The following is a 121,896-nucleotide window of genomic DNA, read 5'->3' as shown; positions in this document are numbered from 1 at the left end:
GTGAAAGAGCAGAGACATTGCAGATGAGTTTTTGTTTACATGTGTACATGCGTATATGCCCTTGAACAAAATGTGGCTCTCTGGATGGGGCCCAGTGGAAAGGAAGCATCAAAAAACTTTTTCTCAGGTTCCTTGTATAGTAGAAAAAAAAATGTTAAACTCCTTGATTCGGCCCATCCAAACAAAATTCCATTATCAACGTGAAATTTCTCTTCAAAATCAGCAACACATGAAATATGAGTGAACCTAGGAAAGGAAAGTTACTTCATGTTTCTCTCATGGGTTTTCCTGATAATAATTGCCTGTGTTTTTCCATTTACCCTTAGCTTCGTCAGACACCCTTCACTGCTTCCATAGATCATCCTACCAGAGGTCACAGATCACCCAGAACCTACAGAAACAGGAAATCAAACTTCCTGAGTCCACTACAAAACACAGAAACCTGTTTCCTCTACACATCTCAAATTGGCAAAGCTCTGTCTTAGCAGATTCAGTGTGGAAGCAGCCATCGAAAAGGCTAGAAGGACTTTATCCCCCTCCCAATTTCACATGAGCTTTCTAGCTTCAAACTACTGAAATGAAAGGAGCAAGGCTATTCATCCTGCTTTCTAGTTTATGGAGTGGGGGGATTGGGCATAACAACACTACACATACTTGGACTACACCCGAGGATGAGAACTCCCGGAACTCCCAGACCTCTGCTCCGGTTCCTCTAAGCAAAATACAAAGTCTTCAGGTGCTGCCAACCACCCAGATCACATCAGTGGAGATGGCCACAGCTCCCGAGGTAAGCACTTCCGAAGAGAGTCTTCTGAAATCAACACTGCTTCCCTCAGAGACAAGTGCATCTCCCGAGCGTGTGAAAAACCAAACTCTCACACCCACACGGAAGACAGAAGCGGTACTGAAGTTACAAACCCTTGCCCTCACAACCAAATCAAGCATCAGGTTCAGTCCTAAAGCAGAGTCAGTGGTCCTTTCCAACTCCACCCTGAAATTTCTTCAGAGCTTTGCCAGAAAGTCGAATGAACAAGCCATTTCTCTAAACTCGGATAGAGGCGCGGGAAATCGATCCCCACGGGAAACGTACCTCAGCAGAGGGGACAGCCCTGGAAGCCAAAGAACCAGCTACCAAAAATCAAGCTTTGAAACAACTAGAGGAAAGTAAGAAACATTCTTTTTTTTTTCTTTCTAACTATAAGGTTTATAAGATTGCAAGCTAACAGTTGTCTCACTTCCAGAAAAGGATTTCATGTCCAAGATGAAACCAGATCATATTTCAGTTAGGTGAGGTAATTAAGTGTTACCTTATCTAAAAGGGAAAAGATGAACAAACAAAACGCAGCAATTTATTTTAATTGAAGTGGTTGAAGTTACTAATAGAGGTGCTTTAACTGGGGATAGTCGGTAACAAACAATGTAACCTCACAGTGACTGTTAGTTAATTCAGATCAAGGGTATGTTGGTTGTGCTCAGAACTACACGCACACCATGAAAGAAAAAATGTCATTACTGTTAAGGTGTGAACAGATTTAAAAACTGAAACAGCCTGTGCTGTGGAAAGTATATGGTTATCAAGCTCAAACTAAGCAGAGCTAGGTTGGAATCCTGGCTCCAGTACTGTCTAGATCCTTGGCTTGAGCAAGTCAATTGATGTCCCTGAATCTCAGTTTCTTCATTTGTAAAATACAGATATGGTATAACGAGTACAGATAAAAATACCAACTTTGCAGGGCTGTCGTGCAAGATTCAAATTAATGAGATGTGCTTAGACACACGCTTCTCACAGAATAGGTACTCAACAAGTCATATTTTACTAGTACCATTATACTGAATTATGCCATCATTATCAATGTGTTGACTAGAAAGGCCAATTTTTCAAATTGATTTTGATTTAAAATTAGAGAAAATTCAATTTGAATTGTTGAAGCAAAATAATAAAACAAAGCTTAAAAGAGTATCATTAAAGAAGTCTTTCAAAAGGACCAAAAAACAAAAACCCTGGAAAATGCACGTCAATGTTCTATTCATTTAATGTTCAAAGTTAAACACCTGACTATAAAAAATAATTCGAGTTAATAATAGCAACTGACACCTGCTATGAAAGGCATTGTGTTAACACTGTTGTTGATATAAACATGAGACACTGGGAAGCATATAAGCCAATAGATTTATATTTATGTATTCTTTATTATTCAAATCCATTTTTCACTGTATTTCAAAGGTTATGGAATTTTTTAAAACATGAAACTAAAGTTGATTTTATAAAAACTTATTAACATGGTGGAATTTGGAACATGCCAATTTACTGTAAAAACAAATGCTACAGATTACAAAATGTTCAACTTAGGATAGATAGACTGCCTAAAACAGACATTTTAACAGATATAAATTAAACTTTCTCATGTTTAGGAACAACAGAATGTGGTCTATTAAGTAAAAAATGTAATTTATTGAGAGTCTTTTCTGAGTCATGTATAAGATCATTTCTCTTAATCATATTTTGTTAGACTATGATTTAATTTTTTAAACCAATTATATAGAAATCTTAGTTATTCATAGGAAATGATTTGAACCTTTTAGAGATGTTATTATAAAGGGATTTTCCAATAGACTAGTAAATATAACCAAAAGAAGGGAACAGTTGAAAGTAAAATACCAATTAAATTTTACATAGCATATAGAAAGTGGCATATGGTTGTTTCATAATTAGAACTAGTAATTGATAATTTAATGAATACTAGTTTTTAAATAAATGCTATTTGTTTTATCCAAAAACCTCACTGTCAAAGCTTATGAACCCTTACTTATTTGATGACTGTTTATACATTGCTGGTCTCGGGGGAAACATAGAATTTTTCAAATAAAAATAATTCCTGCTCCCAAGGAATGTGTTATATAAAAAGAAAGCACCAACATATCTCAGATTTTTAAAAATTCATTATATGTTAGGAGGAAACAAGATATTAAAGGTGTAACTTGCTGAGCAGAACTCCATCCCATGCATTTTCCAATGAAAAAAATCTTAAATTATTTCTAGAGAAAAGAACTAACTGTACTTAGAGATTCTACATCCTGAGGTCCTAGAGAGCTAAGGTTCTCTTTGGTAATACTTTTCTTTTATAAATTTATTTATTTTTGGCTGCATTGGGTCTTTGTTGCTGTGCACGGGCTTTCTCTAGTTGCTGCGAGCAGGGGCTGCTCTTTGTTGTGGTGCGCGGGCTTCTCATTGCAGTGGCTTCTCTTGTTGCGGAGCACGGGCTCTAGAGCACACGGGCTTCAGTAGCTGTGGCATGTGGGCTCAGTAGTTGTGGCTCGTGGGCTCTAGAGCGCAGGCTCAGTAGTTGTGGTGCACGTGCTTAGTTGCTCCGCGGCATGTGGGATCTTCCCGGACCAGGGCTCAAACCCGTGTCCCCTGCATTGGCAGGCAGATTCCTAACCACTGCACCACCAGGGAAGTCCCGGTAATACTTTTCATTAAGTATTCATTCATTAAGTAATACTTCATTAAGTCCCAGACTTCTTACTCATTAGCCATGCAATTGATAATGGTATTAGAGAAAACTTAGGTCCATCTATTATGGCCACAGTGCTGATGCAAAGAAGCCTTGGTAAGGTCAAAAGAGGTCTTTCATATTTTTGTTTGATTAGCAAATAATAATAATAGCAAACACTTTACGGCATTTTTCCTAGTACTGTACTATTCTGAGTGTGTGTGTGTGTATATATATATACACACACACACACACACTCGCATATTTTCAATCCTTTAATCATAACCATAATTCCATGAAGAAGATTCTGTTACTGTTTCATTATAGAGAGGTTAAGAAAATTAACTAGGGTCACTTAGCTAGTAAATCCCAGGACAAAAATTCAAACCCAGGCTGGCTGGCTTCAGAGACGTAGCTCTCAATCTGTACATTATACTCCTTCAGCAAATACAGTCTATTATCCCAACTGGGAAAATACAAGTGGCCAGTTTCTTTCCCCACTTCTTAGGCTTCAGAGGCTATTCTTTGCCTCCAGAATAAATTCCAGATTTCATTCCTAGTCGGTCGTACAACGCCATCCTTGATCTGGCTCCTGCCTACTTCCCCAGCCTCATCTTCTGTGACTTTCTGGCCATGAAAATTTGTAGTTTTCTAGTCCACAATATGCTGTTTGTTAAACCTATCTTTGTTCCCTGTTTGTCCCTCTGGCTAGCATGGTCTTCTTTTCCCATCACCTACTTCTTTTACACCTGATAATACCTCCAGGATGCTTTCTCAGGCTCAGTTATGTGGCCCTTCTAACTGTTCACATACCTCTCTTCGAATTCTTCTATCACCGCACTTACAATGGTATGTTATAATTACAGTGAACTTGTGATCTCCTTGCATTTAGGGACAGATTTCCAGTGCTAGTAAAGTGTTTGGTTTACAATAAGTATACAGTATTTAACAAGCTGAATGTAAAGTTTATGGATCTATATGTGAATGTATAGATGAATCCTTCCCAAAGAAATATTTCTGTATAATAAAACCTTGTTGACTTGGGATAAACTCATCTTAGGTTTTGGGTTTTTTTTCTTACTATTTTTGGAATTTTATAGTGGTTCTATGTAAAAGGAATACTTCTGTCAATAGAATTTTTCTGGCATATTTTTGTCTCATCTTGTACTTTCCCTCATCTTACCACCACAGGAACTCCTGGCTACACCAGAGCTGTGGTTTCCTGTCTGGAACAGTGGGTGTTGGTCAGTGACCAAGCACTTTGAAACAGGCAGGATAAAAAGAAGAAATTGGGATTAATGCTTTTAGGTATTGAACCGATATTTGCTGAGGACCTAATATGTCCCGAGCATTGTGCTTGTGCTGAGGGTAAAACAGTGAAGACAAACTCCCACCTGTTCTGTCCTCATGGAATCTGCAGTCCAGTGGGAAAAGGGCATGGGGAGGAAAAACAGTACATCACAAATGCTGATGCTGAATCAAAATGGTGATGAACAAACATTCTGAACGAAGTTTATGAGAGTACATAACAGAATGAGTGGTCTACCCTGGAGGTTATGAGCTTTCCCTGAGAGGATAGTAGGTGAAACGAGATATTGATAGGCATTAACTGCCTACCTAACTTCTCTCACAATCCCAACCCCTGCACACATGTACTTGAATCTTCATCTCAGTGAACAGCTAGTTCCATAACTAGAAACCTTGGGTATACACTTTACACTTTTTCTCTCTTGTCCTTTATATAATCAATCAAGAAGTCTTCTTGGTGTTCCCTCCAATATCCCCCAAATCTGCCAGCTTCTCTCCACCTTCACCACACCATGTTATTCTCAACCAACATTATCTACTACTTAGTCTCCTAACTTGTCCACGTTTCCACTCTTGCCTCTACACGTGTGAGATCTTTCAAACTTTTTTTTATTGAATACTTTGGACATAGAACATTGTATACATTTAAGGTATTTAAACTTTAATTCAGGTTAATGCGTTTCATTGGATGTAAGACTTCATCTATTGTGATGTGATTTTATGTACTAATCAGAAAGTATGACGTTATTTAAAGTGTTCAGATTTATCTCAGAGTTTTTATATCACTTTTGCCTCCTTGAAATGAAGATATAAATGAAACTGGTTAAGACATTTCTAAGGCAATGACAAAAACTACCGTCTGACTAGTAGTGACTAAAATATATCATTGATTTCAAAATATATTCCTGATTTCAGAGATGTTTTAAAACCTGTGAAATTTAGTATTTTGCTCACATGCTCAAAATCACTTAGTAGCTTTCCAATACATTTAGAGTAAAATCCTAAATCCTTACCATGCACACAGGGTCCTGCTTGACATGACCCCTGCCTATCTTTATGATCTCATTTTCTACCATGCTCCAAGCTCACTCCACTCAATCTCCTCCAGCCACACTGGCCTTCCTCCTGGTTACTGACCATGTCAAGTTAATACATATCTCAAGGAAACTCCTGTTTGCTCTTGAGAGAATGCTCTTCCCTCAGCATTTAGACAAATGACTCCTTTTCTTATGCAATTTGAGCTTTAATGTCCCTCCCTCAAGTAGACCTTCTCCGACCACCCAATGGAAAGTTGCCATCCTTATCTTATCACCCTTAATTTTTCTTCAGAGCATTTATTTGAAATTATTGGGTCTATTTATGCAGACAGTTGTGTATTTTATATTTTTCCACAAAATACATTCTGTGAAAATAGGACCCTTGACCTTCTTACTTATTATTATTCTATTCACTGCCAACAATAGTCCCCTGCACATAGAGAGAGCTCCACAAAACTCTGTGGAATGACTGATTATTGGATAGATTTGGAGTTCACAGTGGAGATAAAGACTAGAAATATAAGTTTGGGAAATATGAGAACTATAGAAATATGGATGCTCAATTGAGGAGTTTTTCTTTCTTTCTGTCTTTCTTTTTTTTAACGAAAGGGAGGAGGGAGAGAGGGCAGAAATCAGAGCTCTTTCAGAGAGTTTCCCACTTACTTGTTTGTCATTGTATTTGATTTTGCATAAAGAATGACCATAAATATGGTAAAATGTTAATGAAAGGGCCAGAAGGGAAAAGTTGAATATGAAACAAGATGAATACTATATTTGCTGAGTTTATTGACTTTATTTATTTTAGAATTTCACTTGTTTATTCTTTCTATAAGCTATATAACTTGCTTTATGTACAAATAGGTGGCTCAAGTTAAATGAATTCTGATTTCTAATATGTCTAACATGATAAATTCTACAAGTCTTTTATTAAACCACTTGTAATAGAAAATTTAAAATTTAAAATTTAATGGTTTAAAATTACAAAAACTAACCATTAAATTAACTCTGCTGCCTATTGTAATATGCATTTTTCTGCTTAATTCTGTAAATTATGAGGTTTTAAATATGAAAAATCTGGTCAATTAAATTCAGATGCCATCTTAGTCCATTCAGGCTGTTATAACAAAATGAGCGACTGGGTTCCTTATAAACAACAGAAATTTATTTCTCACAGTTCTGGAAGCTGGAAACCCAGGAACGGGTTGCCAGCATGGCCTTTTTCAGATTCCCGACTTCTCATTGTACTCCCACATTGTGGAAGGCATGAGGGATCTCTCTAGGGCCACTTTTATAAGGGCACTAAGCCCTTATACCTAGCCACCTCCCAAAATCCCCATCTCTCAATATTATCATAATGGGAATTTGGATGTCAACAAATGAATTTTGGGGGGACACAAACATTCAGGCTTTATCGTGTGTAGTTGGCAAAGTTCTTATCAGTGGCCTAGTAGCATCCAAGGGGATTATTCTCACATGCTGTTAAATTCTAAAAAGAAACACACCATTATATTAAAGAGTATTTTTTATGTCCTTGAGAAATAAATGTATCTACTACATTACTGCCAGTGAAAATACTAAAGTATATTCTGTATCTCAGTTTTTTCTCATTAATCGTTTCCTTTTTTATTTCTTTGATATTTCTACTCACTAAATTGCTGCTGAATATACACATACATATTGTATGATACATGCCAGAATTTAAGGAGTGCTTATACAGTCTAGGTGATTAAACAAGAAATGTTTGTACACCTTCTGTTTCTTTAAATACCAAAATATTAATTTAAAAATGTGTTATTTCAGGAAATGCTAAAACAGTCAGTTTACAGGAACAACTGGTTTAAGTATAGAATTAAGCATCACAGCACCTATTAGCCTGCCTTTCCTGAGGCTCTGTGGTCTGCACACTGGGAAAGTCTGACACCTACTGGAATAGAATTTACAATGTCCCTGAATACGTTGAAGTAAGAGGATGGGGAAAAGAAACAAAAAAATAAAATTAGGTAAAATAAAACAAATTTGTGAAAAAAGTTTAATTAAGGTAACTTTAAGAATTGTTTCTTAGGTATAACATATGTATGTTTATATCTAATTCAGTGTACCTCTTAAAAATGTACTGTCATTGGCTTTAAAACTTTGAAAATAGGTTGGATCCAAAAAGCAAACTCCATGCACATCCTGAGAGGGGGACACACTCAGCTCATTCTCCTAAAATTTTACACTGAGAAATTATTATTAGTATTATTATTGTATGTACACAATGATTTGTGACTCTGAGGTACTATACAGCGTATATCATTAAAAACTCAATTACATACTACACTGTGCCCACCATGGAAGGCAAATCAGTGATGCCTGACAAAAGATTTTCATTGCAAAAGTTGGTATATAAAAGGGGTTTCATCTTAAAAACTAAATTAACCAGAAAATTAAAGTATCAGAAATTCCCCGTAATCTGAGCTTTTCATGATTGCCTCTCAAGATTTGTTTCAAATATTTACATGACTCTTTTATAAAACTAATACTTCTATCCTAGTTTATATATTATGTAGACTTTTGAAAAAGGATGGCCTATATAAAGGTATTTACACTAAAATAAAATGAACCACAATATTTTTTTAATTTGAAAACAGTAATTTTCTTAAGGAGATTTGTATCAAGATGGACTTATCTTTTGGACTAATAGCCAAAACTAAATATAAAAAGTCTAATGCTTTATTTGTGTGTGATTTACATATTAAGAATCTTTTTACTAAATCTAAATGCTTACTTCCAATTTCTGTTAATATTTCTTTCACACTGGGTATATTTCCTTTCTCATTTATGACTGATGAACTACCTGTAAATCCTGGTCTCTCATAATAATTAATAATTAATAATTTCATCTTTTCTTTTTAGTTTGATTGAAAAAAATAAAGATTCCTATAAAAATTACATAACATTTAGGAAGTATTTTTGTTCATAACTACTTAAGACTATAGAGACATTTAGAATCTATTTCTTCTGAGAGCTAAGCCTCTTCATATGAATTGAACAACACCAATAATAGTCTTCTGTCATGGTTTTCTGGAACTTATTATTGACCTGATATACATAAGCAATTATGGTAAAGATGAATTTATCAGGTCATTACAGAAACAAGAAAGGAGCAATCTCTACTGGTGTACGAGGCCAAAAACAAAATGGGAGATATATACATACACATATATAGCTATATAGATACCTATGCCCTTCATAAAAAATCCTACTGAGCTCTCTGAATCATCTAGGCATTACCAGCAGCAGCGTTTTACATATATTAAGTCATTTAATCTCACAACAATCCTGTGAGGTAGGTAGGTAATATTATTATATTTATTGTATCGATGAGGAAGTCACATTTAACAAACAAGCTAATGGCTAATAAGTTGTTTCATTTTCTCTTGTTCCTCATTGAATCCCTAAGTTCATCTCAATACGGGATGACAGGAAACAAAGCCAAAATGTCCTTAAATACATCATCTCCCCAAGCAGAAAATCTTCTCCAACTTCCAAGAGAAAATTACATATCATTGGCTAGTTTATGGAGGGGATTTTGCTGGTTTACCTTGATTTCTAGTGAATAGCCTCAGGACTTGGTATTTTCATGCTATTGTGTCAATTCAAATCACAGGTTATGAATATGAATGTTTAAACATTGTCTTCTACGAACAGGATGACAAGCAATTTATTAATCTGTGCTCTAAGGACTAGTATAAATAAATAACATTAATTCTTAGATTGACGTCTTCTATTTCTTAAGGAAAATATTTGTCATGGTCATTATTTAAATGAATCCTTTGTTGCTTCAGTCCACTCTCAATTCAGGATAAGAATGGATATGTTTGGACCAGGGTTTGGTCAGGGTACACTTCAAATGGCAAATGACCAATTCACGGAATCTTTGTTTTTAATTTAGTGTTTTCACGGCTCCTTGGAAGACTGGATTTCTAAAATGTTTCAATCAAAAGTACAGTGATTGTTTACTTACAATGCTTTTCTTAGTTCATTATCCACAAGACTTCAAGTTGTCTATGTCAAAATAGAATCCTTTCCTCCCTTTTGTTTTGTAAGTTCTGCAAGCCAGGCTCATGTTCATAAATAACAAAAGATGTCTGCTTTTTCTTCAAACAAACATTTTACCTATTAACTTGGAAAATCCAAAGGATCAATACAAGGTTTTTTCAGTACATGTTGCCGCACAAAAGCAACACTGTTATTACCATTAAAGAGAATCCCAAATGCAGCCTGCTGTTTGGAGTGTTTGGACCCCACAGAAAGCTCAATACTTCAAAGAAACTGCCCTCTGTCTGCCATAATCACTCTGGAAAGGTACAAAGGATTTCTAGATTTAAGCAAAAATACTTGTCTGGGGTCATTACATTTGCTTTTATACTGGCCTGTCACTATTTCACCATGCTGAACTTTCTGTTTTTAAACTTATATTTTCAGATTATTACGTTTTAAATTTATATTTACATTTTAAACTTCTCTTAATGAGCTTATTTCATCGGTGGCACAAAACTAATTACAAGTCACACCAGGGGCTCTTTGGCTGTGGATTGTTCTTCCAATTGACACTGGATCAAAGATTGCTGGGCCACTGGCAATCTGCTTTTTTGCCTACTCAACTATTTTAGTCATGAAATGGTTTTACTATTTAGGGTTTTAAACAATCTCCGCAGGTGACACTGATTTATTCTCACAAACAATATCTTTCTGTTTGTCAATCTATCTTTCTAACAACCATCTCTTTTCTTTTTTTTCAGTACCCAGGGTATGTAGGAACGGTGGTACTTTTTTCCTGCCTCACCCTGTGCCCTCCATAGTCATTCAGCCAATGCTCACGTGACAGATAATTTGTGCTTCTGATGAAGTTAGACATTCTCTGTAATTAGGATAATCAGTGGATTTGCAGGAGAAATCTATTTTTAAAATATCCCTTTATCATGGTGTCTTTATTAATTTAAAAATTTTTATTTCCTGTTTTTGCTGTACTTAGTTTCACATTATTTTTCCAAGTATCACCATGCTTGAACAAAATGTACCAATGTGTCTTTTTATGCCTTTATGGAACTGAATTTTCAAAAGAACCTTGCACAATAAGCTGTATAGTGCTCTATTTATCTGCCTTAGACAGATGAATGACTGAGTCAGCTTTATTTGTAGAGGGACATTTTGGTCCAAAGAGGCCTAAATATTCCAAAGCAGATGTTTACTAACTTTAGTGACTCTACTCTGGGGAAAAATGTGTTCAATCTTTGTTTTTTAACATTTAGGTTGACTTTTGCATTATTTTAATTATAATAATAATTATTATTTTAAGCAGCATAGAGTTCTTATGTTTTACTGATTTAGTGGCGTACATCTCATATTAATTTGAACTCATAGTGATTTGATTTTACAGTCACGTAGCATTTCCTTTAGTACTATATTTTGTAAATCATTTCTGCCTCTACCCTCGATTAAAAAAACCTCCGAAAACAAATGAGAGGGAAGAATATAAATTTAACATAACAAGGTACATATTCACAATAGGGAAAAAATGACAGAAACAGAAAAGTAAAGAGAAAAAAAATCATGCTATAATCCAATCATTCAATCTATAGTTATTAAGAACTTTCTACAGTTTAGCATAGGATGTTTTATAATAAAATAACTGGTATTACAACCAGAAATGAGGCTGATTTTTGTTTTCCTAAACAGTATCTATATGATTTTGGATGGTTTCTACCAGAATGTCATCTAAAAATAGGTATTTTAATAAAGGCTGTTTTTGTCTGATCATGGCATTTTTGTGGCAAATGGCCTACTTTGATGCTGTTAAAGTTTCTCAGCTTCACTGAAGCACAGTCAATTCATATTCCTCTACTATCTTATATGTTGAAGACTGTAAGCATACATGGATGGATATAAACAAAGGTTTTTAGAAACGGGCTTGAGAAAAGTTATGGATACAATATGGTCTAATTGATAAGACATGTGGATCAGAACAGCAATTCAGCTACATCTTTCTGTAAGGCAGGATTTATTTGTTATTCTTAATCATATCATTTAAAATTGTGCTATATTTGATACAAAGTAGATGTATTATAATACCTAATTTTACCATATGTATCCCTAACAGTGTATCATTCACTTTTATATTTTAGCTTTATGTAAGAAATAAACATTGTATGGTATTATTTCTGTAACTTGCTTGCATCACACAAGTTTATTATAAGTTAAATTTGGGTTATTGGATATTACAGTCCATTTGTTTAACTGGTGAATAATACCTATGTGTAAATATTTCAATGTATTTCTCCATTCTATGGTAAATGGACATTTAAACTACTTATAGGTTTTGATAGTTATGAATAATGCTTGCTACTATAAATACTCAGATAACATGATTCCTGGAACACAAGTGCAAGAGTTTCTCTAAAGTATATATCTAGAAGTGTAACTGCTGGGTCAGTATACGCATGTTCATTATTACATGATATTAACACACTGCTTTTCAAAGTGGTTTTACCATATATTTCTACCAACAGTATATATGAGTTCTCTATATCCTCTGAACACGTGAGATGGTCAAATTCTCAAAATTTGCTTATTTGGTGACATACAGCAAGAGCCTGGAAAGGCCTTTCCTAGCCTTCATGAATTGGGCCTGGTGTCAACCAGCAGCTTTACCAGAAACTCGAGGTCTGTGTGATGCAGCAATGTTGGCTGCATCTGGAAAACCCTTGAGTTCACGGGAGATGAAGGAAGGCACATCTGGGGACTCAAAGCACACTTCTTCCTTTATAGGAAGCACCTTGGCACACTAGAGGCTTGCCCCCCTCAAAGGCTTTCCCCCTTAGTGCTAGTTCTGAGGGGTTAGCCAGCCCCTCTGAGAATGGAGGTTTGGAGAGAAAGAGCACGTGTGTGAACACGAGACTCCTAAGCCACAGCTCGGTCAGTATTCCAGGTTTCAAACGCAAGAGCTGAGAACAGTCTGTGGGTTGCAAATCTCTAGAAAAGGACCTTCCCTCACTCCCCTCAAAAAGCAGAGGGAAATCAACCAGCCTCAAGAGGCATGAGAGAGAAAGCAAGAACCCGAGGGTTTAAGAACCCATTCCATCTCCTAATTTGGTTTCTGGAAAGAAGCAAGCCAATATAGCAGTGACTATCTACACCTTGGCTATAAGAATTCCCTGAGAAGCCACTGAGGACCAAGTCTCCAAGATGACTAGCTTGGACTTGAGGATTCACTTAGGGAACACTGGAAAGCTTTCCACTGGAGATGGCTGTCAGAACCGTAGGCTACATGCATGCTTCCCAGCTGCCAAGGAATCCGTCCAAGCAGTTCCAAGAGTGTAGCCAGTTTAGTCAGAGGACCCTAGTATTTCTCCCCCATGTACTGAGGTGGACTTGCCTACCACAGAGGAGCCTAGGAAAGTCCAGCCTCTGTTTCGCTCGCCACCCTGAAAAACATACCCAATAGGGAGGAGGGTTGAAGAGGTGACTGTATCCCCTTGAAGAAAGTGAAGTGGGGAGGCTGCCTGAGACTCAGAGCTGAATTTGACAGAGGATACAGGTTGAAATAATCAAGGCCTCACTTCTTTCTGAGCATGCTGGAGTTTAATCTTCATGGGAGAAGATCAAAATATTTTACCTCCCCAGCAGAGATCACAGATAAGCTAATCTAGACGTCTGGGCAATTTCCAGGTAGAATGCATTTAGGCCTCCATGTAGCCCATGGTATGTAGCACCACCACTGTTTGTTCCTCCTGGCAAAGTTTCCTTTTTACATACATATTTACACACTTAAAAGCAGTTCAATGCCTGCTGGCTTGGCTCATACAAAAGAGGGTTAAAACTCTCACTGAGGAAAAACCAAAATGTGCCCAATTGTATAAAGGCCTCTTCTCTTGCAAGAAACAGGGAGACAGCTGATTTCCTCCCATTTTTCCTCTTTTGCAAAAGAAGTCTTAATTGTAAGTTCGTGTTGTAATTCGAAGACCCATTCTCAGGCCATTTTCCCCGACTCTAGCCTATGTTGGAGCTAGGCAGTGTTACAAAAGAAAGTCATTTTCTTCTTTTTCATAACTCCAGTATACCATATACAGTAGGAAGTCATATAGAATTAAGAACATAATACGTTACCATTTATAGGATAAAAGCACGTAGCTAAAAGAGCCACATTATCAGAAAGGACAGGTACAAACTTACTGATAAGAGTTCTATATCCAGTTGATTCTTAGATATTATTTCCATTAGAAAACATTATCTCCATCTTCAAAATACTTCAACCCTCTCCAGCCACTCTCAAATGTGTTTAATACTTAAAGAGAATTCTTAGTGAGATTGTTGAAAATAGCTGTTATCAAGATTTGTCTGTGTTTTGGAAGATTTTTTTGCTTTGCTTTACAGTTGGCTAAACGTAGGCCAAGTCTGACCACCATATTTCTTATTTAAACTGCAAGTAATTATACACAATTCCTCTTTGTCCTGTTACTGCCTTAACAATCTCAACCTTTCTTAAATTCCTATTTGTCTAATAACATTGTCCCACTTGTTTTGTTTCTTTGGTCTCTGCCTTTCGTTAACTCACTCTAAAGACACAGGTGTGCTTGTTATTCCATGCTGACCACCAATTTGGAAATAGACGATTTTTCTCCTAGCTCCCATTTCACTAATTTGACTTCTTATGTTTCCTATTTATTTTTACTGTGCTTACTCCTTAGACTGACTGGTATGATCACATGTTTCTTCTTTTCCCTTCCTGTTAAATTAGCAAGTATATCGTTGACATACCCCATTTTGGAAGGGCTTTTTCTCGGGATGACCAGAGCAAAATGACACCAAAGAGGCGTCTTGGGTGGAACTTCCTCTAATCCAGGCACAGAACATGTTCTTCAGTGGAGAGTTTTCCTGATTTACAGTCCCTCATTTCTCCTTTACCCTCTCACACAACATGGTAATTGGGGCAGGTTCCATTAAGAACACACACCTGTATCTATACCTCCAGGCAATCCTATTAGGCATGGGTGAAAAACCAACCCCTGCGTAAAGCAAGATTTCTAGTCAGGCAGCAATATCTTACCTCCTGATTCAGAGGACTCTTCACTAATACCAGGTTTAATATTTTGCTACAGTCATCCACGAGCCAACCCCTTTTAACCGATCCTAACAAAACAGACATAGACAAACATGGACAAAGAAATCCAGAGTCTGAGGACTCAATCCTTTGAGTACCTCGGCAGCTGTAACCTTTTATATTGTCTCCCTTAGGGTGGGAATCTAACCCACAATGCTGAGGTTAATAGACAACTTTAGGTGCTGGCACATTTTAACAATGTTACTCACCCAAAAGACATCTGATCCAGGAGCGGTTTCTTCTCTCAAAAGTGAAAGCAGGGCTTCCCAGGTGGCGCAGTGGTTGAGAGTCCACCTGCCGATGCAGGGGACACGGGTTCGTGCCACGGTCTGGGAAGATCCCACGTGCCGCGGAGCGGCTGGGCCCGTGAGCCATGGCCGCTGAGCCTGCGTGTCCGGAGCCTGTGCTCCGCAACGGGAGAGGCCACAACAGTGAGAGGCCCGCGTATCGCAAAAAAAAAAAAAAAAAAAGTGGAAGTAGCACCAAGGAGCCTGGAGAGCAGCAGCGGGAAGCAGCAACGTGACAGCCGACCCTCTAGACAAGTTTGGTCTGGGTGACCGCTCAGGGTGGGTGATGACGGCCTGCACTCTGCCAGGGGCTGCGGTGCCTTTGGCAGGCAGTCATGAGATTTACATCCCTTTGTGGTGACCAACACTGCTACCGAGCAAGGGCTCCTTGCCCAGTGTGCACAGAAGCCAATACCAAGGCACTGGCTTTTGAGAAAATAAAAGCTCTACTGCGAGATCGACTGGCAAGGAAACAGGAAGCAAGGCGCTCGCATCTGTCTTCTCCATCCAGGGCTCGGGGTGAAGTTTAGGGGATTAGGGAAATTTCAAACTTGGAAGCTGATTGGCTAGTCTTCAATTAGTCCATATAAGCTCCCACTGTTGCTGGGAGCCAGATTTTCCTTGTTGAAGAACGTCTCATTTAATAAAAGCCTCAACACGTCTATTCTTTGAGTTCCACAGACTGAAGATTCTCGGCTCTGGGGTTATACTGGACACATGGGTTCCTGTCTTGCACATGCCCAGGGCTGTCTGTAAAATAACTCAAGATTTGAGTAATCAACATCCTCTTTAAGGATGCAAAACCAGTTTAAGCTGCTCAATGTTTTACATGCTGTTAAGTTTAACAAGAACAATGTTATTTTTCCTATTATAAACAGTATCTTTTTTAACTTTGTTGTTAGCACATCAAACTATAACTGATCTTAACAGTATGGCTAAACTTTTTTATTAATTATAAAACATTTTATATTGATCTTCACTAATTTGATGAACTCATTCATTAGAATCATTAACATATAGACTCCTTTATATTTTCTTTATTCACAATCATATCACCTGCTGCTAATAAGTTATTTTTCCCTCTTTTTCGATCCTTACATTATTTATTTATTTGCTTGTTTGTTTATTTATTTTCATCTTACTGCACATTGTTCAATGGAAGTAACAGATCTAGGTCTGAGTCACTACCTCAGTCTAATATTGATATCTGCATTAGGGCAACTTTGGATTTTGACTTAGCTTATAGCTAAACAATAGAAATTCTGGTTTTAGCTCTGATCTATTCTTAATTTACTTTTATCTTACAGTGCTTTTTTTCTTAACATCTTTATTGGAGTATAATTGCTTTACGATGGGTGTTAGTTTCTGCTTTATAACAAAGTGAATCAGTTATACATATACATATGTTCCCATATCTCTTCCCTCTTGCATCTCCCTCCCTTCCACCCTCCCTATCCCATCCCTCTAGGTGGTCACAAAGTACTGAGCTGATCTCCCTGTGCTATGCGGCTGCTTCCCACTAGCTATCTATTTTACGTTTGGTAGTGTATATATGTCCATGTCACTCTCTCACTTTGTCCCAGCTTACCCTTCCCCCTCCCCATATCCTCAAGTCCATTCTCTAGTAGGTCTGTGTCTTTATTCCTGTCTTACCCCTAGGTTCTTCATGACCTTTTTTTTTTTTTTCTTAGATTCCATATATATGTGTTAGCATATGGTATTTGTTTTTCTCTTTCACACTCACTTCACTCTGTATGACAGACTCTAGGTCCATCCACCTCACTACAAATAACTCAATTTCGTTTCCTTTTATGGCTGAGTAATATTCTATTGTACATATGTGCCACATCTTCTTTATCCATTCATCTGTAGATGGACACTTAGGTTGCTTCCATGCCCTGGCTATTGTAAATAGAGCTGCAATGAACATTTTGGTACATGACTCTTTTTTTTTTTTTTTTTTGCGGTACGTGGGCCTCTCACTGCTGTGGCCTCTCCCGTTGTGGAGCACAGGCTCCAGATGCACAGGCTCAGTGGCTCATGGGCCCAGCCACTCCGCGGCATGTGGGATCTTCCCGGACCAGGGCACGAACCCGTGTCCCCTGCATCGGCAGGCGAACTCCCAACAACTGCGCCACCAGGAAGCCCACATGACTCTTCTTGAATTATGGTTTGCTCTTTGCTTCTCAAAGAACCAGCTTTTAGTTTTATTGATCCTTCCTATCGTTTCCTTCATTTCTTTTTCATTTATTTCTGATCTGATCTTTATGATTTTTTCCTTCTGCTAACTTTGGGGGTTTTTTGTTCTTCTTTCTCTAATTGCTTCAGGTGCCAGGTTAGGTTGTTTATTTGAGATGGTTCCTGTTTCTTAATGTAGGATTGTATTGCTATAAACTTCCCTATTCGAAATGCTTTTGCTGCGTCCCATAGGTTATGGGTCGTCGTGTCTCCATTGTCATTCGTTTCTAGGTATTTTTTGATTTCCTCTTTGATTTCTTCAGTGATCACTTCGTTATTAAGTAGTGTATTGTTTAGCCTCCATGTATTTGTATTTTTTACAGATCTTTTCCTGTAATTGATATCTAGCCTCATAGCATTGTGGTCGGAAAAGATACTTGATATGATTTCAATTTTCTTAAATTTACCAAGGTTTGATTTGTGACCCAAGATATGATCTATCCTGGAGAATGTTCCATGAGCGCTTGAGAAAAATGTGTATTCTGTTGGTTTTGGATGGCATGTCCTATAAATATCAATTAAGTCCGTCTTGTTTAGTGTATCATTTAAAGCTTGTGTTTCCTTATTTATTTGCATTTTGGATGATCTGTCCATTGGTGAAAGTGGGGTGTTAAAGTCCCCAACTATGATTGTGTTACTGTCGATTTCCCCTTTTATGGTTGTTAGTATTTGCCTTATGTATTGAGGTGCTCCTATGTTGGGAGCACAAATATTTATAATTGTTATATCTTCTTCTTGGATCAATCCCTTGATCATTATGTAGTCCCTCTTTGTCTCTTGTAATAGTCTTTATTTTAAAGTCTATTTTGTCTCATATGAGAATTGCTACTCCAGCTTTCTTTTGATTTCCATTTGCATGGAATATCTTTTTCCATCCCCTCACTTTCAGTCTGTATGTGTTCCTAGGTCTGAAGTGAGTCTCTTGTAGACAGCATATATATGGGTCTTGCTTTTGTATCCATTCAGCCCATCTGTGTCTTTTGGTTGGAGCATTTAATCCATTTACATTTAAGGTAATTATTGATATGTATGTTCCTATTCCCATTTTCTTAATTGTTTTGGGTTTGTTATTGTAGGTCTTTTCCTTCTCTTGTGTTTCTTCCCTAGAGAAGTTCCTTTAGCATTTGTTGTAAAGCTGGTTTGGTGGTGCTGAACTCTCTCAGCTTTTGCTTGTCTGTAAAGGTTTTAATTTCTCCATCAAATTTGAATGAGATCCTTGCTGGGTAATCTTATTTGTAGGTTTTTCTCCTTCATCACTTTAAATATGTTCTGCCACTCCCTTCTGGCTTGCAGAGTTTCTGCTGAAAGATCAGCTGTTAACCTGATGGGGATTCCCTTCTGTGTTATTTGTTGTTTTTCCCTTGCTGCTTTTAATATGTTTTCTTTGTATTTGTTTTTTGATAGTTTGATTAATATGTGTCTTGGCATGTTTCTCCTTGGATTTATCTTGTATGGGATTCTCTGTGCTTCCTGGACTTGATTAACTATTTCGTTTCCCATATTAGGGAATTTTTCAACTATAATCTCTTCAAATATTTTCTCAGTCCCTTTCTTTTTCTCTTCTTCTTCTGGGACCCCTATAATTCAAATGTTGGTGTGTTTAATGTTGTCCCAGAGGTCTATGAGACTGTCCTCAGTTCTTTTCACCTTTTTTAAAATTCTGTTTTGCAGTACTTATTTCCATTATTTTATCTTCCAGGTCACTTATCTGTTTCTTCTACCTCAGTTATTCTGCTATTGATCCCTTCTAGAGTATTTTTAATTTCATTTATTGTGTTGGTCATCTCTGCTTGTTTCCTCTTTAGTTCTTCTAGGTCCTTGTTAAATGTTTCTTGCATTTTCTCTATTCTATTTCCAAGATTTTGGTTCATCTTTATTATCATTATTCTGAATTCTTTTTCAGGTAGACTGCCTATTTCCTCTTCCTTTGTTAGGTCTGCTGGGTTTTTACCTTGCTCCTTCATCTGTTGTGTGTTTTTTTGTCTTCTCATTTTCCTTATCTTACTGTGTTTGGGGGTCTCCTTTTCGCAGGCTGCAGGTTTGTAGTTCCCGTTGTCTTTGGTGTCTGTGCCCAGTGGCTAAGGTTGGTTCAGTGGATTGTGTAGGCCTCCTGGTGGAGGGGACTAGTGCCTGTGTTCTGATGGATGAGGCTGGATCTTGTCTTTCTGATGGGCAGATCCACGTCTGGTGGTGTGTTTTGGTGTGTCTGTGGCCTTATTATGATTTTAGGCAGCCTCTCTGCTAATGGATGGGGCTGTGTCCCTGTCTTGCTAGTTGTTTGGCATAGGGTGTCCAGCACTGTAGCTTGCTGGTCGTTGAGTGAAGCTGGGTGTTGGTGTTGAGATGGAGATCTCTGGGAGATTTTCGCCGTTTGATATTATGTGGAGCTGGGAGGTCTCTTGTGGACCGGTGTCCTGAAGTTGGCTCTCCCACCTCAGAAGCACAGCACTGACTCCTGGCTGGAGCACCAAGAGCCTTTCATCTACACGGCTCAGAATAAAAGGGAGAAAAAGTAGAAAGAAAGAAAGAAAAAAAGAAAGAGGATAAAATTAAGTAAGATAAAATAAAATAAAGTTATTAAAATAAAAAATAATTATTAAAAAAAAATTTAAGTAAAAAAGAATGGATGGACAGAACCCTAGGACAAATGGCGAAAGCAAAGCTATAGACACAATCTCACACAGAAGCATACACATACACATTCACAAAAAGAGGAAAGGGGAAAAAATAATATATGTTGCTCCCAAAGTCCACCTCCTCAATTTGGGATGATTCATTGTCTATCCAGGTATTCCACAGATGCAGGTACATCACGTTGACTGCGGAGATTTAATCCGCTGCTCCTGATGCTGCTTGGAGAGATTTCCCTTTCTCTTCTTTGTTCGCACAGCTCCTGGGGTTCAGCTTTGGATTTGGACCCGCCTCTGCGTGTTGGTCGCCTGAGGTTGTCTGTTCTCTGCTCAGACAGGATGGGGTTAAAGGAGCAGCCGATTCGGGGGCTCTGGCTCACTCAGGCCGGGGGGAGGGAGGGGTACGGAGGCGGGGCGAGCCTGCGGCGGCAGAGGCCGGCGTGACGTTGCACCAGCGTGAGGCGCCCTGTGCATTCTCCCAGGGAAGTTGTCCCTGGATCCCGGGACCCTGGCAGTGGCGGGCTGAACAGGCTCCCGGGAGGGGCGGTGTGGATAGTAACCTGTGCTCGCACATAGGCTTCTTGGCAGCGGCAGCAGCAGCCCCAGCGTCCCACGCCCGTCTCTGGGGTCCGCTCTTTTAGCCGCGGCTCACGCCCGTCTCTGGAGCTCCTTTAAGCAGCGCTCTTAATCCCCTCTCCTCGCGCACCAGGAAACAAAGAGGGAAGAAAAAGTCTCTCGCCTCTTTGGCAGCTCCAGACTTTTTCTCAGACTCCCTCCCGGCCAGCCGTGGCGCACTAACCCCTTCAGGCTGTGTTCACGCCACCAACCCCAGTCCTCTCCCTGCGCTCCAACCGAAGCCCGAGCCTCAGCTCCCAGCCCCTCCCGCCCCGGCGGGGGAGCAGACAAGCGTCTCGGGCTGGTGAGTGTCGGTCAGCACCGATCCTCTGTGCAGGAATCTCTCCGCTTTGCCCTCTGCACCCCTGTGGCTGTGCTCTCCTCCACGACACCGAAGCTCCCCCCACTCCGCCACCCGTAGTCTCCGCCCACGAAGGGGCTTCTAGTGTGTGGAAAGCTTTCCTCCTTCACGGCTCCCTCCCACTGGTGCAGGTCCCGTCCCTATTCTTTTGTCTCTGTTTTTTTCTTTTTTCTTTTGCCCTACCCAGGTACGTTGGGAGTTTCTTGCCTTTTGGGAGGTCTGAGGTCTTCTGCCAGCGTTCAGTAGGTGTTCTGTAGTGGCTGTTCCACGTGTAGATGTATTTCTGATGTATCTGTGGTGAGGAGGGTGATCGCGTCTTACTCTTCCGCCATCTTCTCAAATCTCCCCTTACAGTGCTTCTCTACTGTCCATAAGTAAAATAATGAAGTAACATATGTTTTCTGTCATTTCTAGATGTTTTAAAGCCAGATATCAAGTTTTCAATGTATCTGATACACAGTACTGACAGTAGATACAGGTCTATGCAAATAACTTTGATGAAAAGAATTCTTTCTGACAATAATTTTTATCTAACAAAAATGATCTCTTCCTTAGGAACTGGTGTGCTTATGTACATACCAGATTATCTCCAACAGTGATACTGGACAACCAAGTCACTTATGTTCCAACTGGCACAGGGCCCTGTGGCTGGACCAGTGGATCCTGTCCTCAGAGGTATGTAATATTTCTTGAAAATACCTACTTCTTGTACCATAATCATGTGTGGCCTGGAATATATAGAGAAAGTTAGTCATCCCAGGTCCACATAAGTATAGGAGGGTCAGGGTAGGGTCATCACATTGAACTGGAAGTATGATCTTAAATAAGTAAAAATGCAGAAACTAATTATACTTGCCTCATGTGGGTGTTTTTAGAATATGTGAGATAAATGGAGTAATATGTTTAGCCTAGTACCTGGTACTCTGTGAGTCTTCAGTGAATGTTAACTCATGTTTGTTTCTACTTTTACTGTTACTATTACTTTTATTCTATGACCTGACCAATAATCCTGTCCTTTAATTCCATTAAATTCATACACAGTTTTAAAGGGCTATTGATAATTTCCCTTTCATACTAGGCCAAAGAGAAGTCCATAACTTTGCAAGCCACTAATTGCTATTATGCATGGTAAAGCAGCTAAGTAGGGCCTTTCTTCTTGTGTCTATTGTAATGACTTATTTAGGGTTTTTGTTTTAATTATGTAATTGTCCTAAAATGTGGGGCTGAGTAATTGATAAATTCTCTGAATTCATACAGTCACAGTAGCGCAGCTGGGGGTGTTTCAGGAATGCCTGCAATAAAAACTAAAATTGCCATTCAGGCCATGATGGCTAATGTTATACAAATAGTCATACAAATAACTCAGGCAGTGAATCTGACACATTGGCAATCTGGAACAGCGTGCAATAAGGATACATAAAATCAAGGTGTTTCGTAATCCCTAAGGAATAGCTAGGGCTCATGGTCCAGAGAGCTAAGCATATCTTAGGGATTTGGGAGAGCTGAGCTCCAGTTCTGTTTCTGGCATTTACTCCCTTTGTGACAATTTCCTAGTCAACCTGAGATACAAAGAATGCACAGTTAATTCTTTAGTAATGAAATTATTACCACAGTAACCCCCATCATACTGCCCTTCTGAGTTCAAGGTGAGTTTTCTCTCTTTAAACAAACTAGGAATAGGTATCTTTATTCTCATTTCTTATCTTTCTCTGCATTTGAATGGGTCTCTCCATTCACTCACTATTTCAGTGCATGTGCAATGTTTGTCACTTTTTCTTTCTGTCTGAGCCCCATACACCAGCAATCTAGTTTGCCAAAGCAGGAACACTGAGTCCAATAATAATGCAACTAACTGCTTGAGTTCACCCTAATAAACTCTAAAGAATCCTTTCCAAACTACCTTACTTCCTGTTTAGCACTAGCTGTTGGACTAGATATGATATTTCACTGGACAGAGTTATTTGCTGAGTATAATTTACAGAAATAAACACAGATGAATGATTAGCCTACTTTCAGAGATGGAGGGAGTCTTACAGCTCATTTTAAAATTGAGGAATAATTTCACACATAATTAATTGCCCATCAGGTTATAGCAGAAACTAAAACCCAGTCTGTTATAATGCATAATCCATGAGAGTGACTACTGTTGTCGCCACATAGTCATATGTAACAAACTCTAGATAATAACAGGAGGCTAACCCATGCACAGTGGATTAAAATCCTAGCTCGATACTTTTAGATGTGGGACTTTCAGCAAGTATTCCATCTCTCTGTTCCTCAGGTTCCTCATCAGCAAGTCAAGATAATAATAATACTTTCCTCATAGAACTAATATGAGGACTAAACAAGATAATACATACCCATTTCATAGAATCATTTTATAGATATTAGCTAAATATTGAAGTCATGGGGATAAGGATAATATGGCCAAATTGGATTTATGATTTACATTTACATACATAACATCTGCAATTTGGGGCCATTCACTACTTATATTGATTGTTAATTTGAAATGTTATAGTTTCTTCATTTCCCTTTCATGGTTTCTTCTCAAAAACAACATTTTCTCATGTTAGATCCTCTTCCCTTCCCCACCTCCCTCTCAGAGAAATACTATATGAGAGAAATAATAGATGGTATAATTTAAAAACTTGAGATATGAGCAAGTACAGGTTGAAATCACAGTGGAATATCTAATTTGTTTTGAGTTATTTGATATTGATCTGGAGGAAAACAGATCCTTTTAACTATAATTATATAAGAAATAACTAAAAAAAATTATTCCCATAAACTATTTAAAAATTAGAATTAAAATAAGTTTTAACATTGGTTTAGTGAAAAGCATTACCAAGGGAAAAGTTATAGTATCTTTAGAAAACATAATGATAGGTATAAATTTTAAATACCAAAGAGTATAAACCTTAATACTTTTTGTAATGTACTTAAGGAAATCTAAGTTTGACAATAATATTGATGATGAAGATTATTATAATAAGAAGAACAGATAACACTTACTGAATGCTTATTTTTTTTTAATATTTACTTATTTATTTGGTTGAATGGTGTCTTAGTTGCGGCAGGTGGGCTCCTTAGTTGTGGCATGCGGGTTCCTTAGTTGTAGCATGCAAGCTCTTAACTGCAGCATGCATGTGGGATCTGCTGACCAGGGATCGAACCTGTGCCCCCTGCATTGGGAATGTAGAGTCTTATCCACTGCACCACCAGGGAAGTCCCTGAATATTTACTATATTCCAGGTATCATCCCAAACACTTTTATTCCAATTGATAATTTAATGTGAGACAAATAATCTGTTTTCCCCCAACTGCTCTCCTCTCTAGATCTCAGAAGATATCCAATCCTGTGTACAGGATGCAACATAAAATTGTTACCTCATTAGAATGGAAGTGCTGTCCTGGATTCAGTGGACCAAAATGTCAGTTAGAAGGTATATTCTAATATTAATTTCATAATAACAATGAGAAGCATAAAACTTCTAAAGAATAAGCAACTGATTCCAGTGAAAAAAAGAGTTGCAATTTATCTTTTGACAAAGTTAATTAACATGTAGCCAAACTATCAAGACTGGTACTTTCTTCGAGCTTCCTAATTTAGTAGCTGTGATATCTCATAAGCTATCCTTTAACTTCTCTCATCATTTTTATATTGGTTTCACAGGATGAATAATTGGAGACCTGATTACATATCTCACTGTTTCTTAGCTATATGGCATAGACACATGCCTTGTTAAAATATCAGAAATCCTAATTGTATATTTTTAAATAAGCTGTCATTAGAAGTGACCCTATGTAAAAATAAGATTACCCTCTAGTTTTGTTCCAGTTCAGTTATTTGAAATAATATTGTCTATAAATGAAATTCAGTTTTAAAGAATATACCAATATGACATGAATAATCCTGCTTTTTAAAAAATATCCTAATGGAGCCATTTTTTTCAACAGATTTTAAGGATTTTCTGGTGGCAAGTCTGATCAAATACATGGTAACCTGCTGTGACCTAACATCCATGTGACTATTATTTTGCTTTGGGCTTTAAACAGGTTTCCTTTGAAAAATAAGATATGGCATCCGCATACATATTTTAAATGAATGAATATTACAAGGAAGGCTATTAGTGGTAGTGGGGAATTCCATCAGCAGTGTAAGAGACTGTGATTAAAAATTAATGTAAGTGTGGAGAAACCATTATGATTCACATTTTAAACAGAGAAAGTTGTAATATAAAAGCTCTAGGAAACCTGCAGTTTAGTTAAGGATATTATATATGGTTCTTCTAGCCCATTCGTTGAGAATCTATAGGCAAATTTCACTGTAACGCTACTTATTCTGGATATGGCCTTAATTTCAAAGATGTTATAAAAATTTAATACATTTCCAGAGTACAGCATGAATATGTACTTCATTTATAACCAGGTAAAATAAAGTTTTAAACAAAATATCATCTATACCAAAAATATTTGCAAACAAGATACTTTACCATATTCTAAAAAAAAAAAACCCTCCAAATATGATCCTGCCTTCAAAGGATTTCTAATTTCCATGAGGTGCACAGATATACTCATAGTGGTAAAACCTATTTGTTTATAGTCTGTGTAGGTCAGACGGTTAAGAGTTCTGGAGAGTATTTAGAATTATATTTCTAAAGTCTAAGATTAATTTTTATATTTCTCTCCTTATGAAAAAGGATTATAATTCCATGATCATTTCTTAAATATTCAGTGTTTGTTCACAATATACCCTTCTAGAAATTGCGAATGTCGTTCCACACCCTATCGTACATAAAGGACAGGAAGCAAAGTCTGTATGTCAAAGAATGTCATGGTGTCCAGCTGATGAGGACTGTGTTGTTTCATGCTTCTTCTTCCTTTTATACCTGCTAATCGATTATTAATCACTATGACAGACTGTATATGCCTAGGAGGGAAAAACATAGAATTCCATCATTATAAATATACACACAAGAAACAAGACTAGTTGACAGTTTTGAATACCTGCTATGTACTATTTTTCCCTTTTTAAAAAAGGTATTATATGAAATACTTAAATGGAATTCAAACAGTTTAGCTTTGATTGCTAACACCTCATGTTCTAATGGAAGCAACCTGTGGATATCTTTAATACTGGATTCACACATCGTTATCTTGAATCCCCATTAACAAAAATGTCCCAGAACAGTTCTGTGACTTTCTGTCACAATACTGTAACTAGAATTACTCATAATTCAGGTATGTGCTGATTAAGCTGCTGTGGGAAGGACTTCTTTCTATTGAAATCTATGGTAGGAATAATTTTCTGATGGCAGATATGCCCATTGTGTCATTTTGTCATACAATCAACTCTAATACAACTGTGATTCCAAAAGAACCTACTGTTGCTCCCTACGATATCCTGACCATCCTAGTCTTCACTTTTATTGAAGTACATAAAAGCTGTTGAATTTTTTATTACTGCAGTTGATGCACTGGTAGTATCAAGAACTACTGAGTCCCTTTGTCCCTTGAACCATTCTTCATTATCTCATCTATCCTTGGAGCAGGGGGTGGGGAGGTGCACATATTTTCCTTCTGATTCCTACCCAATTATGTGCCAAGGTCCCCCTCCCCTTTTCATCACACTTTATATATGTGCCAACAGTCTTTTATTCTTATGTGGGAGAGAAAATTGTCAGGTTTCCTCTGACAGCACTCTCCACACTGTCTCATATGACAAGCAGCTCCAAATATGGCAAGAATAATCAGTGTGGCTGATCCATTCTTTAAAGCTCTTCAGAGCCCTCAAGGGTTTGGAAAACCTGGTTATGTAGCTACCGTGATAATTACTTCAGTGCTAGTCCTTTACAACAAGAGGAAATTATTTTATTCACAGAAAATTTGTAAACTATTACATGAATTTCACAACTCCCTGTTTCCCCAACAAGTTTCCTCCCCACAACAAAATTAATTTCATAATAGAAAAAGTAACAGTTTTAATTTAAATTGCAGTAGGGAGGTCTTTTTAAATATATTAAAAAAATCAGTAGATCAGGAATAAAATGGAATTGCTGGCAACCGTACTCTTGTTTATTTCTCCTCCTTCACTTTCTATCCTCTCTTTTTCTTTTTCTGTCTCTCTCTCTCTCCATAGACCCATCCCCAACCTGTTCAGAAAGGATGTTGTGATTCAAAATTCGGGTCCAAAGAATTTGAAAAAGAACAGATCCATGTATATGTATAACTGAATCACTTTGCTGTACACCTGACACTAACACAACATTGTTAATCACCTATACTCCAATATAAAATAAAGAGTTAAAAAAGAATCCATGGGGCAATTATTCCTGTTGTCTTATTCTCCAATATGCTGTTTATAATATTACTAACCCTCCACACATGCTCTTTTTGCTGCAACTCAGATAATCAAAATTCTGGTAATAAGTTCTAGATCAGTTTATTAAAAATATTAGTCATACTGTCAAGAAGAAACTAAGTTTTAAGAAGTCTAAGTGAATAGAGTTTTGCTGGGAAAAAAAAGGAGCATTAAGTCCAACGGCAAAGTAATACTTTTTATATATTTTACATTTGTTATATCTTTTTGAGGGTCAACGAGTTTGTCTCAGAAAAGGAGCTAGATTTGTGATATGATATGTGAGAAAGTTTTTTGAGATGTCAGTAACAACATACTTTTTAAGCCAATTTTATAAAATTTGCAATAATTTGCTTTTCCAGTAGATGTCTCTAAAATGTTCTAAAGTAATACAAGCAAATTGTGGCTTTGCTCTAATGACACAAAGTACAGGGATTTAAGTTCAAATAATGTTAGATCAGAGAGGAGGAAAAAAAAAAACTTCTTTGCAAATCTGTTTTTAAAAACTCCAGTCAGCACATGGTATTTGTTTTTCTCTTTCTGACTTACTTCACTCTGTATGACAGACTCTCAGTCCATCCACCTCACTAAAAAAACTCAATTTCGTTTCTTTTTATGGCTGAGTAATATTCCATTGTATATATGTGCCACATGGGAAGCAGCCGCGTAGCACAGGGAGATCAGTTCAGTGCTCTGTGACCACCTAGAGGGGTGGGATAGGGAGGGTGGGAGGGAGATGCAAGAGGGAAGGGATATGGGGATATATGTATATGTATAACTGATTCACTCTGTTATACAGCAGAAACTAACACAACATTGTAAAGCAATTATACTCCAATGAAGATGTTAAAAAAATTAAAAAACAAAAAACAAAACAAAACAAAATCCAGTCAGCTTTAATCAGATCCTTTAAGTAGGGAAAGGATATTTTATAAAATTGTGCTTTATAAAATCTATCACAGTTATTATGAATGTTAAAAAATGCAATTATGCAGTAATTAGAATGAACTAACCCTGCCATATGTTATGAATATATACAAATATTTCATTTCACAAGTGTGTACTAATTCAATAAATTATGTAAGAGCTATTGTAACTAACATTTTATATATGGGGCTTCTCTAGTAAGATTATTTTAAATATTACTCCAATTACTATGCCATAAAAGTTATAATATTTAAAACAGAAAAACCCCTGTATTTCTTATATTTTTGCATATCTGGTTCTCCTTGGTGGTGATTAATGCTTTCCTCTTTGAAAAAGAACATTACCTCCTGTAAGCATCTTGTTCAATAAAATTATGATACAGTTAGTCAAAAAACACCAGGGACCTTTGTTGCATAAAACTGCATTCTACTGTTTAACTACTAAATCTTGGTAAATCTTTACATATGTAGTGAACATCATCATGCAAGCATTCAGTTGATATCAAAGAATTGGCCGGAAACCGGTCTTGTCAAGCCACACAGGAAAGTTTCTGTTTCTAAGGCAGAGAGAGCAAGCTTCCTCATTACTGAGTTGCCATTAATGACTTCCACGATATGCCTTAAAGGTCTGGAAGGAAAAAAAAAAAAAAAAAAAACCTCACAAATAATACCTAATTAAAAGAAAGAAAGAAAGAAAAATCACCTAATAAGAAAACGGTTGCTCTTGACACTTGCTGACCTTGCTTCTCTAAGTCCTTGATCCACCAAGATCAGAGTTTCTAGTGCAAGGAAAAAAGACTAATTGTATTGGGAGAAGAGAGAAAAGAAATCCAATTTTTAAAATATATTGAATTTTTTAAAAAATGAGAAATACATAAAGATCTCTGGAAATTATTTGACTTAAATAAATGCCTTTCTGTCTCAGCTCCAATATCTTAGAAAGGATCAAAAAAGAGAGACAGAAATTTGGGCCCTGTGGAACAAAGCAAAGGTCTGTGCTTAAGTGCAAGATAAGATACATTGCCTGGAAAACCTAGAATCGTGGCAGTCCTGTGGTAGAGAATACGTGGGGAAGACAGAAAGATTGCTAAATGAAAAAATAAAAGAGCATCGATCAACCAGGAATTTTATCACAGGAGAGTAACTGACTCCGCTGTCAGAGATCCTATCAGTGCTTCTCCACCAGCTAAATACTGAGAAATAAATTGGGATGAATGCAAGTATTGAACTCCAGTCAACAAACAGAGCTAAGAAAAGATAACAAACTATTGAATTTGCTAAACAGGTATTTCAGGTTTTCACAGACCCCATCCAATGAATTCCAGAGAAAAGAGGTTCATATGACAATTGGATCTCAAAGATCTTTGTGTGATGCTTAATAGTTGTTTCTTTTACAATTAGGAGTATAATTTCCTCACCTATTTCCTCCTAAAACAATTAATTTAAAAATAACTATAGCTAAGAGCAAATGGAAACTTTTATGCACACACACACACACACAATCACATTAGTTTTTGTAATTCAATATTGAAAGGATTTTTCCAATTACATTCTCTTTCAAATCAGTCTCTTTAAAACTTTACAAAAATATGGAGAAATTTTCATTTTTATTTCATAGATATTATGTTTCCACATACTGAGGAGTGAATCACCAAAAATGAGTATGCAAGAAAACTAAAGACTTCCACTCAATACTTCTATGTGTTAATCTTTATCCCTTTCAATTTATTTCTTTTTTTCTTCCTGAAAACTTTCTTTATTTAATCTCTTCTCCTACTTGTCACTGCTTTAAAATTTTTTTCTTATCTTTTTAGTTTTTATTTCTAATTTGCTGATTTTCTCTAGTATGTCACTTTCTATTCTCTCATTTGCAGTGCAATAGGATTTTTCCAGATTGCATGAATAAAACTTATTTGAAATTCTTTTGACCCTAAGGTCAATAGAAAATTACTCTTGAATTCTTTTTGTTTACCTCCTTTCTGTTCTTGACCCTTTCCCTCTAACCTAGGTTTGTTTTCACTTCTTGCACATTCAGGATCTTGCCTGGGCTGAGTGGCAAAGAGAGAACTATGACTTGATGAATTACCCCCCCTCAAATAGAAATGGGGCACACATAAAATACCCCCTACTTCCCCTTGTGTGAATGTGAGTGTATGTGCATGTGTGGGCATGATTCCCTGCTTTGCCAGTACTTTTCAAGTGGAGAATATTCAATGAAATGCAATGTAATAATCTCTACATTAACTATGCAAGATGTAATACTTTGTAAAGAGATGAAGAGACCCAATTTCATTAGAATATGATAATGCAATATAAAATAATGCCTTATGATTTATAATAAAACTTTAGCATAGTATTTTGAGCCCCTGGAAATAAACCCTATGTAAAATGCTGTTGTGATTTTTATTGAGGTTGCTCCACCTTAGTCAAGATCTTGAGCGCCTCAACCAATCTGCCTCTTGATTATGAGGATGGGGTAAGAAGGGGCAGGGGTCATATTCAAACATTTGACAACTGACTCAGTATCCACTGACTCAGTATCAATTAATATATATGTTAATATAAAAATTAAGAATGCATTACTTTTTATTTTCTTAAGTTAATGCATGTTATCTATATTATAAACTACATACCAAGTAATATAAGCCATAACACAAATCACTCGTTTATCATTCAAATAATTTCTAAACAGTTTACTAATTTCTACAAATTATTGGTGTGCTCTTTCTTTTGACATGGATGACACCAGCTAAATGATGTCAGAGAGATGATTTAATATAGGTAACTGCCTCCATCTCCTTTAGAGATTTCTCCATCAGATTTAGAGCCATTAGGTGACAGGATATCTCAGTATATTTATAATTTCTTTTAACATCAATGATATTGCCATCCTGCTGAATTATCTACTAGCCACTACTGAGTTAACAGTGATTGCATTCCTTTTTTTTCAGTCCTTGAATAGTGTGTGCATTTTAAAATATTCAGTATATTTATTATTAACTAAAGCATAAAAATTCTTGTAGGAATATCCTATTTAATTAATTCATAGAGCTTTGCAAACATCATTTGGTCAAATTTAGGGCATCATAAATCAAGGAACTTAAACATTTATTATACTTTTGAGTTTTGTCATAAAAATTTCATTTTCATATGATTTATTAGAAGATCTATGTTTTCTCATGTAGTTTATCCCCTATTAATTTTTGTGTCAAATAGTATGTATAAACATTTTTCATATGTAAAATATCTTTTATCAGTTTTCGAGTTATCTCCAGTTTAAAAAGGGGAATATTTTTTTCCCTTATAAAGTTAAAAAAGGATTGTCATTTCTATTAGACTGTCATTTCTGAAAACCAATTCTCTTTTTTCTTTTGGTAAAAAACTTGTTTTCCAAATGCTAAATGTAAAACTGATTTGAAATGATATTCTTATATCAGAATTATTCCATATTATTATTATTTATTATTATTCCATATTATTATTATTAATATTATTCCATAATATTTTTCTTTTCTGAAATGATGTACTATTTCAGTTATATGATAATGTTAAAAGTTCTAATTTTTTCTAAATATTTTTATTTTATTGATTTTTATTAACATGATAAAGTGTTTTTGAAGTTTTTTATTTCAAAAGCTTTGCTTAACTTGAAAATTTTTATTATTACAAAAGCTTATTTCATGAGACTAATTTCATAAAGTTCTTTAATATTTTTCTCTTGATCACAAATGAATTTTAACAGAAACTGAATGTCATTATGAGGACAAATAAGTCTAGTAATTTTTATTTTACTTTTTTTTATAGGCTTGTATTATTAGTTAGATCAGTATAGAGGGTTTACTTTTTTATTAATTAATTTATTTATTTATTTTTGGCTGTGTTGGGTCTTCATTGCTGTGCGCAGGCTTTCTCTAGTTGCAGCGAGCAGGGGCTACTCTTTGTTGCGGTGCACGGGCTTCTCATTGCGTTGGCTTCTCTTGTTTGGAGCACGGGCTCTAGGGCATGTGGGCTTCAGTAGTTGTGGCTCGTGGGCCTTAGAGCTCAGGCTCAGTAGTTGTGGTTCACGGGCTTAGTTGTTCTGTGGCATATGGGATCTTCCCAAACCAGGGCTCGAACCCGTGTCCCCTGCATTGGCAGGCGAATTCTTAACCACTCTGCCACCAAGGAAGCCCAATTTTTATTTTAAATGATACAAATTTATGTCATTATTTGAAATCAACATTTATATATTAAGTAAAAATAGTCCACTAATTTTTATTGAAAATCAAGCTGATTATATTTCAAAAATACAAATTACATTTTAAATTGAACTGATTTTTGATATTGATTTGATATTTTTGACTTTGATATTTTATATATCAAAAGATGTCCCAGACTAACTGATTTTTGCACTGTATATTAGATAATCCAGGACTAGGTTCATTATTGAAAACATTTCTGTTTTTTTCTCAGATTCAAAAAATTCCAACTCATGATATGTAAAAGAAATACTTTGAAAATGTAAACTTTTGTCTCTTCCAGTGTTCTCAATAATTGATTATCAATTCTTTAATAATATTTAGTAAAAATTATGTGCTGAGGACAATTAGTACTAGCAAGTAAACTAAGTACCAAACAATTTGGAAATTCTAACTACTACATAAATCACACATAATGATAAACTGATGATTCTGCCAAAACATAGAATGTTTCATAAAATCTATGTAGTGCATGAAACGGGCCCAACAAACTGCTAGTTCTGAAAAATGGTTCTCGGATGTTATTATAATAGGAATTCCATACAATTATCATGTATCCTACAAGATTTATCTTTTATCTTTATCATGCATCCACAATTAACTTGGAATAAGTTAATATTTTGATTTTTATAATTAATTGTATCAGTTATTACACTTTATATATTTGCCAATAGGTATGGCTGTATTTCAGTATTTTAATAATTGCTAGGTCACACCGGTGCATACTGACTAAATACAGTTTTGGAGTTGGGGTATGTGGAATGTTACCAGGTGGGAGTCAGGAGCTATAGCCTAGGCTTTGAGCGGAAAGGCCCTTTTATTTCTGAGACATTCTACAATTGTAAGTGGACTCTAGGTTTGATCGCTGGGGAGGTGGCTCAGACACTTCACATGCATCCATGCTTAGGAGTCCCTCTTCAGGGATCTTGTGTCCTAACAACAGAGAGAATAATATCATCTATACTAGGGAGTCGCGAACTGTGACAATCATCCTCCACATCCACCCTGCTTCACTTACTCCTTGTAAAGGCCCGCTTCTCTATGGAATGGTAGGAGAGTAAAGGTTTTTATTCACTAGAGTTTTAATAAATCAAGTCTTTAACATATGCTCTTGTTATCAACAAGCACTTACGGCTGTTGAAAAATCTCTGAAGATCAATTTCTGGATTGCAATTTTTAACTTAAACATCTGGTATTTTCTGCCTTACACCATTGAATTTACTTATTAGAATTAGAAAAATTTGAAATTTGTTCTAAATTAGTGTTTCTTAACCAGGGTCATACATCGCAATCACGTGCAGAGTTTAAAAAACTCTGTACACACATGCTCAATTCCCCAGAACAGAGTTCCTGAATCATAATCTTCAGATGGGTGGAAGGGGAATGGACAAAACATTAACACTTAGTGTTTCAAAGTTAACAGATGCTTCTGATTTCCACCCATGATGAAAAATCACTATTCTAAAGAAACGTAAAAAAACAAAGCAAAAACATAATATGCATTAAAAGTTAATGATAGAAAAAGAAATGTGAAGAGCAACCTTGTTGTATGTCACAAAACAATATGGTCTTTGTTTTTACCGTAATTACACATTGCTTCCTAACAAAGTCTTCTGCCTACCAAGTCGTGGTATGCATTTCAATACACCAGCCCTTTTTGTTTTCCTATGATCTAGCTCAGAAAGGTAAGCAGTAAAAAAATGAAAAGACCAATTTGTTCATTCTGTTAAACCCACCTGTTCCTTTTGCTGTAATACAAGTCTGTATCCTGAACACTTGCACTGCTAAGAGAAACAGGGAAGGTAGCGAGGTGGGAAGTTGCTAAGGAAGATGTATCTTGATGCCCTACTCCAGTGGTTCTCAAACTTTAGTGTGCATTGGAATCAGCTGGAGAGCTTGTTAAATCACACATTGCTGCCTCACTCCAGAGTTTCTTAAATTAGCAGGCCTGGGATGGGACCCAGAAGTTGTATTTTTAAAAGTTCCCAGGTGATGCTGATACTGCTGATTCAGAGATCCTGGTTTGAGAATCATTGCTTTCCTCTCTGGTAACCCTACTGGGTAGATAGATTTTAGCTGCCAGGAAAATGCTTTATTACATCATCTAAGAAGGAACCTTGATTTTAAAAACCATACAATTATTTAGCAGATATATTTATATGAATTAATTTGAATTGGGGCTATAAGAACTTTATTACTAGGATCTAGCAGAAATTTAATACTTTTCACCACCTACTGCAGCCCTCAAATACATACACTTTTCCCCAAGCTACAGATTGTCTTCTTCCACCAAATAAATCAACAGTTATGCAGGACCATCTATTATGCAGTGGAGAAAAAGAAGAAACAAAATCAAACCAAAAACCTTGGACATGAATGGAGATTCATTAATTTAGCTCACTGCCCTGAAGAAAGCAATGCAAAATTCAATCTAACAATAGAGGCTAACTCAAATTAGTGGCAAATATATTTTCTATGGAGTAGAGATGCTTTAATATTATTGTCCCAGCCACATATGCCTTAGGGAGCATAATTAACATGTGCCAGAGGTGCAGTTTCATTGGTACATAATTTCACATGGGAAGAAGCATGGACACCAAACGCTTGTTTTCTCATGTCTGATATGCAGACTTCCATGAATAAATTTGTTCATTAGAAGTCTGCAAATTACAGACATACCTTACTTGATGTGTTCAATATGTTTAAAAAATCTTCCCTCTAAATTGTTTTCCCCAATGAAAAATTATATTGCCATTTAAAATATTACTTGATTCATGGGAAATGAGAAGCAATTCTTTAATAGAGTAAATTTACTTTATAAGAATTTCTATTTTTCTGAAATTTCACTGATTTTACAGATTGATCCCCTCGAGACATGCCCTATAATGGTTTACTTTTACATGCAGTCCTTATGTTTTGAGCCTATGCATTTCTTAAAAATCTGGGAACAACCCATTTAAGTGGCACTATTACGCAGGTATTCTTTTAGTAAAGAACCTGTAGCTCTCCCTTACTTCCAAGTGGCCACCAGTTGGAAACTGCATTGTTAAACAAGACTTCTTTGTGACAGTCCACTTAGAAAGCTGCTCTTGCTTTTAACACAGCTGATTTTAAGGTTCCTCTCAATCATGCCGGCAGTTTACATACCCCGGTTTACACGGCTTCCCCAAACTACCACCCATTTTCACCTAAAAGGAAACCTTAATAATTTTATTTTTTCCAAACAGAACTAGAGTCTTGCACTTCCAACACCAATGTGGGAGCACATCACCCTGTGGATGGGGGCGGAGCCTCTTATTCTGCAATCATCGCTGACCATCAAGCTTCAGTACATGGGAAAATGCACAGCAGCCATATTGCTGCTCAGGACTGGAAAAAATGAGGCGGTCCCCAGTGCTTAACTCTCTCTCTTCTCTTTTTGCTTCCATCTAGCCCAGGAACAACAGCAGCTGATACATAGCAACCAGGCTGAGAGTCACGCCGCAGGCGGCAGAGGGACACCCGAGCAGCAGCAGCAAGACTGTGGTGACCCAGGTCACAGACTGTAATTACTGTCATCCCTAACCCAGTCATTGTCAACACTATTCATGATGACTTCCAAACAAGACATCATTTGGCTGTCAAACGTTTGATGGTGACATTAACATACCTCTCGATCCTTTTCTATTTGCATGTTGGGAGAAACTGTGGGTGAGCTGCAGGTTCCCAGCCTGAAGGGAACATGTGTAATTATTAGAGCTCTGTGTGCAGACACGGAAGGAGAATAAAAATGCTGTCATACTAGGTTGTAAGGAAATCACAGGTTTCCAAAATGAAATCAAACTTTTGTCCTGCAAAGAGTACAATCATGGAAGAACCTTGACATGGATGGGCGGACTGGATCATTTTAAGGGAGCTAAGAAGGCTCCCTTCCCTTGGTTGATAAGAGATCACTAAGGGGTATTGCTCACTGACTAGGGCAAAGAATGTGGCTCAGAATCAACAAGAACCTCGTGTTGATCTAAAGTTGGCATGTTACATATTTTCTCATCTTTCTAATCATAAATATTTTTACCGTTCCTTTTAGACTTAACCTCATCTCTTAGAAACATAAAGTTGGTTACTGCTAAAAACATCTCACTATGCTTGGCATATAGCTAGTCATAGAAAATAAGGCACTCAAATTGAGAAATCTGATTTAAGGGGATCTCTTTAAGAATGCAGGTGAATACAGCTTAGGATCTGTACTCAAATTTTTTTAAGGGACTGAAATTCAGTATTTTCACAAGATACCATAAAATCCTCCTTGAATTATTGAAACGCATGGGTAATGGCATGGAAAGTATCATTGCTTTATAAAGTGATTCTAACCAAATTCTGAATCTCTTTATCTCTCTAAAGAATACCTCAGTAAAGAATAAAATTCTCAGAATATAGATACAAACTACATATATACATGTAGTATATATACATATGTGTGTGTATATATATATGGTTACATCTATTTAATGCTGGAGCATTGGATTTGAAAGCAGAAGATAAAGCATTAGCTTTGTAACCTCAAGCAATGTATTTCAGTTTTCTGACCCTCAATTTCCTCATCTATTGAAAGTTTAACAACAACTCTTTAAGGTTAGCAAAAGAGAGACTGAAAATTCTGGACAAAGTTAAAACATTTTAGAAATCTAAGATATTAGAATGCTTTTTACAAATTTCTACCCCTAAATATTAGTATAAAATTCAGGATGCCATTTGCTAAGTGCATATAATCTATATTTTCAAATATGAAGTGCAAACATGGCTTATTCGAATTACCTTTCAATCTATCATGAAATTTGAGTGGTTTTTAAATATGTATTTTTAAACGTTTCCCATTTTCTCTTCTTCTATATGCAGCAGTGACACAAAAAATGACTGACCAGATGAACTACCAGGCAATGAAACTGACCCTTCTGCAGAAGAAGATTGACAATATTTCTTTGGCCGTGAGTGATATAAAGGACACATGCTCCTCACTAGAAGGGAAAATCAATGAAGATAAAGGCAGGGAATTTCAATCTTTTCTAAAAGGTAAAAGGAAAATAAATTATTCATTCAGTTGAGATAAATAGCAAATGACTCATTTATCTTTTCTCACATCATTTTGGGATCTTTGCTTTAGATTGGGTGATAGAGAAGTCTAAGATTTTTTTGAATAAGATACTTTTAAATCCCTCAATTTCTGAAATAACTTGAAGCATCTAAATATTTTTTACTAATATAGTCAACTTTTTGACTGAATATTTCATCTGACTTATTGACATTATGTACCTAGTTACAGTCTAACTTGTATTCTTTTATAGTTAAAATGAGCCATACTTAATCTGCTTCAATTGTGGTTCGCAGCTCAAGATAAAGAGGAGGTTAAGGGATGATTATCAGGGACAGCTAGATCCATGGTTATCTTAATGTTGATGAAGATATTGAGGATAAATCTAAAGTGCATTATTATCCCAGAAAGTATCTTGCTCATGGAATATAATCAATGAAATATATTCTAAAACATATCAGCTTGTTATTCATAGGAATGTGAGTCAGTTTTGCCTGAATTTTGTGCTCTTAAAATAGCAGGCTGTGTTCCTTTCTGGAAGATCTACAGGATGATCCATTTCCTGCTAATTTGAGTTGTCAGAATTCATTTTCTTGGGGTTGTAGGACTGAGATTCCATTTTCTGGATGACTGTAAGCTGGCTTTTTCCCAGCTTCTGGAAGCCACTGCATTTCTTGGCTTGTGGCCTTGGTGAGCCCTCATGGCAGCTCTCAGGCCCACTCTTCTGCCTTCTTCTTCCTCTTTAAGGACTCATATGATTACATTGGACCCATCTGGATAATCCTGGATAATCTCCTCATTTCAAGGTTCTTAACCTTAATCACATATGTCCAGGCCCTTGTGCCATGGAAGGTAACATATTCACAGGTTAAGGGCATTAGGGTGTGAACATCTTATGTGGGGCAGCATTTATCTGCCTACCAGAGAGATTTATGCTGAATATATAGTGAGAAATTGCCATGGTAGTGTTATGTACAATACAGTGGGACCCCTTGATAGTTTCAATAAATCCAGTCTTAGACTTCAGGGAAGGTTTCTGCAAAGAAAAACCACCTCAACTGATAGATAATGGATCAGGGGGAGCTAATTTGGCAGAGGTTTCAGGTAGCACACAGATATTCTAGACAAGTATTTTGGTTACTAGGCGCATCTCAATTCACTGGGCTTGTTGTTTGTTCCCAAGTTTCAGGATTATTGGTCCCTTTCACTTTGTTTTATACATAAAACATACTCACTGTACACCCCATTTCTATCACTCACAAGTTATTTTTTCTCTATTTTATGTGGTTCACAGGTAAAAGAAATAAAAAGGTGATTTCTATATCCTTTACCAGTACAGAGCAGTCATGATTTTTTTTAATCATGCAAATTACTGGTGCTATTAACCAACTGAAAGACTCCATCCTACATTTCTGGCATGCTCCCTATGGCTAAAACTTACCCATGGCAAGCCTGAGAGAGGAATATATTTTCCCTGAAGTGAGCATGAGAAAGAAATCAAATAGGAACAGTACATAATTGACTATAACCACAGTAATGAAATTTGTTCAGCAAAATTTGGTTATCATAACCTGAGTGAATTAGGCCTGTCAACAGCTTTTTGTGAACCTACTAACAAAAATTCTGACCCTGACATGGGAAGAAATACACACTCATAGCAAGAACAACAGTATTCCCTCTTCAACAGGACACGTTAATCATGTACTGAGCACAATCAATTATGAGAACCAGATGGCTTGCAGTTAATGAACGTTTATACAGGAAACAAAAACTAAATTCACACCCAAGGCACTGTCTTTTCCTAAAACCACCACCCCTTCTCTCGCTTACTCTACATCCAAGTTGAGAAGCAGTGCTTCATCTGCTAGTAGCCAGCGAAACTGTTCAAAATCAAATGCCCCAACACCTTAAGAAGTATCTGAATCTTATGAATAGGCCATGCATTCACAACCACAGAAGGGACATGCCCAGGTGTCTGATAATCAAATATATCTGTTGTTACCAAATACAATATCAAATCATTTAGGAAGTAGAAGCACATGAGTCACATGAAACAGAATCAAATAGAGTTAAAATGATGTGCCCACTCATATATTGACATAAAGCACTTTTATGTATCTTTGCAAAATCAGATTCTTGCACTGTTGTTTCTTTAGTAACAAATTATAGAAATATTATCTGAAAAGCTTGTTTTCCTGAAACAAGCTTTTTTTTTTTTTTTTTTTTTTTTTTTTTTTTTTTTTTGCGGTATGCGGGCCTCTCACTGTTGTGGCCTCCCCCGTTGCGGAGCACAGGCTCCGGATGCGCAGGCCCAGCGGCCATGGCTCACGGGCCCAGCCGCTCCGCGGCATATGGGATCCTCCCAGACCGGGGCACGAACCCGTATCCCCTGCATCGGCAGGCGGACTCTCAACCACTGCGCCACCAGGGAGGCCCCTGAAACAAGCTTTTAAGCTAATAATGTGTTTGATTCCTTTTCAGACACTGCTGTGATTTTTACCCTTTGCCAAATGTAGTTTTCCATTGAAGGTTTTTTTTTTTTTTTCTCCTTTTTTACTTACATTAAATACATCGGTAAATCAGCAGTTGCATTCTGTTACCACGATTGTTATGTTGGGAGAGGAAGAAAGGGGAAAAAAAGGCAAATCCTTTCTTAGAAGCCAAAAAAAAAGAAAAAAAGATACCCCCCCTTAAAAAAAAAAGATCAGAATTAAAAAATGAAGAGCTGGGAAATAAAAACTAAGATTCCCTAAGCCCAACAGAGCTCAAAGGAAAGCAGAAGAGCTAATAGAAAGTAGAAGGAAGGCAGCAGATAGGCCCAGAAGCTAAGGCCAATCCTGTTCCTAACAGGAGCAGGGGAGGGGGGAAGAAGCCTGGAGAAATGGTTTCCCAGCCTCAAGGCAATGAAACGTCTTCACTACTGCTCCATGGGGAAAACTACACAGAGAAAGAACCTCATTTCTAAGAAACTTAAGGGAGCTGGCATAGTTCTTCCACTTGTAAGGATGCACTGGCTGCTTTGGGGGGCTAGTGGATGCTGGGAAAAGGAGGGGAAAAATGTGTATGTGTTTCAGGGCCACGGGAACTAAGGCTGCCCCTGGTAAAGGAAGGGAATTTAGGTGTAGGTGGAAGAACCTAAGCTGGGTCCTTCAGAATCTCAGCTTCATGGATTTCTCAGCTTCTCTGGGACAGGAGGCAGTCTGCAAGCCAAAAGGGCAGAAAGGTTCCAATCCTAGGTCACTATGGCCTCTCCTATCTTATTTCCTCCAATTTCCTCAAAACCCTGGGCTAGAACAAGAAGGGATTTAGAGTTCTCTCTTGCCTTGATGGCTTCCCAAAGACATCTTAAAATACTGGATGAGGGATGTGAAGAGAGACTAGAGATTTAGAAAGGACCAATGTCCTCTGGTGATGTGAGACAGTCGTGAGGGACCCTCAGTGCCAGTCGTTCCCTGTCCACAGGAACAGGTGTTATGACACTAGGGGGCCACAAGTAGGCCTCTGTGGTACTATCCCCTCTAGTGGTACGCGGATTAAACCACTGGTTGCATGGGGGGTGGGTTTGGGGGGTAAGCATGGGGGGGCCAAACCGAAGATACTAACAAAGGAGAAAAGATACAGGGCCTGATGGGAGGTGGGGGGCAGAACAGACTGTACAGTGGGAATAAAGATCATACCTATTTACAGGGAAGTAGAAAAGACGTGGTAATGGGTGGATCAAATTGAATGGGAACCCTGGGAAAGGACAGAAAATTCCTCTCCCTTGCTGATAATCCTCTTCACTCCCCTACAACGGCCTATGCTATCCTGAGACTGCTCTCCGGTTGCTCAGTTAATTCCTCAGGAAAGGTAAACCTACACCCAAGAGTTAGGCTGGCCAGAACATAGGTGAAGTAAGAATCAGAGTTGGAGGAAGCTAGCAGGGGAGATTGGGCTTGAGTAGCTGCCACCGGTACTGTTCTCTACAGCCCCTCCCCAAACCTCATATACACCTCGGATTCCACTTAATTAAAAAGTTAAGAGGGCAGGTAAATCAATCAAAACCCCCATAAAACAGTATCACAACTGAACTACCATCAATTAAAGTGCAAACTGCAGGGGGGATATAGTGTCTGGGGCTGAGGCCATCTGAGCGCCAGAGAGGAAAAAATGCATATGTGTAAGTCAGAGGCTGGGTATCAGAAACTGGTCCGTCCGTTTAGATCACAGTAGAACCAAAGATGCACGCAACCAATGAAGATTCTTTGGAGGACTCTGGGGTCCAGAATCTCCCCCACTATGGGGGAGAAGCTACCTAAGAGGCTGGGTGAGGGGAAAGTAAGCCTTGGAAGAGTTCCTGAGCCACAGATGACACTGCATCTCCACCTCTGCCCAGTTAGCTAACAACAAGACTCCAACCTAGTGCCTGAGAGCTTGCCTTCCCATTCTCACCTCTACCTAGAAACACCCTCCACAAGGCCAACTTGGTGTTTTCAAATATAAGAAACTCCAGCCAAATAAAAACAAAAAGGAAATGTTTCCTTACTCCCCTCTGCTCTGAGGCTTACTTTCCCCCAGGGCCCCTAAAGTGACTGAACCGGAAACCTCCTTCCTCAGTTCCTGGGTTCACTACCTTGTCCATCCCAGGGAGGGGAAGAAAAAGAGGATCAAGAACAAAGACTGACCAAAAGCAGAAGGGGAAGGGGCAGGAGACAAAAAAATTGTTTTCTGAAAAAATTGGGGAAGAGGAAAAGGAGGAAAGATAAGTAGGTCACTGTCTTGCACCTATAATACAAAGTGAAGAAAGTTTGATTTGGAAGGTAAGTCCTGGGGGATCTGCCCCCCCCAAGCCCCAGAGTAGGGGTAGGAGGCCAGTGGCAACAGCTGCCTGGTGGTGTTGCTGAAGCGTTACAAAGTGCCATGATGGAGCTGTCAAGAGGCAGCCCTTGGGAGCCAGGGCTCAGTGTGCTGTTACCGTAGGGGCTGTGTGCTGAGCGGTGGGGATGGAGGTGATTTCTGAGCTCTCATGCTAGCTCCATACTTGCTTGCTGCTAGCCACCCCTCAGCTGCTACAACACTAGCTCTTGTTCTGCTGGGACTGCTCGTGGAGATCCACACCCCAGCTTCGGCGTGCTGCACCCCCCAGATCCTGGGGTTCACTTCGGCAACTTCTTAGCTATTGCCAGGAAGAGATCGTTCAGGTTCTTAGCTGTCTTGGCTGAAGTTTCCATAAACAATAAGCTGTTGTCATCTGCATACGCCTGGGCCTCTTCGTACTCTGCCATGCGCTTGTTGGCCAGGTCAGCTTTGTTCCCCGCCAGGGCAGTAACGATGCTAGGACTGGCCTGTCGCTGTAGGTCCTTTACCTGTGTCTTTGCTCGGGCGAAGGTTTCCTGATTGGTAATGTCAAAAACCACAGTTGCAGCTTGGGCACCTCTGTAGTACATGGGGGCCAAGCTATGGTATAGCTCCTGCCCAGCTGTGTCCCAGATCTCAAACTTGACTGTTGTGTCAGCTAGACAAACCGACTGGGTAAGGAAGGTCACTCCAGTGATGCTCTCCTGGTACTCGTGGAACTGCCCTTTGATAAAACGTAATACCAGGCTAGACTTCCCCACTGCAGACTCACCCAGCGGGACCAATTTGAACTGACATATTTTGATGGCCTGGGGCTGCCCACTGGGCCTGGCTGTGCTTCTGCTAGTCATGGCTAGATTATCAGAGTGGGAAAAGGTGGAGGGAGGGGGATGCCACAAAGCGGCAGGGGGGGAGGGGGGAGGGGAGGGAACTTCCAGGCTTCAACAGTCCTGGGGCTCCGTCTCCCCGGTAGCCTGTGTGGAACAGACAAACAGCTGCAGCTCAGCCAAACCCTCCTGACCCTCCTCCTCCTCCTCCTCCTCCTCCTCCTCGCCCTGGGGTAGGGCCCCCAGCCTCCACTGAAGTTTTAAAGCATGAGAGTACCTTCCAATATTTACTTTGTTTTTTTCCTAATTAATTTGATCAAGATTCTGTACTGAATTTTACTTATTACAGTGTTTTCGCCTATTTTCATTCTTTTTCTGACTTTCAGATCATGTAGTTTTTCCCTTGCTGAAGTTAAAATCTGTTGTTATTGTCCACAATTAATTAATTAATTTAATTACGCTTAAGTTTTATTTTTCCTTGTCAATCTTGAAAAACATTTTTTTTTTTTTTGTGGTACGCGGGCCTCTCGCTGTTGTGGCCTCTCCAGTTGGGGAGCACAGGCTCTGGACGCACAGGCTCAGCGGCCATGGCTCACGGGCCCAGCCGCTCCACGGCATGTGGGATTCTCCCGGACCGGGGCACGAACCCGTGTCCCCTGCATCGGCAGGCGGACTCTCAACCACTGCGCCACCAGGGAAGCCCCTTGAAAAACATTTTAAGCCAAAATTATGAGGTTATAAAACCTAGGGAAGTCTGATTCCTAACCTTAATTTTTTTATTGTGTTTCATCTAGTTGTTTTTGTCATGAAAATTAAAGACAGTTTTTTGTTTGTTTGTTTGTTTGTTTTTGCGGTACGCGGGCCTCTCACTGTTGTGGCCTCTCCTGTTGCGGAGCATAGGCTCTGGACGTGCAGGCTCAGTGGCCATGGCTCATGGGCCCAGCTGCTCCACAACATGTGGGATCCTCCCGGACTGGGGCACGAACCCATGTCCCCTGCATTGGCAGGCATACTCTCAACCACTGCGCCACCAGGGAAGCCCTAAAGACAGTTTTAACTAACAGGAAATGACTAAATGACTAAATAGAAAGTGCAATAAAAATAACTTTGCTATTAAGTAGTGCCTTACACTCAGTGAAGCTAATATATTCTATTTTAAGTATAAGAAATCTAATTTTTCAAATTTCATTTTCTGTGTAGCAGCATCTAGAATGTACTCAACGAAGATTTGTTGTATAAATGAGTGACATGTCAAATGCTAAGTAAAATTTAGAAAATAAGGGCTTCCCTGGTGGCGCAGTGGTTGAGAGTCCGCCTGCTGATGCAGGGGACACGGGTTCGTGCCCCGGTCTGGGAGGATCCCACATGCCGCGGAGCAGCTGGGCCTGTGAGCCATGGCTGCTGAGCCTGCGCATCCGGAGCCTGTGCTCCGCAACGGGAGAGGCCAAAGCAGTGAGAGGCCCGCGTACCACCAAAAAAAAAAAAAAAGAAAATTTAGAAAATAAAAATACTTCAAAACTTTTCTTGGTATGATTATTCATGTTAGTAAATGCAAAAGTTAGAACTGTTTCAGTATAATTTATCTTAACTGCAGCTATATAATCTTTTCTAAGCCTTTCCTTAGTACTTTGGTGCTGTGTGTCACTAATTACTATTTCATACTTCACATGCTTTTATTATTTTTTTCTATTACATACAAGTTGATTTTCACTTACTTATAGTTTTTAGACTTTTAAGTTTATATCAGTTGCCACTAAGTTTAGAAATGTAAAATAAATTTTTGTACTCTGGAAATCCTAGACCCTAAAGATCAATTAAAAACATGCATCTTTAAGGTCTAGGATTTCCAAGGAAATATTTATCCATTCACAGCTTTGTCTTTGTGCCACATTAATTAGTATCAAGACCCTCAAGCAATACATCATTCTATTTGGTATAATTGCTCTTTCACAATATGTTTTATGGAGGTCTCTCAAGCAACTTAAATACTTTTTAAAACTTGCTTACAAAATAGAGACATGTAGAGACTATGTATTTTTATCCTATAATCATCTTTCTTGAATAGACTTCATAGTAGCCGTAACTTACTTCACAATACCCCATTGTACAGACCTTCCTGATTAAAATGCTTTGTATTATGTTGCCTGTATTTTACCTTATAGATATTGGCTACATTGGCTACATGTTTGAATGAACATATCTTCCATTTATATCTGTTTCATTGCCATGTACTATAAATATGCCTCAAGCATGTTTTATTTTTCCCGTTTTCTGTTTTTGTATGTAACAGGATTGTTTCTATGTTTTTACATGTTTGAATATTTATTTCCTGTTCTAAGTAGTTCTGAATAGTTCAAGACCCCTTTTTTCTTTTTCCTTTTTTTTTTTCTAATGCTACGTTTATAACTATCCATAATTCTGGCCCATGATCAGTCTATTCTTTCTAAAGGGGAGATACTAGTATGTGCTTCATTAGTGGCAAGTTTCCTCTCCTCTTTTTGTTAAGAATTAATGTCATGATATTGTAAATCAACTATATTTCAATAGAAATATTTTAAAAAATAATTATCAAACTAAAAATAAATAAATAAAATCACCTAAAAATTAATGTCATATTATGAGAGTCAATGTGTATCTTAATTTTCTGTCATTTGACTTAGTTTTGTGATCCTCAAACCTCCCATTATTTTTATTTTATTGTTATCATGAACTATTGTTGAATCTTGTGATTATTACTTCATATTGTTCCTCCTCTGGGAACCTCATTAAATTTCATCTCTGCAGTCAATATATTAAATTTTATAAGCTCGAAACACAAGTTCTGAAACCTAATTACAGTTGACCCTTGATCAACATAGGTTTGAACCTCCTGGGTCCACTTACATAAGCAGACTTTTTTCAATGGTAAATACTACAGCACTACACAATCCACAGTTGGTTGGTTGAATCTAAGGATGTGGAACTGTAGATTCAGAGGAACCTTGGATATAACGGAGGGCCAGCTATAAATTATATGTGGAGTTTTAGCTGTGCAGAGGGTCGGCACTCCAATCCCTGCATTGTTCAAGGGTCAACTGTACTAGAAACCTAATAAACAGTCATGAGCTAACATCAGGTATTATTTAGTAAGGCAGAAAGCCCCAAACCATTTATTTTCATACAAGACTAAGGCTAGAATCATTGCATACAAGGGTGTATTAACTGAAGTCGGTAGTAGTTCCTTTATGCCTTTGTCCAGAGAAGCTTAGTTCTATGATTCTAGCATGTTCCCGGCAACTAATTTTTTCCCTCAGACTTATCAGTTAAGAGTGTGACCACCTTATATGAACTCTAGTAATTTTTTAAAATTTCATAAGTAAATGTAGTCAAGAGATATTTTTATTATTTCATGTCATTAATGTTTAGTCTCAAACTTTTATCTTTTTAGAGCTATCTAAAGTTTACATTATTAAAATCATATATCATTTATTGTTGTTTATTGTTTCTTTCTCCAGGTCTAAAATCCAAAAGCATTAATGATCTGGTGAAAGATATAGTAAGAGAACAATTTACAATTTTTCAAAATGACATGCAGGAGACCATAGCGCAGCTCTTCAAGACTGTATCAACTCTCTCAGAGGACCTTGAAAACACCAGACAGATAATTCGACAAGTTAATGAAACCGTGGTTTCAGTAGCAGTCCAGCAAAAGTCTGTTTTAATGCAAGAAAATAGGCCCACTTCGACTGATATACTGGATCTAAAAAATCGCATTGTGAATGTAAGACAAGAAATGACTTCTACATGTGAGAAGCCTATTAAAGAACTAGAAGCAAAGCAGACTCATTTAGAAGGTGCTCTAGAACAGGAGCGCTCAAGGAGCATTCTGTATCATGAATCCCTCAACAAGACCCTTTCTAAAATGAAGGACGTGCAGGAGCATCTTTTATCAACTGAACAAGTATCAAATCAGAAGAGTGCTCCAGCCGCTGGATCAGTTAGCAATAACGTCACTGAATACATGTCTACTCTACATGAGACTATAAAGAAGCAGGGTTTGATGCTGCTGCATATGTTCGATGATTTGCACACCCAAGACAGCAAGATTAACAATCTCACCCTTGCTTTGGAGATGGAGAAAGAATCTGTCAGGGAGGAATGTGAAGACATGTTATCCAAATGCAGAGATGATTTTAAATTTCAAATTAAGGACACAGAAGAGAATTTACAAGTTTTAAACCAAACATTGGTTGAGGTTCTCTTTCCAATGGACAATAAGATGGATAAAATGAATGAGCAACTAAATGATTTGACTTATGATATGGAGATTCTTCAACCCTTGCTTGAGCAGGGAGCATCCTTTAGAGAGACAGTGACATATGAGCAACCAAAAGAAGTAGTAGCTACAAAGAAAAAAGTGGAAAAGTTGATTACTGCTGTTAGCAGTCTAAATTTGCTTATCAAAGAACTTACAAAAAGATACAACTTACTTAGAAACGAAGTACAGAGTCGTGGGGATTCCTTAGACAGACGTATCAATGAACATGCTTTAGAAATGGAAGATGGTCTAAATAAGACAATAACTATTATAAATAATGCCATTGACTTCATTCAAGATAACTACGTGCTAAAAGAGACTTTAAATACAACAAAGTATAATCCTGAGGTCCATCACAAATGTACCCAAAATATGGAAACTATTTTGACATTTATTTCTCAATTCCAACGTTTGAATGATTCTATTGAGATTTTGGTCAATGACAATCAGAGATATAACTTTGTTCTGCAAGTTGCCAAGGCCCTTTCATATATTCCTAAAGATGAAAAACTAAGTCTGTCCAACTTTCAAAAGATTTCTCAAATGATCAATGAAACCAGTTCCCAAGTGATAAAATACCAGCAAAATATGAGTCATTTGGAGGAAGAAATACTCTCAGCCACAAAAATTTCCAAAAATTTTGAAACTCGGTTGCAAGGCATTGAGTCTAAAGTGACCAAGACGCTCATACCTTATTATGTTTCACTAAAAAAAGGCTTTGTAGCTACAAATGAGAGAGACCAGGATCTACAACTACAGGTACTAAATTCCAGATTTAAAGCACTGGAAGCAAAATCCATTCATCTTTCCATTAATTTATCTTTACTTAACAAGACTCTCTATGAAGCTTTAACAATATGTCATGATGCTTCTACAAGTATATCAGAACTGAATGCTACCATACCCAAGAGGATAAAAGGTTCCCTACCAGATATTCAGCTTCTTCAGAAAGGTCTGACAGAATCTGTGGAATCAGTGATTGAAATAAAAACTCAAATTGCCCTATCTAATTTAACTCGGTATATAAATCAATCATTGTCTGGTAGTCTTGCAAATATTGTCAAGTCACAGAAGCAAATAAAACCATTGCTGAAGAAACCCAATACACTTAAGAAACCAACAGTGAATCTGAACCCTGTCCTGATGGGCCGGACCCAAAGAAACACAGACAACATTCTACTTCCTGGTAAGCTATTGTTAAAAAAGAACTTTTAATCTCTCTTCCTATTTAGTAGGTCTGTATGGTTTAGCAAGACCATAAGAAATAAAGAGCACTTACTTAAGCTTGAGTAAATAGTTAAGAAATTCAAAGATCCCTGATATATTATTTGAATCTGATTTTATCCTATATAAAGCAGGCATCAATACAAAACAACTGTTTATAGTATAAATATTTTTCTCCATATTTCTTAACTTTTTTTCTGACAAGACCCCTATAAAACAATCAAGTTTGCCCTTGTAGAACATTTTTCTTTACATGTGTAATTAAAGGAAGCTATTAGACAATGAGCTCCCTGATGAGTAAGACCAGATTGTATCCTATTCATTTTGGTGTTACCTGGCAAAGTGTCAGTATGCAACAGGAACTCAGTGAATATCTGTTGAATGACTGTCTGGCTGAGTGAAGGTACAGTGAGCAGGTATTCAGTTTGGGCAGATCACAGAAGGCTTTGAATGACAAGCTAAGTATCTTAGTCCCTTTGGGCTGCTTTAACAAAATGCCACAGACTGGGTAGCTTAGAAACAACAGAAATTTATTTCTCGACGTTTTAGAGACTGGAAAGTCCAAAATCAGGGCACCAACATAGTCACATTCTGGTGAGGGCCCTCCTCCTGGTTCACTTGGCTCCAGTAATTGCATGCTGTGTCCTCACATGGCAGAAGGGGTGAGGGAGCTCTGGGGGGTCTCTTTTATAAGAACACTAATCCCATTCATGAGGGCTCCATCCTTATCTCCGAAGCACCTCCAAAGGCCCCACCTCCTAATATCAGCAACTCTGGAAGTTACGATATCAACATATAAATTTTGGGGAGATACATTCAAGGCATGCAGACATGATTTTGTAAAGAGTGGTCTTTGAAAATTTCAAGCAGAGCACTGGGTATGGTGAGAACTGTGTCTCAGAAGCACGAAGCTAGCAGTAGTGTGTAGCATGACTACAAAGAAGAAATCAGAGATACCAGTTAGGACACGATTGGCAAGATCAGTGAGAGTCAGATCTTAGGAAGTGGTAGTTGAATCAGAGGAGATGGGTATGAATAGTGTCATGAAAGTAATATCAACAGAAACAGAAAGATTGTGGGAAAATTAATGGTCTAAGGAACAACAAATCATGATTCTGGTCCTAGTTATTTCGTATGTTTCTGTGTAGCCTTGACTAATTCCCCTCTCTGGGTCTCGGCTTCTTCCTTTTATGAGATGGGATTGCAGTAGGTATTTTTCTGAGCTCATTAGTAGAAATATGTTGCAGACTGGATTGCTGTAAAAAAAAAACATGAGCTTTTCACAGCCTGAATACACAGCACCTGGGGAGGGGAGAGATCTAGAATATTCTGCGGTTTTGCATTTGGGAAATGAGAGGGTAGAAGTACCATTGACAGATGTTGTAAACACCAGAGAAGCATACACTTGGGAAGAAAGAGGAATTTAGTGTAGCGCATATAAACTACTTAATAGTCTCTCTGTATGTAAGAAGTGTTTTATTAAGATGTCTGGCATATGAGTAATATTAAATAATCTTTCCATAATGAAAAGAATAGCTACGGACTCTTATTAAAAGAAATGACAGTGAACCTCTCATATGAGTCTGCTGTTAAAATATACACTCATTTGGATGAATTTTGAATTTTATTGCTTTTTCATTACAAAAGGGTAATCATTATCCTAGCTTAATATGACCCTTCATGTTTAATCTCTGAATGTTTAGATAATATGAAAAATCACAGAATAATCCAAAGTTGAGGTGTCTCTTGACTATTTAAACTATTGTATTTATTTATGACTCCTTCCAAATTAATCTGACCCAGGCAGACTAATCTTACCATGTGGGACCACAGAACAAATTATTTAGGCTTACATGTTTCCAAGAGAAAAGTAGCATTTCAGTACAAGATGTTCTTACAATAATCATTTTAGGAAAAATATTGAGTTCTTTCCCCATACTACTTTAATCCTTGGTCCTCCTGTGGACACTGCAAATGAGTTTCAGTTAAACTCTACAGGATGTGTGATCATACACCAGGCAAACTGGGTCATTTTTTTATTCCTTAAACCAAAAAATACCCGTATCTATACAGTAAGTATAAATTTAAATAGTTTCAAAATTAATTGAGTTAAGAGACTCAATAGAACATAAGAACTAATAAACTTTTAGAGTATAAAGAATGCATGTTAGGAGCTTATAAAAATTGCATTGAGATATTTATATCAAGTTGACTCAATATTGGGCTTAATGGGCTAATAATTAACTTAGTACTGATTCTCTTTTTTTTTAATGATGCCTTGATAAATTGTTTCTTGTTCCTTTGTTTACTCTAAGTAGAATGTTTATAGGCCTCAAGTTAATAATTAATTAAAAGTTCTTTATTTTATCTTTGTAAAGATAACCCATAATGACGTCAGGGCAATAAAGGTATATTGGCCTAATTTCATATGTGGGGCAGATATTCACTGTACGCAGCAACAAAAATGTGTGAGGCCCTTTCAAGTGGATGTGTAGATATGCGTGCTCATTAAGCTGGCTCTGCTTCTATGGGTCATAAAACTGATGGTATTCATTGAACAGCTGAGCAGGTAACGTCTATGCAAGATAATGAAACCAGTGGACTCAGGCTACATTCTCCTCTAAGAATAAACCAATTGCAAAATAAACTACTTCCTTTGATACCAACTGTGAGACACACTGACACAGTAGTTAAAATTCGGCTGTGTTTCCTTTGACCTTTGCTACGATACTGTAAATACTGTCTAGCCACATTACTTCCCTACCTAACACCAGAAGGTAATTTATCACGATTTTACAAATCTCACAATAATATTATTCAGATTATAGCCACTATCATTTGCAGAATAAATGCAGTCTGTAGAAAGAAAAACCACAGAAACATAGTTTTAAAATTTAATCTTTTTTTTCCTTTTTTTAAATTGAAGTATAGTCAATTTATAATATAGTGTTAGTTTCAGGTGTATAGCAGAGTGATTCAGTTATACGGTTATACATATATGTTCTTTTTTAGATTCTTTTCCCTTATAGGTTATTACAAAATGTTGAGTAGAGTTCCCTGTGCTACACAGTAGGTCCTTGTTGTTTGTCTGTTTTATATAGAGTAGTGTGTATATGTTAATCCCAACTTCCTCATTTATCCCTCCTCCCTCCCCCTTTCCCCTTTGGTAACCATAAGTTTGTTTCCTATGTCTGTGAGTCTCTTTCTGTTTAATCTTAATTTTAATAACTGATAACCTCCTTTGAAGCCTAATAATAGTAATACTATAATGGCGTAATAGTGGATACCATTTATTAACACTTACTACATCCCAGGCACAGTACAAATTTTACTACATATGTTCTTTCATTTAATATCTATGAGGTAGCTATCATTATTCTTATTTTGAAGGTGAGTAAACTAACCCTCAGAGAGATGAACTAAGGTATCCTGCCTAAGGTCATGCAACTAGTAAGTGATGGAGCCTGACTCCTGGTCTGTTGGACTCAGGGCTCCGCTCAACTACTGTACTGAAGTAGATTGTGAAGTCTATTCACCTGCCTTTCTCTTCCTTCTGCTTGTGTTTTGTTTGTTTGTTTGTGAGGGCCTCTCACTGTTGTGGCCTCTCCTGTTGCGGCCTCTCCCGTTGTGGAGCACAGGCTCCGGACGCGCAAGCTCAGCGGCCATGGCTCACGGGCCCAGCCGCTCTGCGGCATGTAGGATCTTCCCAGACCGGGGCACAAACCCGTGTCCCCTGCATCAGCAGGCGGACTCTCAACCACTGCGCCACCAGGGAAGCCCCTCTGCTTGTGTTTGACGAATCCTATCTATCTCAGAGTCTGGCCATATCTGAATATTCCGTATGGCCAGAGTTGATATTCCCAGGGAGTTTGCTTTCTTGAAGATCCAAATATTACCACTTGTTTCTGCATTGACCAGAAGGAAGTAAAAGGGCTACTTTTCAGTTTAGCTTTTCTGTGTTCATGGCCAGTGGGCAGTTGTCATTGAAAGTTGGCATCAGTTGTTCACCATATCTTCTTTGAGCTGATGCAGTAGGAGGTAACATTCAGAGTTCTCTTCCATACCACTTTCTTTGGAGCCATTCCCACATTCAGTTATGCTAATTATGATTCCTCTCAGGCCAATTCTGATAAACTGTTCTGGTTGAATCCCTAAATATTTGATTTGTTTCTAAACAATAGTCCAGTAGACACCAAGAGGATTTTATTTCCTCTTTGAAGATTTGTTTGTGGAGCAATTGGCAGATTTGTCCCTGCAGAGTGGGTTTGGCTGCTTGCCTTGCAAGAGGAGCTGAATCCTGAATTGAATTATTGTAACAATGTCAGCAGCGTGGCTGAGGATGCGCCTTCTGCTCGTGAGACCACTGACTTTTTATTTTAACCGTTCCTCCAGTATTTACCAAGTATATTTAACTCTCTTTAATAAACCTCTTTTATTCACCACTGTCACTTTAACTACTCTTCTTAAGACTAATTCTGTAACAGATTTGGCAGTATACCAAATACAACTTTTAAAATTATCATTTCTGTGAATATGAGCAATTTCAAAGAAAAAATAAGAACCTAGTGAATATTTTACATCACTTTAAAACCATTTCTAAATTTTGTGACACAGCATAGAGGCAGTTGTGATGACTGAGAAGCACTGGACTTGGAATCAGGGAAACAAAGTTTAAGTCCTGCCTAGCAATGTGTTTATTTGTAAAAGTCATTTATTTTCCTAAAACTTACTTTCCTCATTTATAAAATTAGAATAACATATCTACCTTACAAAGTTTGAGAATCAAAGAAATCAACTTTCATACAGTGTATTATTGAGGTAGTTATGACTACGTGATACAATTTTCTCAGCTATATTCACTGTTTATATATTATTTTCTCTAAAATTTTCACTTAATATTTGATATGTAATTATTTCCATGTAGCAACATAATTTAAATGCTCATGGTATTCCATTGTTCCATCTTTAATTTAGGTCACTGTGTTTTAAACTCAGCATATGTTGATAAAAGAGCTTATGCTTACCACATAATAAATCAAAAAGAACAGGATTAAAAATATAAAGGCTTAAATGTATAAAAATGCATGGGTACTGACAAGCACTAAAAAAATCCACAAACGTTTTAATAAGAGTTTTTTCCAAGGTATTTCAGCTCTTTATATGCTTTTCCATATCATAAAAAATAAAGGTTCTCACATATACCTCAGGATAAGTTGACTTCTATACAAAATATTGAAGATAAGCTAATTAATTTTTGAAAGATAGCTACTTGAATTGAGTTTACGATGTGTTTTGTAAGGTATCCAAAATGACACACAAGCTTGCTATGCTAGAAGCATTCATGGGACTCAGCATTTAGTTATACACACAGCTAAGGATTATTATAGTGAAATAATAAATGATAGGATCAGCAAGGGGAAAGACCCAGGCAGAGTCTGGAGAAATCCATGCATAGGCTTTCTTATGCTCTCTCCCTCCCATGAGGGGGTGTACTTCTATGTGTTCTGTTTTCCAGTCACCAAAAAATGCAGTCACATGTGTGCAATTTTTCTGCCCAGAGAAGACCATCAGATATTAAGCTCTCAAGGGTTTTACTGGAGCTCACACTGCTATAACAATGTACCCTAGATAAGGTGGCTTATAGTCAAGAGAAATTCACTTCTCACAGTTTTGAGATCAGGCCGGCATGGTCAGGTTCTGATGAGAGCCCTCTTCTGGATTTCAGACTGTCAACTTCTTGTTTTATTCTCACATGGCAGAAAGGGAAGGAGTGAGAGAGTTCTCTGGGGGTCCCTTTTAAAAGGGCACTAATCCTATTCATGAAGGTGCCACCCTAAATACCTAAATGACCTAAATACCTCCCACAGGCCCCACCTCCTAATACCATCACCTGGGGAGTTAGGAATTCCACCTATGAGTTTGTGGGGGACACAAACATTCACTCCATAATAGGGCTGGTTACATAGGCACCCTCTGTTGAGCACATACCAAAACTCCATACTCTAAAAGGAAAGTAGATGTTCAGCATAAACCATATAGCTTGTCCGAAGAGTCAGGGCACTGCAAAAGACACTTTTTAAATAGTTGGAGAATAGAGACAAGCCAAGTTCCCAGGCATAGATCAAGGGAAAATCCTTGCAAGTCAGCCTTTCTAAAGGCAGCAGTCTCAGGCCTGTTATATTGACTCTTTTCTGCTCATGATATTAAAGATATTCTTTGTGTCAGAGTTGGTTAGCAAACCTGTCTTCTGCAGACAGCCTCCCCAGTTTGTGTCAATAAAACATATCAGTATTGAAAAGAATATTAAATGAACTAGTTTTTGTTCATTGTTCCCTGGGAGAAGAAAAGACTCCCCTAGTTTTCCAGAGGATGCCCCTTTGTATGGAAGGATGACAGTTGAAGAGAGGATGCTGACAAAATTGACAATCCTTTCCTGCTTTATGTCTTGCAATAAAGTGACCATGGTACCTAAGGTGAACAGTCAGAAACTCATGCACTTGACACTCACATCTGAACCAAAATTTATGACACATGGTCTGACAATAAAAAGGAAATGGGACAGGATACCAGGTTCCATTTATATAGTCACTGCATATGCTAGGATTCGTTTTCTGACAAGAATCACAGGAGCTATTTCTCAACAATAGACTGTTTCTTTGACACCAAAGGTTTGACACCAAATTTGATTATTAACTGGTCTGTAATTAAATACACAGAATAGATGTCTTTCCACCAGTCCCTGACAACACTATAAGTTCAAAATTGCACATGATAGTATTATTTTGTGCTGTATTGATTATCAAACATGAAAAAGAATGTGCTGTGATTATTAAATCACAGATTGTGACTATGTGGCACAGCAGTCTGAGTGGACATGATACTCACATCTTGACAAAAAAATTGCAGCATAAAAATATAGCTCTGCTGTATATTAACTATGTATGAAATTTGAAAAACATACCCTAAAAGTTGTAATTGCCAGTTTTACTATACACAGCCTCAAAGTGGATCTGAATGGAAATAATAAGTATTTTATTATAAATTTAATTTGAATTATTCAAAGCTGTTTATTTTGAATATCATTGTTTTAGGGGAAAATATCACATGGCACTTTGTTGATACTGTGGATTAATGAAAACTCAAGTCTCTTCACCTCTCGAACAAATTACCAGAAAAATTATTACACAGTGTTTGGACAGCTAAAGAAATCAGTGAAAGAAAGTTATTGTGTGTCACTGTGCCAGAGTCATATAGGAATTAAAATACACATCTAACTTTTACAGAAAAGGAAATCAATTTTTATAGTTAATCAACAGTCCTTTAAGAACTCTTTTCTAGGCTTTATAATCCTCAGCAAGCGTTAAATTTAAAAATTTTCATGGATATTTAGATTTGCGAGGCATCAGCATAAATACTGTGCCAATAAAATCAGGTATTGTTATAGATGCTTTGGATACATCATAACATTTAAAAATATTTCTATCTTCTTGGAGTTTACACGCTAGCAAGGATAGAGAAAAAAAAGTAAAAATGTAAATTACATACTATGTTAAAAGGAGATAAATATTATGCATAAAAGAAAAGGCAGAGAAAGTTAGAGAAGCAGAGTTTTGTGGGATGTGCTGAGTGTGTTGGGAGCCAAGTGCAGTATTATTAAATAAGATGGTGGGATAGGCTTCAACTGTGGGAAAAGTAGTGAATTCTGCAGGCAACTGGGGATATAACGGAAACTTTGTTATTTTGTTGTAACAAAAGTTGACAGTGGAAGATGTACCTATAGAGTAATGTGATATTTGGTTATTATGTTTTATGTTTTAAAATTTTTTCCATGTGCTCTTGAACACTATGTTGTTATAAAGCTGTTTTGAATGTGAAAGAAAAGAAACATGCCACAGCATATACTAAGCACTAAATGAATGTTATAGGAGATCATTATCATAAGAGTTTCATGTCTTATTGAGAACTGGATGTTTGGGCAAATCTCATGGAAGAGGTAGCTTTGGGCTGAGCATTTATTCAATCAACCATTTACACACTGTGTTGAGTATAATATGTTTAAATTCATCCTGTTGGTAACAATTAAACATTTTTGAGCAGGAGTATGACATCATCTTGTATGTACATTATTAAGATTTATTTTGAGTTCTTCCACAGATCAGTTAGAAAATTATTACAGCAGCCCTGGCTTGAATAGATTAAGACTTCAAATAGTGATAAAGGAACAAAATGGAAACTAGGAATGTTAGTTAAAAGTGAATATATATTTAGTAGAAAACAGCTAATTGAAAATACAAACTCTTAGAATAAAGAATAACATCAAAGTTTAAATAAAGCATCAGTGATGGGAAGTTGGTCATTCCATTAATAGAAATAGGAAGGTTAAGGAGGAAGTACAGTTGTACACAGGAGGAGAAGTTTATTCTGTGATACATGAGTTTAAAGATCTCTTATCCCTGTGGAAATGTCCAGAAGTCATTTACAAATGTAGGTCTGGAACCAAAAGAGAGTTTGTAGGTAAAAAGTGGAAATTATTGCCCAGAGGTGATATTTGAGGGCAAAGAAGTGAGTTAGGTAGCTAGAGAAAAAGAAGAGAACTGAAGACAGAAACATGGAGATTTCCTTTATTTGAAGAGAGCACGGGGGTTGGGGAAGGAGTAATCAGAACCATCAGAACAAGGAAAGTGCGTGATTCTCTGAACTCAAAGTCTTTAAGAAAAAGAAAAAGACAAAAAGACATAGTGATGTAGGAGACCTGTGCAAACAAAATAATAGAAGTAAAAATATTGGGGAGAGGTTTGTTTTTTTATGGTATAATTTACAGAGTTCAATTCACTGTTTTTGATGTGCAGTCTATGAATTCTGACAGATGTGTAGTCATGCAATCACCACAACAATGAAGATGAAGAACAGTTCCATCACCCCCCCAAAATTCTCTTATGTAACTTTGTAGTCAAACCCTACCTCCACTCCCAGCCACTGGCAACCAGTGATCTGTTTTCTTCCCTTACCCTTTTATCTTTTCCAGAGTATCTTTTTTTTTTCAGAGTATCTTTTAAATTAAATCATACACTGTGTGTAAGCTTTTGAGTCTGGCTTCTTTCACTTAGTATAATATGTTTGAGATCCATCCATGTTGTTGCATGTATTCCTCTTCATTACCAAGTAGTAGTCCATTTTGTATGGCTGTACTACAGTTTGTTTACCCATTTAGTAGTTGAAGGATATGTTGGCTGTTTTCAGTTTGAGGTGATTCTGAATAAAGGTGCTATAAACATTCACATAAAGGTTTTTGTGTACACATATGTTTTGATTTTTCTTGACTTTATATGTACCAGGAGCATAACTTGGTTGTAAGATAAGTACAGTTTTAACTTTATAAGGACAGGCTTGCTATTTCCACGAGTAATGTATGAGAATTCTAATTGCTCCACAACCTTGTCAGCACTTGACACTGTCAATTTTGTTTATTTTACCATTTTAATAAGTGTATTACTGTATCTAATTGTGATTTTATTTTGCATTTTCCTAATGACTAACATTGTTGAGCATATTTCAATATATTTGCCATTTTTAATACTTTTGATTGAAGATCATGAGAAAAAGGCAAAACAGATGATAATATCAAATAAAAAACATTAAATTTTCTGAGTCATGGCTTAAGATAAATGAAAATAGTTTAATGACAAGGGTTATAGTAAATCATCTGGGCCAGGGCTACTTCATTTGGTAAAGATTGCTGATATGATTAAATGAGCTTTAAATTATATTTGAAAGGTTGAGAAAAAAGATCCCAGAAACAATATCAAGAACAACAGATGCGATTTAAAAAGAAGAACAAAAATTAAAACTGACAATTGAAGGAAAAGTAGTAAAGATGGTTGGAAACAATATTGCCATCTGTCTATACACCAATGAACAGGATATGAGTGATTAGAGCAATGAATTTGAAAATTTAATATAAACAACTGTTCACATTTCTAGAAGTTGTTGAAAGGGACATATGAAGTATTTTTAGAGCAATGGAAGAATAAGTATTATTTGATAGGTATAATTTTGATAAATGATGCAACAGAATAGCATTGAAAATTAATGTATCCATTGGTATGAGGGTGAAAACATGTTAGAGAGCATTGGCATCAGGATGAAAGATAAAGAAAAGTTCAAATGTTGTGTGGATACAGTATCTAGAGCAGATACTGGTGGATTTGTATAATGTTTTCCTCTGTGTATGACAAAACTCACCCAGAGGCAGTGATAGGTCTCCTCACTAACCTGTTGCAAACTCCATTCTGCCCTAAGCAGGGATCAGAGTTATCTGCCCTCTACAACGTTACTGTTTAAATGAAGAAATAAAAAAATAAAATACTGATGCTAAAATAGAACTAAGCTTTACAAATTTAAAAATAATTTAAATAAGAAAAGTAAAACATTATGTTACGTAAAACATATTATATATGCCATGTTAGGGGTACTATAAATAAAAATAGAAGACATCAATATAAAGTGCCCTTTCATTTTATTCATCAAATACCTATTGAATAAGTGCTGAATGAGCGCCAAGAAAGGTTGAGTGGACAGAGTGGTAAATTCAACGCAATCCCTCTTCTCACGGAGTTCAGACATTAAGCAAGTAATTAAAATAAAGAATGGTAAATATTGGCAAAGACAGTGCTTTGAAAATGTAAGGAGCTCTTCAATCAGTTCAAATTTAACATGAATATTTATGAAATATGGAAGTAGGATTAATAGAAAAGTGTAACTTGAGCACATATTAGGGCACAGAAAGCAAAGACCAGAACAAATTGAAACTTATGAAACATTCTAAGACAGTGGTAAAAGAATTTTAGTCATATTCAGAGCAGGGAAATGAATATTAAAAGATTAGTTATGCTCTTTGCACAAGATAGTAGAATGTTGAGTTGGCATAACTTAACTAATTGTACGATCTCCAACAAAGAAAATAAATGGACTGGAAGGAGTTTAAGAGGTTATGGAAGCCCAAGGTAGAAGTTGTGGAAAGTTTGCTTGAAATAATTCTACGTCTCTAGAAAAACATGCCAGTGACATCATAGCATCAAACTCTACACGATGTTTGAGAAACTGTGATGAAGGGATAAGAGTATTAGATTAAGGATGAGGTCATCTACTCCATCTTCCATTGATTTGTTTATTCATTTTTTTTTTTTTTTTTTTTTTGCGGTACGCGGGCCTCTCACTGTTGTGGCCTCTCCTGTTGCGGACGGAGCACAGGCTCCGGACGCGCAGGCTCAGCGGCCATGGCTCACGGGCCCAGCCGCTCCGCGGCATGTGGGATCTTCCCGGACCGGGGCACGAACCCGTGTCCCCTGCATCGGCAGGCAGACTCTCAACCACTGCACCACCAGGGAAGCCCTGTTTATTCATTTTTAAAAAGACAACTTAGCACATCTATATGTCAGGCACTGTGCTAGTCAATAATGACACAAAGTTTAAGAAATGGAGGACCTGAGCCCTCACCTCACAAAAGCCCACACTCATTGGAAGTAAGGACAAGTGAGCAATTACAGTAGGGTATGATAAATTCAACAGAACTTCAGAGCATCAGACAACAAATAAGAGAATGCATACAATTAATTCTATAAAAAGGGATGAGGAAAGATGTCAAAAAGAAAATGATGTATTGGAGTCTGATTTTTGCTGTTAATTCAAGAAGAAATTGCCTATTGAGCACAAATATGTACAGGAACTTATTATAAAGTATCTAACCATTTTTAAAGTATTTTAGTAATAAAATAAAAAAATATGAGTCAGATGATATACAAAAGTAGATTTGTAGCTGGTTGTATAATGAAATACAAATAGTTTCAACTGACAAATCAGTGCCAACCAATCTTTGGTTGTATGTTATAAGGCTCTGTACTTGACACTGATCCATTAAATATTTTTCTCAAAATGGGAATATAGTCAATATTTTATCATAACTTTAAATGGAGTATAGTTTGTTAAAATATTGCATCATTATATTGTACACCTGAAACTAATAACATAACACTGTAAATCAACTACACTTCAAAAAAATTTTTTTAATTCTAATTATACAGGCATGCAGTTTGGTCACATTTTATATGAATTAGAATTATTAAATATGAGGTAGAATTATTTAAAATATTTCTAGATCTCACTCTTGAGACAAATGATAAAATAACCCTAAATTTAAAAATCATCAGTGACCATGACTTGAAATGAGTGAATTGTAAACTGTTTACACTATTTCCACAAGGTGGAGCCATAGTGGAAACTGTGGCTAGTAATGTATTCTTCCAACCTTTTCTCTCCACATAATTATGAATTATGTTTATAACCATATTCACAATTTGAGGTTTCCTAAATAACTGAAATTATTCTATATCTAATGAGTGAACTGAAACTTGCCGTCTTCAGCAAATCAGACATATTGGGGATTTACCCCACTCTTTTACTGCTGTCTAATATTCCTTGATGAAAAGATGCTATAATTCATTTAATAAGTCCCTCATCAGTGGTCATGTAGGTGTCCTACAATTTTTCACTAGTGCAAGTAATATCATAAAGAACTTTCTTGAATAATTATCTTTGTATACATATGCAAGGGTATCTGTAATATATATTCTGGCCAGGAGAAATTTCTGGCTCCAAAGCACATGAACCTTTTTAATTCTGTCAAATATGGTCAAATTGTCCTATTCGAAGGTTCCAACAATATAAGCTCTAACCAACATTGTATGAGAATGCCCATTTTCCTTCATATTGCATGATTATTTTGTTTTTAAATGTTGCCACCTGATAAAATGTTGTTGGTGGTAATTTGTTATTCCTTAATTAGTAGTGAGGTTGAACAAGTTCTGAAAATTTTAATGAGCCTTTGTAGTTTTTGTTCAATGATTTGCCAGTTCATATTATTTGCCCACTTTTCACTATTTTTACAGGGTTACATACTTTTTCTTTTGGATTAGTCACAACTTTTCATTTGCTATAATTAGTCATTAGATTGTTGTAGCTGTTAAAAAAATAGTTTCTCTTAATCTGGCACTTTGAAATTCAATAATGGGTGGTTTTCATTGCAAATGAGTTTTAATTCTTAGGTGGTCAAATGTCAGGATTTTTCTTTTATGGCCTCTGGGTTTTGTTTATTTTGTTTGTGTTGAAAGAGCTTTCCAAAATTTTAAAGCTCAACAAAGATATTCCTTTTATTTGATTGTAATGCAATCATATATGTTTTTTTCACATTTAGTATTTTTGCACACATGGAATTTATATTTTTATGGATATCCAATTAACTTAGCACCATTTATTGAACAGACTTTTTTTTTCTCCAATGATTTGAAATATTACTTTTGTCATGTACTGGTTCCAAATATACATGATTGTGTGTCCAGATAGTCTATCTGTTCTACAGTTGACCAAAATCTTAATATTTATCACACATAAATGCAGTGAATCACAGAATTAGTCCCACTTCCAAAAAGCAGGAAAGGGCTTCAGAAGAAGCAGCTCAGGTAGTTCAGAGATTTGCATGAAGTCCCATGATTACATTGGTGGGTGTCCTGGGCCTGGGAATGCATTTTCCTTATTTCTAATTCTGCTGCAAACTATGATTTGAGATCAACAGGAAAATAGGTCACTTTTACCCTCTTTTCTCTTGATTCTTTTTCAGTAACAGAGGAGTATTCAGACTGTAGTAGATCCCCATGCCAGAATGGGGGCACATGTATAAATGGAAGAACTAGCTTTATCTGTGCTTGCCGACATCCTTTTACTGGTGACAACTGTACTGTCAAGGTGGTGGAAGAAAATGCTTTAGCTCCAGGTAAGAAAGTACACGCGTCCTTGGATTTGCTCAATGTCATAAAAACATTTTCTGAACTGTTTATGAATGTTTAGACCTGCTTAATCTGGACTCACTTGAGGATTAATTCCTTTTACTTCTCAAATTAATTGAATAACATACATGATTTTGTCAGGTAAACTCATTGATATACACTAGTTGAAATTTTCAATATTGGTATAATAGAGGCAGTTTATTGAAAATTCCCCCCCAACTTATTTTTTTCCTAGTGCATCTTAAAAGAAAACATATATATATATATATATACATATATATATGTCGAACTAGTATAAACTTTTTCTCCTCAAACAAGTTGTTAAAGAATACATCTTTGATTCATATCAGATCTGATCCTTTAAATGAAGCCATACTAAGTGAATAGCAGTATGTCTTCTATGAAGGTCAAGTTCATAGTGTCATTTTGACTGGCTAAGGGCTGTTAGGACATGCTCAGGTGTATTGAATAAAACAAGATGCCTTTTTTGCCCATTTACTTTCATAAGTATTGGTTGCTATAGATTTACTTCCAGAGCGTACCATTTCTGATTTTTATACAAGAAAATGTGTGCAGGGCTTAAGATATATTCTCTTTAAAATGACAGCAAAAAATATGTTGCAGATCAGGCTTTTCTTAATAGTGTGCTGCATAATAAACAGTAAATTTTTTAGTCTGTTTTTAAATCTCAGCCTTTGTAAGTACATTTGGCATTAATTACATAGAAGATTGCTTTTGTCTACTTCTCGACAGTGCATACAATTTCATTGGGTTTCTGTTTTAGCCTCTAGAAACTGTTTGACAAGGTGCTGGAAAAATTGTTTCTGCATCATGTCAGCTTTAATTCCTGCAAGAGGCTTTAAAACATTCTGACATACCATAATAATCATAGAGTGCTTTGAATTCCTTCATCTCTGGAGAGATCAAAGCAACATGCAAATTAATCTCTGAGGCATTTCTATGAGGAAGGTATTGAGTGTTACTATCATTCTATCCTGATCTAAATGGAGAAACAGTCTCAGAGGAGAAACAGTCTCAGAGAGGCTAAGCAATTTTGGGTAGTTCAGGCAAGAAAAGGGGGAAACACCCAGACACATATGCCCTTGTTAAGTCTGATGAATGACGGTTTTTCTTCTACTAACGCTTTTTGTTACCGAGATAAAATGATAAAGATATAAACAGAACAAGATCAAAACATGAAAATTAACTCTTTCCATTTTTTTCCGCTAACAGATTTTTCAAAAGGATCTTACAGATATGCACCGATGGTGGCATTTTTTGCATCTCATACATATGGAATGACTACACCTGGTCCTATCTTATTTAATAACTTGGATGTCAACTATGGAGCCTCATATACTCCAAGAACTGGAAAATTCAGAGTCCCCTATCTTGGGGTGTATGTTTTTAAGTACACCATTGAGTCATTTAGTGCTCATATATCTGGATTTTTAGTGGTTGATGGAGTAGACAAGCTTGCATTTGAGTCTGAAAGTATTAACAGTGAGATAAGCTGTGATAGGGTTTTGACTGGGGATGCCTTATTAGAATTAAATTATGGGCAGGAAGTGTGGTTGCGCCTTGTAAAGGGAACAATTCCAGCCAAATTTCCCCCTGCTACTACATTTAGTGGTTACTTATTATACCGTACATAAATTAGTGTGAAAGACAGTCACCTTTTCTGAGATGTAGCCAGTGTTTTTATTTATCTTTGCATGCACATTTGCTCTGTTTTTGGTTTTTCCACATGAAGGAAAACCAACTTCTTTTTAAAATCTGAGTAAGGCTGCAAGTTCGTTTATTTCATAAAATTATTTGAATATCTTTTGGACAACCTGTATATGGAGTTCTTGCTCCTAAGGAGACTTAGCGGCATGGAAAACAACGTGCATTTGTTAGCATAACCATTCCTATTTTTGTCTTTTCATGTTAAGGCTTTCAGTGTAAAAGGAATATTATAAAATGACAATCACTCAATATTGCCAGTCACAGTAGTCTTTCCAATAGAACATTTAACTTTTGTTATTCCCTGTGTACACAAATATATAACATGTTTCTTAAATTCACAAATTCAAATAAAGTACTCAAAGACCAAGAAGTTTCTTTTAACTTTGATTTTTATTCTTTACTGTTGAGTTGATTAATTTTACATATTAAAATTTTCATTTGTAATGAGAATTTTTAAAGCTGAATTAGAAACTTAAAATATGCTTAACTATTGTTCCCTTCCTAAACTATATTCAATATCCTGTGATCAACCATAATGAAAAATTTGAAAAAAGAATATACATATGTATTACTAAATCACTTTGTTGTACTCCAGAAGCTAACACAACATTGTAAGTCAACTATACTTCAATAAAATTTTTAAAAAACTATTGTTCCCTTCCTATAATTAGAGAATAAAGTAGTACTTGACACATTTGAACACTTACACCCAAGTCTAAAAATATAGAAGTGGATATTTTACCTGCCTCCATCATACAATATCTACAGGGGAAAAAAATAACACTTTTCTCTAATGAGTATCCTGTGGTAACACATGCAGATCTGCCTTATTCTTATAACAGGTGCATATATGCCATGGTGATACTACAATTTATGGATTTATGGGATGCTCCCTCTGCCTTGGTTTTCTTCTAAGCAACTTACACTGATTCCTTACAAAAGCTTTTATAAGGTGGGTATTATTATCATCATTTTTATGGTTGAACAGCAATTGACTAAGGAATGGACCAAGCTTCACAAGTAGGAAGGACTGAGGCAGTATTTAGAATGAGCCATTCTTCTCCAGCACCCACATCCATCCTTTCTGTATGTTACCTCCTAAGATGTACCATAATTGATTTAATAATCCCTTATGAAGGCCATTTGGATTATCTCCAATGTTTCATTATAACAATGTTATTGTAGTGAACACCCTTAAACATATATTCCCTATATATTTAACAAGATAGTTTTGAAGAAGAAATTCCTATAAGTTATCCTAAAAATAATAAGTGAGAAGTTTTTGGTATGGCAAACATTTTTCATGAATTAATTACTTTAATGCTTACTATAATCCTATGACTAACATACTAACCGTATGAGATATATATCATGTATTATCCTCCTTACACTTATGAGGAACAGAGGCAGGAAGAAGGTAATTTTCCCAATAGTTCAGCAAATTGTGAGAATTTCAGGAACAAAGGATAAGCATATATTTTTATTTTCTAACGTACTATCAAGGTGCCCTTGAAAAGATTTGTACCACTCCATAGGCCCAGTTTGCTCATGTTTAAAGAGTCCTCATTACCCCCAATGCATACTCATCAAAACTCACAATTTTTAAAAATATTGCCAATCTCAAAAGTGAAAATATTATCTCCTCATGGCAGAAACTTAAAAATTTTTCAAATTTGCTGAAACTTGAAAGCATATGTTCGGACAAAGAGTTGTACACAAATGTTCAGTGTAACTTTATTAATAATAGCCAAAAACTAGGTTCCACCCACACGTCCAGCAATAGATGAATAGTTAAGCAAACTCTGGCATACCCATACAGCAGAAGACTGCCAATCAATAAAAAGGAATGAATACACTACAACACATATCACAGATAATCTGTAGAAGATTTCAAACTGCAGCCTAATGAATCTTGAACAACCCTGCAGGTAAGTGTGAAGTGACTAATGCCAATCAGAATGTCTCATGTTGAGCCAAAATAGCTGTGCCTTCATAGCTGAGCCTCACTCAGTACACTGGGGAAGAGTGTGAGCCAGATGCTGACAAGTAAAGGCTGAATGACTGACAATTTCTATTCTGTGTAAATGTGTCATTTTCAAAAATATTGGGAAAGTTTTGATAATTTCTTTAGTCCCTGCCTGAAATTACATCACAATCTACAAGACAGGCAGGTGGGAGGGGCCCTCCAGGACCTGAGTAGTGGGAGAGGAGCAGAGGACGTCTGCCCCACCCACTCGAGCCCAGGAAACCTGCTGAGCACCCAGGCTGGTCCCCCACCCTCTGAGACCAGAGGGAGGAGACCCATCTGGGCCCCTTCTGTCTGTTGAGCCTAAGCTCCACACCCCACACCCCCCAGGGCCTTTTCCAGCCCTGTGGGTGCTAAGTATAGGCCCCACCCACCACCCAAACCCCACCCCTGCTTAGGCCCCACCCTCCACAGCAAGGCCTTCCCCCCCATTTTTTTTCTTCTCCTCTTACTATTGTGGTTTTGTTTCACCTTCCAGTTGTTGTTTCATCTATATTTTTAGCCACTTCTAAGTTGCTGTGACCTTGTCTCGGTATCTTTTAAAAAGCCACCCAATAGGGCTTCCCTGGTGGTGCAGTGGTTGAGAGTCCACCTGCCGATGCAGGGGACACGGGTTTGTGCACCGGTCCGGGAAGATCCCACATGCCGCAGAGCGGCTGGGCCCGTGAGCCATGGCCGCTGAGCCTGCACGTCCGGAGCCTGTGCTCCGCAACGGGAGAGGTCACAACAGTGAGAGGCCTGCGTACCGCAAAAAAAAAAAAAAAAAAAAAAAAAAAAAAGCCACCCAATAAAATGTAGGACAGCTGTGTAATATATTTCTAATCATCATGATCAAACTTTTCATGTATAAAAAATATAACACTGGGATTTTCTTGATTTTTCCTATGGAGACAGCAGACTTTAATGGATATTATTTTCTAGATTGAATTCCAGAGCTCTTCTCTCTCACCAGACCTTCTTGCCCAGCAAACTCCCAAAGTATACTAAGACTCTAATTACTGATGACAATTTCATACCCATTCATTCATCAATTATTTAATAAACACCTACTTTGTGACAGGCAGGATAAATCATATATTAAATAATGTAAAAATAAGTATCAAGTAAATCAGTACAGATAGATACTGCATTTTAAATACATTATTCAGAGTCAGGCTGGGATTTCCTCCACCAAATCGTGAGTAGTTCCATAAGGATAGGAAATGTATCTTTAATAACCAACCCCTCTTTTTTCTGCACCTCTGACTGAACTTCCATTACTTGCTTTTGGATCACTCTAAGAATTAAGAAACTTCATATTCGAAGCTAAGTGTGCCTACATTGCTCTTTCTTACTGTCTCTTACCAAATTTCTCATTTTGGTAGAATGGGCTAATATCATTTGGGCATTAAGATGCTAAAAATAAGCCATATTGATTTTCGGTTGACTGGTTAAATGCTCTTAAAGGGGATTTTTTGAAGTTGTTTATCTGTTTCAAAATATAAATTTACTGAATTGAATGAATTTCTAATTTGTAGAAGTTCAGTTATATAGAAACATTTTATATATAATATATATATTTATATTACATATACATTCAGTTATGTTATAAATATATATAACAAGGTTTTCACTTACCTAATATATATCTAATATAAATATTTTTCTATCTAATATATATAAATTATGTATATTATACATATAAATCTTAAGATTTTTATCATGTACTTTTTATCCAAGTCTAAAGAAAATGGGTATACAACTTGGTACTTAAAAAAAAATTGCTATGGTTTATTACTGTCAACTTTTTCACATTAGAAACTAGCTGAGTAATAATCTTTGTCTTCAAAAGAAATTTTTGATGCAATAAAATTCTCCTTATTCAAAATAGTTTGCCTATCCTCTATCCTTGCAAGCATGTGTGGGATGCATTAGAGCAGAAATGATAGCCCGCCCTTCCTAGATTGTACATTTAGTTAGGTTGATCCTCCCTGTAAGAGGCAGAGACGTTTGCTGCCCCAGTGGTTTCAAACCCAGGGTTTCATCAATGAGCAGAGGAGTGTTATAAAGCACCTTCCCTTGGGAGCTTTTATCATAGATCAGTGAGAATCTTCAATTAGCTATACTGCGTTTGTGCTTGGAGAAAAACAACAACAAAGTAGTGTTCATGTCTCCTGATTAAACAATCCCAAACTCTGGAAGAAGTACAAATTTAGGATTTTTTTAGTACTTTTATTCGTGGGTTTCTTCATGAAATATCAAAGCCCAGACTTTGGTCAAACATTTCCCAGGTACCAAGTGTTGGATGTAGTAATATTTAGTATTATGTAGTAATATTTAGAATATTTTAAAATGTTATTTCCCATATTTTAAAAAATATTAGTCCATAGCAGATCCTGGCTGTAATATGATTTTCTGCTGGATTCAAATAAATACTTACATCAAGCCCATTGAAGACTACAGTTAAAATGCTACAAGACTGCAACCTAGGAGTTAGTGGGTTTTTTTCAATGTATTTAAATCTACATCCAAATATTTGAATTCAAACACTTGAATTCCCTATATCTTTTAGATTCAAACAAATACTGTATCAAGTCCACTCAGGTTAAGAATGAAAATACTACATGACAACCCGAGGGGTGAGTGTTCTTATAAATACTACTCTACTTTGCTTACTTTGGCCACTAGTGAAGAAATTGACTAGATCCTTCTTACCAGGAAACAGACAATTACAGATAGTTTCTAAAATTACAGATAGTTTCAAAAATTTTTTTGGTAACTTACTTCCCTCCATTGATCTTTGCTGTCACCATCATCACCACGAAAGCATTTAATTGTACAGAATGTGTATAAAGAGGATGCATATCTATTTCTTCATCTATATGAAATTTGTAAATTAAGGATGACAATAATTTGCCAGAAAACATGTGTAGAAAAAAATACACTTATTTGTACCACCTAGCCATTTCCAAAAATCATTTGAGGTGGCTAGATGAATAATATATGATAGGAAAAATATTAAACTTTAACAAACATAGTTGCTACTTACACATCCAATATATGTCAAGAACATGTGCTTTTCTTATCCTAATTTCTTAGATATACTCACATGTACTACTTTGCAAGATTTGTCACAGAGTAATCTTGTGCTTAACACAGAATACTCTACAGAGATGCTTCCCGCCATCTGAAACCCTCTTTCAATCCCCTACTGCACCTGATTCCCTATCCCACCATCGTAGAATTGCTGTTTAACGAACATGTTTAGATCTCTTTAATCCTGCTGAGGAGGCAGCTAAATAGTGTGGAAATTATTCTGTAGACGAAATTTAAAAGACTCTCCAGAGATTATATGTCTTTTTAATGCTACTTTCATTGCCCTTTCTGAAGCTTGTCATTAAGTTTTTGAATCATGATTCTATTTCATAAACACTAATTCTCATTCCTTTAAATGGCTGGCAAACTGACAGGTCATCCATGGGTTTTAGCCTTTCACAGAGCTCCATATTAACAGCAAACTATGAACTCTACCCCACTCAATGAATGGAAGCAATAAACAAAGACCATCATTGAATGTCTGTATAATTTTGGCTTCTCTCATCCCATGTGGTATACTCAAAGTAGAGCATATTTGAGAAAGCAACCACAACATCATCATTACCAACAACGACCACCAACATCCCTAAAGGCATTCTTGGGTATCACAAAGGAACCTATCTTTTTATACTTCAGAAATACATTGTAAATATTACTGGAGCAGTATCAGTACCTGAAAACTGATTCTGTGGTGTATTCTGAAAAATGAGCAGACTAAGATGCCTATAAAGCATCTTACAATAGAATTCCATGAAGTCAGGTACCATTTGCCCATCAATAAAGTTCTTGGCACTGCAGCTAGTGGAAGATCACTGAGATCAGTAAATACACAGAACATATTGTAAACCGAAAAGAATTAAATGTCTTAAATTTATTAATTAAATTTTACTAAAGGAAAATTTTCTAGTAAAATTCATTTTACTTACTTTAATGGAACAAAAATAATTTGAATATTCAAATATGTGATCACCAACCCCAAAACTAGTCCTGATTTTCTTTTCTTTTCTTTTTTTTTTTTTTGATGTAGAGATTTAAAATGTGACATCTATATTTGGCTAATGTTGTTACCTTTGTTACAGGTTTTAGCCCTGTGATGAAGTCATCGAATTTTCTTAAATTTCTTAAAATTTTCTCATTCTGGGCTGTAATGAACAGCTACTTATTTGCCCTAGATACATCCTTAATACAGTGATGCAGTTTTGCCAGCAAGTTATGTCTTCTTCACACCAATGGAAAAATTATCTTGGCAAGTGACCTTGTAAGGAAACTATTTGCAAGAAGGCAAAATAGTTACTACCTCAGGGAGAACGACTACTTTCACTAGTAAGTAATTATACAGAATTTGAATTGCCATTCTCTTTTTGAAATACACATCACACCAATTTACTAACCTCCCTTGTATCACTACACACACAGAACTACTAGAGCATGGACTTGAGGATACGGGGAGGGGGAAGGGTAAGCTGGGACGAAGTGAGAGAGTGACATGGACATATATACACTACCAAACGTAAAATAGATAGCTAGTGGGAAGCAGCTGCATAGCACAGGGAGGTCAGCTCGGTGCTTTGTGACCACCTAGAGGGGTGGGATAGGGAGGGTGGGAGGGAGGGAGACGTGAGAGGGAGGAGATATGGGGATATATGTATACGTACAGCTGATTCACTTTGTTATAAAGCAGAAACTAACACACCATTGTAAAGCAATTATACTCCAATAAAGATGTTAAAAAAAAGTTATAACATCATTTTTTCCCCTACAACTGTAAAATCAAAAGCAACACAAACTACAAAGAGAAAGCTCCTAAATATTTTCTTTCCCTCTTGCTTCTGGCAGCTATCTGACAGAAAATGTATGGAGACAACAGAAAGAAGAAAGATCAAAACAGAAATACGGGGGCTTCCCTGGTGGCGCAGTGGTTGAGAGTCCGCCTGCCGATGCACGGCACTCGGGTTCATGCCCCGGTCCGGGAAGATCCCACGTGCCGCGGAGGGACTGGGCTCGTGAGCCATGGCCGCTGAGCCTGCGCGTCCGGAGCCTGTGCTCCGCAACGGGAGAGGCCACAACAGTGAGAGGCCCACATACCGCAAAAAATAAATAAATAAATAAATAAGGAGGAGGAAAAGGAAGATGAGTAGAAGGGGAAGGATGCCCATGAGAAGAGGATAGTGCTAAGAGGGAACAGAAGAAAACACTAGAGCCAAACTGGTTACTGTTGAGAGACAGAGTATGGTCAGACACAGGGTGAGAGTGTGGAGGAGTGCAAACCATCTGAGATGTAAGGTACTGGTACCATTTCATCAACTTACCTCTAAGCCCAGACGACGTCGTTACCCAGCAAGGACTTGCCGCCTCTCACACATAGAAGCAAATACTTTGGCACTGGCTTTTGAGAAAATAGAGAGCTTTCTTTTGAGGTCCACCATCAAGGAGACAGGAAACAGGGCTCAAATCTGTCTTCCTGCTCTAGACTTCAGGGTGAAATTCAAGGTGTTTGGGAAATTTCAAACTTGGAAGCTGACTGGCTAGTCTCAATGCAGTCCATATAAACTACTCGTGCTGCTGGAAGCCAGATTTTCCTTACTGAAGGAATTTTTGATTGCTAAAGGGCTCTGGTGGCAACACTTCTATTCTTTGAGTTCCATAGACTGAAGAGCCTTGACTCTGGACTTATCCAGGAGGCATGGGTTCTCATCTTGCACATGCCCAGTGCTGTCTATGTAAAATAACTCAAGGTTTGATTAATCAACAGCCTATTCAAGGAGGCAAAACCAGTTTAAGCTGATCAGTGCTTTACCAGCTGTTTCAGTTTGATTAATCAACAACCTATTTAAGAAGACAAACTGGTTTAAGCTGGTCAATGTTTTACGCAGTGTTTCAAAGTGTTTTCTCGAGCAGAGAAAGTCTACAATGCCTATTGTTACTGTCTCTCCTCACTCCAGCTGCCTTTTTGAAAACCTGTAACTTTGTCTTGAAAAAATTTTGACATTGTCCTTTGGGCTTTGTAGAATACTATTCTCTGAGTAATGTAACACTAGCTTCACAAATTAGGAAGCAAAGGGGAAAGTATTACTCCCTCATTCCAAAAATTCTTTATGATTGTTTTCTCATATTTTCCCTCTTGGTTCTTGAAACTTGGTAATGTGTTTAAGAAGAGAAAAAGTTAGCATTCCCACAAATTTTCTTTTACTGGAATTTTAAGATTATTTCCTGGTATAACATGATTATTAGTGTGTTTATTCAGCATACTCTTTGAAGTCCTATGAGGCAGTTCTGCACATTAAAACAAACGGCATGAATGGGTAACATGGGCACATTTTCAACAAATGAAGCTTATGCTCCAGTAGTGCTAAGAATTGCCAAGCATCTAAACTGGCATTGCTGCTGAATAAATGTAGGAAGTTAGCAAATATAAACTTTCTATATGTTTTCTGAGATCTAAGAGCGAAGAAAATGCTATCGAATTTTTAAAAATTTAGAGTTAGTGGCTTTAAAATGAATCTGCATTTAATTCAGATTGCTCTTAATATGAAGTATAATATGTTCTGAATAAATATTGATCATAGGGCTTCCCTGGTGGCGCAGTGGTTGAGAGTCTGCCTGCCAATGCAGGGGACACGGGTTCGTGCCCTGGTCCGGCAAGATCCCACATGCCGCGGAGCGGCTGGGCCCGTAAGCCATGGCCGCTGAGCCTGCGTGCCCGGAGCCTGTGCTCTGCAACGGGAGAGGCTACAACAGTGAGAGGCCCGCTACCGAAAAAAAAATATATATATATTGATCATAAAATGATGTCATAATATGCATCTCTCTCTCCCCCAAATTTCTCTTTTTTCTTAAAAGATAAAAGAAATTTCCACCTCAAGTAACATTTCATTGATTTCAGCCTGCATGTCTTTTGGAAAAGGAAAGAATTTGATAATCAAATGCATTATATAAATAATTAACTGTAGGGGTGGAGTTTGGGAGAGGAAGTTCTTTATAAAATCTCAGAACAGATATCAGAGGCACATAATTCTGATTTTCCCTCCCTGAAATATAACATCATCCGGGATTAAAATGACAATTTTTTCAGAATAGATGGAAAGACATTCCAGAAGGTATATTATTTTATTTTCCAACCCTTTTGTTGGAAAAGGCAAAGAAATAAGGGCGACTCTATTCCTTTTTTTGCCCACTTTAAATCTTACTTTGACCTCTAGATTCACCCTTCCTGTGTTTCTCGGCAACTCCCCACATTTCCTCAGGAGCCTCTCAAACTGCTGTCATTTACCCAGCAACCAAGACGGTTCCAGGTGCAGACGAATGGCCTTTGCAAGACCTGAGAACCGGCCAAGACCTAATTGCCTCTCCCCAGGTCCCATTGGCAGGAGCTTTCATTCATTTCTCCCCCTACAACCACTCCTTTTCTAGGAAAGCAAGCCTCGAGGCAGGATATCACCTTCTCATTATCCAACAGCTTGGCGAGCTGCAGGAACCTCTGAGCCTTAGTCTGAGAATGTCTGGCCTTGCGAGTGAAAGGAAGAGCTTTGGTCTTGAACTTTCATGATTCTGCTTCTCCTTTTGCAGGTCTCTTCTATTTCCCTTTCCTTTTGCCTTTGCCCTCCGCCTCTTCCTCTCCTCTTCTTTCTTTTCTTCCTCTTCTTTTGGTTTTCTAACTGCCTGTGTTTTTTCTATTTACCCCTGTTGGCCTCTACTTTCACTTTCTTGATCTCTTTGGCTCTCTCCTTTGTGCTGCTTTTTCCTCCCCACTCTCCATCTCTTATACACATTTCCATAAACCATCATTTAAAGAATGTACAGATTATAAAGTCCTGCTGTCCCTTTTTTCCCTATTTTATTTTTTGCCCCATATTTTCTAAGGTCCAAGAATAATTCAAAACAAAACACTCTCTAGGAAATTCTATATTTTCAATGAAATTTATTTTATTGTGTAAGAGACCTGAGGGAAGCCTAATTGTATTTTCTTTTTTGCAAGTATTACTACTAATGTGTTGTTCAATAGGATTCTGTAACTGTCTAAATTAATTAAACTGCCATCTGGGTGGTATATTTCAAAGAAATAAATTAACATCGTTATTTATAAATTGTATCCGGTTTAAGCATAAATTTTACTTATTTAGGTGAACTACTTATCTTATGCAGAGAAATACTCTACTTATTTAGATGAACCATTTGTCATGTGCAAAAAAATATATGGAATGAATGACCAGAAAAAAAGGACTGCATATGGCCACCTTTATAATCAAGTAATATGAAAATAATACACAACTAAATAACATGATTTGTAATAGGAGATGAGGCAATCCTTGGGGTAAATTAGCCACTGAACAAAAAATGTCCCAGTCAAAGGATTTTCTTCCTAAGTATCAGAAGCCTTTTGAACGTACACAGCTCACAGTTTTGAAAATCAGTACAGTTCAATCGATGAAGATTAAGCATGATGAATGCTTGATTGTCTCAGATGAAATCACATGTGCTGACAGAACATCTGTTACAGCCTTCCTGTTGTTTTATTGCAAATTTACAACCTATTGCAACTAAAATAACATGATTAAAATTATAGACATTTTGAATAAAGGATAATTTATAGACCTCTCTAAATAATCAAACTTATTGCTCAAATGACCAAAATTTTAAAAAAGAAAAGATTTCTGAAACCCTATACGTGTTGCTTTTCATTACAAAGAAACACTGATATTTGGTATCTCCATTCAGGCATAGCTACTATAGGGGAAAAAAAAAAAAAAAAAGGAATCCCAGAATCAGAAATCTTCAATGTTCACTTATTTGTTATATTTATTAAAGTTATTTCACAGACAGTTAATCTTGGTTTTTCCTGTTTGCAATACCCACAAGGACTAACCCAATAGTCAACATACAGTAGACATTTATTTAGTATTTGTTTACTGAACACTTGACTTGAATAAAAATGTCTGAGTAAAGTGTTCATAAGGTCATGTTTTAGGTAAGTACAAATGTTTCATGTCGCCTAAGAAAGTAACTAAAATTACTTCAAACAGAAAGATGCCATAAAGATTTGCATAATTTATACATGCAGATGTGTGAAATAGTAAGTGTAATATTTAATGTTTATAAAAACAATCTCCCTTATATAATTGGAGTTCCCTGTAACCTGTCTGTTCTGTGTAACAATTAAACCTATGGAACTCTGTTGACTCCCAATAAAAGGCTATAAAAATCATTTGTAAACCACAGCTTGACTATTTGCATATTGCTAACTAAAAGTTCCAATTTCATTATTTATTTACCTTAAATCAAATTTTCTGACTAGAATTATTTATAGATTTAGGAGCCAAGATGGTCAGGAGTTTCTTTAACAAGGCTTGAAATCAGTTGTCAGTTGGTCAAACCCAGAGGTCACACCTATTTTATGGGAGAGGCAGTCTATTAGGGGGGCCGATCTTATGGGCACGGATTACTGAGTTCAAACTCCAGTTATGAGCACTGGACTCTTTTGTGCCACATTTTCTTTATCTGTAAATAGACATAAAAATAGTTCCTACTTATTATTAAGATCTTTATACAGATTAAATATGATGGTTCATGTAAAACATTAAATGCAATGACTAACACCTAGTAAGTACTCAATAAATGATGGACTTAGCACTGTGATGCTGGAAAGAAGATTGAGAAGGGTAAAGGTGAAGGCACAGAAAAGGGGAGGAGACAAATAGCAAGCTCGCAACTACTGTTGGATTCAACTTTTAACAAAGAAATAAAAAGCAATTATTAGTACAGTAAGAAAGCTTATGAAAACGGATAAAACAAAATATGCTCTGTTACCAGAAGAAACTTGCATAGTCATCATGTAACAGACTGAAAAACTGAAAGAAAAATAAGTACAAAGAAACCCTTGCTCACTGGATAGCATACTTCTGAAATGAAATGTATCCTTAGCCTGTGGTAATACATCAGTGTTTGGGGGAAACATAGAAAATGAGGGCATATGAAGAAGAAAATGCAACAGGAAATTATTTGTTGAACCTCAAACGCTATATTAATTCTTCACGTTTCTTTAGGTCATAGTGACACAAACCTCGCAGGGGAGTAAAAAAGTTTTATCTACAAAAGGATATGAAAAAAAAAATTGCCGAAATGAAAAAGGATTTCTCATATAGGTAAATTTTTTTAAATTGAGATATAATTGACATATAACATTATATTAGTTTCAGAAGTATAAATAAGTTGCTAAATAAAGTTTTAGCCTGATTATTTGGCTTTTTTTTTTTTTTTGTGGCTGTGTTGGGTCTTCGTTGCTGCACGTGGGCTTTCTCTAGTTGGCGGTGAGCGCAGCTACTCTTCCTTGTGGTGCAAGGGCTTCTCATTGTGGTGGCTTCTCTTGTTGCAGAGCACGGGCTCTAGGCGCACGGGCTTCAGTAGTTGTGGTGCATGCGGGCTCAGTAGTTGTGGCTCGCGGGCTCTAAAGTGCAGGCTCAGTAGTTGTGGTGCACGGGCTTAGTTGCTCCTCCACATGTGGGATCTTCTCGGACCAGGGCTTGAACCCGTGCTCCCTGCATTGGCAGGCGGATTCTTAACCACTGCGCCACCAGGGAAGCCCTATTTGGCTTTTTAAAATCAGTTTTACCATAGTATTTATATCTTCTTTAGGTATTATATTAACCATAGTGTCAAGATAACAGATTACATAGAACATATAGAAGTTAAAGCTATTGAACTTCACAAACTGTTCTAATATATCAAAATTGCATGAAAATTAAGAAAATCATTTTATATTGCTAAGAATTGTTTGGTTCAGTAGTGATAAAATGCTTCCCTAAAATTTCTTGATTTATCTAAAGTAAGAATTTTTAAAAGTTGGATTAAAAATATTTTCCCCTGCTCTAGCACACTAGAAAAGACCCGAAAGAAAAAGCAGAGCAGGAGCAATTAAATAAAAGATTTTTAAGGAGGTTGAATGCATAATATTCACAAGTAAGATTGCATAGCTCAAAACCTGACTCTGCCACTTACTGGCTGTGTGACCTTAGGTTAGTTACTTAATCTCTCTGAGCCTCAGTTTCATCTTCTGTAAAATGAGTGGTAATAGTATTTACCTCATAGGGTTGGTGCAGGGATTAAATTAATAGACATACAGCATTTAGAATATTAGCTGGCACATAATCAGTACTCTTGAAATATCCACTATTAGCGTTTCTGGAATTTCACTTAAAGGTGATGGCAAAAAATAAATGAAATAATCTTAAAGTTAAAAAAATGATAAAAACTTTTTGGACATCAGTACAGTGTTGCTCAGAGTTGTACACTCCAATTTATTATCTAACAAAATATTTGTTTCTAATCTCAGAGATTTCACTTTAAACAAAGATTCCCAGAAAATCTCACTTGAAACAAATATAAGGAAAAAACTACAGGAAATATTTTATTAAGAATATCTTGAGTAAGCTAATGTAGAAAAGAAACATTCAGATAATACTAAAATGATTTCCACTTATCTCTGTTGCCCACCTGAAGCTTTTTCCAGTATCTAGTCTATGGTACAGGTAAATCACAGATTTCAAACTTAATCCACTTGGATTCCTGCATGCTTGATTTAATTATTTTTCACTCAAACAGAAGGTCAGAAATGATCTAATTAGCTATTTTACAAAGGGGTTAAATCCACTGTGATGTTGTGATGTAATAGAAATAGGTATTTGGTTTTTATCCACAGTTCCTGGCATAGAGCTTCTAAAACCCTCATAATTTCTTGAATGATAAGGCTGAGTAGATTGTCTTTTGTAATTCATAATAAGTCCCTTTCAACTATACCTGGGTATATGTTAATGACATGACTGGGGGCTGGAACCCCTAGATAGCTTTCCGATAAGGTTCTGGTTGCCAGAGAGACCAACCATATGATTAGAGGCCTGAACATTTCAGTCCCATTCACTGGACCTCCAGGGATGGGAGAGGGGCTGGTGACTGATCTAATCACCATAAGCCAGTGATTTAATCGATCATGCCTAGATAACAGTACCTCCATAAAAACCTTGAACAAAGGGATTCAGACAGCTTCTGGGTTGATGAAGGCATTCTTGAGTGCCAGGAGGATGGTGTACCCCAAACTTCATGGAAACAGAAGCTCCTGCACTTGGAACCCTTCCAGTGCCTCTTCATCTGGCTATTCATTTGCGTCCTTTAGAGTATCCTTTACAATAAACTGGTAATAATAAGTAGAGTTTTTTCCTGAATTCTGTGAGCCATTACAGTAAATTATTAAAACTGAGGAGGTGGTTGTGGAAACCCCCAGTTTGTAGCCAAGTCAGACAAGAGTGTGGGTGACCTGGGGACCTACTACTTGTGATTGGCATCTAAAGGTGGAGGGCAGTCATGTGGGACTGATCCCTTAAGCTGTGGGTCTGGGTAGACAGTGGCAGAATTGGTGTAGGAACTGAGCTGATGTCCACAGAGAATTGGAGAATTGCTTGGTGTGGAAAATCCACACATTTGGTGCCAGAAGTGTTCCATGGAGGTAAAAACAGATCATAGTAGTAGACCACTATAAAGAACAAAGGAGGGCTTCCCTGGTGGCGCAGTGGTTAAGAATCCACCTGCCAATGCAGGGAGCACAGGTTCAATCCCTGGTCCGGGAAGATGCCACATGCCACGGAATAACTAAGTCTGTGTGCCACAACTACTGAAGCCCCGCGAGCCTAGAGCCTGTGGTCTGCAACAGGAGAAGCCACTGCAATGAGAAGCCTGTGGGCACTGTAACAAAGAGCAGCCCCTGCTCACCAAAACTAGAGAAAGCCCGCGCGCAGCAATGAACACCCAACGCAGCCATAAATAAATAAATAAATAAATAAATAAATAAATAAAATTTATTTTTAAAAAAAGAACAAAGGAATATTGATGAAAGAATAAGCATATTAAAACAATCGAATACACCTTGACAGTGAATGCAGTTAGGTAGAGTAAAATGGGAATAGAACTAGGTTGAGACTGACTCTGTTGTCTAGTGACTGACTCAGATTAGTGACTTGGCAGAGAGAAAAGAGCAGCAAGGTGAGAATGGACAACATATTCACAGAAGATACGGTTTCTTTTGTCATATACATATACATCTGAAAAGTTGAAATATTGAAAAAAAACACTGGGAGAAAATAATTTTGCACTCTAGATTTCCCATCTATTTTTGAAATGCACATGTATCATTAACCCCTAGGAAATCAGTCATTCTGTGTTTGGGGGAAAAGCTGGGTACTTAAAATGAGAGCATAGACAGAAGAAGATGTAATAGATTACTTTCTGAAATTCAGAATTCTCTTATCTTTATGTTGTTGTATAAAGCAAGTTAATATCTTGTTCCATTTAGATTTGAAAGTAATAACATCAACATGAACTATAACATGTGTTTATAGATTTAAAATATCTTTATTCACAAAGCACCGAGCAGATCTCCCTGTGCTATGTAGCTGCTTCCCACTAGCTATCTATTTTACATTTGGTAGTGTATATATGTCCATGCCACTCTCTCACTTTGTCCCAGCTTACCCTCCCCACTCCCCGTGTCCTCGAGTCCATTCTCTAGTAGGTCTGCATTTTTATTCCCATCCTGCCAATTATACTCCAATAAAGATGTTAAAAAAAAAGATTATAAACACAGGAAAAAAATAAATAAAAAATAAACTATCTTTGTTATATATCTCAGATTTGGAGAAAAATCACAATTTTTTGTTTCATTGTATGGTATTTGTTCCCTTTACTATATCAAAATGTTGGGGAAAAATTCAACTTAACATCAAATATGGGAGAGAAGGATCAAATAACTTGCTAGGTGCAGCAATATGACTCTCAGGCCAGGAACGCAGGGTCAAATCCATTTCCCTTTCTCCTAGAACTGGTTCTGCCCAAGCTAAACCTAACTTCTGAACTCATGATGCTATACAAAGTATACAACACTCTGGGAAATGTAAGTCAGTCCCTCTTCTCAATCTCCATGCCCCCATCTTCTGCCCTATTATGCTTGCTTCTCTTTTGGAGAGCAGTTGCCTAAGCAGGGTCCTTTCTAAATCATTGGGAATAAAAATTTCTTCAGTTAATTTGGTCTCATTATTTGATTTGTCATGAATTAAGAGACAATACAAAGAGAAGATGCACAATCAGAGGGTGTCAAGCTTTTTGGAATTATTCCAAAAAATCCATTTATATATTATACTAAGCTACCATAGCTCTTAAGCCATTCAATGGACTGCACAGTTAATTCTTTGAAAAACAAGAAAAATAATGCACCAGCATATATTTACTTTTCCATTGAGGATAACATAACTGTTTCATACAAAAAAAAATCACTAAAAAGAAGGAGTTCTCTTGTTGATTTTTAAAATTTATTATATTAGTTTTACAGTTAAAAATCCTCAAAATATTGAAAAACTGAAGGAGAATAAGATGATAACTGTCCCATTATATTTCATAGTCTTTGACCTTCCAGAAACCCTGATGCTATCAGATGTAAGCTTTCCACTTATCTGCAGATTTCTTTTCTCTGGGAGGAAACAAATTAGTAATTACGTGCACAAGTTAGATCCAGTTACAATAACAGTAGAAATTGAAAGAGAAGAGTATTTCATGGAGGGTGGCCTGGGGATTATCCTCCCTCTGGATTCTTATTGGACAGGGGGTTAACCACATAATGAGAAGCCCATTCTATTTTAAGCCACATAGATTGTTCCCAATATTGAGGTAAAATACATTTCCCTGTCATTTTCACAAGTTAGTTTAGTTCTGCCATGCAGAGTCATATAGAAAATAATTTCTACATTCTTGCTATGGCTTGTTAATATCTCTTTTAGAATGTCATACCCTGAAGGGAATGCTGTGCTCCAAGGACCAATTCAAACACCATGTGGTAGGATGCTCAGAAGCTATGCCTTAAAGGAATCGTCAGGGGTGTGGCAGGTTTTTGACATTGAGATTGCTAATGTCCACCCCTTAACAATTCCAGTTTCCCTGGGAGTGTCACTCAAGGATCATTTGACATAGGACTGTAGGCATCTTGTTCCACTATTGTAGCAGCTGAGACCTAAAAGGAGTCTAGAGCCATTTCACATTAAGATATTCTATAAAAGAAAATGGAACACTAAACTTAATCATGTAAAACTTTTAGCAACTATAATCAAACTCTATTAATTATGTGGTTATAAACATAATTAATATGTAGTCATAAACATAATTAATATAAAATGTATCATTATGGGCTGCATCGAGTCCCCCTCAAAATTCATATGTTGAAATCATAATCCTCAGTACCTCAGAATGTAATTGTATTTGGAGATAAGGTCTTTAAGAAGTGATTAAGTTAAAATGAGGTCTTGAGGGTGGGTCTTAATCCACTGACTGGTGTCCTCATAATTAGAGAAGCACCTGTACTGAGGAAAGACCATGTGAGGACACAGCAAGAAGAGGCCATGTGCAAACCTATGGGAGAGGCTTCAGAAGGAACCAAACCTGTGGACGTCTTGATCTCAGATTTCATGCCTCCAGATGAAATAAATTTCTGTTGCTTAAGCCACTTAGTCTGTGGCACTTTGTTATGGCAGCCCTAGGAAACTAATACGTGTATATTATATATAATAATTTATATAATTATTATACCATCATATACATGTATTTTTGATTATATACATTAATACATTAATATATAACAATTAACATAAATTGATATATAACATTAATACTTATATATTATATATTTAGTTATATATAGTTAAAAGTTTGATAACATTAAATCTATGTCTATATCATCTATATCTTATCTATAAATGTTCCAGTGGGGTGAATTCCCTTAGAAGAAACAGTATTAAGGTCAGTATAACTTATTTATGTCAGTAATAAATTTTTATAAGTTTTCATCTATCCTGGAAAACACTAACTGTGAATTGAAAAAACAATAGAATGCAGAGATCATTCCTTATAGACAGCTTGTAGGGGACATATAATTTACTTTGCTACCAAGGAATTTGCCTTTTCTAGCCAAGAGCATTTTCAAGAGTGCTGACAACAGACTTACACAATTGCCTCCAACCTAATATACTTAATGAGAAATTTCTATCTGTGTTTTGATCTTCCCACAGCATGGTGGCTGCTTCTCTCAGAAGACTGTACCAATCATTTGCTCACATTATGCTGATAACAGCATGCTGTCAACCTCCACATTGTTGGACAGGTCTATTGTGTTTGAATCTTTAATCATGGGTCCTCACATTCTCATAGAGCATACGTTTTTCCTTAAATAAAGCTCATTCTTTGCTCATGCAGTACATATGGTACCTTATTGTTAATATCGCCAAGCATTTTCCCATTCGTTTTAAAGATATCGTTAAGACCCATGGGATTTAATTCTTGAGAAAAAGTGGCTCCAGAATTGTTGAATCTAATTTATAGTTTCCTTCCAAGACTATCATTCTGTAGTACAGTTTCAGCTGACATTATTATGTTGATAATATGTGAGTTTATTTTTCATCTCTCAAAGAGCAATTGAAAAATTGATGAAGTACCTGAGTGTCATTTGTAAAGTAAAATTGTGAGAATCATTCCATCACCTGAATGGTGCTTTATAATTCTCATTTTCATAGGAATTGTATTAACTCCATAGTTCTAGGGGTATTTTGATTCATATATTTTAGTGGCAGCAGGAAACTTCACTGGATTCTACTACAGTGCAGGTTTCAAATATTTTGGTACTCTACTTCTTTAAAATCTTATATAAGTGATATCTTAAAATGACATTATAAGGCATCTTATATACAATAACCATTTAAAACTCAAAATTAGCCTACCGGTGAGATATTATTATCCCGATTTTACATAAGCAGTTACTGAGAGACTCAGAAATGTTATATTCACTAATCTGAACTGGATGTCAGAGGAAAGATATGAACCATGTCTGACTCCAAAATCCACTCTCTTGCCTACTATGCTACACGAATACATAATTCTCACTAAAATAATTGTGAATCAGTTCTATTTGGGTTCTGCATTGTAAGATTTTTATTGTAAGGTTGATGTTATTTAATAAACCAGGGTGTTCAAAACCCTTATTTAAAATTATACAACTGACAGATCAGGTGATTAAAATCAAGCATGAAAAATGGTTGGATAAGCCTGATCACAATAGAAAAATTTTGATATTTTGTTATTAAAATTAATGATTGAAGGGCTTTCCCCAGACAGCAGAGCAGAAAGATCCTGAGTTCACCTCCTCTCACAAGCACACCAAAATGATGACTATTTACAGAACAGCTATCAGTGAAAAAGACAAGAACGTACCAGAAAAGATCTTCTCCAACTAAGGGTATAAAGAAGGGACCACAAGGAGATGAGGAGGAGGGGCTGAGTCATGGTATCGTCAAGACCCACACCCCCGGGTGGGTGACCCACAAATAGGAGAATGATTACAGTTGCAGAGGTTCTCCTCGAGCAGCAAGGTGTTTGAGCCCCATCTCAGGCTCCCCAGTGAGGGAGTTCTGCCCCAGGAAGATAGGCCCTCCCCAGTGTTCAGCTTTGAAGGCCACCTGGCTTACTTTCAGGAGACATAGAGGGCTGTGGGAAACAGAGACTCCACTCTTAAAGAGCATCACAAAATCTCACGTGCTCCAGGACCCTGGGCAGCAGAGGTCATTTGATAGGAGCCTGGGTCAGGCCCACCTGCTGATCTTGGAGAGTCTCCCAGGGAGGCAGGAAGCGAGCGGAGCTCACCCTTGGGTTGTAGACCCTGGTGGCAGCCGCTTGGGGAGCTCCTTCTACCACAATACTGGTGTTGGCAAGCGATGGTTTGGAGTCCTCCCTCCAGCTTATTAGCCTCAGGCCAAGCAACTAACTGAGCAGGGCCACACCCCACGCAACAGCACACAGGCTTCTCAGAAAATCCCTGAGCCCACAGCCTGCCCAGGACATCATGCTGCCTACCAGAGGGTGCAGCCTGGGACGCAGCTCTGCCCGCCAGTGGGCAGGCACCAGCTCCAGAATCCCCTGGGGCCTGATGCCACTAGCAAGCCTGCTCTAGACTCTGGGACCAGACACACCAACCAGAGGGCAGATGCTAGTCCCAGGACAACCACAGCTCCACAGCCTGTGGTGGCAGGACCCCACCTACCCACCAGCAGGCCAGCACCAGCCTTTGGACCAGATGAGCCCCAGTCCCACCCACCAAAGATCCACACAAGCTTCAGGACACCCCAGATCTGGCAGCAAGCTGTGGCAGGAACTGGCCGTACCAACCAGTGGTCCAACACCAGGTTTGGTGACCCGGACCACCACCTGGTGACCCGGACCCTTAAACCAGGCAGGGTCTGGGACAGGGGCCAGCCACATCTGCCAGACCACCCACAGTAATCAGCCCACCAGAACAGAAGGACCCAGGCAGCCCACATTCTTGCAAACAAAATCATAAAACGAGAATCAGAACATGGTGTTTGTTAAGCTAAGCTTTCAGATAAGGTATGGTGGGGCTGAACATGTTAAGAAATGGAAAACTTTCTTCAATAGATATTTACAAATGAGGTTTCCAAATAGCATTCGAACTGACCCAGTTATTTTGAAGATATGCTGATATTATCTCTTCATCCCTCGCTGTGGCAACTTTGAGTGACTGTCAAATAAACAATTTGAATTTGAGTATTTTCCTCTTGTACTATACGGTTTTTTCACCTAATAGAAATGATGTGACACTTGGAAAAGTCTGCAGTGATAACTGACAACAGCAGTTTTACCATTTCAACACCCTCTGTGGTATGATTTAATCATCCAAGACATTGTTTTTAACTTTTTTTTTTCTCCCTTTGGCTAGGAAACCTTATTTGTGTAACAAATATACAAATAAAATGGAAAAGAGTGTACTGCAGTGATTGTAAAAAAAAATGGTTTGGAAGCATGAAAACACTGTTAACATTCCCTGCTCCTTCAACAGGAGGGATCTTGGCCACACAAGGCTTATTTCTATTTCTCGTGGTGTGAGGGGAAATAATGTTTCATTATCTGAATGATTAATACATTGACACACTGATCAACACCACTGTTTTCAAACATTGTTTCTTTAAAAGAAGAAAAAAAATTTTCATTCAAAAAAAAAAAAGTTGGAATGTCTAACCAAAAAAAAAAAAAAAAAAAAAAATAGAGAGAGAGAGAATAAAATTTTCCAGAATGCTCAGGAAAACTGTCCACACATCCCAGTTAAGAAACATTAATTGGAGTCACTACATCCTTAATCTAACAAAATGTTTTAAAGTATGAATTAGCACTATAAATGAGAAGTTTCATCTGTACAACTGTTAAAAATAATTTTTCGGTTTATCAACCAAATAAAACCACAAATTCATGATTTCTTTTCAAATCTTTGATCTCCAGTCTCTGTAATTCATGAATCTCTAGTTTGCCTACACAAAACCAGAAAAAAAGTGTCCTTCTGCTTCTAATTCAATGTGAGGTTTCTGCAGCAAGGGGCTGGCATCTGGCTTCAGTCTTGTTATTAGGTAAGTCTGTGTAGGTCACTTCAACTCTGCATCTTTTCCCTCATGAACAAGGAGAGTTACATTCAGTGTTCTCTGAGGACTTGTGGTTGGCCAAATGATGCCCCTCTCCCCTGAACGTAAACCCTGGAACGTGTAAAAGTTAGCTAATATGGCAGATATGCTTAAGGTAATGATCCTGAGATTGGGAGATCATCTCAGATTATCTGGTGAGCCCCAAATGTAATCATAGCATCTTTATAAGAAGGAGGCAGAGGGATAGTTGGTACAGAAGAGGACAAGGCAATGTGATCATGGAGTGATACAGTCACAAGCCAAGGAATGACCGGGTCACAAGAAGCTGGAAGAAGCTGGAGGGAGCATGTGTCAGCAGGTGTCTGCTGACACCTTATTTTGGCCCAAGAAACTGATTTTAGAGTCCTGATCTCCAGAACTGTGACAATAAATTTCTGTTGTTTAAAGCAACCATGTTTTTGATAATTTGTTACAGCAGCCCTATGAAACTAATACAGGACCTTTCCAGTTTTAAAATCGTATGATTAACAAAAACATATCGAAGATGTGAGAGTCAATAGGCATTCAAAATAACTTGCTTTTACTAACTAAAATTCTAAAGTACTACTTGGGTGTTAAGAGCTCTGGGCTTCTTGATGTCTATGAATCTGGTGGAGAGACTGGCTCTGATTTTTTCTTTTTTTTTTTTTACACTTATTTGAATGCTTTTTCCTTGAAAAATAAAACTAGCCATTTGTTACTAGTCTGGAACTGATCTAATGTCTAACTTACGAGGCTTACACTACAATCTCCTATGATATAGGATTTTCCTGACCTTTGTTATTTCCTATCCTGCAACTCATCCTGTGGTCTACTCAACATTTCCCATTTACTGAGGGACCAGTCAGTTGTTTGGATATCCAATTCATTAAACAAACATTTCTTAGGAAATAACCCTTTCTACTGTTTTTAATTCTTCACCCAGCTCTCACTCTTCAACAGCTCTGATTGCTGCCTCCACCATTCTGGTAAAGCTATTTTTTTTCAAGGTCACTAATATCCTCCATATTGCCAAATACAAGAGACACATACCTGTTCTCTTCTTACCTTCCCCCCAGCAGTACTGAACACAGTTGATTTCCTTTCTCAATCATGAAACAATTTCCTCTTTGACTTCTACATCACCATGCTCTCCTGCCCATCTTTGATGGTTCCCTGACATATATCTGAACTCCAGATTCACAAATCCGTCTGCGAGATTCATGGCTCCTCTTGAGTACCTAATGGCATCTGAAATTTAAATTGTGCAGAAAAGACTCTACTTTTCTACTTGCATGCTCCCCTTCCCATCTGCTCTTTCTCTGGCATTCCCTGCCTTAGTAAATGCTGCCATCATCTCCCAGCTTGCTCCAACCAGAAATCTGTTATCATTAATACCTCCTTTTCCTTTAAACACCATGTTAGATCTATCACCTAATTTTGTACATTATGACAAATATGTTTTCTATTAAATCATGCCTCTCCATTTCCATGGCTACCATTGTTTCTTGTCTGGACTACCTCCTTCCAATCTTGCCTGTATCCAACCCATTCTTCATTAGGCAGCCAGGTTGATCTTTAGACAAGTTTACTTGCTTGCTTAAACATCTTAATTTCCTCTAGATATAATTTTATAAATGAAATCCATGCTTAATCTAGCCCCTTCCTGTTTCCCCAAACTCATCTCAAACACTTCATCACATGCACAATGAACACTCAAGAATTTCTTCAGTTTCTCTAAATGTCAAGTTTTCTAACTGACATCTCTTTCTACATAGAACATTCCTCCAACCCCACCTCCAGCTACTCCTATGTATGACTTTTTTCAGGGGTTTTGTTTTTGGGTTTATTTTGGCTTCGTGGCCTGTAAGAGCTTAATTCTCCGACCAGAGATTGAGCCTGTGCCCTCTGCAGTAGAAGTGCAGAGTCCTAACCACTGGACAGCCAAGGAATTCCCACCACGTATGGCTTTTTATTCTAACTTCAGCTTACATTTTACCTCTTTAGAGACATTGTCCCTGACCACCCAATACAGAAAGAAAGAAAGAAAGAAAGAAAGAAAGAGAGAAAGAAAGAAAGAAAAAGAAAAGAAAGAAAGAAAGGAAGAAAGGAAGGAAGGAAGGAAGGAAGAAAGGAAGAAAGAAAAAAACCTCCCCAGTTATTCTCTATGAGGCACCCTGTTTACTATTGTTCCATTATTTTATTTATTTAGTTATTATTTACCTGTTTCCCTTACTAGACTGTAAGTCCCATGACTTATAGGGGTGAGACCTCATTAGTCTCTGTAAATGTTTTGTTTTTACTGTGTTTTCTTTTCACTGTTATTAAAATTTTATGTGTACAGAAGTTTTTTTTTTAATTTTTATTGGATTATAGTTGATTTACAATGTTGTGTTAGTTTCAGCTGTAAATAAAATGAATCAGTTATACCTATACATATATCCACTCTTTTTTTTTTTTTTTAGATTCTTTTCCCATATAGGTCATTACAGAGTATTGACCTATGCTGTGCTATACAGCAGGTTCTTATTAGTTATCTATTTTATATATAGTAGAGTGTATATGTCAATCCCAATCTCCCAATTAACCCCTCCCCTCCACTTTATCCCCCGGTAACCATAAGTTTGTTTTCTGCATCTGTGACTCTACCTCTGTTTTGTAAATAAGTTCATTTGTACCCTTTTTTTTAGATTCCACATATAAGCGATATCATATGATATTTGTCTTTCTGTGTGTGACTTACTTCATTCAGTATGACAATCTCTAGGTCCATCCATGTTGCTGCAAATGGCATTATTTCGTTCTTTTTTATGTCTGAGGAATATTCCATTGTAAATATGTACCGCATCTTCTGTATCCATTCCTCTGTTGATGGACATTTAGGTTGCTTCCATGTCCTGGTTATTGTAATAGTGCTGCAATGAACATTGGGGTGCATGTAACTTTTCGAGTTATGGTTTTCTCCGGGTATATGCAGAAGTTTTAAAAAGAAATAAATGCGTAAGTTTGGTAACAAAGCAATCCCGTGGACGCTTTCCCCACATTTCTCCTTTTCACAGGCAATGATGTTCATCACTTTTAACTGATTTCTGTGGTATTTAACTCCATGGTTTTCATCAACATGTTGGTATTCCTACTTCTTGATATTTCAGTTTTAGGAATCATTTGATTAGTTGCTACTGTGGAAGATGAGCCCCACAAATACACAACCATCCCATTACTAATCCTCCCAATATAGCTATGTCATTTGGTTGATTAGATTAATATTTTTGTTTACATTACAATGATTATGCAAATGCTAGTAACAGATGAGTTTTCTCTGGAGTTAATTATCTTCTTTGTTTGCTTAGTTTTCTCTATACTCATCACTAATTCAATCCCAAACCTTTTGCCAAATGTTTAAATCTTCTCCTAAATGATCAGATTTATGAGTCATTCTATCAATTTCATTTTTTGACTCCAATCTAGTCTCATTGTCCTCTTGGCCTGGTGCACAGCTGTCATCCAGGGACTCTTTGTACTCTCATTGTGGGGATTCCTTTCATGTCTTTCCAAACAGAATCTATTCAGTGTTTTCCTCTTTCTTGTTTTAGTCCTTTGTTTGAATAGATCATCTTCTCCAGCTTTCATAGAAAGAGTACAAGGGACATAATTCTTTGCTACCCTACATGACTAAAATATCTTTATTCTATCCTCATCCTTGATTGAGTGTGGTTTGATCTTGAATTCTCAATTTAAAACAACTTTCCTTCAGCAATCTTAGCATGTTGTCCATGATCTTTCAATGTGATCATGGAGAAATTCAAAGTTGTTTTGACCCTTCACCCTTTATTAGTGTCCCTCCATTTTTTTTTCTTTCCGTCTCTGAAAGCTTATAGAAGTTTCTCTTTGTCTAGAGTGTTCTGAATGTTCACTATGTGTCTAGGTATGGATTTATTTGTATCCATTAATTCGGGCACTCCATGAAAAGAAGGGAAGGATAAAAGTAGCTGAAATGGCAAAACTGAGGTAATTTCTCTTGGAGTTCATTTTTCAAATAAGGTAAGGTCTCCTACCAAGGCCCACAAGAATTGTTTGGAAAGTTATTCAAGTCTATTGTGGAAAATGGCAATGAGTTCTTATTAGGCAAGTTTATTCTTATCTCAAAATAAGAAAATGGGCCTCTTTGGATCTTGAGGATAGCTGAAGGCCCAAAAGTTTGAGAACTTTTTGCCAGTTTGAGAATTAACACACAGCTTGCAAGTAGTTCCACATTTCATAGTAATGTGCTAGACATCTATGCAGGACTTGTAAAGCAGGTGATCAAAAATCAACTTTGTGCACTTAGCCAATACTTATTCCTATGCCATTCCCTCTTTGAATTCTAGAAGTTTGAAGTTGAAAAACAGGAGAGAAAGAGTTTCTTGGAGGAAAGCTAGTGAATTACTGCAGCATTTTGTCCTCCCTTTCCCTTTTCTCCCAGCAGAAGAAAGGATCAGGTTATTGGCCTTTTAACATGAGCAAATCGAGTGGGTAGTCAGGAGGACTACTCAGAGAGTTTGACTTGTACTGCCTAGAGTTTTGGGGAGGTACTACGTCAGTGTCATTCACATCTGGAAAAGTTTTAAAATGAGATATTACAGATGACTAGCTTTTCTCATCTTAAAGTAAATAGAGGTGACTATTGGAAACAAAAACTATATCTGCAGGCCTGCAAGGGGGCTCAGGATTAATGTTTTCCCTGAGCCAGAGTCACCTTGAAGGGACCTTCCCCAAGAGGGTGACCGCCTGACACAAGGGACCCGAGGAGTAAAAGGATAGATGGGGGGAGGGGATGCAACAAGAACTCAGCCAGGTATACATCACTTGTATAAAAAAAAAAAAAAAAAGTACATTGTGCAAGTCCTCACAGAAATGACCAAGAGTGAAAATCAGCTTCAAACAAAGGCCAACCATAAAAAGCTTCAAAACCAGATTGCATCAGTACTGGTGAATATCAACAGATTACCAATCCGTATGGATTATAATCCAGTACCGTAGTTGTTTATATTGCTGCTTAAATAGGTCCAGATATGACCATTAGGAAATCCTTCAGGTTGGCCCTTATGTCTGACCCCACCGTTTTTTCTTTTTTAAGTATGGGTTTGTACATTCTGGCACCATGAGATGCTCTAGGCTTCTCTTGCATTTTTCTCAGCACAGCCCTGGAATCAGCTTCTCCAACGAATTCTGGGTTCTTTTATTGAAGAATGTGTTCAAAACCAAGATCTAGATGCTGGGTGTGCTCTTTGACAAAGAGCTAGTCACTGCTTCCAGACCCTCTCAGTGTTTGAGCTAGAAAATATATGCATGTACCCTGAAACTTTACTCACATACATGCACTTATGTTTTTTATCTATCTATCTATCAATTTGTAAATAAATATTTGTAATTAGTTCCGCTGATTCCTATGTAATGCAGTACCACAGGGTGCATTCTAGCATTCCCCTTTTGCTTAACCTCTTTCTCAGACAGTAAAACAAAGTATTTAGACCCTTTAAAGGGCTTCCCCCTGTACTCAGACCATTATTTGCATGGATTACAAGCCCTGTATGATCAGTCCTGCTCACCCTACTTACTGTTATATATTTGACTCTGAGCTCATTGGCCTCATTTCCTTGATTTGAAAGCCCCTGTTCTATTATGAATCTAGTTATTTGCTCTAGAGATGCCTTCCCTGTGTTTTTTGTCTTGCTGGCTCAACTCAAGTCACCTCCTCTAAGAAGGAGACCTTCCCTGACCGTGACCAACAGTGGCACTCTCCATATACCTCTATCATATCATCCTGGTGACCCTTTTTATCACACTCAACAGTAACTGAAGCTTTCTTTTATTCTGGTTCACTTGTTTATATTCTCTCTCCTCAACTGGAATGTGCTGTGACAGAAGGGACCCATTGCTGTTTTCCTGACAGCTACTTCACCAGAGCATAGAATAGCTCCTGGCATGTGATAGAGATTTAATAAATATTTAGAGAACTACTCATAGAATGACTGACAGTCAGCAATGAGAGTTTGTTCTATCAGGATTGGACACAATGAGTCTGCTTCAGTATCAATTTATGCAATTATGACCATGCAGTATCTCCTGTATGGGAAAAGAAAGGTGGAACTCCATTGATCTAGGGTTGTCATTTTGCCTAATGGACACAACAAAAAGATAATAGGATAAGGCTGTTCTTGAACACTGGCAAGAAAGAAGCTGGGTAGCAGGAGAGGAGGATGCATAGCATGGAGGATGATACGGATATGAACTTTCCAGAATTATTAGTCAAAGTAGTATGCTGATGGTGGGGGTGAGAGGGAAAAGAGTGGGGAGGCAAAAGGACTTAGACCTATCCAAAATTACATATTCTGTATTGAATAATTTTATCTATGACTGAACCATAGCACAGGTGGGCAGCAAATAATATCATTTGTAATTTCCTGGCCTCTACCAAGTTTTGGAAAGAGTAGCAGTCTCTGATGCTTGCAGAAGATTGATGTCTTGGGACTCCATAGGAATAAACATTGGTCAGCTTTTGAATTCCTAATTAGTACATAGTTGTCTTGATAGGACACCTAAAGCATTATCATGCAAGCAGCTACGATAAACGCAATTTTTGTCTTCCTCCAGCCCCTATGGAGATGCATCTTGCTAGAATGAATTCTTCCTGGTGGCTGTCATTAGATCAGTGAATGCAGTCCCTGCCTTTTCCTGCTATAATTAACTATGTGTTGTTTGGTCATTCCCCAAGAATAAGTTTTAACATCATCTGTGCTTAGATGAAGATATAGCTGGCAGATGATTTTCAAGGTTAATAATAAAAAATTAGAAAGAGGGACCAATAATATGTGATCTGCGACCTAGTCTGATGGGAATAAGCAAAAAACCAAAATGAACAAACAACAACAACAAAAACCTTAAAAAACCCAAACTGTACAGAATGCTCAGAACCTAATAGAAAGAATGGAATGAGACATAGGTTGTTTTTTCTTCTGAACTTCATGATCTCTTTCAGGCTACTAAAGTACAATTTACTTCACTAGAAGTAATTTACTAAATGTATTCTGGAGGAATCCCTGAGTCCATGTATCACTGAAAATGAGCAATTTGTTCCTTTCTTGTAGTAACAGGCTCAACAAATTATATAGAAATAGGGGAACAAGAAATGTCATTAAATATATTGAATTGGTTGAAGTAGCAGTTTTCAAACTGTGTTCCAAGGTCAGAGGCCACTTGATGAAGGGTAAAGCAGGGGCAGCTTCAAGTAGCTCAGCTCCATTTTTATCTGTTTTCTATATTGAGCTTCTGCATGAGATTAAATTTAAAAACAGGATTCTGCTCTAAAATGAATTAGAAAATCATTGGTCTTCTAAGGATAGAAAAAAGGAACATTTAAAAAATATACACACAACTATTTTCAAATATACTATATATCAAAAACATAATATTTTAAACTTCTGTAGCTATCATTTAAAAACATTCTCATAAATTTGACTTCGTAATTTTGAAATAAAAAGGAAGTAAGAAGAGAAAAAGAGAGGGAGGGAGCGAGGAAGACAGAAATGTTGGGCTGGATTCCAGTTCCAACTTATTCATCTTTTAAGCAAACGTTTTTTGACAATGCCCCTTAAAGTCTAAGACTACATGAAAATAGATTTTAAATAGACATGTAATTATTTGTTTTTATTCACAAACTTAATAAAACATTGCAAAAAAAAAAAAAGAAAATTTCCCCAGAAGGATGAACCAAGTGACACTAAAATATAACGAGAATATACTAGGCACTCTATGAATGTTTGTTAAATAAATAAATGAAATAAACCTTCAGGAGAAGATGTAAAACTATAATTTCATCTATTCAGTCAAATGTAAGATGATTATTAAACTTTTGTGGAAACATATATTTCCTCACATTGTCAGGAAAAATTTTATCTTTCTTTGGATCTCCAAAAAGACTTGATTCTTTCTCTCTTTTTTAAATTAAGGTGAAATTCACAAAACATAAACTTAACCAGTTTAAAGTGATCGATTCAGTAGCATGTAGTACATTTACAATGCTGTGTGACTCCAATCTGTACCCCATTCCAAAACATTTTAACCTCAAAGAAAACCCCCAAGCCCATTAAGAAATCACTCCCCATTTCCTGCTCTCCTCAGTCCCTGGCAACCAGCAATTTTCTTCCTGACTCCATGGATTGATCTATTTTGAATATTTCATATAAATGGAATCATGCAAAAATGTGACTTTTTCCACCTGATGTATTTCTCTTAACATAATATTTTTAAGGTTCATCCATGTTGTAGCATATTCAGTACTTTAGTCCTTTTCATTACTAAAAATATTCCATTGTTTGTATACACCACATCGTATACATCCATTCATCTGTTGATGACATTTGGACCATCTCCACCTTTAGCTATTGTAAATAGTGCTGCTATGCACATTCATTTACAAGTGTTTCCTTGGGTACCTGTTTTCAGTTTTCCAGAGCATATACCTAGGAATGTTGCTGGGTCATATGGTAATTCTATTTTTCATTTTTTGAGGAACTGCCAAACTGTTTATCACAGTGGTTGTACCATTTTACATTCCCCCAGCAAAATATGAGTGTTCCAATTTCTCCATATCCTCACCAGCACCTGTTATTTTTCATCTGGTTGTCTTTTAATCAAACATTTTTGTGATTAAATATAATTATCAGTTTAATAGAATAAATTATTCAAAAAAGGATTTTTTCATATAATTCCTTTGCTATTTTTCCAAAATTGAATTTCTTGTTCCTCTTTATTCAACATATATAAAAGAATAGTTTCTGACTTTATTAAGGCCCAGATGTAGAATACCATACCTTTATACTGTAGGGACCTATTTTCTTTAACTGGAATGCGAGGATTCATTAGGATCGAGGTAACATTCCTAGTCGTTTTTATCAATTCCCACTCCATTCTCATGATGCTATATGTTTCCTCCTCTACTAAATGGTTTTGCTGTAGAGTATCTAGGTCCATTCCAGTGAACATGGGGAGAGACTAGGGAACAGAAACACAAAGATGAGAATTAGGAAATATTTTTTAAAAATCACAGTTCGAACAGGTATATCCATACTATATGCTGTTTCACATATGTGCACCAAATTATTTCATAGCACAAGAAAATGTAAGTCTCAGAACAATGAAACATGAATGTTTTGGTCCATCATTTGACACTTTACCATTATTTTATGTGATTTCACTGGTAATTTTGCTTTTTGTTCATATAATTTTATTTTTCTGCTCCATGGCTACTTTATCATCTATAATCAGTTGTTTAGGTGACAATAATGTGGCCACATATCAGTTTAATACATTTCTGCTCAAGCAGTGATCAGTCACACACCACCTGCCAAGCATTGTAACCGATCGCCAAGTAGACGATTTTGACAGGCTGTTCCCAGGAGATTCCTGCTCTGTAGTTTGTAACAGGCGGTTGCCCAGCAGGATCACAGTCTAGGAATGTAAACCCAAAAGCAAGAATGAAAAAAGAGAGAAATAAAGGATGAAAGTGACTAAGCACAGAATAAAACCTTTAACAGTTAGAAGTGTTGAAAGATTTTAAAACCATGAGCACAGGAGAGAAACATTATAAAGAGTATGGCCTCAGAATTAAAAAGAGATGTTAAAAATACTGTACCACATTATGAACAATGAAAGTTAAATATGGCAAACATAAATTCATAAAATGACAAGGGGGAAAACACATAGCATTTGGCAATTTTTGCCAAACAAGTTGGAAGGATAGAGGATATAAAGCCTAATGTAGCAGAAATAAGCAAGGAAACACAAGCAAAGCAATAATTCCTAGAGGCTGTAGTCCATTGATAGAACACACTTTCCCTATATGAAGCATAGGGTTTCAGACTCATCATCACCTGCTTATGTGCACTTACAAGAGCTCAATCAATATTTATTGGTTCTGTAAGAAACAAAGATATGTTTTACATATGTAAAGCATAAAGAAAAAAACTTTTTTTTTCTTCTTCTAACCTGTGGAAACATATTAATTTGTATGTGTTGATATTTCCTAAAGATGTCCTTCCTTTGAGACAGAATAATGTGCCTTTACTGTATGATGTACTTACCAGGAAGTAACACCAAGTAAACCACATAAATATAACCAAAGGAAAGCTTGCTTCTTTCAAGACTCCTGTTAAGAGTTGTAAGCTGGACTTCAGAAATGGGATGAGGGTCCCCAACAGTTTGCACCCAATTGACTCAGAGTAATGTGGAAGGTGGGAGGACCACAGACACATTCTGCTTCCTCCTGTCACACTGAACAGCTTGGAGAACCTACAAGCAAAGAAACCAGGGCTGTCGCCTTGAATCTTGTTCAAGAGGAAGACAAAGAGCCTTTGTGCTTGCTTCTGCCCAAGGGAGAGTCCTGTGGGCACAGGATCTGTTACAGAAAACCTGCCTAGAAGGAAAGCATATTTGAGACCAGACTCTGGGTAACTGGAGAGTCAAGCTTTTGTGTGATGCTGGAACCTACAGGGGACAGCCCTGATTTGATTTGTACGTATCTGCTCTCTCTAAACTGAGCAGTGACATCTTCTTTTGGTGAAGGCACCGAAGTTGGCTTTGTGGTAGAAAATGATTTTAGTGTTACACTTGCTAACTAATTTTTATGAGTTGTAGAACAGAACAAGATAAAGTCACAAAGCCCCAAAGTCCATGGACATAGAAAACAATGACCAAATAGTTCTTTGAAGAGTGGATGGAAAAATATTGGATAGTTGTACTAAAGTGGAGGTGGTGGTGAATGCATAAGAATCAAAAGAAGTTTGAGTAAGAAGCACCAAGGTGGGGCTTCCCTGGTGGCGCAGTGGTTGAGAATCTGCCTGCTGATGCAGGGGACACGGGTTTGAGCCCTGGTCTGGGAAGATCCCACATGCCATGGAGCAACTGGGCCCGTGAGCCACGGACGCTGAGCCTGCGCGTCCGGAGCCTGTGCTCCACAACAGTGAGAGGCCCGCGCACCGCGATGAAGAGTGGCCCCCGCTTGCTGCAACTAGAGAAAGCCCTCGCACAGAAATGAAGACCCAACACAGCAAAAATAAATTAATTAATTAATAATTTAAAAAAAAGAAGCACCAAGGAACTATTAAAGATACCTCTGTGGAGAAGACTATTATAACTATTTAAAAGAGTATATCCTCTAATTCTAGAAATTCCACCTTTAATTATTTAGAATTTAAATATAATCTTGGATTTACATACCACATGGATTCATTCTTTAACAGCCAGTTTACGTAAAACCTATCCAAGATGATTCACAACAAATTTATCTAACAAATACAGAGACACAGTGTGATTAGCTCTTCACACAGAATAAATTTGTTTCCATTATAGCCATTAATAGATATGTTAAAAATAAGGTATTTCTGACATCTATAAGTTTAAGGTATAACAGAAATAAGCATAGACAGATCTGATTCAGAAATCATTAGGTAAATGATGCTGCTTGCCTGGTCAGCCCACATGTACAATATGGGGGTTGTTTTTGTGGTTACAACTATGAGTTTGGCACGTGAGTTCAGATCTCTCTCTCAAGGTCAACACAATAATGTCGATAATCATTGATGAAATATTATGGGTTTGGAATTGGATAATGGAATGAACAGGTTATAATTTACTAACCAGAGCAGATGTTGTATAACAAATTCAAATAATATGCAAATATAATTACCATGACATTCTTGCTAATCACCAATACCTTCTTACTTAGTCATTGAAAACACCTTAGCCCAACATACTAATGGTGCTATGAGGATCCTTTTGTCCTTTCTCCTTTTGTTTCCTCATTTTGTGATGATTTATATTCTATATAGGATTTTGAAAATAATATAATATCTGTACCATAGGATTTTGCTGAAACATGTCAGTCAGATTGAGCATTTCCTTTTTATCAGAATTAATGAGAAAGTTTCAAAACTTCTCAGCAATTGAGAAAACATGGGCCTTTAGTCAGAACAACCTGGGTTTGAATCTTAGTTCTATAGCCTCAGTCAAGTGACATAACCTCTCTAACCCTTTGGCTCCTCCATGCAAAATGAGACTATCTACCATCCAAGGTTGTGTTAGGATCAGGACACCTTGCTCAAGGCCTGGTGAGTACTTGGGTATTTGTACTTGTACCCACTTCCAAGAATGGGTACTTGGAAAATGGCAGATTTTTGTTTGCTTTTTATCCCTCCAATTGTTCTAGGTTCAATCTTAAAATTGCAATGATTTTCTTCCCCAAACAGATTTTACTAATCCAATTTCCATTGCTCTAATCCTTTAATAAATTGTTGACACAAATATCCATGCAAGAAAAGACATTCTGGCAGTAAGGTTCTATCAGGTGTGTACTAACATATTTAGTGTGTCTTCACTATCTCAAAGGGAAATGAGTTCAAAAAGCGGTTCTTTTGCTAAATTCTGAATTATAACTGCATTATTTATTTTAAAACTACTATATATGTTTTCACACGTATCAAATCCATGGAATTTGATCACCCCTTAAAAACTACTGATTCACAGAGATGCTATTTGCACATATGCTATGTCAACCCATTTATGAATCTCAAACTTACTTAATCTCCACTAAAATTACATAATTCATGCAGGACACATGCATGAAGTAAATTTCATTAAAGACTTTCATGGGAGTGAGGGAGTTGAGAGAGGCTGACACTGAAGCAACAGCAACAACTTCCAATCAGATATTGACAGCTATGTTCTTTAAAATCCTTTTGGCTCCCAGGCCACTTGGGGTTTCTCACTGGCACTTTGGTCCACATAGGGCCCATACTTAAATGAACTCACTCAGTCCTTCTCATTCCCACCTCATTTTCTCTGCTCTTTCCCCCTGGGCCCCTCCCTAATTCAGTCTCTCAAATTGTTTTCTAAAGGAGACCTTTCATGTCGCACATCAGAGTATTACCTAACGACCTTAGTTGGCAATAGTCATTAAATTCCCTTAGGAAATATTGGCCTAACTCTCTTTGCTAAAAGGCACATTTGAACCAGTTTGGTCTTGTAGTGGGCACTATGGTGTGGCACCAAGATCCCCCATCAGGAAGGAAAGACTTCTCCCCTAGCCATTGGTAGTGTTGTCTCTGTGAGTCCCGGAATTGGCTCAGGTGAAGACAGTCTCCTTGACCAAGGGCAGCCCAGAGCTAATGATTGGTCTGTGTATGAAGGCCTTGGCCCCTTGTAACCAAGCAGGACCCTAGGAGGGCTCCCCAGAATAGATCCCCACCTGTGTCCTCCACCTGCCTTTTGTCTGTAGAAAAACTGTAGTCAAAGAATACATTTAATCAGAGAAGTGAGAAAATGGAGAAAGAAAGGAAAAGAGTCAAGCAAGACAAAATAATAATACTTTAGCCATTAAACAAAGTAAAGGACCTTTAGTTCTTCCTCAAGGACTACAGATAATATTCTGAGCCATGTCCTTTGAGCTGTTCTGCAGATACTGAAACCCCCATCAGGTGGGAGAAATGAACTATATGCTGCCCACAAGCAAGTAGACCCCAGACTGGTTGGAACCAGAAGGTTGATGATGCTGACTCCCGATCACCTCACCACCAACCAATCAGAAGATTGTCCACGAGCTGATCATGCCCTGCTCCTTGAACGCTATAAGACTCCTCACTACGCCCTCCAGGGCAGGACACACAGTCTTTGAGGGCATTAGCCTGCTGCGGACCCCTTTGCCTGGCAAAGCAATAAAGCTATTTCTTTTTACTTCACCCCAAAGTTTTAATCCAGCACCAGTGAACAGAGACCGAATTTTGGCAACACCCACATTTAAACTCAGGACTGTTGATGGGCCATCTCAGCCCCTGTGCTCCCTATGGGACCAGCTGACTGACTGAGCTGAAGACTTAGATGTGGCTATATTGCCACTCAATCTTTTCCTCTGCTCAGTCCTGCTTTCCTCTCTTTTCTTTCCACAGTTGTCAATCTAGAGTCCACTCTCTAACAAACCTTATGGAAAAAAATTGGATCTCAGAGTCTGCTTCCCAGCCAATCCAACCTGCAGAAGTCCCTTGCTAGTTAAGAATATGAAATGAGTAAGCTAAAAATGTTTGAGAGGGATGGAGAAAATAAAACTGTGGAGAGACCCAAAAATTTGTTTAGGAAAATAGAAGTGTGAAGGGGAATAATCCAATTTCAACATTTAAGAATGAAAAATTCAGTTGTAACATCTTGGCAGTATCAGTCTGGTATTAAGAGAGCAAGTAGCAATTGATGGAGATAAAATAGTAAGAAAGGAAATGATCCAAATAGAAAAGTTTCATTACATAACAGGAATATTTCTCTGCAGCAGTCAGAATGGCATAGTGGCACAGTAGGGTTTAAATTATCTTTGTGCTTCCAGTAGTTTGAAGTACACAATGCTGTACTTCCATGAGACACAATTTTTGGCTTATTGATTACGAGCCCAAAGATTCTTACTTCGCACCTAAATATAGAAGCAGAAGATAAATGCCTGATTATGAAAACTAGGAATATTTTAACAACCTATTTGAAAAATGATTCCCCAGAGACATTGACTGTGGAAACCATTGAAAGATATTTCCTTGGTTTTGGTCACGGTAGGTTCACATCTGGCATTTGGCCAATCACTCATTAAATATTAATTAGCATTATTTATGCAATTTCAATGCTCTTTTACCCTTTTAATGGGAGAAACCTGAAGAAAAGGGCTCTTCAAAGGACCTTAGGTTCTTTCTCACTGATCTGCAGATTGCTTATCCAATTTAAATACATTTGTTTTTCTCATTTCCCTTTACCTTAAGCCTGAAGTAGCAACAATTAATTAAACACGAAGAAAAGATCTTTACTTCTCAGCATTGAATTTTTTCCAAACAAAGTTATCCAGTTAATTTTTATAAATGTAAAGAAGAAATCACTACACTACTGAGCATTTTCTGAGTCTGCATTTTCAGCTTTTTTAAATATATAGGATACTTTTAAAATAGCATAACTCTAAAACTGAAGAGTTTTATCCACAGAATGCTGTGCATATGTCTAGCAATGGCTAAAACATGCTACACCAAGTTGGCTCCTTAACGTTCCAAGAGCTTAAAAACCATTTAGCAACAATGCAGGGATCTGGAAATATTATGGAATAGTAACATCTTAATGAAATCATAAAATTCTTTTTTCAATACATAATTGAGCCTCTGCTGTGTGTCAAGCATGGTGGACAAAGGGTTTCAGAAGTAAACATGACCTCCTGCCCACTCAGCAGGAGCTCACCTTCTAGTGAGGAGACTAATGAAAAGTTAGCAATTATAATACAGGGAGAAAAGTACTGCAGTGGACCTAGCACAAAGAGTAGAGAGAGGGAGGATCTAATTCATCCCGAGGAATGGGGCACGACCAAGAAACACTTACTCATAGAGCCTAGAAGAGCAAGTTAGTCATACACAGGTGTGGAGTGAAAAGAGGGAATAAGACTAGGATAAGAAGAGGAAGAGCATGTTCAAAACTGAGAATAAGGGGGCTTCCCTGGTGGCGCAGTGGTTGAGAGTCCGCCTGCTGGTGCAGGGGACACGGGTTCGTGCCCCGGTCCGGGAAGATCCCACATGCCGCGGAGCGGCTGGGCCCGTGAGCCATGGCCGCTGAGCCTGCGCGTCCGGAGCCTGTGCTCCGCAACGGGAGAGGTCACAACAGTGAGAGGCCCGCGTACCGCAAAAAAAAAAAAAAAAAAAAAAAAAAGACTGAGAATGGCCAGTGTGTCTACATCTTCCAGCAAAAGATGTGTGTGTGTTTGTGTGTGTGTGTGTGTGTTCATGGCAGCAGCTCAGGCTGAATATACATCTAGTGAGAAATCAGCGAAGGGTCTTGAATGCTCTGTTAAGAATTTTAACTTTATCCTGAAGTCCATGGGGACCCAGTGAAAGATATTCCAGATATTCTAAGTACCTAACTCAGGAAAGATAAAAGCAGCCAGGGCTTTAAGAGATTGATGGAGGTTAATCTGTTCCATATTCATGGCCCTGGGGCAGGGTAGGGGATTGTACTGCTAATTCTTTCCAGTGGCCCTGGTTTTACCCAACAGGAAAGACCAGTCCTCCTTAGACAGCCTATACCAGAGCTCGTCACACAAGAATCACCTGAATATCTGCTTTAATTGGTCCAAGGAGGTCTCTGGGTATGGGGTGTTTTTATTGTTGTTGTTTTTTAGCCCTTTAGGTGACTCCAAAGGGCAGTAAAGGTTGGAGTTGCTAACTTTCCCTAAATCATGGAAGGAAGTGAATAAAAATATAAAGTTGTGAGGTTTATAAAGAATGGAAGACAATCGCACTGTAATGTTCAGCTATTTGAGGTTTGCATATCCCCCAGCGTCTAATGCCTAGTAGGTGCTTAACAGGGGTTGTAATAAATGAACACATTTAAAAAGAAGGTTTATAAGCTAAAGTAGAAGAATTAGATAAAGTCCGTGTTGAGGGCTATCATTCCCCCAGGACACTCTGTGAATACTGTTCTTCAAACATCCTCTGAATTTTTATACATTTCTGCCTTTGACATCTAGAATAAACACTCCCAAACTATTCACATGGGAACATCTTATCCTTGCTTCAAGGCTGTTTTGCTGGGTCTTTCCCAAAGCCACTTTCACATCCAGGAAAGAAGAGATCGTTGCCTTTGCTAGGCTCCTGCAGGAGTGCTAGTACTTTTATAAAGCACTAACCACTGCTGTCCTTGCTGGACTGTGCACTCTAGGAAGACTAAGTCGCCTGGAATCCCTCTGCAGCGCCTAGTAGCAAATGTTTGTTGAATAGCTTTGAGTATGTAAAGGAGAAAAAGAAAGTTGTAGATTATATATGCAAAGATGCATAATGGGAAAGGTGGGTGAGCAGAGAGCAAAAGGGATGAAAGTCATTCTGAGACCTATTTTCCCAAACTGAGAGATTACACAGAGAGTTGGGAGAAAAAGAACTATGACTGTTACTCAATATCACAATCATCATGCATTTCTATCTGTGGTGGACTTGGGCTGTTGTTGAATTGAGTGGAAAAGGATAGAAGTTTCCTCAATCCCAGTTTTCAGTTGCATCAAGCAACTGAAGAATGGGAGTGAACAGGTCCTCAGGGAAATTCTCAAAACTATTTGTGATCTAAATAATAAACAATTACTTGGTGAAACTCAGAATGGTTTAACTCTAATCTACTATTTTGTGACTTCTACAAAGTAAGAAGCTTTTCTTCCTTCCTTCCTTCCTTCCTTTTCTTTTCTTTTCGACTTGAGATTTTGGGGAGCACAGGCAAGGCAAAAGCCCAAAATCCTGTGCCACTTTGGATAGGAAAAACAAAAACAAACAAAAGCAAAACTAAAACCACTATGTGTGGTATACTGTTACCTCCCTGTTCCTGAAAGCATATGTTCAGACTCAGGCTCTAATCACACCTGTGGTAACAGGGCCCATATGCCCCCTCCACACCTATGGGCATGAATAATTCGCATAGGCTTGTACTGGGCATTTTTTCTTTGATTTTCTTTGTAATTTATTTCTGAAATTACATTTAGCAAATCACATCTATACTTTTCCTTAATGTATGTTGTGGTTATGTTGGGAAAGAAGTAAGAATATTCTATCCTCTTGTAGATAGCAGTATCTCTACCATTTGAAGATTATTTTTTATTTTGTAAATAATACAAAATCTGTACCCTAGGCTGTTTGTAATGTGCTAGAGATTAATATGCCTCTGGGTTATTATAATATTTGCTAAAAATGGAAGACATATAGATTAGATGTTTGAGATTCAAAATATACAAACATAATATGTAGGATCTAATCAAACTTAAGTCTTCAGATTTTATTTTCTACTACAGAAAATCACTATAAAAGACTTCCTTATTAAGGAGTAAGTAAAACTGAATAAAGGGCCTGCTTCTTATTTTGTCCCTCTTTCCTGCCGATCTGATTTAAACGAAGTTCAGATGTCAAAGCCACTGTTGAGATAAAATAAGGAGTTTGATTTGATCCTGCCATCGATACACTGTGCAGCCATGGAGCAGGCCTTTAACCTTTATGAAATTCGCATTCACTAAGTCAAAAAGGACTTTGTTATGAGGTAAATAAGATTGTGTCTGTAGCATATTTTAAGCGCTTTTATTTTCAGAAGGATAAGCAAATGTGAGGTTTTATTATCATTATTATCATTGGCTTCAAAGGGAATTTGGCTTTCATAGCTCAGTGGGGTGAAAAAAGATAAGAAGCTGGCTACTAGTGTTCAAATAAATATCAGGGTTAAAATTTCAAGGAGAAGGTCAAGACACAGAGGGAGAAAAACCTCATTTCACTGATACATCAGTGATGAGAGTCAGCTTGAGCAAGATTGAATCCTAAATAAACTAACAACAGGGCAAAACATACATATCTCCTCTCCCCTCTCCCCCTCTCTCTCTCCCTCTCTCTCTCTCTCTCTCTCTCTCACACACACACATACACACACACACACACACACACGCACCGGCTCATGTGTAATATGTTATTCATGCTCCCATGTTAAATTCAAAAGGTAGTAAAATTAAACGTATTCCTGACTGCTTTTCTTAATGCATGTGTTCATGGCATTTCCCTCATGCTTAATGTTGCATATATTAATGAAAAATATAGCAGACCACTTCTGTTAGATCAGCCCACAACAATTTGGTCGTAAGAAGTAATACCTGTAATCTCTCAGTTTGAGACGGATGATAATTTTGAAAAGAAAACCTTAACCTTCTAGGGCTATTGGTTCTCCCATGGTAGTGAAATCAAAAGTGACACATTTTTAAAATGGTTTAATATTTGCATTTTTTTTAGCTCAACTGAGAGCTAAAAGAAAAATCTGCCTCATATATCTAATACTGCTCATTGAAATGTAAATCACAGTAAATGATACATGTAGAAATAAATGGATAAACAGCAGAAAAAATAAAAATGTATTACCGCTATGCAGCCATTCGTCTTCTTAGAGCCTGAGTAAAGCTTAAGTCAGATACAATTAAATGGACTGAAGCTTTAACAGTGACTTTTGAACTGCTTGAATTAACAGTCAATCCTCATAAATTAAGCTATCAGTGATCTATGATACAATTAAGTTCCATAATCAAAAAATGCTACCGTGCATGCAGTGTCACTTGTGGTATTTCTAACACTGAATTTTAAGTACTGCTGGCTAACTCTTCCTGCAGGGTTGTGTAAAACTCCATCTGGCACACTAGACACTAACACTATGATACAGGGTTTCTTTTCCGTTCTTCAATTTAGGCTGACATCTGGTGGTCTAGGGAAACGACAAGTAATGCTTCTGAATGTAAGCCAATTCACAAATGTGGCGTTTTTCAGTTTTCCCTTTGTCTTTCTGAAGTGCTTGAAATTGCGACCAAACCAGTTAATTACATGGAAACTCACATAGAATAACTATTTAAACGGCAGGACAATAAGGGTGAAGAAAGTGACTTCCGTGTGATGAATTATATACGTGTAAGTACACCGAACTCTGTAGTGACTAAAAAGCATCAATAGAAAGCACCATATATCGTCCAATTAGACCCACTCAGAAAGGGTACTATCTAATGGCACCACAATGGGGTCATAATGGGAATGTGGTGCATGTAAAATCTCCTTCCTTCTCTTGTCAGGATAGTTGGAGGGAGGGAAACCAAGAGAATGAGGGGGAGGGGTAGAAGAAGCTACTGTGTATAGTCAGAAATTGATGTTTAAACAGGCCTAAGGTAGTGTTCAAAAGCATTTATCTTTTATTTTTTTCTTTGGGAGGAAGGGGCACTTTCTGCAGTTTGTGGGCATCCAGATGGGAAAACACAGTGGGCCAGAAGCAAGAGCTGTTCAATTCCCCCTATGCCGAGGATTAAAAACAAAACATATACCCGGGGCTTCCCTGGTGGCGCAGTGGTTGAGTCCGCCTGCCGATGCAGGGGACATGGGTTCGTGCCCCGGTCTGGGAAGATCCCACATGCCGCGGAGCGGCTGGGCCCGTGAGCCATGGCCGCTGAGCCTGCACGTCCGGAGCCTGTGCTCCGCAACGGGAGAGGCCACAGCAGTGAGAGGCCCGCGTACCGCCAAAAACAACAACAACAACAAAACCCATATACCCAATTAACTTACTGTCGTGTATTCCAGTAATTAGCAGGTCATGGAGGAATGGAATGGTCACTGTCGGCCCTACGACGTTCATACCAGTTAAGAAAAATAAAAAAGCACCCTGATTTTTCTTGCTTTCAGCACTTAGCTATATCATTTGTAGTGTTTTGACCATGAGGAGACTTAATAAATGGGCATTTTTGTGTTCAGATCTGATTGATTACTATTTTTCTGTGTGTGTGTCTCTTACAGTGATTCTAACTAGTACAGGAAATAAATGTAATGCCGGATTGACTTTGTTCTATCTCCATATTTATAAAAGGTTCTAGATTGACAGAATGACGGGCAAAGCTCCCTCTTATGAAAAACAGCCACACAATAAAACAAAACAACAAAAAAGAAACAAACAAAAAAGACTTTAACCTTGTCCAAGAAAGACCATTGTGAATATTTGCTTTGCTCTGTTTCCACTTACCCTTGTGACTCTGAAAAGGTTACTGGAAGGAGTGCCAATTACATTGGTGTTTTGAAATATGGCCAGTTCCTCTAGGAAGTACCACAAGCTGCCAATGCCCAATTTCAGAAAGGTCACTGAGAAGTTCAAATGAAATTGCTTTCAGTTTAGTTTACTATAAAACTCACCTGAGCTGAAATGAGTAAGCGAAAGGTGAAGTGTTTCCATCTGCTCTTACCGGTCCTTTCTTCCCTTTAAGAGTGAAGTTTAGGGCTTCCCTGATGGCGCAGTTGTTGAGAGTCCGCCTGCCGATGCAGGGGACACGGGTTCGTACCCCAGTCTGGGAGGGTCCCACATGCCGCGGAGCGGCTAGGCCCGTGAGCCATGGCCGCTGAGCCTGCGCATCCGGAGCCTGTGCTCCGCAACGGGAGAGGCCGCAACAGTGAGTAGGCCTGAGTACCGTAAACAAAAAACAAACAAACAAGAGTGAGCTTTAATTCTAATCAGTAGCTGTAAGTTCTCTCAAGAAAGGAGGATTTTATTTTCTTTTAATAAGCTTAAAACTATTATATAAACTTTTAAAGAGGGGAAAAAATGAATACATGTCTGTAAAGAAAAGTCTACAAGAAGTTATCAACTGGAAAAGCAGTGCCGTTCAGTAGACTTCATGTGACTATTACATTTATGAAGGGCTGTGGCAGAGGAAAATTTACTGTGAGTTTAGGAGCGCTCAGAGAGTCTTTGTATCTCTCACAAATATCTTACATTGACTGCTAATAAAAGTGATCTCAAAGCTAGACATTGGCTTTTATTTTTTTGGCTTTGGATTTTGTGGCCTCGTTGAATGTAAATATTTTCCCCCAAAATCACTTTTTGAAATATAAATCTTATTTTTACCAGTCTAATTTCCTCTAGAAAAAAAAAATTTTCACAAATGTAATTTCCATTTCTTCTAGTTACTCCAGTCTAGGTATAAATATGGTGTCATGTTCAGACTAAGTAAAACTATTTCTTTGAAAACATAGTATTTTATGTTCTTCAAAGACTTTTTCACATACTAGGCAGAGTCCCAAGAAGTGGCTCATGTGTACCCTTGGATAAGCCGTCTATTCTGAGACCTCCATTCTGAGTAACCCATAGGAAACCTCCTCATCACCTCTACCAGCACCACTCCTCACTGCTACCTACTCATCACCTCTACCATCACCACTGCTTCCGGTTGAGGTTGACCTGGCTGGTGCCAACAAAACCCACAAATGCCAGCACTAGGTCACAAGATGAGCACACTTCTGCTGTTGTCCACTGAAGATGGTGTGGCTTTGGCATTGGAGCACAGTGGCAAATCCTCTTCTAATTTCAGATTTAGGTTTCCTTCCTTCCCTCCTTCCTTCCTTCATCAAGGAAAGTGTTGCTCAACTAATATGTTTAGATGCTAAGCTATTTACACAGAATGGAAATGTAGTTACCATGTAACTTTGTAATATGATCCCAAGCTTTGAAAAACACAGAGCATGCTCAGAAGGAAGCAGGGTTCTATAAAATGTTGAGGACAAGAGCCAAGGATGTATCTTTCCCTTCCTAGTGGAGTAGAACTAGATGAATTTTAGATAAACAGATTCCTTAATTGATGTTATTTCTGTTGGGTGATGCTCTGGTAATCCTATTTTAGAATCTATTTCTTAGAACTACACAGACCCATTTTTGAAACTTATAAACAAATGAGAGCATAATAAAATAAATGCTGGGCAAAATGTAAAGATCAAATAATATACTGTTTTGTTTATGTATATGAATTATTTTAGTGTCCCTCTTATTTTTTTTCAAAACTTATATGAAGCATGATTTACAGATGTTGCCAGGAAGGGAAAGGAGAGAGGGAATCATTGAATCAATAATCACTGAATACTTTGTTTTTCACATTGTCCTCAAATTCTCATGAGATTGTGGAAAGGGGAGGACAAATGTAACAATTTTTTTTCAATATAACTGTTAATGAAATGGCTTCATTGCTTGTCTCCTATAAGATATAGAAGTCATAAAAAGGGAACTAGAAATGTGGAATATGTTTTTAAAAGTAGATTTATAGTATGTTGCAAGTTTGGTTTTATGTAAAAATACAGAGACTATGTTTACATATTAAAGAGCATCTATAATACATACATTCATTAATGTTTGAATGCCATTATTTTAAAATAACAATCATTTCATTTTTTAATGAAACTTGACCCTTTAACAAATGAAATTCAGTTTAATATTAGTTCATAGGTATTAGGGGTTCATTCCAGAAATGTAGAGCAGTTTCTGTAACTCTAGCAGTTGGACCCATTATATGCTTCTAGGTTTAAGATACAGGAACCCTGGTTTTGGACTGGGGCTACTGTGCCAGTGTGTCTGGATGTATACACACAAGGTGGCTCATCTTAGCAAGCAGGTTCATTTCCAGATGGTTAGCTTGAGTAGACAGTGAGATTAGATGACTCTTGTCAGGAAGCCAAGAATTCCTGAGATGGTCCAATATTTGTGTTCCAGAAAGCAATACCTGGATGAAGGCAGCTGTCATGGCTGCTGAAATTTCCTTGGTACAGAGGGAGCCAAGTAGCTCTTCTTTGTTGAGAGCTGGGTTTTTGCTGTTATTGTTGTTTTGTTTTTTCTTTTACCTGCATAGTCACAGCAAGGATTCAAATGGTTAGCATTTGTTTCTCTCCTTTGAGAGCCAGTGCTTTTCCTGCCCAGCTGTCTGTAGTTCCAGAAGCCATTATGCATGAGGTTGCAAAAGCCAAGTAGCAGTTTCCTTGATTCATTCCTGAAAACTTTTCCTTCCCTCATCTTTCATTCCTAGGTGTCCATATGGCCTCACTATGGGAGCCAGAACCCAGATAATGAGTCAGCCAAGGGCCGATTGTTTCCTAAATGTAGTGGTTGAATAGTAGTGATTAAGCCTGCCTTAAACATATCTGGCACAGTTTGAAAGACATTACTTTCCCTTCTCACATATGTAACCTGGAATTTCCATCATTAGAATCATCATTTGATTGAAAGTATTATCACTGTAAAAACAAAATTATGCACCAATCATTATGTTATACATTGGAGATAAAAGATGATCAAGGAATCGTGTAACCATTACTATGTAATGAGATAATCTTCAGTAGAAATACAGGAAGGAAGAATATGCCTAGGAGGGGCTTCTCTGGTGGCACAGTGGTTAAGAATCTGCCTGCCAATGCAGGGGACATAGGTTCAATCCCTGGTCCGAGAAGATCCCACATGCTGCGGAGCAACTAAGCCCATGTGCCACAACTACTGAGCCCACGCGCCTAGAGCCCGTGCTCCGCAACAACAGAAGCCACCGCAATGAGAAGCCCGTGCACCGCAACGAAGAGCAACCCCCGCTCGCCGCAACTAGAGAAAGCCCATGTGCAGCAACGAAGACCAAACACTGCTAAAAATAAAAACATTTATTAAAAAAAAAAAAAAAAGAATCTGCCTAGGCAAGAGAAGGGAGTCAGTGAAACTAAGACAAGGAATGAGTGCATTTAGCAGGTACAGAGAAAAATATGATGTTTCAGGGGAAAAAAAAATAAATAGCACAACCTGTGAAAGTAATGGGAAATGAGAAAGTTAATAGTGTGATCAAATTTCCAGCAACATGGAAGGTAAATTTTAATGCTGAGGGCTGAGAAAGCAGTTAGGACATAGATATAAAGAGCTGATTGAGATGGAACAGTACCACTGAGAGTGGAGAAGAAGGGCCTGAAGTGAGAGACATTCAGGAAGGGACATACCTATGTTTAGGGGTGGGGACCTCCTTTGGAAGAACATCCGTGAACATAGTATAAGGGGTATATGCACTGGATCAGTTACGTATCAAATTGCAGAAGTCGAAGGAATATAGCACCTGGACAGGTAAGTTCAAGGGGCAAGATAAGAATCTAGGACTTGCTCAAGGAAGAGAAGGGACCCCTGACTTGGGCCTGTAGGAACAGAGCAGTAAGGGCATCAAATTCACAGCAGTGTGCAAAGGAATTCAAGTGTGCAGAGCATCTTCTTCCCAACTGCTGAATTACATTGCAGTACTAACAGTTTCTCAAATACTAGCAGCTAACATTTCTATTATTTAATTTCTGATTATTAACTATGTTAGCTCATGATTCACTGTATATTGTGGCCCTTTTGCAACAATTTGAGAAAATGAAAGTAATTCTTTACCATTTTGTTTCCACAATTGAGTATCTAGCATGGTACTGGTGGTTTATAAAGATAGCATCAATATTCTTAAAGAATTTTTTCCATGAGAATTTAACCAATGAATAATTTTAAGTATTATTTTCTACTGAAATTACACAGATAAATGATTGATGAGAACACAAAATGCACATAAAACATAGGACTTAGAATTAACTTAAGGTGAGAGGTCAATTCTCAAGGTTACATGTTTATTTCTCTCTGCTGCAGGGAACAATTCAGTGAAATATTTCAAATAATTTCCATTAATATATTTTCCAAATAACAATTTTCTAGCTGAAAGTGAAAATATTTAAGTATATTCATGGCTAATCAAATCAAAAGAGTAAAAACTGGTAAGTAATGTGTTACTCACCAGTAAGTATTTTGTCTTATTCCAGTACCTCTCATGGGACTAAGCAATAATGTCCCATGATCTTTCTCACAGTCAAAAGCATTCACAGGGGCGCTGGTAGGCAGAGAGAAAAGATGACCGTTGGATTAAGGTTGGAATTGGTTAGGGCATTGGTGGTGAAAGCTTTCTCTCTTTAATGCAGTGAGGTTATCTCAGCCCACAAAACCCCAGTGTTTGAACTTTTGTTTAGTTTTAAAAAAGAATATTTTTCTCTTACTATGACACTTGATTTCCATTTCAGCAATGCTATCACACTGTAACATAGTAGCCGTTACTGACAGTATTTGAACATAATGAGATTGAATGCTTCTTTTCATTCCCCAAAACCATGCTTCCAGTTTAAGACCTCATTAATTCTTGTCTTATTTACTATAATAACCTCCTGACTGGTCTCTTTGCCTTTAATCTATCCTAACTTGAATCCATCATTCTGTCTGCTTAATCTTCCTTTAATACCATTCTTCTCTTGCTTCTCTCTTTATCAAAAACTTCAATACCTCTCAACTCTGCATTTCAAAAAATATTTTAAATTCTTTAGATCAACTCTTTGTAGAATTTTGGGTTCCTGCTCCAAGTAATGTGTTAATCTGTTGAAAATCATAGACTCTCTCCCAATAAAACTGCAATTATCTTTACATTTACACCAAAGTGCCACAAAATGTCCAGCTAATTCACAAGACTCTGAAACACCTAGGAATAAAAACCCTTGTCTTTCATTTATTAACAAATGTTAGTAGACTTTATTACATGTCAGTCACTGTTCTAGGTACTGAGGCTAAAGTAGTAAACTTTTACGTAAAATTCCTAACCTTATTTGGCTATATTCTGGTGTGGGGAGGTAGACAATAAAGAAGATAAATAAGTAAAATATATAGTATGTGATACAGTGATGAGTGTTAAGGAGAAAATAAAAATCAGAGAAGTGGGAGAAATCAGAGACATCCTAAAGGGCAGTTGAGAAATTAAATAGGTCAACCAGGGAAGGTCTTCTTGAGAAAGTGGTTATTAAGCAAAAACCTGAAGGAAGTGAGTGAGTTAACCATAAAACTATTTGGGGAAAGTATCCAGGCATTGGAATTAGTAAGTGCAAAGACCCTGAGGTAAGCATGTTTGGCAAGTTTAAAGACCAAAAAGAAGACCGTCAGAGCTGTAGCGGAGAGAACGAGGAAGTGAGTAATTAGAAATGAAGTCAGAGAGTAACAGTATATGTAGGGCCTTATAAGTCATAGTAAGTACTCTAAGGACTGTGGTGTTTGAGTGAGATGTCAGTCTTCAAGGTATGTTCAAATTTCTCCACAGCTGGTTTTAGCCAACTTTTTGTCTCAACTGTGACTGCTCTCCAAACCATATAATTTTATTTAATCCTTGCAACATAAAATTTAACCACTTGCATCTATACACATACATACATACACATATGCACACATAAATACACACACATGCATATATACATGTAGTTTTAAGCGTGTATGTAGATAGGTATGCAAAAATATTTTCCTGTCTTTCATAATTAGTAATTAACTCATGCAATCTAAAATTTCAAAATCAACACAGAACCAAAATGATATTTGATCTTTATGGCTTATAATTCATACACAAGTTTAAGAAAATAGTATTTATCACACTGTTACCAAGGCAGAAAAAAATCATATCAGATAATTCATGTTATAGTTAACTGCTGAAGAAAAGTGTTTTCCTATTCAAAACATTGTTTTAGCAATTAATCCAACCACATAGTGTTTTAAGGCCATTAAATAAAGATTCAGACTTCTTGGAGTATTTATTTATCATCTATTACGTTCCAGGGATCTTGCTATGGACTGGAGATACAATGATATGTCAATTAAATGATTTTGCTGCATAATAAATTACTTAAAAACTTAGTGACCTAAAAACAACAAACTTTTATTCTTTCTCTTGAGCCACAAGATCCACTGGGCAATTCTTCTGGTCTGAATCAGTTTGGGTGATCTCTGTGGTCAGGTAGTGTCTTAGCTGGGGCTGTTTGGTCTAGGATGACCACCAGCAGTGTGCTTGGGCTTGGGGGCTACAGCAGAGATAACTCAGCTCAGTTGTATGTGATCACTCATCCTCCAGGAGACTAGAGTGGACTTCTTGATGGGGGACAATCACAGTGATCGCAGGAGCAGCAAAAAGGGAAACCCCACAGTGCAAGTGCTTTTCAAGCTTTTCTGCTTAAGTCATATTTGCTATTGTATTGGCCAAAGCAAGTCATATGGCCAAGCCTGGAGTCAGTGTGGGACGTAACAAGTGGAGGCCATTACTGCAATAGAGTACCATAAACAGAGCATTGCTGAAGGTGACAATTACAGTAGATGCTCTCTCTTACAGCAGTAACAAGACATTTAATATTGCAACATTCATGAGTGACATTTTGAAGAAAAGCCAAAATGCAAGTCAAACTTTGTAAGACAGCTTTTTTTTTCCTAAAGAAAGTTATTCTTCAGGGAAAGATGTTACTAAGAATAGCTTCTATTTGTTGACTACATTTTCTAATTTAACATTTACAGAAAATCTGCCAGGTAGCAAGTATTATTCCTTTTGCATAGACAGTGATTTGAGGGTCTCAGGGATTAAGTTACTTGTCCAAAGTTACTTAGCATGTTTTGAAATCAGGATTTAAGCTGAGGACCTACTGAATATAAAGCCTATGCTCTTTTCTCTCTCTCTTCCTCTGTAATAGAAAGAACATGGGCTAGGAATCGAGAAAAAAGATGCATTCTTGGCTAGACATACGTTCCTTATGTATACAACATTTTACCTCCTAAATTCTCTTGACTCCGTCCTCTGCTTTCCATCTTGCCCTCTGTCACCCTAACCCAAGCTGATAGCCTTTGCCTGGATTATTACAGTGACTAATCCCAGAGGAACTTTTTCAAAATTTGTATCTGCTCATGCTCCCCTTCCTAAAATCTTTTAATGGTCTCTCTCTCCCTCTCCCTTTCTCTCTCTATCTCTACCTCAGTTACAAAACATCACAAGACTGCCAGGTCTGGCCCCTAACTCCCTTTCTAAACTTCATGCTCCAGACACAAGCCTTCCTTCAGCAATCAATAAATCAGTCGATTCAACCAGTAAGTATTTTTTGAATGACTACTATGTATCTGTCTGTGGTATTTGGTATACACCAGAAAATTTTGGTATACGTCAGACAAATATTGTTGCCCTCAACAGAGCCTATGTTCTAGCTGAAGAGTCAGTTAATACACAATAAATATTTACATATAAATAAATTATAAACTATGTGGAAAAGTGATATCTTATGGGGAGAAGAAAAAAAAGTAATCATGCCACATAAAGCAGTACTGGAGGATAGAGTGGAGCAGATTATAGTGTCCTGGAAAGTACGGTGGTCAGGAGAGACTTCATTGAGAACGTCCACCTGATGTATGTTAAGGAGCTGTCTGAGGAGATATGGCATGGATGAGGGCTAGAGCGTTAAGGGTTGAGGAAGCAAGCTCAGCCTGCTCAGAGGATGGCAGGGAGGACGGTGTAACTGATACTGAGTGGGGAGGGGGAGCACTGGAGAAATGTCTAAGAGGTAATGGGGGCTTTGTAGACCACCCACCATGGGGCCTTTCTACTTACAATGTTCTCTCCCTTATTTGGTTAATTCCTACTCATAATTCATCCCTTGGCTCAAGTTTACTTCTGCTAGAAGATCTCCTTGATCAAGTCAAGTAAGGCACCCTATTGTAGGTTCTCACAACACTATGGATTTCTCTTGTATTATTTATCACAGGTGTGCTTTATATTTCTGACATGATTATTTTGTAGTGTTTGTACATTCTCTGAGGCTGTAAGCTCCATGAGGGCTAGGACTATTGCTGCCTGTGCCTGCCACGAACCCCACAGCACATATCACAGTGTCAAAAATGCAATAGATGTGCACTAAATTGTGTTGAGATAATCAGTAAATGAAGTAAATATTAAGCACTTGCTATGGAGTGACACAGCAGAGTAAATCTGAACAAGTCACATCCATGAGCCAGGCTTCCACTTCTTCCATGTTAAATGGGGAGTTAGACTGAGCTATCTCCAAGATCACATAAGGATATACAATTTGGTGATTCTGTGAGAAAGATTTAATATATTGCCTTCTAATATATTAAAGAGTTAGTATACTCCTAGTTGTTCTAAGCTTTTACAAAGAGATATTATTTTAAGTAAACTTTGTTATGGGCCAAGTTGTGAACCTTCCAAAATGTATACGTTGACTTCCTAAAATTCAATACCTCAGAATGTGAGTGTATGTGGAGATAGAGCCTTAAAGAGTTAATTAAGGTAAAATCAGGTAACCTGGGTGAACCCAAACACAATATGACTGGTGTCCTAAGAAAAGGATTTTAGGACACAGACAATACAGGGATGACCATGTGAAGACACAGCGAGAAGATTGCTATGTACAAGCTATGTTTTTTAGGTTTCCCCTACATCTTTCCTCTCTTCTTCTGGTAAAAGCAGCCAAAATTCATTTCAGGGAACTGGCACAACTCCACTGTGTATGGTCTTGCTAAGACTTTAACTCAAGCCAAAGTTTGGGCACTTAACCCAAATAGGCGAATCAGACTCTGTCTTTGTTTGTAGAATATCTCCAGCCATTTAAATGTTGAGAGGAAAATCTCAAGGACAGGAAAAACTAATTTGTAATCTAGACACTGTGGGCCAAAGTAAACAGTAGTGGTAATGCCATGGATGGAATGTTCATGCCCCTCCCCATTTATATATTGAAACCTAGTCTCCAGTGTGATGGAGTGGGTCTTTTGGGAGGTGATTAGGTCATGAGGATGGAGCCCTCAGGAATGGGATTAGTTCCTTTATAAAAGAGACCACAGAGAGCTCCCTTACTCCTTTCACCATGGGAGGACACAGTGAGAAGATGGCCACATAGGAACCAGGAAGAAAGCCCTCACCAAACACTGAGTCTGCTGGCACCCTGATCTTGGACTTCCCAGGCTCCTGAACAGTGAGAAGTAAATGTCTGTTGTTATAGCCACCCAATCTATGGTAATTGTGTGTTAGTAACTCAAACAGACTAAGATAGGCAGGTTAATTATAATTTTATAATTCATTATATACATGATTAGAGTTTTATGGATGAGTGTGTACTAAAATATGAAGTTCATTTTGTTTCTTCTCAGGGGAGTGAAGATTTTCCTGAATTGCCTGGAAATAGAGCTTCAAATTAAGAGCCTAAAGTTTGGGAGCACCCATGTACTGTGCCACTCCTGTGAGACAGTTACCTCATCCAGAGCCCATCCTCTCATGCACAGCTCTATACGTGTGAGTAGAGAAATGCTCAGCTGTTAGGGAATGGGCTGGATGTATGGACAAAGACAGACCAGGTGAAGAGTGTGATCAAGCTGCTGTCTGGAAACTGTCAATGAAATATGGTAAGGAACAATGCAGGAACAAATTGGAGGTTCTTGAAACAATGAGCGCTGTTGATCAAAATCTACAGAACTTTGGTTCTAAAGTTTTCCAGTACCTCCAGAATTTATCTACCAAGGAAAATTATATTGTAAAAATAGATTGCCTAAATACACAAGGCTGTGGGTTTTTTCCATTATGTATGGTTGCTTTCTAAAATTAATTTAATTTTTAAAAATTACTTCTGACTATAGACGCTTACCTTTCTTGAACATTCTAATTTAGTTTTAAAGAAAAATGAAACTCACTAGCATGAATATTATGATAACTAATTACTCTGCACCATTGAATTTCATAGAAAACCAAAATAACCTAGACAATGAAAAAAAAAAGGAATAAAACCCAGAATCTTTAATCTTAATAAAGCATGCAACTGCCTATAATATTCTGACATGGATGGCCAGCTGTGGTTCCCCAGAGCACTTCTTGGATATTTGAAATGAGATTAAAAAGCAGTCTCATTTTCTTCACACAGCAAACTGGAAAAGGCCCTCTAAAACTAGCTACTAGCAACATCTCTTTCTGAAAGTATACTACTACAGAGCATGCCCCACATCCAAACCCCTCCTAAAGAAATGACTGTGCCAAGAGGAAGACTAGCTATATTAGAAATTTCACCTCTGTATATAATATTAAGTGGAAGATGTACATTCCCACACAGCAGCCATTACTTCCCTTTACCTCAGTGTTACTTAGATTTCACCACAGTCTACAGTTCATTGTAAATGGAGTAGATAACCTGCAAGTGTGGAAATCTGTTCATGCCTCAGTGAGGCACCCTTTGTTGTTAATAGGTTTTACACATTGTTTCAGATTTGGCTTTCAGCCTTTCCAACATCTTCATACAGAATGTGAATACCAATGGTAATATCTGTAAATTTCCTTTTTGTGTTTTTGCCATCTAACGCTAAGCTGTCACCCCTTGAGTTCCGTTCCCTTTGTTTGGTACACAGCTTGACCCTATTTTGTTATATTCATCAGAACTTAGCCTCCATCTGCATGGTTATTTTTCTGATCCAACTGTGTCATAACCCTTGCTGTATTTCCTGTGTCTCAAGACACTTTTACATCTTGCAGTATTACCCTTCCATCTGGCAAATGGTCTTTTATGATTTCTTACTTATCAAGAAAGGCATGCTCCTTTGTTCAGGAGACTTTGTTTATTATATGTATATTTTCCACATATATTAAAATCATTGCCTGTCTCCTCAACATTACTTTTTGGTAGATAATATTTTTTGAGGAAATAGAAACATGAAACCTGAATAAGCTTGTTGTCTGTTAAAGATGTTAGGCCAGTAAGAAATAAACCCACTGATGAACGTCCGTGTTACTGTGCTCTACTTGGATTCATTGACTACTAGTGTGGCTACATAGTAAACTCAGTACTTCTATAAATAGAAGCCATTACTCTCTTAGAAAATCTTAACTACTGTTCAAAAATTAACTACAGGTATACCTAACAAGGATAAATATCCAACATCATTAAGAAAATATGAAAGTGAAGTGAAAATTTAAAAAATAATAATTAAAATATAACAAGTAGATTGTCAATTTCTATTGAGTATCCAGACTGCTAGATACTAAACATTAACTTATGGGTTTTTTTTCCCTCCTAAAAGAGGTAGAGAGAATGCTTTGGAATTAAGTTCCGTATTCTTCAATCTTATCATTCTAGCCACAGTAATGCAGCACAGCTTGCTACTTTATTAGGGGCATGTAAGTGACTTAGACTTGGATTCTACCTCTCTGTCATTTGTTAACTTTCAACTATAATCATATCATTTAACTTTCCCAATCCCCATTTCTTCATATTCCAAATGAAAGAATTGTAGTATTTGATATCCCAGTTATACAACTCTGTGTTGACATAACTACCACACGTTTCTCCTCTCCTATTTCTTATCCCTTAACCCTAATTCTCTAAAATTCCCCAGTTTCTTTCTAACTTATTAATTAGTTTTGTGACTATCCTTCAAATTTATAAATTTATATAATTTTTAATTAAAAATAATGTATTATTGTGTGCGCCCTCAGGAAACCCACTTTCAGTAGGTATACCAGCCAGTAGAGCATAGTTCCTAAAAAGCTAATGATAGGGAATGATCACCTAATTGACCTGTTTATTTTATATATTTAGAAACTGAGGGTCAAATAGATTAAGTAACTGATTAAAGTTCTTAACTATTTGGTAGCAGCATAAGGAATAGATTCCCATTTATATGTTTTTTGATATACATTTCCCTCCTTTCTGAATTCCCTCCTATCTGTTAATATTGTTGGGTTGGGGTTTTTTTAAGAAAAAATTTCATGCTGTACTCTCAGACTAATGCTTCATGGTCAACTTGTTATGAACTATGATCATAAGCCACTTTTCTCTGCCAGATTTATGGGATATTTTTGTTTTCCCTCCTAATGCACAGCTCCACAGTTGTCTTTATTGAACTACATCCTGTATCTGATTATTTCTTTATTAAACTATGGTTTCTTGCAATCTTTATGACCTTACTTAATCTTTCTGGGCCTCAGTTTTCTCATTAGCAAAATAAGGGACTTTGAGTGAATTAACTCCTGAGGCACCTTTACTTCCAAAGCACCATTTTCCAAACTGGGACTGAATCTATGCCACTTTCAGATTTTAAAAATATGCTCTGTATTTTATCATCCAGACACTTGATGAGAAGTGTCCCAAATCAACTCTTCCAAGACACCATTTCTCACATTCTCCTGAAGTTGTCATTAATGCATTGATCACATCCCTATTACTCATTTATATTTTCTCTAAGTGTTTTCAGTTCAGGGGACATTTGTCTGTCGATGTTTTACAAAATTCCTGGAGCAGATTAATTTTATTTTCTGTATCTTTATATTTTTAAAAAAATTTTTGCTTTTTCAAATTGATGAGCTTATACGGATTTATTTTTTATATTATTTCCAAGACTTTAAAAAGATGGAAATGTTAAATCAGTTCAATTCAGTTCAAAGATCAATATTCTATTGATTCCAGGAATACCAAATTTATCTAGTTTTAAGATTGAGAGACAAATGGACTGTAGTTATTGTCAGAGGCTTACAAAGCTTAAATTCATCTTGTAAAGTAATTTAGCTTTACTTTGTCTCCTAGAACTTTGATGGAATTAACCAAATTAGATGTGTAAGCGTAAGCTTCATTATTTTTTAACAAATTAATATAAAATTTTGAACAGTAAAAAAATAACATTGTTATTTCCCAATAACTTCATTTAGCTTTGCTATAAACTGCAATACGAAACTTGCCTGCAGTTCTTTCAAGACATTTACTGAATTAATTCAAATCTGTTTTGCTCCGTCTGTAAAATGACTGAATATAATGTGCTGTTCTGCTTCCAGGATTTCATTTCTGTCTCTAGAAAGAGACTCTGATCTTAACTTTGCCAGCAGAGGGCACATACACATATCCTTCTTTGTTTCTTCTAATCTACAAAAAGGAAATTTTTAAGAAGCCTCATTTGAGGTTCTATAACATATCACCTTATTGGAACTGAGTCTAACTGAAAAAAGAAAACAACACAAACAACACATTAAGATTTTCTTTGAAAAGTCTAATGCCTGAATGAAAACCAAGAGACACTGGAATACTACTGCCACTGAACCAGAACATCAGTTTAATATATCTATTTTTGCGTTGTGAAATTTTGGGGGGATTTTACTGCTTATTTTGTTTTGGTCATATTTTGATCTGGCCTTTGTGCTTTTAGTATTCAATTCCGGACTTAGAATTAACAAAGAAGTGGTCAACTAATATTTATTTACGTGTTCATTTATGTGTAGAATTAGCAAAAATTCAAACAACCAATAATCTATGTTGTAGCCTAAAGTTGCTATAATAAACACATATGCAGAATATAGAATTTAATTAGACAGTTATTTAAATGTTTCTGAGAGAAGGAGCGATAAAAATCAGTCTGTTGACCATTTTGGTTAATGGCTTAACAACAGTCGTGAACATTTTAATCTTCTGGCTGCTTACAATGAATGGATAGAATGGTAGCATTTTTTACACTGTCAGCTATGTGAGCACAGTGGAGCGTCTGTAATTTCAACATTATGCATATGCATCATGTAATTATATAATTGCAGATATGTTGTGCCTGCACACATCAAAAGGTTATGCTTTTAAAATGGAAAAGTAATGTAGAAAAGCAGAAGTCAGAGGCTCATGTGCTGATATCTATCTCCAGCAGCATAAATTTTAAGGATTTTGTATAAGCCACTGTACAGCCTGACTTGCACCAAAACCAATCCAAGAACTCACAAATGGATGTTCAAATGTTATACCGACATTTAAAAAATTCTAATGCATTAGGTCAAGATGCTAACTTATCTTTGCAGGTTAGTCTAAACTTTAGTATATATGGAACAAGAACCACTGTGATTTTTTTTTTATTGAGATGTATAAATCAGGACACTTTGGACTTTAAAAAATAAGTTATTTGAACCTTAAACACAGAAAAATATTATTAATAATGTAAGAGTTCAGTTCAAAGCTTAGATTCTGCTATTTTTAAGTTTTTCCAGCAAAAGATAATCAGAAGTGATTGTTGTAGGAGGAGAGACACGGTTCCAGACAAAAGAAGCAAAAACACCCTGAGAATATGAGACTATTTCCATTCATAAGGAGTGCTTTTTCCAAATAAAGTCTTTCCTGATTGGGAACCCCAATAACTCCCTCCATAAGGAGTTATTTTTTCCAAGTCTTTTCCAATAGAGCCCAATTCCAATTGCAACCCCAATTGTAAGGTCACTGAGATTACTATTAATGATACCAAACATTTCGTCAGGTCCAAAAATCTTAAGCAATGTTTTAAAATTTACATATTTATGTATAGCTTTAGTTAACATCTACATATATAATTATAAGTAATAATGCTTAATTATGATTTTTAAAAAGACCTAGTGCTTGTAGCCCATAATGTTTTAATGTCTCTCTCTCTGTCTCTCTTTGATAAAATAGAGACTCTACAGTCTTAAAAAATTGAATCTGTCTAACATCCATGAACTGGAATGCTGAGTAGAAAAGAGAGAAATAAATTGTAAGAACACAGAATAATCAGGAAGGTTAAGTGGCTCACAAAGAAACAGACTGTACACACTGTGAGTACATATGTCAT

The 121,896-nt window shown here is 37.3% G+C and overlaps 2 protein-coding genes across 3 annotated transcripts; one reads left to right on the top strand and one right to left on the bottom strand.

The window, feature by feature from the left end:
• The first annotated feature begins 559 nt into the window (after nucleotides 1–559).
• MMRN1 (multimerin 1) lies at nucleotides 560–65,195 on the top strand. The gene is made up of 8 exons (XM_082605794.1): nucleotides 560–1,164; nucleotides 21,668–21,787; nucleotides 24,452–24,558; nucleotides 36,070–36,171; nucleotides 37,513–37,686; nucleotides 46,863–48,851; nucleotides 62,562–62,714; nucleotides 63,961–65,195. The coding sequence occupies exons 1-8, from the start codon at nucleotides 578–580 to the stop codon at nucleotides 64,380–64,382; spliced, it is 3,654 nt and encodes a 1,217-aa protein (XP_082461920.1). The 5' UTR covers nucleotides 560–577; the 3' UTR covers nucleotides 64,383–65,195.
• Nucleotides 42,841–43,399, bottom strand: LOC309794381 (ras-related protein Rab-5B-like; the record flags this gene model as incomplete). 2 transcript variants are annotated; one of them, XM_082605807.1, is made up of 2 exons in its annotated part: nucleotides 43,051–43,399; nucleotides 42,841–42,945 (listed from the first exon to the last, which is right to left on the bottom strand). In XM_082605807.1, the coding sequence occupies exons 1-2, from the start codon at nucleotides 43,390–43,392 to the stop codon at nucleotides 42,841–42,843; spliced, it is 447 nt and encodes a 148-aa protein (XP_082461933.1). In that variant the 5' UTR covers nucleotides 43,393–43,399. The 2 variants fall into 2 exon arrangements, with proteins under 2 accessions (XP_082461933.1, XP_082461932.1); XM_082605806.1 differs by having other exon boundaries at nucleotides 42,841–43,399.
• Nucleotides 65,196–121,896: the final 56,701 nt, after the last annotated feature.

The sequence above is a fragment of the Mesoplodon mirus genome (assembly GCF_964341445.2).
Source record: "Mesoplodon mirus genome assembly, chromosome: 2".
In the NCBI taxonomy this organism is placed as follows: Eukaryota; Metazoa; Chordata; class Mammalia; order Artiodactyla; family Ziphiidae; genus Mesoplodon; species Mesoplodon mirus.
Note: the sequence above shows the minus strand (reverse complement) of the source record. Positions and strands in the feature narration are given on the sequence as shown.

Coding starts and splice junctions, on each gene's coding strand:
- MMRN1 (XM_082605794.1), top strand. CDS start 578: ATGAAAGGAGCAAGGCTATTCATCCTGCTTTCTAGTTTATGGAGTGGG. Junction 21,788..24,451: donor AGTGGATCCTGTCCTCAGAG/GTATGTAATATT, acceptor TCTCCTCTCTAG/ATCTCAGAAGATATCCAATC. Junction 48,852..62,561: donor AGACAACATTCTACTTCCTG/GTAAGCTATTGT, acceptor ATTCTTTTTCAG/TAACAGAGGAGTATTCAGAC.